At 46.5% G+C, this 132,692-nt stretch overlaps 5 protein-coding genes across 5 annotated transcripts in view; 1 reads left to right on the top strand and 4 right to left on the bottom strand.

The window, feature by feature from the left end:
• Nucleotides 1–21,498: 21,498 nt before the first annotated feature.
• Nucleotides 21,499–48,461, bottom strand: LOC115312649 (protein glass-like). The gene is made up of 2 exons (XM_029971514.3): nt 48,352–48,461; nt 21,499–22,291 (listed from the first exon to the last, which is right to left on the bottom strand). Exons 1-2 carry the CDS (start codon nt 48,459–48,461, stop codon nt 21,499–21,501), a joined length of 903 nt encoding a protein of 300 aa, XP_029827374.3.
• Nucleotides 48,462–56,306: 7,845 nt separating this feature from the next.
• Nucleotides 56,307–57,153, top strand: LOC120843609 (tigger transposable element-derived protein 6). Its single transcript, XM_040215025.3, has one exon. It carries the CDS (start codon nt 56,336–56,338, stop codon nt 57,008–57,010), a length of 675 nt encoding a protein of 224 aa, XP_040070959.3. The 5' UTR covers nt 56,307–56,335; the 3' UTR covers nt 57,011–57,153.
• A 10,085-nt stretch (nt 57,154–67,238) lies between these two features.
• Nucleotides 67,239–96,532, bottom strand: LOC8027183 (myosin regulatory light polypeptide 9). The gene is made up of 7 exons (XM_029971515.4): nt 96,318–96,532; nt 84,740–84,841; nt 80,640–80,715; nt 75,595–75,696; nt 71,349–71,427; nt 69,787–69,835; nt 67,239–67,369 (listed from the first exon to the last, which is right to left on the bottom strand). The coding sequence occupies exons 1-7, from the start codon at nt 96,318–96,320 to the stop codon at nt 67,268–67,270; spliced, it is 513 nt and encodes a 170-aa protein (XP_029827375.2). The 5' UTR covers nt 96,321–96,532; the 3' UTR covers nt 67,239–67,267.
• Nucleotides 96,533–98,475: 1,943 nt separating this feature from the next.
• LOC120843624 (myosin regulatory light polypeptide 9) lies at nt 98,476–109,160 on the bottom strand. The gene is made up of 4 exons (XM_040215045.2): nt 108,889–109,160; nt 99,729–100,201; nt 99,080–99,128; nt 98,476–98,878 (listed from the first exon to the last, which is right to left on the bottom strand). Exons 1-4 carry the CDS (start codon nt 108,991–108,993, stop codon nt 98,771–98,773), a joined length of 735 nt encoding a protein of 244 aa, XP_040070979.1. The 5' UTR covers nt 108,994–109,160; the 3' UTR covers nt 98,476–98,770.
• Nucleotides 109,161–124,343: 15,183 nt separating this feature from the next.
• LOC8027181 (cytosolic purine 5'-nucleotidase) overlaps nt 124,344–132,692 on the bottom strand; it is a 26,193-nt gene continuing 17,844 nt past the window's right edge. Inside the window, exons 12-19 of the mRNA XM_029971527.4 lie at nt 128,194–128,286; nt 128,065–128,131; nt 126,508–126,730; nt 126,373–126,433; nt 126,048–126,105; nt 125,864–125,982; nt 125,071–125,196; nt 124,344–124,901 (exon numbers count right to left, since the gene is read on the bottom strand). Of these exons, the coding sequence (XP_029827387.1) occupies nt 124,800–124,901; nt 125,071–125,196; nt 125,864–125,982; nt 126,048–126,105; nt 126,373–126,433; nt 126,508–126,730; nt 128,065–128,131; nt 128,194–128,286 (849 nt within the window). The 3' untranslated portion in view covers nt 124,344–124,799. The remainder of the gene's footprint in view (nt 124,902–125,070; nt 125,197–125,863; nt 125,983–126,047; nt 126,106–126,372; nt 126,434–126,507; nt 126,731–128,064; nt 128,132–128,193; nt 128,287–132,692) is intronic.

The following is a 132,692-nucleotide window of genomic DNA, read 5'->3' as shown; positions in this document are numbered from 1 at the left end:
TGATCTTATCGAGCCTTTTGTGAGCACACTATTTAAACAACGCTCTTTTTATTTTATTTTTTTATTTTTTTCACGAGAGGGTTTGGGTGTGTTGGCGTCACTCACTCAGCTCTAAGCAAAAACGGTCAAGGCTTTCTTTCTTATTTCTTTTTGTTTTCGGAACAACTAAGTGCGAGATTCAAGGATTATTCTACCGTAATAAAAAAAAAATTTGAATGAAAAGTAACGTGGGAAGTAATCGATTACTTTAGAGTAATTTTCGATTACTTTTTTGAGGCTGTAATTGTAATTGTAATCGGTTACTTTTTTCAGTAACATGTACATGTCTGCCCCTACACTATGTCAATGAGCGTGCCAAGCTTACACGCCATCCGTTTTATCTACTACCTACAAATGGGAATGGCATAGTTTGGCATAATTAACTGCCGCGGAAGTACAGAGGGGTCATTGTGTAGACTATGTGTGCATGTATTTGGAAAGGCTGCCGATCGATGTGATTTTGACAGAGGGCATTCAAATCGTTATATCCCGACGGCTCAAAACAAGCATCTCGGAAGGTGCAAATATCGCAGGGTGCTTGCGAGCTGCCGTCTTTAGTAACTAAAGTGGAAGAACGGCGGTGAAACTGTTTGTAAACGCCGAGGCGTTGCACGTCCTCGCCTCATCCCAGAATGAAGTCGTCGAAGGGTTTCTTCGCTTGTTGGAGCAAAATAAGTTGCCACAGGTGGCTCAACTGACAATACAAGGTAGGTCAAGATATGCAAGTGTCTCTCAGCACGCAGTAAATCTGACTTTGTTTGACGTGCATGGGACTTCGCAGGAGGTGACACTCGCAACTGTTTTGCACGCCAAAAGTGAAACAACACGGATTAGGTAAATGGTCATAATGCTTTGACTGATCAATGTATGTATACATTCCCTCGTGGTGGAAAAGCAAGGTTAGAAACGTGCCGCAACGTGTAAACGAATTCTCCTAAACAAAGCGCCATCTCGACGGCGTGCAAAAATGCACGTTAAAAAAAAAAAAGTCAGTTTAGCAGTGTTTAAGATTGGCCGATATAAACGTCACTGGCCACGTTGCCTCTTTACAGCGCGGACATCAAACGCCATCTGAGACATGGGCGGGTTAAGGGGAGCGCGATATTCCGTGCATGAATGTCCAATCAGCATGAATATCCAACGAGACGAAAGATCCAATAGTATATAATCAGGCACGTTGGATATTCAAGCACGTTGGACATTCCGTCTCGATTGGACCTTTCATCTCGCATACTCAGACTCGTTGGACGCTTCGTTTTGCGTGACTCGTCGAAGGAACACACAGGAAAGGGATCATGGGGTCAACGAGGAGGACAGGCCGGTGCGTCACTTTTCGGGAAGTAGGGTGGTAGCGGATGGAAAGCTACAACTGGTTTAGTTTTGAAGTAATTATCGGGATCTACGTGACACGTGGTGACAATTCAAAGCTGCGAGATCGAATATAACAAAGTAGGCATTATCAAGAACAGAAAAGTAGGCACTTACCGGGAGCTGCCAATAATTGTACGCTCTGCATAAAAAAAAAGACGCGCGGCTGATCATAATCACCAGGGATGGGCAGTATTTCAAATACAAGTATTTGAAATACGTATTTCAAATACTTTGTGTATTTTGCATTTGTATTTAATTACAAATTGGATAATGTATTTGACGTGTGTATTTAAATACGAAAACGTGGGTATTTCAAATACAATTGTAATTAAATACAATTTTGTGGGCGAAAATACATCTTGTTTTTATGCATGTGGTTGTAAGATATAGCCTCTATCCTTTATTCGGCCTTGGGGTTTTTTCTTCTCCTCCGGCTTTGTTTTAAAGGCACTCTCCAGAGCAGGAAGAAAACTACGTTCTGCACCGAATGCAGTGTGTCTCAATCAAGCACAAGCGTTTAGTGACTTTTTGATTACGGTGCTAGTCCAGGGCAAGAATAATGGCGAAATCGACGTTCACAGGCAGACTGGCTAAATGAGTGCCTGTGAGAACTTGTGATGCTTTCCAGCCTGATTTCCATCCATATTTTTGCCTGGAACATTCTAAATGCGCGGGTCGTCAGATTTTCGTAACTGATGCGAGTTGCAACAATACAAAATTCTCTAGCTAGGGCTGCGCATCTTGGTCGTCTCGGTTCTTTGTTGGTCTGTACCAAAATGTAATCGACAAAAAAAGCTGCTTGAAGCTCTGTATGACGAAAGTAATCCCTGGAGAAGGGGAACAAGAGGGACAAAGGACAAACATAAATCTCCAAACACAGCTACGTGACTGGTGAGCGACCGAAAAAATCCGCCTGGTCCGGGTATCGAACCCGGGACTTTTCCATTACAAGTGGAGCGCTCTACCAACTGAGCTAACCAGGGGTTAGACGTCAGAAGAGCGAACGGGTTTTATCAGCTGCCACCAGTCGAACACCAACAAGGGTGAAGCTTGCAATTTAAAGTTATTATTACAATGCAATTAAATGCAAAGGGGCAAGCGAGCTGGACAAGAATGACGAAAGTAATCCCTGGAGAAGGGGAACAAGAGGGACAAAGGACAAACATAAATCTCCAAACACAGCTAGGTGACTGGTGAGTGACCGAAAAAATCCGCCTGGTCCGGGTATCGAACCCGGGACCTCTCCATTACAAGTGGAGCGCTCTACCAACTGAGCTAACCAGGGGTTAGACGTCAGTAGAGCGAACGGGTTTTATCAGCTGCCACCAGTCGAACACCAACAAGGGTGAAGCTTGCAATTTAAAGTTATTATTACAATGCAATTAAATGCAAAGGGGCAAGCGAGCTGGACAAGAATGACGAAAGTAATCCCTGGAGAAGGGGAACAAGAGGGACAAAGGACAAACATAAATCTCCAAACACAGCTAGGTGACTGGTGAGTGACCGAAAAAATCCGCCTGGTCCGGGTATCGAACCCGGGACCTCTCCATTACAAGTGGAGCGCTCTACCAACTGAGCTAACCAGGGGTTAGACGTCCGTAGAGCGAACGGGTTTTATCAGCTGCCACCAGTCGAACTCCAACAAGGGTGAAGCTTGCAATTTAAAGTTATTATTACAATGCAATTAAATGCAAAGGGGCAAGCGAGCTGGACAAGAATGACGAAAGTAATCCCTGGAGAAGGGGAACAAGAGGGACAAAGGACAAACATAAATCTCCAAACACAGCTAGGTGACTGGTGAGTGACCGAAAAAATCCGCCTGGTCCGGGTATCAAACCCGGGACCTCTCCATTACAAGTGGAGCGCTCTACCAACTGAGCTAACCAGGGGTTAGACGTCCGTAGAGCAAACGGGTTTTATCAGCTGCCACCAGTCGAACTCCAACAAGGGTGAAGCTTGCAATTTAAAGTTATTATTACAATGCAATTAAATGCAAACGGGCAAGCGAGCTGGACAAGAATGACGAAAGTAATCCCTGGAGAAGGGGAACAAGAGGGACAAAGGACAAACATAAATCTCCAAACACAGCTAGGTGACTGGTGAGCTACCGAAAAAATCCGCCTGGCCCGGGTATCGAACCCGGGACCTCTCCATTACATGTGGAGCGCTCTACCAACTCAGCTAACCAGGGGTTAGACGTCCGTAGAGCGAACGGGTTTTATCAGCTGCCACCAGTCGAACTCCAACAAGGGTGAAGCTTGCAATTTAAAGTTATTATTACAATGCAATTAAATGCAAAGGGGCAAGCGAGCTGGACAAGAATGACGAAAGTAATCCCTGCAGAAGGGGAACAAGAGGGACAAAGGACAAACATAAATCTCCAAACACAGCTAGGTGACTGGTGAGTGACCGAAAAAATCCGCCTGGTCCGGGTATCAAACCCGGGACCTCTCCATTACAAGTGGAGCGCTCTACCAACTGAGCTAACCAGGGGTTAGACGTCCGTAGAGCAAACGGGTTTTATCAGCTGCCACCAGTCGAACTCCAACAAGGGTGAAGCTTGCAATTTAAAGTTATTATTACAATGCAATTAAATGCAAACGGGCAAGCGAGCTGGACAAGAATGACGAAAGTAATCCCTGGAGAAGGGGAACAAGAGGGACAAAGGACAAACATAAATCTCCAAACACAGCTAGGTGACTGGTGAGCTACCGAAAAAATCCGCCTGGCCCGGGTATCGAACCCGGGACCTCTCCATTACATGTGGAGCGCTCTACCAACTCAGCTAACCAGGGGTTAGACGTCAGTACAGCAAACGGGTTTTTTCAGCTGCCACCAGTCGAACACCAACAATGTTTTTTTTTGGAAAATAATTAGATTTGTGATTAAATACATTTTTGACGAAGTATTTTGTATTTGTATTTCGATACATATTTGCATGTATTTTTGCCCATCCCTGATAATCACAAAAAAAAAAAGTGGCATTATTAGGTTGCCCAGTGCATTGTGCGAGGCCTCCAGCGCGAACATGTACAAGCCATACCACTATTGGAGAACAACACAGCCGGAATAAAATTTAGTACACATAGGCTATGCTGGGCGTCAGCTTTTCTGTGCGACGTTGTTGAAGGGACGCTGACAGGGTATTTATGCTCGCCAAGGTTTTTATTTGTGCATGACATATGGGAGCCCAACTACCCAGAAACCAATTCACAGCTCAAAATTTCTTTTCTTCCTGCCCGAAAACAGCCGATCGAGAACTGGCCGCTTTGAATCGCGGTCACTAGCTGTGTTTGGAGATTTGTGTTTGTCCTTTGTCCCCCTTGTACCCCTTCTCCAGGGATTACTTTCGTCACTTTTCGCCGTGGCCACGTGCCGTTTTTTTATAGTTTAGGCACAATCACTAAATATAATCAAAGTCGTGGGCCATCGAAGGCACACAGACAATACTGAAAAAAAAAAAAGAAGAAATATAATACTAATTTTTTGTGGCTTATAAAAACTTTATATACTTTTACTGAAAAAAAAGTTGCGCAGCCACGTGATTTTCGGCAACACTCTCTTCTATCATTTTTTTTTCCTCCCCGGTCCAGTTTTGGTATCGAGCAGTTGAGTTTTTTTACTTTATTAAAAATACGCGTGACTCTGTAGCAAAATATTGATTGAGTAGTCTTCTGACACCATAATAAATTGCCTGGCAAAAAAAAAAAAAAAACCGGTTGTTTTCATTGTTATATGCGTTATTCATTATTAAATGCTTATATGAAGTTTAAGCAACCGCGTTCGCAAATACTTTGCGAGCGTGGTTTAAACGTCAGTGTGAATATGGTGAGTTTATGGCTACGCTTCTGCGTTTTCCACTAGCATTTCGTAGCTGGCCGCATTTGCGTGTGCGGGCTGACTGCACTGTGTTATAGCACGCGTGGACTGTGATTTTTGTAGAGTGGAATCCTCTTGGCGGGGACAGTATGTTGGGGCAGTCAAGTCAAATGCACAGGGGCGCGCGAGGTTGAGCGGCCATTAAAGCTGTGCGAATGCATTCCTGTCTCCAGAAATGCTTCAGAACGTAAAGGCTGGTTCACACATTTGCAACGGTTGCGTTCGCATGCAACCGAAACAACCGTAACGACCAAAACACCGCAACAACCGTGACTCATGTATTGCTTCGCGAAGCTACCTCTTGCATCGCTTGCCATGCTGTGTACGGTGAACACTTGTACCGGTGACTTTGTCGTTACAGTCGTTTCGGTTGCATGCGAACGCAACCGTTGCAAATGTGCGAACCAGCCTTAAGGCTAAAGGTTTGGTCCACACAGTTTCGTGAGTCCAACAGAGTGAGACTGCAACCGGTTGCTACAGCAGCAGCTCGCCTCCAACAAAACGGGCTAAAAACAGGTTTTCTTTGATTGACGCGGCTGTCGCCATAGCAACCTGTATGTCCCAAGCCATTGAAGTTGCACTGGGTCGGATTAAACGCAAGTGTGTGAATCGCCCTTACTTGCGTGGCTTCGTTTGGCTACTTCGCACGCGAGCGTGTTCTAATGAGACGCAAAACTTGGATAGTCTGTTTCACTTCAAGTGTGAGCGTAAAAGAAATTTATGTTCCAGCGAAGCTCCAGCACTAATACGAGTATGTTGCCCGAATGCTTCCACTGCACGAGTGCGCACGTTTGGCAGACACCCTGAAAAGGCCGGATCTGGCTCTTGTAGCCACTGTATGCGGAATGCAGTGCATACAGTGGTGGCGCGACCCTCCGAGGCCTTCTCGATGCCGATTTCGAAACCCCCCAGCAGAATGTGAGTGGAATAAGCCCTTTTTGCCGAGAGCCATGCGTTGCTGTGTCACGTTCATCCAGAGCGCGGTGTAAGATTCACTCTTTAGGTGAGGACACGGCGGGGCTGAGCGCGCGGCGCGAGGAATCAGATAGTGTTCGTTCGACGGGCATCCGAAAGGCTGCATCATTCCGCGGCCACCGTGCCCGCGGCTGACAGTGTCTCCGGCGGCCAAACGACGAAACTGTGTGAAAGCGAAAAACATTATCTCGTTGCCATGACACCCCGGTACACCGTGGTCTTTCTGCACGTGCGACAACCTCGCTGGAGCTCTGCGCGTGTGGAGCATGAGGCGGCAAAAGCCGTCTTGTGCACTGCTGCCTGCCTCCTGCGTCTTACACCGTGCCAATACGTGCCCACGGATCGACGAGTCATCTGCCGGCGCCGCTTGAAACCATAGTGAGAGAGAGAAAGAGAGAGAGTGAAAAGCGAACTTTATCGGCACGTCGCGAGGAGCGCGCTCTCCTCACCTCAAAAGTATTATCTCACGCCGTGATCCGGAGACAGGGGCCCGGGGAATCGGACGAGAACCCTACAAGTTGTAGCACTCTCGGTAACGTTGCACAGAAACGCCGCCCTCGTCTGTTCATGTTTGCAAGCACGTGCAACTACAAGCAGGGCCGTACCCAGAAAAAAAAATTTGGGGGGGGGGGGGGGGGGGGTTTCGGGGACAACGGCGGTCATTTTGAAAATGTCTATTGTCTTATTTTTGCCTATGAATCATGTGCATCGGTGGCATATAATGGAGAGTTATAGCAAACCGGAGAACCGGTCCCGGTTTGGTACCCGGTAGCCGACCGGCGCCACTGGGCGTGCGCAGAGGTGGAGATTAAAATCGGCTGGCTGCAAGTGCACCGACCAGAGCCGTACCCAGAAAAAAATTTCGGGGGGGGGGGGGTCAGAACCCCCCCCCCCCCCCCCCCCCCTGGTAACGGCCCTGACTACAAGCCTGCCAAAGTTGCCTTCACGCGCATACTGCACGTGCTTGCACGCGTGATGCTCCAGCAGCCTGTTTTAGAACAAAAGCAAACGAATAAGAAAAACAAACTGCAGCCTGTTTTAATGTTGCAAGGTAGCCGAGTCTCTCAGCGACATGTTTGATATTTCCTTGATAATCACTTCTCTAGGAAATATCGAATGTGCCGCTGAGAGACTCGACTACTTTGAAACATTAAAACAGGCTGCTTTTTTAGCGATGACATCTTTAACTTTGATTTCATTATCCGATTACTTTGGGCCTTTCCCTAATGTGATAACAGGATTTGAAACGAGCCGCTAACGTGCTCCCATTCTCCATAGAACAAAAGAGCAACAACACTATCGATGTCGTGTCGGTCAGTTCACTCGGAAAGTACTCAAATTCAACATATATCTCGAAAAAAAGAAAGAAACCTTCATACAAGGTCTTTTGCTTGCCTGGGAATTTTTATAGCAGCATTATAAAACCATTTTGTGGTGTTTTTGATGTGTTTTTTTTTTTTGACAGCTAGAAAGGAGTGTTCCAAGTTTTATTTTTATAAGTTGCTCCTGTCGTAGAGTTGAGTAAAACGGGAAAGAGCTGAGAAGAAAGTGTTAAGACTAAACAATACTCAGCCTACACTGCAAAGGGAATAGGCAAGAATAGGTGAGTACGTGTTAAAAGAGGAGAGCGTTTTGATCGCAAAGGAACCGACGACATTAAACGATTACTTATAAGACATATGGCGCTTGAAACATGAAAAAAAAAATAAAAAAAAAATAAGAACACCCGTTAATGCTTCACTTAAAAAAAAAAAATACGTTTTTAAAAGGTGCCTTGACGCCCCAAGAGCTCTTTCAGGTCGTGAAAAACGGTTTCGCCTTAATCACTCTCGCCCAATGGCACACTAGAAAGGTAATTAGGCGATGAATAACTATTTCAAATAAAAAAGGAAAGATCCTCTTATAGGTTTTTACAAAGAATCCTTTCGGGTCGTGCTTAAAAGTACTTTTTAGGGTGCAAAATAGGGACAAGTGGAAGAACCCTTAGTAGTTCTTTCACAACAAGGTATTTTTTGAAGTGTTGGGGGCCGCGTCTTAACGTTCGCGGGTCGCGTGTTTGAGATCTCTGATATATATCATCAAATATGCACCTACATAAATCTTAATTTTCTACATAAGGGGGAAAATTGGTAATGCTAAGCGAGCAGCAGAATTTTTCTTTTTGATGTGTGTGTGTGGGGCGGGGGGGGGGGGGGGGGGGGGGAGATTGGTATATATATTTTCTTTTTTCGGAAGAAATGTTTAGTATTTAGTGACATAGCAAATGTTAGGTCAACAAAATAGATCTAGGCAACGTCTCGTCCGTGACGTCATATTCCTGCAAACCCCGCCACCCCCTTCCCCCTCCCACTCCCCCCTCTCCCTCAAACAAAAAAAAGAAAAGAAGAGAGCCTGGGTTATAGATGTGTCCTGATCTGAAAGCTGACTTTGAAGGAAGAGTGTAGCGGACAGCAACGCGGAGTGGACGTCTAAAGGAAAGCGTGGACAGAAGATGGGAAGGAAAAGAAGCCCGCAAAGTGTGCGGCAAGAGCGAGGGACCGACGGGAAAAGAAGCCGGCCAAGTGCCCCGATGATTCATTCCGTTGCGTCAGGGAAACGTGCGTAGTAACCTAGTGATGGGCGCTTGTCCGATTAACCTTCCGATTAATCGATGAATGATTTGATCGCGATTCATTTTTAAAGCAACTCATTTGTTGAGATCTAAATTAAAAATTTCGGAGAGAAAGAAAAATTCTCGCTTTACTACGTTAAATTTTATTATTTTTAGGAGGCAGGACTGTTTTATTCTATGATGAAGCACTAAAGCCGGGGTCACACTGATCATACGTCATAATAAAAACAGCCTGCAAACACAATTCACCGCAATATCTGTGGTTCGAATGCCGCGTGACAAGTTTTCTTCTTGAACTCATTGCCAGCGGCATTTGAAGCACAGATCTCACGGTGACTCGCGTTAGAATCTGTGTGCAGACGGCCTTTTGTGTGATGTATAGGGAGTGTTCACTGGCGGCCATAGCTGTGTGCGCGAATTCTGAGCGCGTGCTGATGGCGAGCTTCCACAGTTCTTTTGTAACGTGCATTCCGCACCATCAAGAGTGCCGGTCGTAGCAGCCTATTGATGTGAGCTCGTTCTGAGCATGCGCTCTAAACAGCACCCACAAATATGGCGTCTAGTGAATACTCCCTATAAGCAGTGAGACCAGGGACCCTAGTGTGACCCCTGCTTTAGAATTCCATTAGATTATAATCAAGAGTAACTATCGGGCCTAAAAATATTTAAAAAAATACTAAATTTTTTAAAATGTCTTTTCTGTTTTAAAGGGTCAGTTTTTAAATTAGGCCGCACATTTCACCATGAATGGCATAGAAAATATATAGTAAAAATAAAGTTATGTAATTTTGATAATTTGTTTTAGCTATTTTGCTTTGGGGAGAATGCAATCGGTTAATAGTTGAATTAACCAATTAAAGTAAGGCGATTAATCGGGTTAAACTATTTAGTCGACGCCCAGCCCGAGTGCTTACCAACGAGCAAGGCGTCAACTCTTTTTGACGACAGAGTGGAGAAACGCCTCCAGGCGCGCGAGGAAAGACAGTCGAGTGACCCAAACAAAAGTTCGAACCCATCAATGGAATGGAGACATATACTGAACCCCTTTAATTCACTTTCTGGCTATCTAAAACACATCTAAAAAAAAAAAGAACAGGCTAGCCGGCGAGCTGTCTACACAATGAAAAACCCGAGACTGGGAACAGATGAAAAAGAAACAGACAAAGACACACAGAGCATTTCAAAACGCAGCTATTGATTTTATTTCCGCTTCGTCCGCTTTTTTTCTTTTTATTTTTTTATTATAGACATTTTCTAGGTTTGTGGGCTGTCTCCAGTACGGTTGCCGTGCTGGCGTAGCGCGAAGTGCGGACAATGCTGGGCGGTAACTCGCGGCGAAGGGGAGAGGGACGCTCGAGCGATTGGTTCTGTACAACGCCCACGAAGGGCGCGGGCGGAGCCGGGGTCTGGAGGGAAGGTGGAATCCTCGCGGCGGCTGCGCCGCATATCCCAGTTGCTATGCGAAAAAGCCGACCCGCGGAAACCTCGCCTCTTCGCGCCAAATACTACGAACAACTAAAAAAAAAAAAAAAAAAGTCGCGCGGAAAGAGCAGATTTGAAGGCAAAAAGGGCCGGCGATGGAGGCGATGGTGGCAGGATCGTGGCTCCAATCTAAGCTTGTTTTGGCGAGCCAACAAGTGAGTCGTACAATTCGGTACGCCAACTTTTAACAAGTGGTCGGCACGGGCTGAGACGTAGGTGGAAACTGTAAATACGAGTCTGCAAATACGGGTCACCACAATGTCCGTGGTTCGAATGCCGCGTGCCAAGTTTCCTCTCTCAACCTATTGCCCTGCGGCATTCGAAGCACGGATCTCGCGGTAACTCGCGTTCGAATATCTATGCAGTCGGCCTTTTGTGTGACGTATAAGCATGTGTGAGCGCGCCTAATCACACGAGGGAGAAATCCCGGGGATTTCTCCCCGGCACGCGTATCCCACGACGAAAACGCCAGGCTTTGCGATGTGCAAAAGCCTCGCGTTTTCATCTCGTGATGCGCGCGTGCCGGGAAGAAATCCCCGGGATTTCTCCCTCGTGTGAATACCCCTTTAAGGACATGAGCACACATTAAAGAAATACTCAGATCTGAGTGTTTTTTTGTTTTTTTTGCGTGTGCTTGTGCTTTTAAAAGCTTTGTCTGTCGGATGCGCTGTTAAGTCGAACATCATAAACAACGCTACTCACCCAAAGAGCAGTTTTAATGTCATCAGTACAATGCTGTACATATTGTTATACCTTTAGCAGTTTGTGTTTTCCTGGAACAATATTGATGTGAGGAGCACGCACCGAAATTTCGAAGCATGCCTTGAACCTTGCGCCCGGGACGAGATCGGGACTACCAAAAACGATTTGCTAAAATTCTACGAGACGGGTAACTTCTAGGGTAATTTTTTTAATGCTGTTGCCTGCGTTGTTTTTAAAGGACCAATTTAATTGGGCTAAGCCTTTGGTATGCGAGCGGTCAAAGTTGGGAATCCCTTAAACTACCACTCCATCACAAACGTCGCTGTGTAGGGATGGTTTGTGCGAGCGCCGTGTCTCGAGTCAGTTATAAAATGGCGCACCTCTTCTTCACCAGTGAACGGACCATCTTCGATTGAAGGCATCAGGTTGGTGTTGCTCCTGAACTGCGATCGTGGATGGAATCTGGGAGAAATTTAATCGCCCCAAGCCACACGCGAAAGACAAAGTGGGGCGCTTGTCTTACTTTCTTTCTAGATAAAAAAAAAAAATATGATCACATTTCAGGGTCCTCTCGGGGCAATGATGGCTAATGTAGGCGTACCAAGCTGGCATTTGTGAACGGGGTGAAACTCACTATAGATGTTGACATTTTGGTCCGCCCGAAACACCAAAATGACGCACGCGAATCGCGTCAGAAAAGCACGCCAAAGGAAAGTAATTAAATATTTCTTTCATTGCATAACCCTGTTCACACTTCGAGTTTATAAGTGGGGTTTGTTGAGCAAATCGAAAAGAAGATGTACCTTCATGAAACTACAATCCTCATTGCTTCGTGTTCCAGCCACCAGGTGCCCTCGGTTGGTCGTTAGTAGGTGTCTAGCCACCTGTATAAACACATGGTTGCCTTTCTACGTACTTTCGCCGTATATTTCGCGACGCAGTGAAACCAACGCGAAACAATCAGGTTTTCATATATTTACTTTAAAGTTACACACTGGTTTAATTAAGACCCGCATGATGATTAAATATGTTACGAAGAAAAAAAAAAAAACACGCCATTGAGCGAAACTTTTAAGCTTTGTTCGCTTTTTTTTTTTTTGCATTGTGACTTTTGCTTGAACTTCCATGAATTTAAAATACCCCTATTTCTTCACAGTCTGTTATCATACTGCGGGTAATCCGAAAATGTGTGCGTTTTCAGGCGCTCCATGCACATCACGCACTCGTGGCCACGTTCACCGCGTGAAATAAAACAGAGCCTTTCTTGTTTTCGTGATTCCATATATTTTATTATTTATACCTCTAATTAATCACATGCATAATTTTCAATAATCTCGACAACGTTAGGCGCTAAGTCCTCGATCCGCGTTATTAAAAAAAAAAAAAGTAAAATATAATGAACTCTGGTCGTCTCCCGTATAGAATCAATTCAGATCCTTCATGCGGCGCTATTAAAAAAATAAATAAAATATAATAAACGCTGGTCGTCTCTCGTATAGAATCAACCCAGATTCGCCAAGTGGAGCAATAAGTCTTCGTGCAAACAACAAAGCCTGCAATACACACACACAAAAAATTGCAAGTGTATGACTGCGCTGCGTCTACGAGTGCTTTGGAACCTCGCAGCATGAAGCAGCTGCTGTTTCAGGGGCGAATGAGCTTGCAAACAAAACTGCGCTTGCCGATCCCTTGGAATGCATCGTTGAGGACCCGTACCGACTGTCTGAAAGACATTTGAGATCAAAGGCATCTGAGCTGTTGCAGAACCAGCTCACGGGCACTCACCGCAAAGGCTGGTTCACACAGTTGCGTTTGCATGGGATCGACTGCCTTAAAGGGGTACGGAAACGAAATACTCGCAGTTCTTTTTTCATTTAGATGTGATCCATGTTGCGCCACTGTATCCCAGGAAAATTAGCCTAGACTCATGTTTCTGGGCTGCCGGCAGACAAGAAAAGAAAACTAATTTTAAAACAAATTAACAGACTTCAAAATTGCGTCTGATGGCGGTCTGTGAAGCTCCGTTGGATTGTCGCCACGTCATGGGTCTCCAAAAGCAGCGCCAGTTCGCGGCAGTACGGCTCGATCGTGGAGTTACTTAGCCCTGAATGTGACTTGGTGGAGAACGTAAAACGAGTATACTACGTTGTATGTGTTAACTTCCACAGTGCTTCCGCAACGTGCATTACATACCATTAAGATCACCGTTCTTTGCAGACGTTAGGTAGGATGTGCTGTGAATAGCGCGCTCAAATACGGCGCCCAGTGAATACCTTAGATACATCTTTTTTCACAAGGGCGCAGCCATCTTGAATGTTGTCAATTTTGGTATGCGTTAAAAGTTAAAACATCGTTTTGGTCTCTCCACGCCGAAGGAAGGTGTTCACGAAAAATGCCCGAATGTCACACATTCTTGTTTCGCCTCACCTATATTTTCTCGCGTATTCCAGGTTGAAATTTTTGATGATTTTTTCGTCCCGCATACCAGATCCACATGTCTTTCTATTTCTATACACATCTTGCAAGTGTCGCCATTGCTGGATACTGGTGGTTATTTATACTGACTGGTTCCCTTGCTGCTACTACCCCGGCGGCGTGAAACTAACACGCTGGATCGAACACTCGTGGCACATAAAATACTCGTATGACCGCGACTGACGTTGGGGGCAAGCTCAGTATAGGCCATAGGGGCGTGCAGTCCTCGGATATTACTACAATACCAATTTTCATTCAAGAGGCGTAGTAACAAGAAAAGAAAACCAGCTCCCCGCGGAGCATTACTAATTTCCCCCTTCATGTTGATACTTAAGATATATGTAGGTGCTATTTAGATTAGATGTATGTTATCTTATTTAGACGTGCACGTTCCAAACGCCAAAAGCATCGCTTTTTCCTCCGACAACCAAATCTCGCAAGAACTACTTCGTGCCGCGTATGAACAATGCGCAAAACTTGCTTTTTTCTTTTTTGACGTGAAAACGGGTATAAGCGATTGTCCCGCGTTGACGCCACCAAGCGGCAAGGCAACAGCACCCTTGGCCGTGCAAGAACTAGTGACGTCACGAGCGCGATACGCGTTGCGCTTCTCGCTAGCCGACTTTGAAGCGATGTGTAGAGAGCTCGCGGTCACGTCATTCCGTTTTCAGTTACCCTTTAAGGCCGGTTTTCCGGCCTTAAGGCCCCGTTTTCTTACGTTACGTTACGAAAGATTCCACGTCGACTTACGCTAGAAGTCTCCGGTAGACATGTGTTTCATAATAAACGTGGCTAGCATGCTGTGTGAACCAGCCTTTACAGTCGCTTGTTAGCGCTTACCACGATACAGACACGCACAGATTACTGAAATAGAGTAACTCTAAAAACCGCAACGCCTCACTCTCTCAAAAAGTAGCCGACTAACGTACGTACTCGGTTACTTTTAAAGCGATTAACTTTTTTCAGATCATGTGACGTCAATTTTCCCGCTAAATACAGCGGGGAAACGGAATTTATGCATAGGTCACGTGACATCTAATGACCTCACTTTCCTGGCTAAATTTAGCGGAGAAAGAAAATTTGTGTATGTCACCTGACGTAAAGTTTCATGCTAAATTTAGCAGATAAACTTAATATGCGTATAGGTCACGAGGCATGAAGTCGTGACGTCAATTTTCAGGCTTAACCTAGCGAGAAAACTGAAATAGGTTATGTGACATCAAATCACGTAACGTCATTTTCCCTGCTAAATATAGCGGGGAAGCTGAATTCGTCTTGAGATCAGGTGACGTAACTTTTTCCGCTGGATCTACAGGGGAACTGAGTTTGCGTACAGGTTACATGACCTCATGTGACTTCATTTTTGCGCGCTAAATTTAGCGTGGAAAATAAACAGACATAAACATACCTCAAAGGCGCCTGAAGATCCTAAGAGAGCTAATCGATTTTAAAAGTTAATCGCTGTAAAAGTAACCAAATACGTTTACGCGTTACTGTCATTCAAAAACAACGCGTTAATTTTAACATTATATATTTTAACCATGGAGAGTAGAGAAACAAAAAGACGCGTTATCATTCAGCTTGAACGGTAGCGCGCGTTATTTTCTTGTTACTCGGAATGTGTCGTTTTCATGAAGCATCTAGCCACTTTCGATATTTGTCGTTGTTAATGATTCCCGGTTTTCACTCATAAATGACTGTGACTATGTCGAGACCGGTTATAACGAAGGCGGTTATAACGAAGCAGCGGCTATAGCAAAGCGATCACGATTTCCCGTTCCCTTTGGCAGTTCGTTGTAGCCGAAGTCAGTTATAATAAAATAGCGGAAACAGCGAAGTGATTTCAGTTTCCCGTTGACTTCGTTATAACCGGTCTCGACATATTGCCATGCCCCTTGGCACTTCGTTGTAGCTTTTCTATGTTCTATCTAGCCTATTCTCGTCGTGAAAATTAAAGGCACGAGCAGGGGTGAGAACTAGGTTGAGGACCTACTTGTGTCACACACGTATACACTTTCAGAAGTAACAAAATAATGTTACTCTTTACTTCATCGAAAAGAAAATACTTTTCTAGTTCCTTCTCTTAAAAAAAAATAAGTAGGTTCTTTACTCCGCTTTTGAATAAATAGCTACAAATAACTTGTACGTAGTTACTAGTAACTTGTACGTAGGCGTTACTAGTAAAGCGTTACGTACATGTCTGCTGCGAGAAAACACAATGGCACATCGGCGCGGAAATGTTCGAGGGCGATAAAGTCCTGAAATGCTTTCAATCAAGCATAAATTATACTCGGTGTCATATCAAGAAAAAAGGGGCGTTTTGCGCATTTTTTTTGTGTGCAGCGGGAAGTCGCTTTTACAAGATTTGGTTGTCAAAGGAAGAATCGAAGCTTTTGGCGTTTGAAACATGTACACATCGCGACACTGTTAGCGCGAACACGACATCGGTGCATTTTCGCATTTTACTTCTAAATAGTATTAGCGAGCACGAAATGCTATCGTTCACACTACAGAACTACATTAGCTCTTTCCGTAGCAATAACAACTTGGATGACATCCCTTGGTCTCAAAGAGAAAAACTGAAAAAACCGGCGATCGCTTGTTCGCGCTAACAGTGTCGCGCTCTGTACGTCTTGATAGAATAGCATAAAGCTAATCTAAGGACCACCTACATATATGTTAAAGGACGCTTAAGTGGATTCTCAGATCTTTTGTTTATGGCGATAACTCACTCCACTGGCTCTAAGCATCGAACCCGAAATCACACTAATGGGCTGTCGAGTTTCATATTAAAAATTTAATCAAAGATCGCGACACGTCCCTATTCCTACCCCTTGGAGCGAACACCAGGGTGCGCCGTCGGACGGTGTTTTCAAGCGATAATTGCTGTCTTATACGTCTCCAACACCCAAATATTTAACGTTATTGTCAGAATATAATGCACGACGCGCCTAAAAAAAGCAATAATAGTAATGTTCGGAATCCCCACGCAATTAATAAATTTCTTTGGTCAAATTTTATGGAGGTTGTAGGGACCCAAAAATGCGCCCCCCCCCCCCCCCCCCCCGCCCCTTCCCAAGAGAAAATAGTGCGCATGCATTTCTATTGTTGTGAGATCACTAGGACGTCTTGCCATCTAGACCTGGGTATTCTCATTTACTAAAGCCCAACAAACAATATGCTGTCTAAAACAAGCTTCTATAGAAAGCACTGGAGTGATTTTTGAATTCAACGAATAAGAGGAGAAATTAGTAACGTTCCGCGGGGAGGCGGACTTTTTTTTTTTTTTTTTTACTGCGATCTTGAGGTGCATACGGGTATAGACTGAGGGTTTTTACATTATTCGCGAGATAAAATCTACGCATTACACAACGCTAGAAATGGTCGTTTATAACAACGTTGGAATCTATTTCAAGCACACGGTGAAGGTATGATGCGTTCGATATACACATATCGAAAGTGTTTCAAGATCACCCAAAAGATGGCGCAAGTGATTTATAGGCCACGTTTGCAATGCGATCTGCAAAAAGGGGACGAACGGGTCGATCGTTTTCAAGTGTCTCCGCCTTTCCACCTATTTTTCTTCTCGAGACGAGGTTGGTCGCAGCGAACGCAAACTTTCGACCGAACTACGGTTTGAGCTTGGGCCCTCTCTTCCGTCTAGGCTCTCTAGCATAAAGCACTTCGATCATATTTGCTACCCTTACGGTATAAAGAAAGGGTGACCCCCAGGCAAGAGCTGCAAAAACGAAATCAGATCCAGGTAAGATGACTTTTATGCCAGATACGATTATTCTAGTCCCGCTATCTTGGTTGTTCTTTACGGCCGTCTTTCTTATCTTCGTTGCACTCCTCGCTGGCTTCTCGCTGACCGACTTTGAACCAATGGGTAAAGATAGGGTGCCTTCATGTGCGCTTTGCTTGGGGTGATGACATCTGACCATTTTGTTTCGAACGCTTATTTTTATTTTTTGTTCTCAAGCGCGTGAAAGAGCGTATTTCGGCACGCGCTCGTGACGCTGACTATGCTAAGGCGACATTTTGTTTCCTGAGATTTCTGTTTTGTGTTTTCCCTGTGAGCGCGTGCTGTCGTCATCGGGTACCACAAACGATGGCATCACCCAAAACAGAAGGACATTGAGGCACTCTAGGTAAGGAGCTCGTGCTCAGCTCCTTTCGTTTCCGTAACCCCTAATACCCCGTGTTGAAAATTTCGCTTTGCAAGTAGCTACAACAGTTGTCTCGCGCACGCGCGAGACGCACGCCACGAGCGAGTGCTCCGCCTCAATAGACGCTTTACACACGCGCCAAATTACAGCCGCCATTGCTGACCTTCTCTTGTCTTACCGAGATGCCGAGCAACTGAAACGGTAGTTGACGATCCTCTACAAAGGCCGATGCTTTAGAAAAGGACACAGTTGAATCTAATGTGGCAATAACCTGGCCTGCTACGGTAATGGTGAAGTGAAATAAACGAAATAAGAGGAAACAAAATCTGAAGGTAAGTTATGGCGGCGTCCATGCGCAGCTGCTGCAAAGCGTCTATTAGCTTCCAAGGGCCGTTCCAGGCACGGGACTCGTCAAGGGTCGAATATGAGGCCACATTTAAACGGGTACTGAAACGGTTCTGTGTTTGAGAAAAGAACAATTCAATCGTCTTCACTAGCTTGGCGTCCAGGATCACGAATATTGAGATTCTGCTTTTAAATTTGGTGCATGGAGGCCGCAGAAAATTAATTTCAAAGTACCGCTGAAGCCCCTCCTTCCCAGAGCGTTACGTCATTTCCAGAGTTTTCGGAATCCCCGCTCTCGCACGTTGTCAGTACCTATCAACGTTGGTGCCTATCAAAGCTATGCATGCGCACCCTTCTATTATAAAAAAAAAGAGAAAAAAAAAGGTCAGAAAGAAAGTTTCTGAGTGGTGTCAGTGCGGGGAACTTTACCTGGCAAGCTTGCAATTCCCACACGAGCGATACGCGCTTTGGTGTCCGAAAGATCTTTTCATGACGTAACGACGGGTCGGAGGTTTTTCGTGCTTTCTCGCGTTTAGTTACATCTCCGGGAAAAACTAACGGGATATTCAGATTTACGGTATAAAAATACTCTAGAATTCACCTCTAACACGCTTTCTGCAAGAACCTCTTCAGATTCCCTTTAGGGCAAACAGCGGCCACACTCGATGGAAACGTAGTCGATTCCACTCATACGTAAATGTGCGAAGCAGCCTCACAAGTATTAAAAAGAAATGTGTTTTTTTCTCTTTGGTTTTTAGTTTTATTTTATAGAAAAAAAAGTTTCGTTCCAGTTCTGTTCCGGAACGAAAAAAAAAAAAAAGATCCGTAACGGTCCGTGACGGTTCGTGTTTGTATGCAAACAAATTCTAAACCAAAACTAAAAAAAAAAGAAAAAAATAAACGAAACATTTGTTTCGTTTTTGTAAAAAAGGAGGCCATTTAAAAAAGCTCAAGCACGTGCGCATTTATTGACACAATATAAAATTTAAGTATCTGGGTAAAATATACTACGAGGAAGAACGCTTTAACGCACTGAGCATGATTTCGGAAGAAGCACGTTGTCAAGTGAACTTGGTGAATACGAGATTTCCGTTCCGAGGAAATAAACTTCAGTGCCAAGAAAGCCTCTTCTACGCTGACCTGTATGGCTGGTACTCCGAGGACTACTTGTGGACTTTGCGTTCCCTTCGTTGTTCCCACCATTCTAATGCCTTCATGGTCCTTGGAAACCGTGGCTGCTTATCGAGCATTATGTTCAAGCATGTTATGTCCAGGGGGCATAGCTCACTCGTCAAATTACTACCCTTCAATAATGGCGGCACGCTGACTACCGTCTCCTCTCTCGCTGCATAGGACTAATACCGAAATACCCGAACTTTCCTCTTGACCCAAAAACCGATAAGAGATTTTTTTTTTCGGTTTCGCTTTGGTACAAAATAAATAGGGAGTTTCCGTAGATGGTCTTCGCCGTCCCGCAACGCTTCTCTGAACTCGCTACGATGCTCTACAGTCAAGGCCATCGACGCGCGGGCGCAGTAGCGGCTTCTTCGTCGCGGAGGTCTTAGCGGAGGCAGAAACGCGGTTTACGAAAACTCCCTAATGTTTCGATTACGTGTTTGTTCCGCCCAAAAACACCGTCTTTTTTTTCGGTTTTCTGTTTTGTTGTTGTTGCGTTCCTACACCCTGGCATCAAGAGAAGTGCCCGCCTGCCAATTCCGCCCACAGAGCGTGCCGAAGGCCAATCTCCGCCACCAACGGATCGGGTCAGCCCATCAAACGACGAGGTCCATGCAAAACACCCCCCGAGACTTGAACATTACCGGCACTGGGACGCTGGAAACGTGACATGTAGTGCTCGCCGTCCCAACGCCTTTTGTAAGTGTTTTTCTTTTATCTGGATCCCGTGACTCCCCGGACCGTCTCCGTAAATCGATGTGATTGATTCTCAGCTTGATCTGTGGAGAACAGAGACGAGCGGGCATTTCTTTCTACAGTACCGTGGCATCGTCTCGCACGTGACGTGCGCAGATATGATAGTTGTAAAAGGGACACTTGAACTAAGTCGCTTTTGAGTTGCTCACGGATGTCGTCGCACGGCGTCTTTGGGGCGACTAGCACCCAACCAAGTCCCCTCATCAGGCCTTCGCAGATCATTGACAAAGTGTGTTTCTTCAAAGTACAGCGTTAAAAACTAATCCCTTCGTAATGGTTCGCTTTCTTTCATGCATGAAATGATGGCGTCAAACCCGTTTCTCGTTTGTTTTGTTTGCTTCAAATTATGAGTGCCTAAAATTATTAAACCATTTGCATCAAAACGCTTCGGTCGTGAAACGTTTTGTCGCAAAAAATGAGTACGCTATAGGAACAGCTTACACGAAATGAAATGAGCCAATTTCTTACTACGAGACAGTGTTAATGAATTCACGAGTAGACGTAAGGTACGAAAGAACTGTAGTATTTGCTTCTTACTCATGCACCTTAGTACTTGCAGCCAGATTGCTGGAAGGAATCAAAACGCAAAGGGAGAACTGGCAAGTGAGAGACACGAACGGACCCAGCGATGAAATGTTGCACTGAGGCTGTTCCTTCGAGCAAACAGACCCAGCTTTTGGCGTCACTCAGAGCACGAAGAGAATTTAGACGATTTACTACAGAAATTGCTTAATATCTGTCATAGATTCTAACACTAAAGTGAGTGTGGTACTCCAACTTATCCAGTAGTCCTGCACTACTTGGCCATCTTCTAAGGTACGGAAAGTTCTTCCTCACACTGAGCCGTTAGGCAATGACATGACCGCTGGGGACAGAAATCGCGAGGGAGAGCTAGATAAAGAAGAATATATCTATCTATATTTGTTTTCTCGAATACGTAGACGACCTTAGATACCACATTGTGGTCAATACTTTTCGACGCTAGCAAGCGTACTTTCCCGCTAAGCGATGCGCTGACTAGTAATTAAAATCTATACTCGCACGCGACGTCGCGATGTATTCTTCAAAAATTACAGTCCATAGTTGCTTGGCTGGAATGGCAACCTACTTACTACTAAAGAAAAAGCGGTACCTGCGAAACAATCTCCATTCTCGTGGCCTCTTGGAAGTAACGGCAAATTAGGAATAGAGGTTCGAGCCTAGTCAACGATCAAACCAAGAAAAGGAGGTGAACACCGCAGCGGCTTTGAGGCCCGCCAAACGACGATCGAAAGCGGGCACACCCGTTGATAGCCACCGCTGGCGTTTTTCGTGTAAAGTCTCCGCACGACCGTTCTCAGGGGCGTCTGCGTTGAATCAGCACTCGATACCGGTCAGGCCTGGAATGCTACAGATCATCCGAAAGACACTGTCCCGGGACGTCTTCGAGTCCGCATCCCGGCCCGGGGTCCAGGAGACACGAGCAGCAGGACGTGCACTCCCGGGGACGGCGGCCCGAAAGCAGCTGCGGCGCCTCGGCTAGGAAGCGTTGGCATGGACGCGGAGGTGCCGGTTCAGGTTGCCCGACTGCGAGAAGCGGAGCAGGCAGAGCCGGCACTGGTAGGGCTTCTCCCCAGAATGGGTGCGCAGGTGTTTGGTGAGTGTGGAGCTGTCCGAGAAGGCCTTCTTGCAGAGGCAGCAGCGGTAGGGCCGTTCTCCCGAGTGCGTCCGCATGTGGGTGGTGACGGACGAGCTCTGCGAGAAGCGGCGCTCGCACACGGGACAGCGGAACGGCTTTTCGCCCGAGTGGGTGCGGAGGTGCGCCGTCAGGTTGGCCGCCTGCGAGAAGCACTTGCTGCACTGGAGGCAGCGGTACGGCCGCTCGCCCGAGTGCGTGCGCAGGTGCGTCTTGAGCGTGCTGGGCCTCGCGTACGCCTTGCCGCAGATGCCGCACAGGTTGACGCGTCCCGACGAGTCCGCCGCGCCCATGAGGCTGCCGCACTGCGCGGGGTTGGGCTGCTGCACCGGGGGCTCGCCGTAGCTCGGCCCCATGCCCCCGTAGACGACGTCCTCCTGCGGTGGGGGCAGAGGTGCAGGCGGGTGGTGGTACGGCGGTGCCGACGCGGTCCACTGCGTCGTGTAGCTGGGCTCCCAGCAGCTCACGCCCATGGTCATGTTCATGGACAGGTTCACACTCATGGACGTGGGGAAGACATGCGTCGGCGGAGCTTCGGCCGGGGCAGCCCCGTAGGGGCTGCCGCCGGCCGGTGGGGAGCTTGGATGCACCACTGCGTGCTTGAGGGACAGCAACACGTCCGCGATGGTGTCCCCCCTGCGCACGGAGCCACGTTGAAGCAGCGCTCGGAAACACCACGGTTCAACGCTTCCTTTTCGTACGATCGTTTCAATGTTTTAGCCAGATGACGAGTGAGTGATTTCCAATAATCACCTGATGGGTCTCTCTAGAGCGATCTTTGATGCGCCTTCTCTATGTTCGACAAATGTTTCGTTTCTCCTAAAAAGAAACGGGAGTGGCGGAAGTGACGATATCGCGTCTGATTGGCTGGAAGCTCAAATTACGAAAGTTACCACTTTCGCCATTTGAGCCTCTAGCCAATCAGACGCGATATCGTTACTTCCGTCACTTCAGTTTCTTTTAAGAGAAGCGAAACATTTGTCGAACATAGCCCTCCAGGTCTCAAGTCGCAACCTTTTGAAGTGGCTTCACCTTGTTATGATACACTGTGTGGTGAAAGCAACCGGGAATTTGAAGGAGCACTCGCGAACAACAGCGATGCGGCGGTTGCCTCCCGAAGTTCCGACAGAGCCAACGAGAGTTAAAAGAGCAAAGCGGTAAACCCGAACCCACGGCCTGCGGAGAAGATGCCCCCTCCCTCCCCTCCTCCCGGTCGCGGACATCTCGCCCGTGTTCCACATTAGTAATCATGTCACGTCAAGGTGGATGCGCCCGCAGACGGTTCGAGCTCGACGGTGCGAGTCACGTTGATGCGCGACGATCGAGCTGTGGGAGCCCATGAATGGTGAATGGTCTGCCATGCTTGCTTAAGCCGGATTAACACTGATTATACATCATACAAAGGACAGTCTGCATACAGAGCCAAACGCGAGTCACCGCGAGGTCTTTGCTTCGAATGCCGCATGGCAATGAGTTCAGGGAGAAAACTTGAGCACGCGGCGTTCGAAGGACGGATATTCCGGTAACTCGTGTTTGAAGATTGTCTTTCGTATGATGTACGATCAATGCGACACCGGCTTTAGGCAGACACTAAACAAATAGGACCAATTGTGGACTTATCGCACGAAAGTCTGACCAGATATTGGCATTAATTAGGGTGCCTACATGACTGTTTGTCTCAGAATAAAGACACCCTTTGTTGCACTGAGTGGGCCAGCCCTTGACGCGCTGGCACACTCGGTGCGTTACTTATGCGACAAATGGCGTCTAAGCATTAGCCAAGGCTACGCGCTCGAACAAAGTCCAACCGGATTGCGATAACTTAAAAACACACACACAAAAAAAAAAGAATAACGATTTGGTGGGAAAATGGCCGAGATGTCACCACTTGGAGGACCACTGACAACCCCAAGATTATTTTTTTTTACCGTCTCAGACGTTCCAAAAACGCGTGGCAAAATACAAAAAAAAAAAAAAAATCGAAAAAAAATTTCGCGCGCGAAAGAGTTTGGTAAAGTTTGTGTCCTCCTCCCCCAATTTGAGCTCGGCTTCGGATCTTGTTTTGGTGATGCCATTGGAGAAGGCATTTTTCCAAATGTAAAAAGGTGTTGCAAACTTCATGTCTGTAATAATTATAACTAACTGTCATTTGTAAAATACGTTTTTCTTTTCACAACTTCGAAAAACAAATATTAGAGACCGGAAGAGTTAAGACGAAACATCGGCAGTCTCCTAGCTTTTTCTTAATACTCTTAATATGGCGGCACCCGGCGGCTGTGCTGAAGGCGTTGAGAGGAATGCGCTCGACGGAGAAGTCGAGGGAGGCTCAGACATGTTGTTTTCGGTGCCGGATAACTTATCGGATAACATTTAACACGGCACCTTTGCGACATATTGCCCCTCACGTAGCTCGCCAATGTATAGTGGACGACAGCGCTTTCCGAAAGTGACTCAGCGATTCAACATGCAGAACTGTGATGGGTTATAGCGGGGCAGGAAGTCACCGATAAGTAAAGCCCCTTCATGTTTCAAAACTAGCGCAAGGAGCGTCGATGCACGAGGCACGTGCCACGTGCAGTCCTTGGGAAGATCATGGCGGCACAGTGCAGCACTGAGGTAGATTTCAGACAACACGTTCTTACCAGAAACGGCGTGCGGCAGGTGTCTCGAGCAATTCTACAGCAATGAATGGCGCCACTTTTTCCAGGATAGAGGGGCTTTATTGATAAGCAGAGCCGTTTATTGGGAGAGTTTGTCCATACATTGGTTCGAATAGGCGAGCGTCTCGGGGCAAACCACAGGCCTCGAAACAGCCCCTAGCGGTGGTCGTGAGCTCTAAATATGCGACACGACTAATTTAAGCCGTTTTAGCGTCGCTAGAGTGAAAAGGTATAACTCTCGGTGACTGAAAGCTTGGCGCATGTGAGGTTTTCGTCACGTTCATATTCAACGGTAGAATAAAAAAAACGTACCCTCCAAACCAGGGCCCACTTGCTAGAAACAGCGCCTCAGCTGAAACTGGGGAAAAGAAAGCACTTGAAAGCACTGCCAAAGCCAGCGCACGAGCTGAGCGGGACTCAATCTGCGTCTCGAGACGCTCGCGCGCTCCAGCCTTTACACTGTTTTCTATCAGCCAGTCTCAGCTGAGCCGCTGTTCTACCAAGCCGGCCCAGAAAAAACTGTAGCCGAGACGCCGAGATTGAACGCTTCGATTTCACGTTTTAAATGTCGTTTGCAATATTGTGATGTTGCGGTCTGATTGGTCGACGCTGTGTCACCCTTTTAGTTTACGCTCTAACAACGGCTCCTTTCATAAGTAGACAGCAGCGCCACCTAGCCCTGCAGTGAATGGAAGGTGAAAGAAATACATCAAGGGGCTTTACCAGCCCACCCTATAGCTTTACTGCAGCCTGTCTTCACTGCATCGAGCTAAAGGTGCCGTTCCCAATTTCGTTATGGCTAACAAGGAAATATATATTGTGCTTCACTTCACAACTGGGATAAAGGTAAACGACACTTCCAATTTGAAGTCATCCCAAGAGGCAGAAAGCGCACCATTTCACCAATTACGTCGTAGATTCGGGTGGGTGATTCTAATCTAGCTTTATGAAAATATATTTTCCCTACAAATACACAGTTCTCAAGCTTGTTATCTTTAGGGTAAGCCTAACGAATTATTTTCAGTTGTTTGCAATAAAAAAAAATATCGATGTTGCGGTTGTCAGTTGTGCGTATGAAGGTACTTTAGCACCGATACGATAGAATCGGTCGTATGTCGGGAGCAGTAACAGTGATTAAACATTGCATTCATAACTTCCGCATGGAAGTTTTGCACCCTCGCTGTACTTGAATATTGGAATGTTGAAGGCTTTTATGGAAAGATATACGAGTCATGTGGACCATTTGCGAGTGGAAGCCGAGAAGGCTCATATGAGGGGTTTCGGTGATTTCGCGCGACTTCGACACAAGACTCGAGGATACTTTGATGGCAAGGAGTCCGTAGATTTCTGTAGGGAGTTGCCAAGCGTGTCAATACAGCAGCTCTGCACGATAACCACCAAAAACTGTCTGCTGAAGAGACCTTAAATGGGCGATGCAACAATTTTTGTACTTTGCTCAAATACCACTTAGAACGGATCCCTGACGTTAATGACTTATGAAACACGCGTTCGTTTTTCACCCCGCGCAATAGAAGTCCTAGAAAAAAAAATTAAAGAAAAACGAGCAGCGTTCACTCCCTCAACTCGCAGCCAGAACAAGCGGCCACGTGATCTGGAGCCGATTATATGCCGCCAATGTTGATCATAGCCACGCGCTGGGGTTGGCAAAGCACAGGATACGCGCTGAGTTCCAGACATTGTTAGGGCTCGGCTATTGTCGTCGTTGCAGCGATTGGACACGGGCCACTTCCCGGATGCTTCTCGAGCTAGTAATTATCACGAGCCCGAATCGAGTGCCCACGCAATGCTCGGGTCCAATCTATGAACCACATTAAAATATCGTCATTGGGGTGTACTGCGATCCCCACGTCACGTCATCGAAATTTGCAAAGGAGAGATGGAATGAAAATGATCGCTTTTGTCCTTGAAATTACACCGCAACAAAGGAGTTTCTTGGCCAGTGGCGTTGCGTGCGAGTATCCTTGAGTCCCACTAGTGCCAGCAAGCTCGTGTAAAGGGAAAAACATTCCAATTGAATATCGTTGCACCGCTCATTTAAAGGGTGGTGTGACCGACAAAGTAGGCTGCTCGAGTGCTGTAACTGTGGAAAGGGCAGTAGCTCATTACCAGTGTTTCGGAGTATTCCATCACGAAGTTTACCACAGTTAAAGAAACTGAGCTTGTCACGGTGCATCTCTCCGTTTTATGACGTCAGTGTTGTCAAATGTACATCTGCGCTTGCAAGAGTCAACAAATGTGGTTAGAAGGCTAGGGTCACTATCGTAAGTTGTTTATTGACGGTACATCAAGGCACCTTCAGAGGGGTAGTTAAAATGAGCGAGGGACATGGAGAACATAGACTGTCTGTTTCATGTGTCCAGGTTTTGTTAGAAAAAATTAGAAGAGCCTTACGTCCCTTGGATTTACGCACCGTTTTTGAGCCGTTTTACACTTCGGTAAATGCTTTTAAAACCAAAAACCGTGCCCATGTGGAAATTAAAAAAGGGCTTGTATATAATTTGCATTGTGGTGATTGCGACGTTATGAACAATGTCAAAACAGGCAGAAAAGGGGCAACAAGACTGAAAGAACACTAATGGCACACAGAAAAAGCCATGCACTCTACTCGCACAAAAACCTAACTGATCAAACATTGCTGGACGATGGGACAGACATTCATCTTGAACAATAGAACGCCTTTAATACAAACACAAGGTTGGGGACCAAGAAAGTTCCTGGAGTCCTGACTCACTTTTCGCGCCTCATTGGTGTACAACAGCAACTGCGGCACCGCAGAATACATTTAAGAGCACATGTGTTGTAAATAGTGATTTACTGACCTCAAGTCTCATTTCTGTCAGTGTATGCTTTGATGTATGGCAGTTAAAGGGGCAGAGGCAACATCTTCCCGCTCTAATTCAGCGTTTTTTAGAGGTTTTACGTTTGTGGCATTCCAAGCGTTGTGTCGCCACTGGCCGCCACCGACAAATACAATTACGCAGCGTCACAGCCATTGCAATGGTCTAGCCGTCAAGGTTATTGCCCCCCCCCCCCCCTGACTCGCCAGTGGTCGCCACCACTACTTCGCGCTTTAAAAGCTATCGACAAGTCAACGGCATGATATAGTTAGCCGCGGCAACGGCAACATCTTCCCGCGCTAATTCAGCGGTTTTACGTTTGCAGGCTTGCGCACATTTTGTTTTCTTCTTTAAAATTTTCAAGTAACAGTTTACTGCCGCTGCTACCGTTGCTGCCTGGTATCATGTCAGCCAACGTATGTGTCGCGTACAATGAGCCGCTCCCAGAAAACAACTCCGTTATGTGTTGTGCCGTATGCGATTTTAGTTACCATTTGGGAACATGCTCGGGTGTCGCTGAAGTCTTTTTCAAGAAAGCTGAGGCTGATGAAACGTGGAAAGACCCAACGTGTAGAAAAGAAGAAGTTAAAAGCAAGTCGGAGGAGCATGAGCTGAGGCTGGGCGACGTACGATATGATGAATTCACGCTTGCAGAAATCAAGAAAACGCTATCTGCCAGAATGACGCCGCATGCAAAAGTGGACTCATTAATGGAAATAAAACCGACAGACGATGCTATCGAGCGTTTAGTTCAGCTGATGTCGGATAACTACGATAAGCTGCTCTCTCAAATTCAACAGCAAGGAAAAGAAATAACAGATTTGAAGAAACTTGTCACATAAATGGAATCAAGCAAAACCACTAAAGTGAAACTACTCAAACGTCAAATTAACGATCTGCAGCTATGCAGCAGGCGCCAAAACATCGAGGTGCATGAATTAGAGATAACCGAAAACGAAAACCTGATGAATCAGTTTAAAGCGTCATCCAGAACAACTGGGACTGCCAAATTTGACTGAGCAAGATATTGAATCAATGTACAGGCTTCCACTTAAACCGAAGAAAGCGTCGGTTATCTTAGTGCGATTTGCTTCTCGTGTCGTAAGGAACATGTGGCTACAGGAGAATGCTCAACTAAAAGAAGAGACGGCAACCGTACAAATCTATAAAAACAAAAGGAAAAAAAGAAAACTGTTCTGGCAGGTGGAAACAAAGCCGCGAAAAAGAGATACCAATTTGTATGGCACGGAGAAGGCAAAATGTTCGTACGAAAGGCACAGGGTGATCGGACGTTCAAGAATGAATGCGAAGACGATCTTGAAATAATTTGGTAAAGAAAGAAAAACTTGAAAAAAAAAAAGTAAAACGCAGCATCTCTATGCCCTAAGCCCGAAGAAGTAATAAATAGCATAAGTAATCAAGGACGATCTGCATTGTTTCTTCTTCACACGGAAGTCTCCTCTATGCTATCAGAAGTTTATGATGTTGAAGTTCCTCTTAATTGATACATTGCGTGTCATTTGAGTATTTTCGTGTTTTCGGAAACATGGTACACTTCTGATTAAAATGACTTTCTTTTGCATAATTACAAGCATTTGCTTTACGACGAAATATCAGGAAAAGGGGGGAGGCGTTTTAATGTTCGTTAATAAGACTCTCGATACTTGTGTTATTTTAAATTTTACAGAACTGAATGAGTATTTCGTATTACCGCCAATACTCTTCGGTAACTAGGTTTTTTGTGTACTATACTGTCCTCCATCTGGAAATGTCAGGGGCATGCTTTTTGTACTTGATAGGTTGCTTAGTTACGTTAGCGATAATAACTATACTTTTTTTTAGGGGATTTTAATATCGACCTATTAACATCAAACACAAAATGGGCTATTTTCTGTTGTTGAATCAAATGGCTTTGAATGTGTTACTACAGGACCCGAAGGAAAAATCCATCAATGTAACCCTGTTTGGCAGTCAATATTTTCTAGTGGACCGCTGACCGTGCCTGACTGTACGTCAAGCATGTCTGATTGGCCAACAAGTTATTCTGACCGACAGTCAAACTCCAGTCAGACTCCACTTGTCGGCTTTCTGATGGTTTCCTGGTGGCAGTCGGCCGCCGCGAAATGCCATCAAGATGTCTTGGTGGCGATTCTGATTGTACATCGATTGTCTCTGACTGTACGTCAAAAAGCTTTGACCTGCAGACAGACGTACGGTTAAAGGACGTAAAGTTCGTTCGGATATCACTATTTCGTCAAATCTATGAGTACGAAAAATAATCTATGCACAAGAAAACAATTTCGGGACGTGAGCCCATAAAACCGCTGATGTTGGGTCCATATTACATGAGCGAATGACGTTTTAGCGAACAGCGACATTTGAGCGAATCGACGTTTTAGCGAATAACGGGGGCGCGCGTTAACCCATCCGCCGCGCTGCGCTTTCACCGCTTCGCCGGCGACAGTCTGCGGCGGCTCATTACAAAAATGTGAACCCATTTGGCCCACCCAAAAACGCCGCTTCGCGGCGTCCGACTATTCACTAAAGTGTCATTCGGTGAAACGTGGGCGTTCGCTAAAACGTCATTGGATCAAGTGAGTGCTTCCCGCTTCACCCATAGAGGCTTCGCCGAGCTTTCATGAACGATCGCTCTCGACTCGTTTTGTTTGCCCGCTTGCTCCAACCTCTCGATTCTGCCCGGGCTCTACAATGTCTTATGTTTTAGTAGAATTTCTACTCGACAAGACCCAGCCTGTTGTGAGTACCGACGATGTAAGGGACTTTAGCGGTGTAGTTGAAGACGACAGGGTGTACCAGGTCTACTGGGCCGGAGACGCGCGAACAAAAGGATCGTTCTACGACGCGAAAGTACTCTACATGGCAGGTGAGTAGAACTGAAGTACGGCGAGTGATGTACGAGTGCTTTGCATAACATGCTAAAGGCTTAACTGCATTTGCAGCCGAAGCATTTCGTATAAAACGGATGGTCAAATCAATTTTCCAAAGCGGTGGCATAGCATAGGGGTTAAGGTGTCCGATTTGTACACAAGTGGTCGCGAATTCAATGCGCGGTGGTCCTGCTTTTTTTTTTTTTCTCTCGAACATTTTGTTTTTTCGAGGCATTTGACGATATTTATGAGCGCGTATAGCTTTACTCTTATATAAATGCTGCCCTTGTTGATGAAAATCCCTTGGCAGTGGCAGTCAGACGTCATCTGATGGACCATCAGATGACGTCTGATGGTCCATCACGTTCCACCAAGGCTGCTGAATGGCAGTCAGTGTCCCAAATTACGTATCTTGATGGAATTTTCAATAGGGGAGCTGCAAAAATAACAGACCAGGTCTTCACCTTACTAGATTACGTTGTCAGAAATTGTGCCCAAGAAGATATTTAAGCTTCAGGTGTAATTGACTAATATTAGCGACAATTTACCCATCTTCCTTTCAGTAACACACACTCCTAGACTCAACCTTGAAAAAACAAATGTGAAAGCTTTCACCTTCGCACTATTACGCCACAGAGACTGCAGTCATTCAGGAACTACATCGAAACCACTAATGGGAGCACAGTATACGCTAATGATTCAGCTGATGCAGCTTACGATACATTTCTAAAGACATATACTACGAAATTTATTCTTAAAGCATTCCCTACAAGGTTGTCAAGCCCGCAAGAGGTCAAAAAATCTTACGTTTCACATGATCTGTTGAAAACGTTTAACATAAAAAATTGTACCATAAATGTGTTCAATCTAATAATAGCGAAGATATGTTAAAAGTTTAAGACACACAGAAAAGAGAACTTAACGCACTGATGAAAAACACTAAGCTTGAATAACATACAAAATTGTTTATTAATATCCAACAAAAATAAGCCAGATAAATTATGGAAAAATATTAACCATGTCTTGAAGAATTACGATCAAAAAGCCATGTTAACTAAAATTAAACACTGTAAAAAAAAGTTGTCTAGTACGTCCCTTGCAAATAGTTTCAATGACTACTTGGCCAACCTAGCGAAAAGAACTCCCAGTGGAACGAAGAACCCCATGTGGCTATATTTATGAACATATGCAATCTTTTTTTCCCCAAGTCCAACGGATGGAAATGAAGTACAAAACTTGAAAGTATAAAACAGAGAGGACGAGGACGGGAACAGGACATCTTTCATTTATTATATATTTGAAGATGTCCTGCTCCCGTCCTCGTCCTCTCTGTTTTATACTTTCAAGTTTTGTATCTATTAACCAACACGCTCGTTTTCAACTGTAACGGAAATGAAGTAATATCAGCATTTAAAATAATAAATAATACCAAAGCAGACGATGAAAATAACCTGAATAAATAACCAATAAAATTTGTTATTGGCTTGTTAGCTGCACCCTTAACGATCATATTCAATCTTTCGATGGCTTTGGGTGAATTTCGTCAACTTATGTAAATTGCTGTGGTCGGTTTGATATTTAAGGGTGGCGATAATAACTTGGTAGGAAACTTGGCAGGCCAATATCAATATTAATACCATCTAAGTTTTTTAAAGGCTTTGAGAAAACTCTCCGTATTAAACTGTCGGGTTATTTGGTGCGTTTTTCTTTATTATCGAACTGCCAGCACGGCCTTAAGAAAGGAAGATCTACTGAATCCGCTCTGCTGTCCCAAAAAGAAGCAATCATTAATAATATAGAAGACAAACGGCTGACATTAGCGAGATACGTATATTTTTCGAAGTCATTTGACTTAGTAATTCACAATTTTCTTTTAAAATAAACAGCCTTGCTTGGTATACAGGGTCATACACTCAGTTTATTTAAATCATTCGTGTCTAAGCGAAGACAATTTGTTCAAATCAATGATTCAGTACCATCCATAAGAACAGTGACTATATGTGTACATCAAGGAAGCGTCTTAGGCCCCTTATGATCTCTTATATTTACAAGTGATATAAAATATTGTATTCCCGACTGTACAGTTAAGCCTATGCCAATGACTCTACATTATCTTTCAAAGGCAACTGAAAATACGGCGAATCATATGCTCTCTCAACTACACTTATTGAAATGAATAAATGGATTACAGGTTAGCTCAAACAAAACAAAGTGCACGCTATTCCAAGCTAAAGACATTGCCAGCGAATGTAACCTAAATATTATTTTAAGTAGGGATGCCATTGCGGTAGTAAAGTCCTTCAAGATACTGGGTGTTATTTTTACAGACAACATATGAAATGGGAACGTCGACTATATTAATAAAAAAAAAAAAAAAAACGAGAAGGGTTGTGGGTACATTGTGCTAATACAAGACAATTTTCACCGCGTCAGTTAATATAATACTTTTCAATTGTCTTGTGAAGTTATACTTTTCTATTGTCACCCAACTTATGGAGTACCATCTATCCGGAAAAATATAAACAAGATTCTACAAAAAGGAAAAATAAAACACTAAGACCGGTTGCAATTGTGTCATACTTTTACTACACAGATGCTCTTTTTACGCAATATAAGGTTGTTATAGCAACGAATCTACATTATTACCTGCTCCTATTGTCGGATAAAGCAGAATAAAAACAAATAAAGGTAGGTCTTCTTTTACAAATATCGAACTTAACTAAGATACTATCACCTATGAGACACGGCGATGTGAAAAGTGGCAATACCCCCGCACAAACCATGGTACCGCATCCATCAAATTCTTTATACCATCTTTATTAAACACGTTGAATCATAAAAACTTCTGCCATAATTGTTCATTTCATGACTTTATATTATTATTTACCCTATAATTTTTTTATAAAAACGTATTGTGTCGATTATTGCAAAACGAAAGACACCTGTGTACATCAAATGAAGCATGGAAGTTATTATATCACTGTGTTAGATAAGTGTTGTACGCGAACTGCCACCTTACGGCTGGGGCCTTGTCAAGCTGCGCTTGTTGCAGCTTCTTGCCCCAGCCACCATCTTTCTCTGCGAAAAAAAAAATTGTTTTATTGATATGCTGAGGTTGTCACCTGTGCAGAGAACCAAATTCTTTGTTTTTTTTTTGTTTTTTTGTTTGTTTTTTGTTGTGTGGTGGTTAAAAAAGGAAGAACGGCGAGCTTTGCGACTCAGAATGAACTAAACTTTTCGTTGTCACAAGCCCGTCACCTTTCGCCAAATGCAACTGTCGTCTCATGGCCCTTCCTTTGGACATGGAGTCGTCTCCGCGCATAACCTTGAAAATCTTGCTAGTAGTCGAGGTGCAAATTGCGCTGGCTTTCATGGAGAAACCGAGCCATGCGCTCGCTTACATGGCTTGGTTTGGACGTCCATGGCTACCAAACCGACCATGCAAATCTGTTGTTCACATAGAAGAGCTTGGTTCGGTGGCACGCTCGATTTTGAGGATGAAAGAAATGGCGCATTGTCTCCGGTACACACTCTTATATGCACCCGTGCTGCAGTCGCGGTTCCTGGCGTCACCCCGACTGCCATGTTTATCTGTGCAGCGCAATGCTGGCCTGGCACGGTCATGTGCTGCCACAATGCAACATGTGGGGCGTGCTGCGCCACGCCACACTGGGGTATGGCAAGCCCACATAGCACTGCCCACAACAAGGCTCGTCGCTGATCCACCAGGGTCTCGTCGCTGTTACGCCGGTTATCTCATCGTCGCTCTCCGCTCAGTGCATTGTCTCCTGGAATGACTATGTATCGGTTCCACGACTGGCTTTTATCTCTCCTGGAGCCCGAGATTAGGCGCTTCAAGCTGCAATCAAACCCCCTGCTCTTCGGAGTCATAACATGACCGGATCGATGTGTTCACCGTCTGCCCCCTCGTGGCTCGACGACATCCGACCTCAACCTCAGCTATGCTATGCACAATTTCAGGTACTGTCTTCATCGTTACCGCTCTCTGCGCGCGGCCCACAGTTAGAGTGAACTAGAAACGACTGAGTGGGGCGAGCTACAGGCTCCACTCATGCTTTCGGTTGCACCTCAAAATGTGGAAAGCGATCAGGTGGAACCAAGCCACTTCGATCGCAGCGCCACCTTCGCTGTGATCGAAGCGAGCGACGACACACGTCAAGGCCATATTGCATTTTTTTTATTTTGACGTTAGAGGCAACGTCAAGACACCACGTCGTGACGACGTGACGTTACGACGACGCCACGACGTCATCGTCGACTCCGACATTACGCAATGCCAAAATGCTGTGGTAAGGCCGTCGTGACATCGCGTCGCGTCGAGGACGACGCTGCTTCGCGACATCAAGTCGCCGTTATAACGCGGTCGTGACGTCACTTTGAAGACGACGCCGTTACGCAACATCAAGTTGCCTTTGTAACGCGGTCGTGACTTCGCGTCGCGTTGAGGACGACGCCGTTACGCCACATCACGTCACCGTTGTAACGCGGTCATGACGTCGCGGACGTGGTCGTCGGTGCCGACGATGACGTCGACGCCACAGGCAACGTCAAACATTATTATGACCTCACGTTAACGTCAACGTTACAACGACGTCACGACGAAGCCTTGACGGCGTGTAACGTCGTCACCTTCGCCAACATCAACGTCGACGCGCCGTCACGACGAAGTCTTGACGTCGTGTAACGTAGTCGTCGTCGACGATGACGTCAACGTCGACGTCGTGAAGTTGTGGGGACGTCGTCGTGACGTCGAGTTGCGTCATGTCGACAACAGCGTCGACGACCTGACACCAAGCGTCTTTGACATCACACTGACAAGGATACAGTCATTTTGACGTCGCATGACATCGTGGACGTCGCCGTCAGGGTCAACCTTGATATCGACGTCGTTGTCAACGTAATATGACGTCAGAATGCAGTCTCGATGTCATGTAACGAGGTTTTCAATGTCGATGACGACCTTGACGTTAAGGCGTCGTCGTGATGTCGCCTAGTGTTGTGACTACAAGTCAGGTCGAGGTGACTATATATATTGACGTGACGCCTGACGTCTAGGTTGTATAAAAAATATAGCCCGCCGTTCTATTGTTTCTATGACCTTGACCAGTGTGCCGGTCGAGCTTAAAGGAGCTGTGCAACAATTTTTGTACTGTGCACAAATATTGCTTAAAACGGATCCCTAACGTTAATGACCTATGAAACACGCGTTCGTTTTTCACCCCACGCAATAGAAGTCCCACAAAAAAATTTAAGAAAAACGAGCAGCGTTCACCCCCTCAACTCGCAGCCAGAACAAGCGGCCACGTGATCTGGAGCCGATTATATGCCGCCAGTGTTGATCATAGCCACGCGCTGGGGTTGGCAAAGCGCAGGACACGCGCTGAGTTCCAGACATTGTTATGGCTCGGCTGTTGTCGTCACTGCAGCGATTGGACACGGGTCACAACCCGAATGCTTCTCGAGCTAGCAATTGTCACGAGCCCAAGTCGAGTGCCCACGCAATGCTCGGGTCCAATCTATGAACCGCATTCAAATATCGTCACTTGGGTGTACTGCGATCCCCGAGTTACGTCATCAAATTTTGCAAAGGAGAGATTTAATGAAAATGATCGCTTTTGTCCTTGAAATTACACCGCAACAAAGGAGTTTCTTTGCCAATGGCGTTGTGTGTGAGTATCCTTGAGTCCCAGGTGTGCCAGTAAGCTCGTGTAGAGAGAAAAACATTCCAATTGAATATCGTTGCACAGCTCCTTTAACGTTGGAACGCAGAGCGTTTTTTCATAAAAAACGGCTAATCCAAACAATTTCGCTCGTAGCGCCTGAATGGGCGCTACGAGCGAAGGTGCTTAGATTAGCCTTAAGAATGGCTAGTTGGGCTAGTTGGTTTTGCATCATGGTGCAATACGCCAAAACAACAGGGACGACAACAAGGACAACAATAACAATGTCATAAGCCATTACAAAACAAAAACGGCCAGAGAAATTCACGAAGCCTTCCCGGATTTAGTCCTACCACGACAATTCTTGTGTAAGCGCACCCTCTTTGTCCTTGTCTGATAAGGAATTCTACTATCTGAAGAACCAATGACGATGGCATCTGACGGGCGGGGTTTTCTACACCATATCTTTGTGTTCTGCCAAGTGTGCCTGCTTTATCTTTTTTTAAAAATGTGTCATCAAAACAAATCATTCAGTTGAAAGTTACGCCGCGTCCTGTCCAGTTAGATTAGCCTTTTCTTCATATGCGGAGGTGCAGAATTAGGACTCCGGTGGCCCCACTCGTCCTTTCCTACATGTGACGGCACGGGGGGTGGGGGGTTGGGGATAGTGGCCTTTTGGCCCAACGTCGCCTCCGACAAAGAGAAAGGCAGTAATAGGTAGCGGCACAAACCCCGACGGCACGTGAAAATTAACAAAGGTTTTCACCTAAGTTCGGAGTCGGTTCATCGAACACGCACAGTTGGTTTCTGTTTTTTGTTAACCCTAAATCCAGGGTCACGCTACTCGTACATGATACAAAAGACAGTCTGCAAACACGAGTCACCGCAATATCTTTGGTTCGAATGCCTCGTGACAAGTTTCCCCTTTAACTCACTGCCATGCGGCATTTAAAGCAGGAAACTCGTGGTGACTGGCGTTCGAATTCGTTTGCAGACTCTCTTTTGTATGATGTATAAGCAGTGTGACCCCCGCTTTAATAAACATTTTATTTAGTAGAAGACTGCGCATGCATAGCTTTAATTGGCGTTCAGTCACGTGCTTCCGTACCTTTGACTGCATTGTAACAGAAAATTGTCCCCAAGTATAGGCAATTTTAAATCTGTTTACCAACGACATGTCGAGCTCAAATCTTCACAGAGATGCTAGCGAATTGGTCTTTAATATATAATTTATGAATCTCATCTATATGTAGCTGCACTTCCCAAACAAAGACGGAAACACTGCGTCCCACATACCTCTGGTCATCGAGTAATGCTTGGCTTGACGGAGCGTGTGTTTGTTTAATGTTTCAATGGAACCGACGAATGTAAGGTCCTACCAATTATTCAGTGATGATTCATTAGTGGCATTCACCTTAAGCAAATCTAAAGTGGAGGACGATTAGTATAGCCTGGAGTTGTGAAAAATTAAAGTTACGCAAACCAAAATTTGACAGGGGAAGAACAATATGCACCTAAAGGCGAACACTGTGAAATAGAGTACCGCAATCGAATGGGAACAAACAAAGAGTAGCCAATTGACCTGCCAGACGCACGGCGCACCAACTGGCTATGCTTTGCTCCAGTGGCACCTGACCCGAATGGGTACATTGCCACCATCTCAAGAGTTTGCTGCATGGCTACCAAAGATGAGCAACTCACGAGAAAGTTTATGGTAAGCCTGTGTCGTTTCGGTGAACAGCCATCCGTGTGTTGTCACGACTCCCCCCCCCCCCCCCTCTTTGCCAACCGTGGTAGACAGCCGCATAAACAGCGGTCCCTGCTTTGGGGAAGGACATTGTAATATCAGAGTTACATCCCATCATCGAACTATCTTGGCAGCGTAGAGACAACTCCGCTTTGTACCGCACAATAAAAAAAAGTGTGAGCTTCTGCACCCTGCACCAACAGAGGTTGGCCTTTGCTTGGGTGCCTGCGCAGGTCCAGTCCTTCAACGGCAAAACGGTGCAATAGCGGGGACGGCTGCTGGTATCCCGAAAAAAAAAGCTACAACTCAGAAAGAGTCATGGAATAGTTTCAGGTGACACCGCTTCATTACTCTCTCTGTGAATGGCTGACTATGACTGGCTGCGGCTGTGGGTATGACTGACTGCGGTCAACTTTCTCCAGCTGTGGCCTGAGAGTTGACAGCGCAGCTCTTTACTTAGTTGAGCTCGAAACTTCTTACTGACGTCTACGGACCCCTTGCCATCAAAATATCCCTGAGCCTTGTGTCTAAGTCACACGAGAGCACCGAAACGTCTCACGTATTCCTTTTTTGCTTCCTTTCGTAAATATTCTAGATAAACGCTAGAGAACATTTCGGTAAAAGCCCTCAACATTTCAATGTTCAGGCGCAACACAAGTGAAAAAAATTCATGTTTTCTTTTTTTTAATACGATGTTAAAGCACTGTTACGGCACGCAACATAAGACAGATTCTATAGTATCAGTGCCAATAGACAGTTTTAGTGGATCGTACGCTAAAGCCTTGCGTACGCAATAAAATTGCGGGTCGGGAGTGCGCGTGCGCAGAACGCAATAGAAGAGCTAGCGTATTGCGTACGCACGCAACGCTGGGGATTTTGCGTGGCGGGCTAGCGGGCTCTGCGGGACGTTCTCGAGAGATCTCGGACTCAACGAGAGCGCCAGTTTCAAGATGGCGGTTACCTCGACTGGCGCAGCAAAGGCGACGTGGTGTTTTCGAAGCTCTGTGTTACGTGAAATTGCGTGGTGTTCAGCTCGGCAATTCTTTCCGGGACCTACGGCGGTCGAATCAGATCGCCGTGCAGCTGAAGGAGTGCACTGTGAAAATGTTCGCCGCTTGGAATGTGCGTCAACGCTGCGATCTGCTCAACGCTAAGCCTATTCGCACAGTTCATCGCCGACGGACGAGCGACTCTAAAAGAAATCGCCGAAGTTCTCGCTATGTACTGGACATCAGTAGGTCACGAATTTCATTCCGCGATAGCATTGATAAAAGGTGCCGTTTCAAAGGGAAGATTGACGGAGGCTCTGTGATCGAATTTGGTTACGCACTCGTAAGCCTGGGGTGCTATGTTGCGCTTTTTGGACTCCCAGGAGACTAGGAAGAGGGAAGTGACGTCAACGACACAGCAAACGCAGATTGGATGTTGACAGAAGAAAACGAAATCAACACCCAATCTGCGCTTGCTGTGTCGTTGACGTCACTTCCCTCTCCCTAGTCTCCTGGGAGTCCAAAAAGCGCAACATAGCACCCCTGGTTCAGACAGAGGTGTTTGACTGCGTTTGACTGCGTTGCGGCAGCGAGAAACCAGGACATCCCTGCTACTTATATCGCGTGCTAAGATGATTCTTTGAATTGGATTGCACGCTTCACACGAAGCACAGATGTGCCGGTGACTCGCTTTCGGTTCTCGACGCAACGCAGTCAAACGCACTCAAACGCAAGTGTCTGAACCGGCCTTTACTCATAGCCTCTGTACCCCGCAGAAAAGCGCGCTTGACGAGGCAGCTGCGGCTTGGTTGAATTTGAAATAAAATGATTGGACACGTTTTCATTTTCAATATTTCTTTCCAGGAGCATGGTTGCGCTATAAGCACGCAGAATTCTGCAGCTCTAGCAAATCTAACCAAGATCATGCGCGGTGTTCACTCGAAAACGTAACGCACGACTAAATTCGGTCCGAGCAGGTCATTTTTAGCGTACGCTATACTATTGCGTACGTAAGAGCCAGCAACGCTATACTAAAACTGTCTAATATCTGGTCATATTTCTTCTTTTTGTTGTATAACCTACAAAAAGAACAAAAAAAGATGACAGTTGAAGAAACAAGAAGCAAGAGTTAACAAGAACACAAAAAAATGTATGTGTGTATGTATATATGTATGTTACAAAGTAAAACAATAAGTGCACCGCGGATACTGCAGGCTCGTTCCGGGTGGTGGTCGCGCTTCTCCCCTTTCTTCAATTACCATTTATTTAAAAAATATTAATTGGTTTAAACCTTGAATACTTCGTTCGGTACAAGTTGTAGAGAACCTTATTTTTCAATTTTGTTCTGACTCTCTCCACTTAGAATTGTGCCTACTATAGGTAGTCGCTATGACAACCGAAGTCCACACACCGCGTCGTAAGGAGCCGCAATGCAGTCGGTAACACTCAAACGTAGATGTCTGAACCAGCCTCATATCAATGATAATCATCATCATCATCTTTATTATGATGTGCCCACATACAGCACTAATCCTAAAGAAAGTGGTACACTGTCAAAGACATAAAAAGCACGTACAAAGCAGGAAATAAAAGGAGAGACAAGCAAAGTTACAATCACGCACGCATTAGTGGCTCGATTGCTCGTCAAAAGGTGCTCATGTCATAACAAATGTCTATTAACACACCCGGCACTGTGCCGGGTGTGTTAGTGCACCGCAAATTGGAGCACGTGGAGCGAAAGCTCGGGCTGCAGAACCCAGGAATCCTGGGTTCAATCCCCACTTCCCCCCGTTTCGATCTGGATGAGCATCGTACCTGCGTGCAGGGGTATCACACTGGGTGATGCCTGTGAAAAACCCCAAGTTAGCAGTCGTACTTCAATGGTGAAATGTCTTACCTACAGCGGGCAACAATGTCGCGTCTCGGCCACCAGGCACATCTGCGGTGTGCTAACACACATGTGACAATAGGTGTATCAATATATGCATATATACTTCTCATTGTTTTGTTTTTTCAAACACAGTTGTCAGTAGCGCCCGTGTTTGTATTCTCTCCTGTGTCCGTCTTTTTATCGCTTTTAACCTTGGTTCAAAACGCTCATCATCAACTAGTACTTTTGCAATTGTGTTGCAACGTGAGACGTCCTTGGTTTAGAGCTAGTAAACGCCAGGCATTTCCTCTCGAGCTATGCCTCCAGGTGCCTCCACTCCCCTCCACCCAATTGACTTTCCTCGTCAGTTTCCGCGCTAAATTTAGCGGGGAAACTGAATTTTTGTAGAGGTCACGTGGCATGAAGTATGTGCCATCATTTTGCCCGCAAAATTTAATGGGGAAGCTGAATTGGCGTTGCGATTACGTGACCTCAATTTTCCCTCTAAATCCAGAAGGGAAACGATTTGTGTACAGGTCACGTGACACGAGGTCATGTAACGTAATTTTTCCCGCTAAATTTAGCAGGGAAACTAAAGTAATATGACGTCACAGGTCATGGCTTCACAAAATCCGGAGCAACTAGCCCAACGAGCAATTAGTCAAATAACGTTTCATGTTAAAAAAAAAAGTCAATTTTAATAAGTATACAACGCTATTTGTTTTAAGAGGACGCTTCTAGTGACTGTATATAGTACCAGCATACGGGGTGTTTTTTGTTTAAGTGCACCAAATTTTTAAATAAAGGGAGGGAAAGTTATATGAGTGCGGTTTTCACTGCGTGTTTATATGGCTCGACCGACATTAGACGGGTAAATATCATCATCGCTATTATCATATCAAGTAACTAAAATGTGTTTATGAACTTTTTAATAATTGTAATTAAGATATATGCTTATATTACACACTTTGAGGCGGTCGTATGCCAAAACTGTTCCATTTTAAGGAATTCGCATAACCAGCCCGTGTTCCCAGATATCTGCCTTCACAGTTTCTGCTTAATCCGACTATAGTGCCCGCAAAAGCGGGCACTTTAGCCGAACTTTGCTGCATTAGCCGGATAAAAGAGCAAAATTCGGGGACGAATATCGGAGAACAAGGGCCGGTTCTGTGAATTCTACAAAATGGAAGAGTCCTCGAAGTTTGTAATAAACGTGTATCCTAATTAAAGTAACAAAAAAGTTAATTAACGAATTTGTGTTAATTAGTCTGATAATAGTAATGGTTATATTCGCATCTAATGTCCGCTTAGCCATATAAACACGCAGTGAAACCAGCATTCATTTAATTTCTCCCCTTTACTTAAAAATTTGGTGCAGTTAAAAAGAAAACAAAAAAAAAACACTCTGTATAGTTCTGCGGATTAAATCTGACAGGCTGTATATTATGTACGCTTGTCGCGAATCTTGAGGTCTGGACAACCGAATTAATACTGAGGGCCTACACTCGCCCACGGGAAGGAGAACCTGCAAAACCTAAATAAAGTATTACCGCCTTGCGAATCACCTATGGTACGTGACCATTTTTTAATAAATTCAATGTTTCCAAAATGTAATTTCTACCAATTCTGGCGCGGGAAATAGCCACACAAAGAAACAGTTTTGCCACTATTTTATACTGTCTTTCCGACAAACATATTTTCGACGAACGCGCAGCCTCGACAGAGTAACCCGATGTAGAAATTCGCGCTAAACAACTGTCTCTCGACAAATGGGCTTTCGGGAAATTCTTCCAGACCCGGCGAATAGGTCGGGATACGTGCATAGCAATCTCGCAAGTTGTGCACACCTTGATAACAGCGGTGCAGCTGTGAAAGCGCACGAGTTTAACTGTACATCAGAAGCTTTCTTTGCTCGAGGATTCGCGTAAGCGCTTCGTGTACGCTCTCGTGCTAGTTTCCACCACAACACTGCACACATCTTTCTGTATAGAGGGTATTCACTGGACTCCATATTTGTGGGCGATGTTCATAGTGGACGCTCTGAACGAGCTCTCATTATTAGGCTGCTAAGACCAGCAATCTTGATGGTGCAAAAGGCACGTTGCAGAAGAACTGTTGAAGCTCGCCGTCATCAGCACGCGCTCAGCAGTCGCGCACACAGAAATGGCCACCAGTGAATACTCCCTATAGGCTTATTGCTAAATTACCTAAGCATCAAGGAGAATGCACGGAATGGTGTTCCGCCCGCCGCACGCTCACGCCTTCCCCGCATAAAAGATTCGAAGTAAATAACCAAAATAAAGCGTTGATGAACGCGCGTGCAAGATTTCATTTGCTTTGGGCTTTTGCTTTAGAACAGTTACTGTTGCACATGCCGGCACGTGCGGCGCGTGGAACACCATTCCCTGCATCCTCCTTGATGCTTGGGTAATTTAGCAATCGATCTATTGACGCTTGAACGTTACCAGGCGGCACTACAGAGAGAGAAAAGTATTGGGATAAAGTGACTCCCGCTGTAGATTTCTCGAGTTGCCAGAAAGTTGCTTTCGTCATATCGGCCAATAGCGTTGGCAGTTTGTTTGCCCATTTGGCCAAGGCCGTTTCAGCTACAGTGCACGCTTCCAGAAATTGCGGAAATTGACTAGCTGCAAAGTCAGGTCATGCAGTGAAACAGGACCGGTACGCAAAAAGTGGCATCATCGACACAAGCAATCAGCAACAAAACTCGAGACTACGTAAGTGCGGCCATTCCCAGAAACACCGCAAACCTACCTTTGCAGTGGGTGACACAACTCTACTCGTACGTAACTTGAAAACGTTACTCGGAAAATGTGAAACAATAGGGACCTTTAGCAAACCGTTGCCGTGCTCCGCGTACCGCACTACCGGAGCCTTTGAAGCATGCGTTTAAGCACGCGTCCGGGTGGTACCGTGACCGCGGGGCGCGCGCTTAAAAGCCTGCTTCAAAGGCTCACGTAGTGCGGTACGCGGAGCACGGCAACGGTTTGCTAAAGGTCCCTATTAATTCGTATGCTACGGTTCGCTGTGGAGTACACACGTAGTTTTTATTTTCGCCTTTTTTTTGCGAGCCCCCTTTTGCAGGACCTGCAACTGCAAACGACACATCGAGCATCTATTTTTGAGCGTACAGAGACGGTGGCTGAGCGAGACACTTTGGCAAACATTGGAACGTCGAACGCCGAGACGCGTCACTCTCACAACGCTCATTGGCCCGCCAACGTAGACGCGTTTTCATGATCAACTGTGACACGTGTGTGTGTGTGCAATTTATGAGCGTGGACATTCACTGACCATATATCTGCCGCGTTATAAATTCATTTTTTTTTCTTCAACTCTTTCCCTCTTTCTTCCCGCTGGAATAACAGGTTGGAGCTCCAACCCTGGATAGCCCCTCCTTTTTACCTAAATGAATTAAAAAGAGCAAGGTGACAAGTGCAAATGAATACAGCGAATGCAATACGAAAATTGTGGGTTTCATTTCAAGTAATCATTCAACGTTTTTTCGAGTTTAGTAGTGAGATAATCTGATAACAAACTTTTTGACTGAGTAATTAAATTGATTACTTTAAATGTTACGTAAAGATTAACGGCGGGCCTACGTGGTCGTATAGTTCAGCTTTGCGGACTGCATTCGTGTAGCTTTCGCGAGTTATATTTAAAAACAGTGTAAAGAATTAAAAAAAAAAAGCACAAAATAACTACACCTTCTATTTTTGTTTGTTTTTATTGTGATTTTCGATGAATTTAGACTCAAATGTGTACAGTGCTTTATTGCGGAATATGATGTCTTCAATCCTATGACACTGTTAAGCATATAATTTACGCCTCGCCACATTGCTTTGGCAAACTTTGGTGACGCGCTTTCCCAGAAACATTGTCTAAATAAGTCAGTAGTATGCGTTTTTGCTCGCTTAGTCTGAAAAAAAAAAAAAAAAAAAACAAGTTTTGCACAAACGTGTTCAAAATACGTCATTGGGCCAGTTTAAAATTTGTTTATATAATGATTATTACGATAACAGTAGCAACGTAGCAGCAGCAGCAGCAAACTGGAGTGTTGTTTTCGTTCAGAAATAAGGTTGAGATTTAGTGAACGCAGCAGCGATTTAACAGGAGGCACCAGTCTGCCCGCGCTCACTGGAATAACAAATCGTCGCCAATCGAGTTGTACTTCACATACTGTGGCATACATCTCGAAGATCTTCCCCCGAACAACGCACTTGCCAAAAAAGTACTGCGTGTAAAAGATAAAAAGGCAGGAACACATCACCACCAGCAGCTAGTCAAACAATTACACTGTTGCGACAAGCGCGATAGGCAGCCGCTAAAGTTGCTTCGTCATCTGCTTCCATCTCCATGCTGAACACTTTCTAGGAAATTCTTAGAGTTTTGTTTCGTAAGTCTACTTTACGGATTCACCCCCTCTGTAACCAACGGAGGAATTACCTAGGCGGCCTAGCGGCAGCCATGAAGGAAGAAACGGATGACGTAAAACCCTAATTGTGACAACCACCCCCCTGGCCACGCACCAACACAGACATACACACAAATAAAAAATGACCTGTAAACACGAAGAATTAATTTGTCGTGGTAAAAAAGAACAGTAAATACAAAAAAAGAAGTAGCGAAAACAAAAACCGGCTGGCAAACTGGATTTAGTTTAAAACGAGCCTTGACGTCCCCTCAATGTGTTCGCAAGAAGTGCAAGCTTCATAGGACGTATCCATGAGCGTAACAACCGGGAGGGCAAGCGCTTGCGCCCCCCCCCCCCCCCGGTTCTTAAAGTGTGTGTGTGGGGGGGGGGGGAGGGGCCAAGCATGTGTTTTGCCCCCCCCTCCCCCCCCCCTGAAACAGCCGCCACTGGGCAGGGCAAACACTGGCCGGCGGCGCCCAAGGGATACCAAGGGCACCGCTCCTTGGCCCTCAGGGAGGGGGGGAGGTCTGGTTTGCCCCCCCCCCCCCCCCACCCCCTCAGAAACAAGTTGGTACGCCACTGGACGTATGGATACGCGAAGCATTCAGTTGGCACAGACACCAAACCGGAGCAGTGATATATCGGCATCGGGAGCACATGGTGCCAGTCAAAGCATGGTTAGAAGCGCGCCCGGCAAGAGGGGCCTGCGAACAAAACTACCAGGCTGTACCCTCAAAAACAAAATACGGAGTTGTTTTTCACCGCAAACATAAAATACGCATAGACGAACACTCATTTGCCAGCGATCCAAACCGGATACCAAAGTTTCATAAAAAAAAGCGTTATCTTATCCCAAAGTTATAAATGATTTTATGAAATGTTTAATAAAAAATGGCTGCCGACGGAGCTCTCGAGTACATGGAGCCGAATGGCACCAGTTTCCGAAAACGGATGTAAAAGGGTCCCATTTTCCCACTGAAAATCTGAGAAGATCTCTTATAACTTTCGAATGAGATAACAATTACGTCTGAAACTTTGGCATCTGCAGTGCTTCGGACTGGAGAACCCGGCGTTCCTCGTTCTAACGCGTTCGACGAGTGCAGTGGAAGCAAAGGCCGCTAGCGAGCTTTAGCTCTACCCCCTAATCCTTCCAATCAGAGCTCGGCGTTCTGACGTCTCCTCCCGCGCTCTAGTCTCCCCCTCTCCCTCACTTTCTCGGGTAGATGAACGAGAAATTATGATGCTTGCATTGCACGGAAACTCGCGCCTGGTGACTTGATAAAGCGTAAACGCCAACACAGGAGTAGAAACACGATCTGCGCTGTCGATAAGCAAGCAATAAAACCGGGGACAACACGTAAAGAACCAGTAGGTACTCAGATGTTGTAAAAACAACATATTCAAATGCCCATTCACACAGCACCATATGCTTACGTTGCGTTATGTTAGGGGAGATTACGTATGCTTATGTCACGAGTCACAGGGACATCCGTGCTTCGTATGAAACGTGTGAAGGCACGTTCACACTGCCCCGTTTTCTTACGTTACGTTACGAAAAGCCACCGGGAAGTCTGTGCTTCGTATTTAGCGTGGCTACCAATCCAAGGAGATAGCCTGGCAGGCGACATTCGAGACACGAATGTTTCGGTGTCTTAGACGTAACGTAAGAAAACGGTGCTGTGTTAAGGCTGGTTCACACAGACCCGTTTTCTTACGTTACGTTACGTTGCGTTACGAAAAGTCACCGGAAAATCCGCGCTTCGTATTAAGCGTGGCTGTCAATTCAGGGAGATAGCCTGGCACGCGACATTCGAGACACGAATGTTTCGGTGACGCCGAGCAGGACGGTGAGTTACCGTGGCAACCAAGGACACAAGGCTCGTCGTAACGCAACGTAAGGAGTTGAGCTCGGTTCAGCTTTTGACACAGCACAGTTTTCTTGCGTTACGTCTAAGTCACCGAAACATTCGCGCGTCAAATGTCGCGTGCCAGGCTATCTCCTTGAATCGGTAGCTACGCTTAACACGAAGCACAGATTTTCCGGTGACTTTTCGTAACGTAACGTAAGAAAACGGGGCAGTGTGAACGAGCTCTTAAAGGTTGAACCGAGCTCAATTCCTTACGTTACGTTACGACGAACCTTGTGTCCTTGGTTGCCATGGCAACTCACCGTCCTAGCTCGTCGTCAACGACACATTTCTGTCTCGAATGCCGGGTGCCAGGCTACCTCCTTGAATTGGTAGCCACGCTTAATACGAAGCACAGATTCCCCGGTGACTTTTCGTAACGTAACGTAAGAAAACGGGTCTGTGTGAACGAGCCTTCAGTCACTTCCAAAAGTGGCTCGGCACGCGACATACGAAGCACGGATGTCGTGACTCATAACGTAATGTAAGAAAACGTAAGCAAACGCTCCTGTGTGAATGGGCCTTGATACCTTAGCATTTTCCAATTTCGCATTAATAAACCGATCTCCCTAAGCGTTCGCCGCACGCGTGACGCCGCCATAAAGACAGTGCACGAGAGGGATCGTGCCATCTCGTGCTCTACACGCGCAGAGCTCCAACGCACTGTTGTTGCACATGCGAAAGGCGGGGTCACATTGATTATACATCATACAAAAGACAGTCTGCAAGCATGAGTCACAGCAATATCCGTAGGTCGAATGCCGCGTGCCAAGTTTTCTCCTTAAACTTATCGCCATGCGGCATTCGAAGCACGTATCTCGCGGTGACTCGCGTTCGAATCTGTATGCAGACTATCTTCTGTATAATGTATGAGCAGTGAGACCCCGGCTTAAAGTGCCCTCGATACACTGCGGCAGCGATCGTGTAGTCAAAGTGGTTGGTGAGATCGGTCTATTCAGTACTGAAATTACTCTCGTCTGCTTCTCCAACGCTCTTTCTCACAGAAGCTAGATTGGAATCGGGTGTTACACAACACACAATTCAATAGACCGATCTCACAGCCAGTTTTATTACGCCACCGCTGCTGCCATGCATCGTGAGAGATGTAGTCTTTCTGCACGCGCGACAACCCCGCTGAGGGCCTGCGCGAGCAGAGCACGAGGCGGTGCGAGCTGCCTCGTGAACTGGTGCTTGCCTCCTATGAACTACAGTGATGGCGGTGTCACGCATGCGTGGAACGCTTTGAGGGATCGGTCTATTGTAGCTTTCACAACACAAATCCACGCATCCCTATTGTGTTTTGCAGATCGAAGCACGAGACTTTGTTCGCGATTCGCTGATGAAAAATACTTCCAAAAGCGTTGCGAACACATGTCGCGGTAAAGATCATCAGTGTGATTTAAAAAAAAATGCTATCGATTCGTATGTATCTTGTAACATTTCCTTCACAAGCGAGCAAGCCAACCAGGATATTTCCCCAACATCTGTCTTAGAAAAGCGGGGGGCCGAGCAACCAGACCGCTATTCCAACACGCAGATGAAAGAAAATGCTATGGTGCCCAAGTGAACATCCCCCTGGAACAAGGCCGGCCGCACCAACGGAGGGTATCCGGTGCACTCCTGGCGCATCCAAGTCGCGGTCCGCACCCGCAGCGCACGCTCACCTGGGCGAGTGGCAAAGCAGGCCGGCCAGGGGGTCCGGCTCGGCGTTGACCAGGTCGGCCAAGTCCGACTGGGAGCACTTCCACGCCTCGTCGTCGTCCCAGAACTCCATGAGCAGGGCTTCCAGAACCCTCTAAGGATTCTGAAACCTCGGGCTCCCGAATCCTTAGGCGGATACACGCGCTGCACTCGTGGCACCAGCGCGCGATTGCTCCCCGGGCGTAGGAGGCAGTCGAGGGGCTTCCTCCGGGGCGGGGCTTCGCGACTTGCCGGGTCTTCCTTTTGGACGACGTCGCTGCGTCGGACACAAAGCTCGGGGCTCCGAGCCCCGACTCGAAACCAGAGCCCGGCCCCAGTGCCGCGGAAAGGGGGGAGAGACGGTCGACGGAGGCCTGCCCACGTCGTCTTTTGTCCCCGTCTTGGATCTCGAGCGGCGCCGTGAATCGGGCTGGAGGTCGCTCTTGGCCCCAGCAGATCACGCCGCATTCCCGGCGTGACTCGACATAAGCGCGCCGTCACGCGGTCTCCTGTCAACGCGGCCGTGAAAAAAGCGTCGGGGAAGCGACCGCCAAGGAGCCCCCTTGACGCGATTGAAACACAGCCGCCGTAACCGAGGAGGGTCTCCAGGACGCTACGCGGCGCCACGGTCCACAGCGCCGTCCGTCGGGTCCCCGCCCTACCTGGGCGGCACTGAAACCCGATCTGCCGACGGACGCACGTGCGTCGGACCCGCCGTACTCCACCAGTTGGTGTCCGCAGCCCCGTCAGCGGGATTAGCCGCCCTGGCTCGGGGCTTCGCGGGAGTGGGGGGGCCCTCGACGACGTCGCTCGCTGCACAGCTGCCCGAGTTGAGCCGTCGCCTCGTGGTCCGAGGGACGCCCGACGCCGGGTTCCGACCAACGTCTCGCGGTGTCGCCGCGGAGCCATTACCCGGACGAGGAAACACGCTCAAATCGGGATTCCGTGAGTGCATAAAGGCAGCGTAACGCGGCGTGATGTCGCCGGCGCTGCCTCTGGAATGCCCGGTAGGCACCGGCGTATAACAGAGACCACGTGCGCTGCTCGGATCCGTGCACGACTGCCGTCCGCGGCCAATTTGCTCTTGGTTCGCTGCCGTTCTAAGAACCTGCCCCTCCGGCCATTTGAGCGGACGGCGTTGTCTTGCTCGACAGCCTTTATCTTTCTCCCCACGAAACCGTGGTCATCCTTTCGTCCACGCTTGCTTTGGCAGAGAAAAAGGCTGGGCAGACATTAGAAACGTACTTCGTTTCAACTTAAGCCCAGACGCAGTCGACGCCGAGCTAATGCGATCAGTCAAGTAGGCAAACGCGCAAATCATTGGTCCTGTTGTGTTTTTACGTTTGGTTCCGCGATGATAGAACACGTGCAGAAACATTACGAACGCCATGATTGTGCGCTTTTGATCCCATCAGCTCGTAGCATCGGCTACGTCTGGACATAAAGAGAAATTAAAGCGGTTTCATATTTGAGAAAGAAAAACCAGTTAAATCGTCCTCATTTGGTCTCCAGGACCGCGAATATCAAAATTACATTTCAGATTCCATGCGCCAAGTGGACAGAACAGCACTTTCAAAATGGCGCTGAAACAGGCTAAAGCCACTCCTTCCCGGCGCGTTCTGTGGTAGGAGAGAATCGGGACGTATTATAGAAATTACCCGAGCAGTCAGAAACGCTGCACGCGGTCCCTCACAAGTGGAAAGCGCAAGGCAATCAAAACCTTCTTGGGTATGACGTCACACCCATTGTTTGTTTGTGTTTTCGTGTATTTTTTTTTTTTGCGTCTATTGATACATTTGGGTCAAACGCTTGTGATTATCAAATTCACGGGACAAAACCAAAGTAGAATTCACCTCTAACTATTTTTTTTCTCAACGATCTCTTGAGCTCCCTTTTAAATGTCATTAATACCTAAGTTATTGTCACTCACGCTTAAATTATTGTGACTCATACTTAAGTTACTGTCACCTTACGCGGGGAACGACCACGTTCACAAATTTACGTAATATATTTTTACTCCAAAAGAAGATAACCACAATTATCTGTAACGTTCCGCATGACTCTCACACTACTAATTTGCTTACACGCTTCACAATTATTACTGCACAAAATCTATGCAGTTACAGATTGAGCTTTGGTCTTAAGAACGAAAAAAAAAAGTAAAAAGGAATTCTCGCTTTTTAGCTGACCTTTCAACACTGGCCAAAAGCGATCAGGCATATGTCACTCGACACACTGAACGTTGAAGGATGATCCGTCACCGAACAAATTATGGTAACAAAAGGCTCAATTGCACCCTAACGAATTTACTCAACAGTTTATTAAATAGTGATTTGAGAAGTATAGCTAAACAACCGCAAAGTGTGTACAGTTAATGCTTAAAATGTGTTCATTAGTAACCTTCTTTAATTTAATTTTGTTTTTTTTTGTTTTTTTGCTGTTGTTCGTTTCGTTATTGTGGGGGCCCGGAGGCTCGTCAAACTTTTCCTTTCAGCTTTCTTCTCCGTCCTCCCCTTCATCACTTTGATGAGAAATAAACTATTGTTTTTATGACAATATTATAACCCACAGAAATCCTCTTCTGCCAGGAAGAAAGTCGGTTCCCATCCTGTCAAAGATAAGCCACGCCAATATTTGGCGCAAATTGCTTTTTTTTTTTTTTTTTCAAAAGCATAGTAATTGCAGTGCCCGGGCCAATGGTGACCTCTGTCGAAATGGGGTACAGCAGGTTCCTTCTTTCCGTCCCCTCTCGCACTCCTCTGTCCTCCTCTTCCTACAGGAGCGGGTCTCAAGGCTGCTTCCCGCAGAAAACAGGAGGGTCTTTGATTTTTCTAGAATAGAAAGGAGGAATTGAGAAACAGTTTCCTCCTTTCTGGCCGCTCGACGGCCTTTAATCAGCTGACACGAAGTATAGATGAAATTGAACAATAAACGGGGTTGCGCTCAAAGTGTGACACGTTTACAAGGTTAAGGGCTGGGGTAGTTGGTAGCGGATAAACACAATAAAATAAAACAGCGCAAAAGGATACAAAAAGAAGCGACAAACCGAAAAGGACAGTGTGTCCTGTCCGGTTTGTCGTTTCTTTATGTACCTTTTTGCGCTGTTCTATTTCGTTATGTTTAGAGAGGTATGTTTATTTAAAATAGTGTCGACCCTGCCGGGACGAAGATGCATGTTGTAGTTATATAACAGATGGAAACACGTGCAAAAATACGCGCAACAATAGAATCCGTCCAATACAATTCAAATAAAAAAAATATGATATTTTTGGACATGGTGTGAAAGGGGGACTGGTATTATTAGTAGAAAACTTTGAGAAACTGGAATTAAATTCTTCCCGACTTCTAGCGATCAAGAACTCTAATCTGGACACTAGGAGAAAAAAGTCGGCTAGGAATCCTGCGGTCGTGATTGTTCGGCGCCGCGCTTGATCTTGGCGACGGCCAATCAGTGCAGTCGGATTCCTGCCCGACATTTTTGCTAAGTGTCCAGGTTAGAGGCCCAGAACATGCATGTGCTGCTGGAAGCGTGTCCCATTCTCGCGCTGTTCCTCGAAAGAATGAATATCTCAAGCAATATTCAGAAAATGTTCGTTCCTGTACATGTCCGGTGTCAGACCTAGCCAGGATTTTTCATGGGGGAAGGGGGGTCCTCCCTTCTTCTCCCTCCCCTCCCCCTTCCCAGTTTTAGAGCGCAGCACTCAGGCGCCCGTTTCCGGCTTGAGCGGTATTGGCGTTGCCGTCAGCGTAACCGCGCGGTGCATTATGGGAAACGTCCTATAATGCACCGCGGTGACGCGCGCGTTGTATTATGGAACGTTTCCCATAATGCACCACGCGGGAGGGAGGAGGAAGAGGAGGCGAGGAGCACGGGAGGAGTAGATGAGGAGAGGGTACGGATGAGGAGGAGGGCCATACCGTCCCCTCCGTACTCTTCCCTCCTCCTCCTCCAGAGCTGCGCTCTAATTCGGCATTACAGGGAATTGTAAACGTCTTTCTTTTTTCATGTCGCGGACACTGAGGTGCCTATACTGTTTTACTGCAAGTAAACTTCGTGTGTTGAGAGTTAACACTTGAAAGATGTCTTTGCAGGGGTTGGTTGGTGGATTGGAGTTTAATGGCGCATCGGCTTCTGAGGTTATAGTTCGCCACGAGCTATTGCGATACACGGGGTAAAAAAAGAAAAATTCACAGCAGCCAGTGATGTGGAAAGACTGTGAACATGGGTGGGTATAAGTGTAAAACATACGGTCAGAAGTTCGAAATTGAAAATGAATCACATTTGGAGTATAAAGTAAATAGATATCCGTGATATAATAAAAAAAACGTTTCGATTTTAATCGGTGGCTTATCACAAAGTAAAGAGACTGAGGGATATGTTATCGTATAAGCTTCGGTATCGGTCATACGCAGGGCATCCGACCAGGGTGTGTGAAGTGTCTAGAGTTTTTTGCACGCCGTTCAGTGTTCACATCCCTCCCGTTTCATAGGTCCTCAGGTGTAAGATGCGTATGATCAGTTATTTGTAACCGTCACAGCACCATCACCTCGAAGCGTTTTGGATGTCGGGAACTCTCTCTTTTGCTCATAAAAGTAGTGATTGCATGTAATTTGCAACACGTTTTATTTATTTTTCACCGAGAATGACACTTTGCTTTAATGCAATGCTTCAAGAAGATCTGGTAGCCTTCATAAAGTATTTTAAGTATATCTACTTCTCTATCATCATCACAACTTGAGGCACAAGCGGTCGCTTTATTATTTCTTGGGAGGCCGACATGACACGGACCCCAACTTAAAATTAGTTTAATGTTTTTGGTTGTGGCAAAAAATCAAACATTTGTCTGTCGTTCAATAACAAGCAGGTTTGTAACATGCTTCAGATGGCATGTCACGTGAGCACGTATTTACTCGAATCTAACGCGCACCTTTTTTGGGGGAAATAGGTCCAAAAATCGCGTGCGACCCAAAACTGCGCTACTGTATCGCCATCGACATTTCAAAATGGCCGCTCCATTACGCGCTGAGAAGCTGAGAGGCTTAGAGCGTAGCCAGCTTGTGTGTTTCTTGCGTTCGTATCACCGTGGAAGTTTCCTCTGCAAAGACACGCCGCGCTCACCGTGATGATGAATTCAAAAGAAAAGTGATATTGTGCGCGGAGAGCAATGGAAATCGGGCCGCATCACGTGCGATGGGCGAAAGATACGTGGTGCACGATCCCGTCTGCCATGGTTATCAAGGCCTTCAAGAAGTGCGGAATTTCTAAAGCTATGGACGGCACCGAAGATGAAATGCTTTGGGCCGCTGACAGCGATAAGGAGTCGTCCGACAACGATGACGAGTGATGCATACCGCCCCACGGGCGCTGCACCGGACCGTCGTCGTGATGACGACCTTGCCGGCGAGAGACAGCGTCGTTCATTTCATCGCAAGATTGAAGCATTTGGAATAAACCTTCGTTGTTCCAAGTGAAAAAAAAAAGTTTAATTTCTGTATCCAACCTACAAAATCTGGTGCGCGTAACAATCAAAGTCATTGCGTTTTTTTTTTTTTTTTTTTTTTTTTCGGACCTGTAAAAATGGGTGCGTGTTACAATCGAGGGCGCGTTAGATTCGAGTAAATACTCGGAGAATCACTGAAAACTACAGAGCGGGAAAGCCATATTTTGCTTACGCAATCAAGAACCTACACCGGATCATTGGGTTAGACTGATAGTATTGAATTTAACTATATCTGAATTGGGTGGGGGATAACAAACCCCAAGCAGCGGCAGTCGAAGGCCACGTTGTGTACCGTATACACTCCGTGCGGGAACTATAGGGGGCGCTTTGAAAAACGCGCGTAGCGCCGCTGGCGGAGGAGCTGGCGTTCGACAGTGAGGCGCGCTCAGCAGATTGCGGCGCCTTTTCGCGTGCGAAAAGGTGGCGGCGGAAGCGCGCACGGACGGAACTTTTGCCTTTTGAGCCGATAAGTTGAGGGTGACGTTGCATGAGTGCTGGGGCAGATTTAAGACGGGCATTTAGCTGTTCTCCGCTTCTTATATATTGAGTTTGAGTCGTTATTAGGGGTAATTTCTTTAGTTGCGGTCGAAAAAGGGGTTTGAGCAATTTTCCGAAGAGCAAGACGGCCGCCACCATAATTGCTCTCAGTGGGAAATTTGTTTCGCTCGTCGCTGTAAAGATGGGACTGCTGGGACGATGATATCTGGAGGCGAGTGTGACGTTCACTAAGTTTGTGCGCTAAGTGGGCCAAGTTTTTTTTAAGACAGCAAGTGCGAAAGTTATGGTTCGAACGAATAAAGCAGTCAGGAATATCCAATATTGGACCCAAAATTTTGTGTTATAACCGGGCTGTGCGAAGTGCAGATTTGGACACACAGGTTCTTGGACATGACCGCAACTTGACACAACAGTGATAAGACCAAAAATAGGTGGCCTAGGAAAACCAGGTGGACACTTGGTTTGGGCGGCGTAACTGAAAGGTAAACGGTTTTGATTGTAAAAGGGCTGTCAAGAGTATACAGTCGAGCCCACTTATAACGGCCCCACTTCAAACGAACGTTCGGTTAATACGAACAATTTCTCATCCCCAAACATATTTCGCAAGAATCCTGCACAAAACGGCCCACTTTTAACGGCCATTTCTGAGCGCAATTCTCGGATAGAACGAACGAAACGGCGCTGACGGCGCCGCGACCTTGGCTGCCGGCGGAGATAAGGCAGGGGAGAGGAGGCGCAAAACGCAGAGGAGCACCGTCGGCGTCGGTGCTCCTCCGCGTTTTGACAGCGTCGGGTTCTTGGGGAGGGGGATGGGGAGGGAAGAGGGAACGAAAGGGGAAAGCAAGACAATCAGGCCTCCCAGCCCAACGCTTTGCACGCGTTCTGCTCGAAGCGTTGGGGCCGTGTGCAAAGCCCCCTTTTTTTTTGTGTGTGTGTTTTTTTTTTTTTTTGAGTGTTGGGGTTTCGAGGTCTTTTGTCTTTCGTTCCGTCTGAAGCGTGTTGCCTCTTGTCGTTTGGTTTCGGCATTTCGGCTCGACCTCCGCGCAATCGTTCAGTCTACGGTTACTCGCCGAGTCATCGATCGTTATGTCGGACATTGCTTCAACTGCGAAGAAACGCAAGGCGATCGACATGGGCACGAAATCTGCAATCCTTCAGGAGCTGAGCGCAGGGGCGAAAAACGGCGACCTGTGCAAGAAATATGGCTTATCGAAGTCCACCATTTCGACGATCGCCAAGGAAAAGGAGAAGATCATGGCAGCAATGAGCATGAATGGTGACTGCAGTGCTCGAAAACGGCTGCGGCCCGCCGCGTACAAAGACGTCGAAGACGCTCTCTTCAAGTGGTTTCTCGACGCAAGAACTATGAACGTCCCCATCAGCGGACCCCTGCTGCTTGGGAAAGCCAGGGACTTCGCGTTTCTCCTGAATTTCACAGAGTTCAGCCCTGGAAACGGATGGCTCCATCGCTTCAAGGAGCGCCACGGGATTGTTTACAAGTCCATCGTCGGGGAAGGGGCATCCGTGGACATAGAGAGAGCGGAGCAGTGGCTTGCTGACAACCTGGACGAGATCTACAGCTACAGTGAGCAAGATGTCTACAACGCGGATGAAACTGCATTGTTTTACCAGATGAGGCCTGTGCGTACGCACGCGTTAAAGGGCGACAAATGCGTCGGTGGGAAGCACAGCAAGGTGCGGATAACTGTGCTCCTGTGCTGTAATGTAGACGGCAGCGACAGGCGCTTGCCGTTTGTGATTGGAACGGCGAAGAAACCGCGCTGTTTCACCAACCCCCTGCCGCGTACGGTACCGAGACAGTGCCAAGGCTTGGATGACTCGGCAACTCTTTGCCGAATGGCTCACGGAGCTTGACAATGCCATGGTCAAGCAAAAACGAAAGATCCTGTTGATCCTGGATAATTGCTCAGCTCATCACGTGAACCCACAGCTGAATGCTGTGACTTTGATGTTCCTCCCTCCGAACGCCACTGCCAAGCTCCAACCCCTCGACATGGGGATCATCAGAAATTTCAAAGTGTGCTACCGCCGCCGCGTCATCGAAAGGCTGCTCATCGCAATCGGCCGACCAAGTGCGCGAGGGCCTCAGCTGACAATTTCTCTCATGAACGCGGTGGAAATGCTGAAGGCCTCCTGGATGGAAGTCAGGTCTGGCAGCATCAAGAACTGCTTTCGAAAAGCTGGGATTTCGTTTTCTCCTGCGGAGCAATCTCCTGCGGAAGCAAGCCAAGACGATGCGCAAAGCATCGACTCGACCCTGTGGACCCAAGCCGTTGCTGCTAGTCTGACAGAGGAAGGGCAGACGTGGGACGACTTCGTTGACGCCGACGAAGATGTCATCGTCTCGGAGAGCGCCTCCGATGAAGCTATCGTGCGGGAGGTGCGGCAGGACATCGCGGCGTCCGACGACGAAGAGGACGACGAAGACGACGTCGGCGATGGGGTTGCTCCCTCACCTCCGGTTTCGACAGCGACGGCTTTGGGGCACATAGCTTCGTTGAAGCAGCTGGTGTACGCACGGGGACTGAGCGATGTTCACATCGATCAGCTGAGCAACCTGGAGAGCGCTATAATTGGATCTGCACTGCGGAAGCAAACAGCGATTACGGACTTCCTTGAATAAACGCCATGCACATCGATCGCAGGTGTTGCGCTTTCCAATCCGTGCCGTGCTTACTTATTTATCTTGAATTTTAAGGGTAAGTCCATTTATAACGAACTTCTCTTTGAGCGAACGCGTTTCGTGTTGTAGAAGGGTTCGTTGTAAGCGGGCTCGACTGTACCACGCGTCGTGGGAGGTAAAGACTTTACAAGTAGGAAGGGACTAGTGGACTGTACTTCCAATTGGGACAGCTTTAGGAAGGGTGGCTTCAAAGCCGAGAAAGCCAAGTTGCCGGCCAACACACGGTTTGACCGTCAAAGGCTTTTGCGGTCAGCTCTTGTGTGGTAAACTGGCTGTGCGAGGTGCTGATTTTCGGCACACAGGTACTTTGACAACCGTAACTTGACAAAACACTTATTATACCTAAAAGAGGTTGCATAGTTTAACCAGTTGGAAATATTTTTGGGCGGCGTAACTAAATGGGAACCGGTTTTGACCGTCAAAGGCTGTCAAGACTATACCACTCATCATGGCCGGGAGGTGCACACTTTACAGGTAGGAACAGTGCTTAAAGTCCACGTAAATTGAGGGGGGTCTCTACAAGAAGGTGGGGGAAAGGGGGGGGGGGGGGGTTGATGAGATGTAATAGATGCACATAAAATAAACCCCACTGCTGACTCTGTCCACGCTGTACCTGCAACCCTCAACCCCAAATGTCACATCCCTGATAACAAGCTATCTTATTGCAAGATATGATTTTGATTTCACTAATGCTGGGGCTGTGGAGGAGGGTCTCAGACCATCCGTTAAAATCATTGGGGGGTCGAGACCCCCTGAGACCCTCCAAACTGTAAGCCCTGGGTAGGCAGGGACCAGTGGACGGTTCTTCCAGTTCGAATAACTTTGCAATAGATGGCTCTAAAGCCGAGAAAAAAAAAATTGTCGTCTACAAAACTCGGGGTGTCAGCGTTTCCACATCCAAAAGGAGGTTGATAAAAAAAAAAAAAGCACACCACATAAACTTCCATACTCAAACATCAATTGTCCAGTGAATCCAAGTTTCGTTGTAGTTTTCCTTAGATTCATATTTGTCAATTTTTGTACAGTCCGAATCTTTCTTCATAAAGTACCGACCGCGTGCCATACGGGTCCGGAAAGATCATCGACACGTACAATAGGGACGAAACTTCTTTCGAGGGCATTCCTTCAACGAAATTCGCACTGCATACCCGCGAGTGTAGGATGGCATTTCAGTTTGAGCTGATATATGTATGGTTACTGGTACGGAAAACAAACGCAGAGCGCAAAGCGGCAGTGTATAGAATATGTCAACCGTGCCGACACAGTGGCAGACATGATCGGGAGACCAAATTTCTCGCGTCGTACGGCACGGGTCCATCGTTGTCGCTGTCCCACAAAACATCGGCGAGGTGAAAACCTGTGAAACTTCGTCCCCACGAGATACGACGCATAAGTATTGGAGCACTTAATGATGCAGCAGTTCATGCTGTTAACCCAGCGCAACCGCACCGCTCCGACTTCAATGCGTACCAATGCACGCGGCGTGGTTTCGTTTCGCAGGAGCTCTCATTGGATACCTTCAGTAACGGCCGCGCGGCGGCGCGCCGGTCGCGTCGCACGGAGTGTATACAACGTGACCTTTTCTTACCGTGATAGGAACGCCGTATCCGTTCGATCATTTTTGTGAAGCTTACGGGTATTAGATAGGACAAGTTCTGCAGTACTGATATCGCGACACAACCCAGTCTCCGTGACAAATATGATATATGGTTGACAACTGACTAATATATTAAAGTTCTAGCTGCTTTGAACGAATTATTCGAATGTTGGCTACGGAGAACGATAAGCGGGGCAAGTGTGCAATGATAGAACTAGACGTTCGAGCAAGTCATTCGTTCCGAGCGTTAACTTCAAACTACTTCCGAGCAGAATTACGGTTTCGCTATAATGAGAGTACGCGTCGACTGGATTATTTACGTACAGCTTAATAAACTTAATTTCGTACATTGTGTACTTTTCTACCGGGAGACGGAAGCGTGTTCCCACTGTCTACCATGTGACATCATCGAGTCTTTCGAGATGGACACTTTTGTGTCCATCTCGAATCGGTGGCCGAGTGCGCTAGCCCACGCGGCCACCAATCCCCCCAGTGCACGTTGTAAAATACACGTGGAAGCTCGCCGTTAGCCCGCGCTCAGCAATCGCGCACACAGCTATGGCCGCCATTGAATAGGGAGTATTCGCTGGTTGGTTGGTTGTGTTGTTTGGCAGACGTGAAATTTGCCTCACTCACGGTGGGCACGTTTCACGGGCCTGGGTTATTGAAGGTTGATGAGGGTGAATGCGGGGAAAGGGAAGGGAAAATATGGTGATGAAGGGGTCCGGGGATGACGAGGGCAGCGTGAGCAAAATAATGACCAAACACGTTTCGGTTTAATATCGCTCTACCTATCCGGCGGGACTAGATGACTCCATTACTTCGAGCCAACCTCACTCATTGAAATGAACATCGGCTTTACTTCTCTTTCAAGAACAGTAAACATCGCGACGGCGTCACGTCCTCAAATCGACTGTGTCTGAGAATGTTAGATAGAGCAAGTATTCCGAAGACTCCCTACCCATCGTCAGCTTGAGTGCCCGCCTTGGGGCCGACGAGCTGGGTTGGCTCGAACTTCAAAAATTAATTTTTTTTGCGTTTAAGTTTCGCGTCTAACATTGCCTATTTGATGTCTGGGTTCTAAAGGATGTATTGCCGTTGACAATATATTTTTAGACCAACCACCTCATACCGTTATTCTCAAGTGAATGATGCTCTTTTTGCGCTACTTTCAAGATTGGTTATTTTTCCCTCAAAACATTGCAACAAATATTATACGAAAAATATTTTTATAATGAACCTCAATCTTAGTGCTATCAATACAAGTACAATTTATGCCTGATAATTTTGCCCTTTTACGAGGAAAAAAATGTGAATATGGGCATTTTAGGCGATTTTTAGTGCTACAGAATTGCAAGAAAAGGTCGAAATTACATGCAAGTATCTATTTGGGCATTTGAAGGGACCTATTTGGTTACTAAAAACAGTGTTATTTTACAGCCTAGTTTTAAAGCTGCCAGGAAAAAAAATGCCGTCGATAGCCTTTGAAACTACTTGTTCGCGGTAATCAAGGGGTCGCCAAATGAGCAAAAAGCAATGGCATTTTTACGTCGCTCTAAGTGGCTACAATTTTTTTTAAAACCAAATCCGTGATGGTCGATTTAGGGGCTGAATCGTTTGGCGTGGAATGACCCACTTGGATAAAAATCGGTGCAGAACATTCCGAGTTCAATGCTATCCTGCTGAAACCCGAGAGAGAGAGAGAGAGAGAGAGAGAGAGAAGTGTTGATAAAGAAAGGCAGCCTGGAAATGCTGAAACCCGAGCGTGTCGCATTGAGTTCACACGTGGCACCACTGATCTCCACTAGGGGTCAGTGCGTGGCATTGCCCGGCCTGTTTTACGCCATCATTTTGGCCCTGGTATCGCGACACAAGCCACCCGGAGAAAATGAAGACAACATCAGAGTGTTTAGTTGCATGGACTCGCGTAGAGTGGTGACACCTGCCGCCCGTGTTACCTGCCGTTCGAAGCGGCGGCATTCGTTTGAGGCTGCACGTGCGCGCGCGCGTGCACGCTTCAGCGACGCACCACAATGGCCGCCCGCTCTGAGCTCCTCCGTCCCCGCCAGAGGGACGGCAGATTACAAAGCGAGCCACGTGCTCTGCGCCTCACTCGGTTTTGGGTTTCGCTTTCGCGTTGCCGCTGTTATGATAGCCCTCTCTCTGGGGCTACGCGTACAGGACACGTTAATGGCCACATCAACGCAGCGCCTGCCGCTCAGCCCTCTCTTACCGCCCACTCACACTGGAAGCGGATCCGCGTTCGCAAAGCGGTTGCGAACGAGGTTGTATAAAGGTCCAGTACAATGGCACGCGCACTTGATGTCATCGAGTGCGCGTGCAATTGCACTGGATCTTTATACAACCGCGTTCGCAACCGCTTTGCGAACGCGGATCCGCTTCCAGTGTGAATGAGCGGTTCGAGTGCCGCGGTCTCGCACTCTGTACTTGGAGCGTCATCTTTCAAGGGCATTTCATCTATCGCCGTTTAACTGAAAGTAATTTCATATAAGCCCCTTCATCGGACGCTGTTTTATATTGAAAGCTGTTTGATGAACGTCGTTGAAACATATCAGCCGCTGTTGCCGCTTGCAAAGCGCACCTGCAGTCGACTGTTCCAAGAAAACTCTAAAAACCTCGAGATTTTTAAAGGTGTTGACTTTATCACGATCGACAGTCGATTCCTCGTGCCTGGGGATTTGGCGGAAGAAAACTAGAGCTGTAATTAATGATTTTGATTTTTCCCACCGGTGTGCGACGGATTTCTAAGAAACGCCGTCATACATATGTACGATTCCGTGTCTTTGGAGTTTATTTCTCATAAAATTCGGAGGGGGCTTTTCGAAGCTTATTTCTGGCTGAGGATTCGTGGTTTATCGGACTTTATTTTCGTTAGATTCCCAATGCTTAGAAATTCAGAGTTTATTTTACTGTGTAAATTGAAAAAAAAAAAAATATAGATAAGGTCCGGGTACGGTTGTCACGAAGGAACTTCGACGTGCTAAAAGTCAAATCGCTTTCGTCAGTCTTTCTGGATTTCAAAGCTCCTCAGGACCACTGACCTTGTGCTCTTATAAAGTTAGTTGTAAAAATCCGTCTTATTATTTTTTTTTTTTTTTGCTGTTTATTTTGTCGCTGTGACCTCGCAGTTAGGAGCTTTTCGGATAAGTCCGAATCAACGTAAAATTTATCGGAGAGTGTTTTTTTTTTTTTTTGATTTATTGGAAAACACGGAACTCTATACACATGATACCAGAGGTGTTGCGGCCGTCTTCTCCGAATTCTGATCTCAGCGAAATCGTCCGACCGGCGTAGTGGAGCCGTGGTGTAGCCTTCACCCGCCGAGAGCGCAGGAGGCATAGAAGAGTGTTGGCAGGGCTACCCGGTCAAGGAGCATAGCTTGTGAATGGTGCCAGCTGAACATGAAAATCACACGGAGAAAAAAAATATAACATTCGCACCGCTGGACTAGCAAGATTTAATGAGGCGAGGACTGTGTTAGTGCCCCTTCCGCTGCACTAAACAACTCAAAGAAGATTTTCCTGCGGAGAGACATGACTTTCAGGTAAAGGTAGAAGAAGAGGAAGACCGCTTAAAGAAGACAGAAGAAAAGGGATGAGAACATTCCGACAGCAAAAAGGTCAATGCGTTTAAGGAAAAGAAATTCCGAATTAAGTGTAAAGAAAAAGAAAACCTAAATCAAGTATAAAGAATTAAAAAATCTAAGTTAGTGTAAAGAAAAAAAAAGAGAGGCATCATTAAATGTTGCTAGTCCAGCGGTGCGAATATTGTATTTTTTCTCTGTGTGTTTTTTTATGTTCAGCTGGCCCCATTCACAAGCAATAAACCAACTTGCTCAGCTTAAGCCCATAACAAGGAGCATAGCCTCCAGACAACGAGATCAGCCGGATGTTTGCGTGAGATCGCCTTACGTCTGTGCTTGAGAACGTGATGGGGCAGAGACGGACAGGCAGGGACAACCACTCCACGGAGATTGGCTGCCTTCTAACGGCATTGGGGCTCCTACCTTGCAGGGCTGCATTTCAAATACAGGTATTTGTACCCATTTCAGACACAAGCATTTGAAATAGATATTTAAAATACCTTGAGTATTTTGTATTTTGTAGTCAATTACATCTGAGGAAATGTATCTGTCAAGTGTATTTAAATACAAAAGATTATTGGAACTACTTATATTTTAAATACTGCCCAAATACCATTTTGGGCTCCGCACTTCGAAACCAAATCCGATTTTAGGCACTCTTCGCGAAGCACAGCAAATTTCATGCAAAAAGCATGAAACTTGCTGTGCTTCACGCACAAAAGGTCGAAGAACAAAAGAAAGAGAAGAACTGAGCATGAACAGGATGGGTGATGTATACATTTATTGATTTTTGGTTTTCTGATTATTTTTTAACGAGTAGCATTATCAACATGTCTAAAAAGGCTTTTTGTTTCAATTTACCCTTTGGAATATAAACTCGAAATGAATGCGTTGTTTTTCCTGATGTTAGACCCGCCTATCTAATGACAGCGCATTTTACTTTCAGAGCTGCAACTTTCTTTTAAGCACTTGATTCCTTGTAGGTCTAGACTTCATTCTTTATTTGTGCAAGGTCTTTTTTTGCCCGGTGTTACATTTAAGTTTAAGATATTTTGTATATTGTATATCAATACTTTTTCTGAAAGTGTAATTGGTATCGTAATGAAATACATTTTTGTCTAATGATTTTGCGCTTTTATTTCGATACATTTTCCCAAGTACTTCGCCCATACCTGGTACCTAGCTATACCTAATGAAATTCTAAGTAATTAAAAAGAGTTGACTAACGCTACGAGCTCGGCTCTCGACCTGTCCCATACATATGTATAAGGCGGGCTTGTCCTGCCCAACAGCTGTCATTTCACACCTCAATGAGAACAAGTTCCTTTTTCCAAATCAGCACGGCTTCAAACAAAACTATTCACGTAATACACAGCTTTAATAATTCCTAACTGACTTTTAACATTCATACCGGTTGCCAGACTGACTTCATCTTTATCGATTTTGTCAAGTCATTTGATAAAGTTCCGCATAGTCGCCTACTGCTGAAATGATCACATCTTCAAATAGATCCACTTGTTGGAGACTGGACTGCAGAATGTTTACGAGACAGAACCCAACCAGTAAGTCTAAATCATACACTATAATCCAAACCTCCCATTACGTCAGGTGCCCCACAGGGTATAGCGTGCGACGTCACTCCTCTCCCGTATTTTTTCGAAAGACGTTTTTGAGGTTATTTTAGACTGGCCTTTAGAGACCAGATAGCCTTGTTTTCGCCTTGTGTGTTCACTAAATTTCTATTGGTTCTTTTTTTTCAAGAAATGTTTCAGCTTCCCTTTAAGTTCGTAGTGCCTTTACTCGCGGGTTTAAGTTGCAAGCTACTGAAGTCAGTATTTTATTGTATGCGGGTGACGTGGCGATATTTTGTTTAAATAAAGCAACTGTTACAAAAACCGTTAAGCTTACAAAAAATATTGTTGTTGTTTTTCTTGGTGTAAGGGTACGTACTTTGGTTAATTCGGAAAAACATTTGGGGTTTCGGCACGACATTTGGCCTTGAACGCCGTCTGTTTTTGAACGTGTCCTTTGAACAAATCGCTGTCCCGTTATCTCGGAGTTCCCTTGGTACACCGTAGCGCTAATGATGAATAATGGCGCAATCAGACTGAAGCAAAGGTGTGCTACGTGTTGCAAGTTGTGCGTTGCTCGCGCATCACCATTGAGCGCATGCTCCGCGTTTTCGTGGCGTTTATTTAGAGTTCGGTGGGAAGCGAACGAGCCTTTCATATCTCTTTCGTCGGGTCAGAGTCGCTGCTACAGTGAACTAAAGGAGGGGTAGTCAGATCAGGCGCCGACGCACGCCATGCATTGTTGTGATGCGGCGAGCGTGGAAACGTCCCGGATGTACAGGGCGGCGCTGCGGTAGCAAGGCCTGGAGGATCCGAGCGTTCCGAGGACCTTCGGCGACCATGTTTGACTTGGCGGTTTGGCAGCGCGAACTGGCTCCGGTTCAGAACCTTTCCTTGTGTTTTCTGTTCCTTTTGTCGAATGAAGTGCAGTACCGAATCGACTACGGCAAAAACGACGACGACGACGACAACGCCAGTAGCATGGCAAGTGAAATGCGAAGCATGCGCTATTACAGTCTATATTTTAGTGGCGCCCTCATGGTGCCGTCGACAGGATGTGCGGCAGCCGTGAGCGCTCGCTGAGCTCCACTGCCCCTCCTGTAGCTCACTTTATCACAGGTGTAGGTCTTTCACGTTTGTTTGTGAAACAGCTTGTCCACCCATTTCTTTTTCTATAAAACTAAAGAAACGCACTACTACTGCGTATAAGGTGCCTCGTCCCTGAACGAAGTACGGGCTGCACAGGCTTCATTACAACACAGCCCACTCTCTCGAATTCTTATAAACGAACAAGGCGTTCACATTGACCTTGCGAAGAAAAATGTGTTTGTAGTGATGTAGATGAAAAGCGTTGCAAAGAAGAAGAAAACAAAAACTGGAAGATTCACGGAAGGGTAGCGAAGGAGAAGAGGAGGAAGAAGGGGGGAGCGGCTCGAGGAGAAGGAACCCGAAGGCAAGTTTTCGGTATTGTTCCCAGAAAGGCTAATTTTTTTAGGAACAATACTTTCAGGTTTCTCTGGGAAACATCTATGCTTGGAAAGACTTTCGGAGGTATCAGTTACCGAGTGAGCTAGCGCACACCCGCTTGGAGCGCGTGAAGCGAAAGCTTGCGCTGCATAACCAAGAGATCTTGGGTTCAATCTCCACCTTGCCCGTTTCAATCTGGTGGAGCATCGTACCGGTCACGGTGGAAGTAACACGCGGCGGCCACATTATGTTCGGGCACCGAGCGCGCTTCAGTCTCACGGGTATAGATGGCGCCCAAGTATGGGATCCCTCCAAAATCGTGTTTCTTCTACCACGACCCCAGGCGAGCGTCATTTGATGGAGCTTTAAACAAGGGCACTCGCTCTGCGCAGTTCCGGTACCCCGAATTTCAGTTGGGAACGAAGCTCTTATTTCCCATCCTTATAGCATGGCTTCTTCTTCTTCGGGTTAAGGCTCATCTTAGTGCACGATGGTGGCACCTGTGATCGACACAGCACTAAAGCAAGACACGAGGCCAGCCACTGGCCACACACCACCACCACACCACCACACTGCGAAAAAGTCGAGCACACTACGCCGCCGACACCGGGGCCGCAAAGGAGGGACCCCATATTGCAGCGCCCTCCGCGGCGGCGCGGAACTAACTACTCCTAGTTCGAGGCTAGCTCCGAACACGATCTGTTCGCTCGCTCCCCGGGGGAGGAGCGGCGAGTGGCATCACCTAAATGTGTTGATTCCACCGTGGTACCGGAATGCGGTCGTCTGTCACTACTACGTCTTAGAGGCCCCAGGCTAGCCGTTGTACTACACTGGACAAATTTCTCATCTACAGTTGAGACACTATATGCCCATTAAGGCTGACTAAGTTCCGGATGTATAAACATACACACAACAATAATTAAACACTTTCGAATAAATAATTTCGGAAACAACAACAACAACACCGGAGAACAGCGGTCCAGCTTGTGTTCGAGAGAACGGCCAGCCCTGTCCGCCACGCCACCCTCAGTAGCCTGGAGAAGTCGGGATCCCCAAAGAACCGGCTCCAGCCGTCAAGAAAGCTACACTCTTCAATCTCGGCCAGATATACCAGCCCCGGCAAGTCGGCCATGGTGCTAAATTACTTTTCTTTCACTTCTCATCCCTAAAGTTTTTCTTCCTATGTTTTTTTTCTTTTTGTCTAAACGTAAAAAAAACACAGGTATAACAACGTAAATACGTTGTTTGAAGACAAAAAGGTCAGACGGATATCTGAAACCTTTGTTTAGTAAGCTCGAAACAAAAACCCCAGGCAGTGCTGTACCGCACTGTCTCTCTTCAGCGAAGTGCATTTTTCTCGTTTAAAACTTAATTTTGCAAGATTTGTATTACTTTTATGTCCAACACGTTCGCAAAAGCAGGGGGCGGGGACACTGTCCAGCTGTTGCAGATTTCTCTTCCTCGAAACCCAGGTAAATTGAAACAAGACGGCTCCATTTCGGGACGCAGCAAGTGCGCAATCATGTTTTGAGCAAAGCGGCACGACGCAATACCGCTGAAAAGGCAAGGCCTGTGGATCACGTCATCGTTCGTGGATTCCCGACCCGCCCCAAGCGGCAAACAAGCTAAAGCTCGACTCGCCACAAGGCGGCAGTCGTGTCCGTCGCGGCGTCGCACGCTCTAGCGTCGCGTTCGTTATGAGACGATGCGAGACTCGCTGGCGATTATGCTGACGCGAGCTACGGGCGACGCTGCATGGACCACCAGCGACGACGACGAAAGTTGGGGAGACGCAGGCCTAGCCTTCTAGAAGGTATTGCATGACGCAATGGGCAGCGCGGGACGAAACGCAGCCATGGCCGCGGCCACGTGCCGAGCTCCCCCTCGCGGTCGCAATGCAGGGCTGTCGAGAGAGGCTCAAGCGCGTTCTTCCAGGCCGCCAAAAAAATAATGGCGCTTTATTCTTCGTCGTCGGTGTTGCCGCAGATGAGCTTCACGTAGCCCTCGATGTCGATGTTCCCGTCCCGGTCGACGGGGGCTTCTTTCAGGACCTCGTCCACCTGTCAAAAGGCCAATGTCCCCCCACGTGAGCTCGCGAATACAATCGCTGCAGCGCGATGGCAGCGCCCACGGGCTTTCCGTTTTGTATACCTAGAAATATGTTGCGTCTACTTCCCTGCGAAGCACTTGGGAGAGCAGATCGCCGCCATTTTTATAGGATGCCAAAACTAAACATGTGTGTATACTTCGAAACAAATATGCTGTGGGTTACACTGAGTGTGTCGTAAGCACGTAAAACCTGATAATCAGTGCCACAGCGCAGACTGTTTTTTATATATCTATACATATTTACAGCTTAGTCATTCTCGAAGTATAAACTAGTTGAAGTGATTGGCCCCTTCCAAGTGCCTTGCGGGAAAGTATATACTTCGAATTTCCCAAGGTGTGTTCACACGGCGGAAAAATTTCAGGAACCAGGTCGCGGATAAGAAAATTTTGCGTATTACTCAACCTTGCTAGATTAACTCAGTTACGGCTTGTAATTATTTTGTCATCGGACGTCGAAATAGCCCCTGCTTATAACCAGACAACGAAACTAGAAAAACGACATTGGCTGCAGCCTCAGGGGCACAGTCTGCACTTTGTGCCTATTGAAGGACAAAAGAACACATGCTTTGCAGCCTATAACGCCCAACTTCTACTTGCAAACTCTCCACTCTTCACGTAAAAAAAAGATCAGTGTTTACTTTTTTGTAGAACACTAAACAATACAAATACGATAGAACATAATAAATATTATTACAAATAATATAGCGGCGAATATCCTCATGACAAGTCTAATAATTAAGTAACATTTGTCGATTAACTTTTTTAATTAGTGAAAATAAACATATATGGCTCCAATTATAAACTTGCTGGGCGTCAATTAACCGAGTATATTAATTTATTTTTGAAACATTTTAAAGGGTTATCCGCACTTTCGGACCGCCAGGGTTGATCCTGTTGCACGACGCTTAATTAGCACAACCCTATGGGCTTACGACGTGCTTCAAATCTTTCTAAAATTAATTTATTTAATGTTTTTAGTTAACGCTTAGCAAGTTTCTAATTATAACTGTTCATTTTTACTAAATAAAGTCAATTAACTAGTTATATGTTCGACTTATCGTAACAATTCCGCCCCCCCCCCCCCCCCCCAATGATATGTCCTCCTAGCCGTAAAGCTCACCTGCACAGACGGCACATGCCTTTTACGACTTCTTAAAATGAATCTGTTCAAATAAAAATCGATTCAATTGTGTACTCTTTTACGAAGAGCGTATAAAGCCGCGCACCAAGAGCGGAACGTGGACCTCACAATCTAATGCACCGAGAAAAACATAACACACGACAAGTCCAAACCCTGGCGGGGCAGCAAACAATCGCCTTCTCAGCAGTTACACACTCATAAAGCCGAAGATCGCTGACAGTGAGGCAAGTTCTTGACAGAGGTAGCTTGCCAACCCTATCCCACTTATCTCGAAATACGTGCTGCCACCTGGACGCGCTACTGGTTTCGAGATTGACTAGAAAACAACTCGCTCACAGGGCGTCCTCCACCCGTTCGACTCCCAAAACGTCGGTAATTACATCCAGTTGGCCCACATTGCGACGCCGTGACCTAGATACACGGCTCCGCCAAACTTCCCTTTTGTCCCCATTGTGGATTATCTTCGGTCCCGAAGTTGATACAAAGAAGTCGTCTTCTCTCTCTGCTCGGCCAGAACAAACAGAAAGAGAAGGCACCAAAACCGTTTACGCTCGAACCAATATTTATATAAAAAAAAAAAAAATGGAAAAAGCAGAGAGAAAGATTTTCCTCTGCAAGGTTCTGGGCAGATTTGAAGAACACCCTATCACAAGTAATCAAATTACTTGTACTCGATTACTTAATGAATTAGATTTATAATTATTAGGAAGTAATCACGAGGGAAACTTCATTACTTTTGGAAGTACTCAAATGACTTATACCGTTACAATTTTTCCCCCTTTCTATGGCGCTTTGTTGGTATAATTTTCCTATTAAGGAATCCTCAAACAACCTCTCCAACAGGAGGTTGGTTTACCAAAAATGGTAGATTATAAAGATAATTAGTTTGTATTTTGGTGATTTTAATTTCACAACGAGCAGTACAAAAGACTCGTTTTTGAACATGAAGAAAACTCTGTAATAATCGGGAAAGTAGTGGTTTCTTTTTCAAGTGGCGGCTAACTACTTTTCTTCTCGGGTAATCTAATTTAATACTTTTTATCCGAAAGTAAATATGAATTTTGATTACTTTACTTCTTTTTGTGTCTTTTTTTCTTTTTAGAGTAACGTGTGCAAGATTGATTCTACGTCCGGACACTAGACGTTCATGTTCGAAAGTAAAGTATATGCGTATTTACGGTATGATGTAATACATGTACCAGTACCAGTCTTACGGCGTATACCCACCTCAGCTTCTTGGAATTTGTCTCCCCAGGTCATCAGGGACTTCTTCAGGCTGAAATAAAGAAATAAATGAAAATAAAATGGTAAATATATATGCTCTCTTTTGAATACTTTGAGACTGAGAGTGATTCAAAAACGCCACACACGATAATCGTCAAAACTACGTTGTTCCTTCCCGCTTTGAGATTTTTTTTCTCAGAAATTAAACCATACCAGGACATTGAAATAAAAAGGATTGTTCTTCTTAGAACATGCGCCACGAAATATAAAAATTTGAAGAAAAATTAAAAATACGACTGCCCCTCGTTGCCTGAATCCAAATGAAACCGCCCAGCTATAAAAACGGAGACGACCAATCTATCTATCGTATATGATACGAATAAACTTCCGCTGAACTTTTTCGATTACATTGGCATATGTTAAGAGAAACAGAATTTAATATTACAGATGCAAACTCTAAATTTGGCGGGACAAGCGAATGATAAAGAGAGCAAGTGCAGTCAGGGCTTCGAAAATTTCTTGTTAGACGTGATGCCGCGCCAAGACATCGAAATTCTCGATTGGCCATGTGTAACACATGTTGGTGGAAATCTAGCTCAGAGTCCACTTGAACGCCAAGCTCCCGTCCAAGAAATACGCGCTGTATTTGTTCCTTGGAGAGGTTATAGTCGAACACTATGCTCAAGGTTTCTGGTGATTGACATGACTGCAGTTTTTTAATCGGATCGGATAATCGGATTAGAACGTGGCAAGAGATCTATCTTGGTCGTTTCAATTTTCAGCACATTTTTGTTGACATACATATTCATCTGCATGCGCAGGTTTCTGTCCCGGTAGTAGACTTCTCCAGTTTTAAGACATATCTTAACTGAGAGCATGCTTTCTCAACAACATCAGAGCTTCCGCTTTCAAAACTCAGCAACGTCAGCGAGGCATGCGGTAGTCTGAGGTAGCGGTCTCATATCTAAACTGCCTTCACCAATATAACTTTTTTTTCCTCCATAGAGAATTTTTTTTTTTTTTTGGGGGGGGGGGGGGGGGGGGGGGCATTACTTTTTGTTATGCGCGTTTTCAAGAAGTCTTGTTAAGAGCTCCACATTTTTGGGTGTAAATATTGAAAAGATATGGGGTTTTACCCGAAAATGAATGGCCCCACGTATGCCCTTCTTTCTAATATATATATATATGTGTAAAGGCTGCCCTTGAGGGCTTGGAGGAAGAGGGAAGTCACCGCCCCCCCCCCCCCCCCCCCCCTTTGTTTTGTTTTTTTTTGTTCCCTAGGTTTTTGGGAATTACGCGATAGAAGTCACAAAGCTCTATAGTCGGTGCCAAGTTAAAAGTTCAGAGGAAGCCCCCCACCCTTTTCCACTTTGGCAGAACGAACGCCAGGAAGGAGGCGGCCTCCTCTCCTGTGTTCGCTCTGCCCAAGTGGAAAGATGTGGGAGGAGCTTCCGCTTAACACTCTGAACCTGTCACCGACCATAGTTCTAGTCACGGCATGCGCCTTGGTTCCGTATAGTTTATGTCAAGCGACCCCAATGCGTTCGAAAATTCACTAAGCTTACTCTTTTTGGCTAATTTTGCCAGTTCCAGATTTGTCGAACGTCTTGAAGGCATTCCTGATGACGTCTTCCGGATCCGTTCCTGAAATCAAAGAGCAAGTCGTTAACAGCGAAAAAACACACGCGAAAATTGGCGGTCTTTCCTCCTTTTGTCGGTTAAAAAATAAAAAAGGAACCATTCAATTTCAGTGGAGGTTTCCGAGTTTGTATATACACCGGTTATAACGAAGTCGATTATAACGAAATAGCGGTTACAGCGAAGCGATTACGATTTCCCATTCCCTTTTGCACTTCGTTATAACCGAAGTCGGTTATAACGAAATAGCGGATATAGCGAAATGATTTCCGATTCCCGTTGACTTCGTTATAACTGGTCTCGACAGTAGTCTGTTCCACAAATAGATAGTTTCAGTATAGACGGGCACAATGTTCACAAACAGGTCAGCGTTTGCCCACAACAGGTGTGGGCACTGCGTGCGCGCAGAAACCAGATTAGCCTGAAAGGAACCTTCTGCGCATGCGCAGTAGCGACAACAGCGCCACCACAGCGGCGTGACATCACAGCCGCGTATTGGTGCATAGATCGTTTCGATGACCCCGATAACGATACCCGATATACAACGCCGCCGCCGCCCTTGAGCATGCGTCGTACCCTTATCGGGTGTAGGTATCGGAACAATCTACTAAAACTGCCACATAATGTGCGGGCGCACACGAAAAAAAAAACTGCAGTGTTTTTCTCGCCGTAAAAGTGAACTACACATCGCCGAACGCTCAGTTTCAGCCCAAATGTAGCGCTAGCGGTCTAGACCCGCTGCCAAAGTTGCACAGGTTTCCGTTATCCGAATCACATGTTATAAATGATTTTCGGAATTTTTTTCAATGGGAAAATGGAGGCCGACAAAGCCCTAAAATACATTTTTATTTATAGCTTGGTTACCGGGAATGCCCCCTCCCCCCTCCATTTTATCATTGAAAATTTTGAAAAATAACTAATACCTTTTGAAGAAAATAACGGTAGGTGTTCTGAAACTTTGGCGTCTGGTTTGGACCGCTAGCGCGTGACTTTATCTAATGTCGCATTTACATGAGAGCGTGTGCTCTCATGTAACACGCATGTGTTAGACGCATGTAAATGAGAGCTCTCATGTCAATCCGAGCACAGCGAATCGTTAGAAAAAAAGAAGAAAAAAAAAAACACGCGCTTGCGTCAGTATGCTTTCAAGGCAAGATAAAGGGCTCACCAAACATACAAGGAACGAGGGGATGGCGTGTTTTCTCTTGGCAGCGCTATCCTGGGTGAAGCTGAAGGACAGGACTTGAGACGCGTCGTCCTGTTCTTTTCGGTTCCATCGACTTAGGTGATCATTTCTGTCCCAGTCTCAGCTAGGTTTATTTAACATGGCTAAAATTCACCAGCTCGCCTGTATTCTTACTATATTATCTCTGAACAAAGGCTCCTTGACGTAACACTTCGCGGGATGGTTTGTTGGGTGCGACACCACAAAACCGTTGCTCGGCTGCCGCTAAGATAGAATTCCCACGAAAAAAAAGACAGAGTTCGCATGTTCCGTTTCTGTTTGGTGAGCACGCGTACACCATGTGTGAAACGGAGCCCCCACCGTTCAGTGTTTACAGAATCACAGTCCAGCGTGCGATCTTCACAGCCCAGCACGCGCCTGTTCGTCGCTTTGGAGAGCGAGCAAAGTTACAGGGGGCGCCTCTCTACTTATCATCATCATCGCTTGTGACGTAGCGGGTAGGAGAGACCGAGCGGATGGCGCTGATTCCTCGGCCATTCGCTGGATTTATGCGTTGTCCGGGGTACAGGGAAAAACCTGTTTCACGCGTTGTGATTATTGGTGGAGTGATATTGCCGCGCGCTGGGCAGAGCAAACAACGCTCGGTCACGGAATTCTAGAAGGAGTCGTCTTCATTATTACTCTGGACGTAACTTTTCTAATTTCTTCCTAGTTTCATTTTCTTGAAAGTGCCTGTTCATTCTCGCCCCGAACGCTGGATGCTGGAACCTTCTAGGCCGAATTTTCGCGATGTCGACCCACACTATAATAAGGAGCTGCCAGTGACCTTGTCCAGTCAGTCTCGCTCTTGCTTGTTGTTACGACGCCAAATCGCCGCCCGCTTTTCTGCTGCCTCGACAGTCACTCTTTATTTTGTTTGGCATAAGTTCGCCGATTAAATCTTTATTTTCAGTTGGCTGTTCATCCTTTTGTCGCCTCCATTAGTCGCAATATTCGTGGTATAACATTTTATCATATACTTCGAAGACGTTGCAGGTGTGTTGTCGTGCTAAGCAAACACTTTTGGTGCTGATGTGTCAAAGCTCCAGGTCGGTTTTGTGTGCTCTTTTATATCCCAGCACTAAAGCTCCGGATAATGATAATGTAATATTCAGCGCTTTACCCCACTACAATAGCTGGCACGGTGGATAGTGAGTAATACTTTATTATTATCCGAACAACAGGAAACATAGGAAGGTATGGCCCATTCGACTGAAGCTGGCAATCCAAGCTCGAAAGCCACTCGCGTGGGTAGTAAATACGTAAACGAAAGCGACTTTGTGTACACTGCTCGTTCCATCGTGTTCTGTGAGTACTGGTCTTTTATTTGTTGAAATGAAGTTAAATACCGTGTGCATTTTGCAAACCAGTAAGCAAAGCTCACCGAAACCAGTGACTAAAAAGGCAGTGGCTGACTCCTGGAGTTGTTTCAACTAAAGGCCCTGCTTCATATTCGTCCCTTCGACGCGTAAGGAGCGAAACCTCTTCTACGAACATACCAGAAAGTCGTCGAGACTTCAGCGTCTCATAAATGAGTTTGACACCTGCTATGAATTACGACGGTTTTGTGTGTTTGCTTTTGGGAACCCCCCCCCCCCCCCCCCAAAAAAAAAAAAAAAGCGTACGAAACGTGTGCTGATTTTTTTTTTTCCAGATTTTAAATTTATAACATAATTTATTCTTAGCGAAAATTGGAAAACTGAAATTTACCAATTGCCTTATTTCGTAGGGCGAAGCCCGTCAATTTATGGAGTTGTGGGAATTTAAAGGGGCACACAAGTGGATTCTGAGATCGTCTGTTTATGGTGACTTGATAAAGTACCCTAAAATCAAACCAGAAATTACACGCGGCCGACATCTCTATTATAATTTTGATCAAAGATCCTGACTTGCTCCTCTTTGTGCGCCTTGTATCAGACACCGGAGAGCGCTGTCGGACGGTGTTTGCAAATATTAGAGACTTTTATCAAAGCGTTACCGTATTCCTCGTACCGCACTACGGGAGCCTTTGGGAAGTATACTTTTAAGCGCGCGCCCGGGAGATACCGTGACCGCGAGCCGCGCGCTTAAAAAAGCATGCTCCAAAGTCTCCGGTAGTGCGGTACGCGGAACACGGTAACGGTTTGCTGAAAGTCCCTAATAATTACTGTATTACGTTTCCTACACCTAAAAATTTGACTCTCTTTTTTTATATATATATATAATGCACAACCCGCCTAAAAATAACAATAACAGTAACGTTCAGAATATCCACGCAACTAAGTATTTTCATTGGTCAAATTTTATGAAAGAAGATGCGCCTCGTCGGATGAAGGAAGGCCTTTTCGCGTTAATGGAAAGGGTAGGAAATGCTCCGAAAAACCTTGTTCTTATTGTGACTCTATGCGGAGTGCAAGCTCGCTTGCCTCTTTTGCAGGGGTTGTGGTAACTATGCTCTGATTGGCTCTGATTAAAAGACAGTGAATGGATCTCAAGGCTGCTAGCACTGAGATCTACCCACTATTCCTCCATCAGAGCCAACCAGACTTCGGCGTTCTGTACTCACCACAACCCCTGCAAAAGAGGCAGACGAACTTGCGCCTGACCACCAGCATAATGCGCTGATGTCACGTTCAAGCCATGTACGCTTTTCTACTTTGATACCCCCGTGAGATTGGATAAAAATGCACTCCGACGATGCTTCGTCACGTGCTTCGCTTCGACTCTCTGATTGGTTCAGTGCGGCCGAAGGGGCCGACAAGCTAAGAGCGCATGGACGCTCACTGACTCTACGTTGGAGTACAAGCAGGCTTTGACAGAAGCGCCACGAATTCCTGCTTTTCTGGCTGACGGCGCACGCGATATTGTAAGGGACCCTCGGAAGGGGTTCATGAACCTTCAAAGAACTCTTTTAAAACGGACTTTTTGAGCGGCTATTTGACGTTTGGCCTCAACGAGCAGTGTCTTACCGGACACTCGTTCTCCGAAGATGGTGAGAAACATGGTGAAGTTGATGGGGCCGGTGGCCTCGGCGATCATGCCGTCCAGGTCGTTCTCGGGGATGATCCTCCCTGGAAGGAAATCGTTCCATGAAAATGTGCCATGTAAAATAAAACAAGCGCATCCCCAGCATTCCTGGACACGGTCTCCTTGCGCCCTCTTTTGGCTACTCTTAGCAAAACGCAGTGAAATGATAATTTTAGCCAAACTACTGCAGAAATCCTTAAGTTCCCCGGTATATCTATAGAGGTCTCTAATACACTCTTATTTAATGCTTACTTGAACCTCAGGATTGTATACTTTTTATTCCTGGGCCCCCCGATATAATATTGTTGCATTGGGTCCCATGGGCCACTTTGACAACATTTTAAAGTTTTTCTCACTGAAATTAAGAATCGTAAAGTGCCCGACGAATATAATAGCTGCCGACTCATAGCAGACACCTCAGTTAAAATTTCGGTATTTTAATTAATACTTTTTATTCCTCGAATCTTTCAAATTCGGCCCGCTTTTTGTCCCTGTAAAGTTAGCACTCTGCCGTGCACCAAGAAGTTTGCGGCCAAGCTACCTTTGCATAGGCTTATCGAAAGAAAAAAAAAGATTTGCTCGATGCGTTTGTGACAGCATATTGACTAAGAATGTGGCGGTTATAATATGACTATATAATGATTAGATGTTTACAATCAAAATTTGTGCCCTGGATTTCAAATATAAGCAATTGTTATGTAGGGTCAGAAACACTTGCATTGTACATATTTTGCTTTGAATTTGCCCGTGTACGTAAAGTTTTAGCTCGGTTACAAACGCAAACTGAACAAAATTCTTTCAGGCGTGTATAACTAGAAATAACTAGAAATATAACTAGATTGGCGCGCCGCTGGCTGTTAGATTGTGTGTTTTTTATCTTTCTTATTTTATTTATACATATATAAGCGAATAAATAAAGAACACGACGACGACGACGACGTTGAGAGGATGACACACCGGGCGACGGCGGTGCCTCAATCTGAGCCCTGGTTCCTCGAAAGCGGCAGCTTATACTTTGACGGGGCTACCTCCTTAGAGCCTGTTGCTTCGACCCCAGTGGACCCCAGTGAGCAACAGCGCCATCATGTTCCTGGGGCTCCTTCATGCACCGATCAAACGGCGTGCCAGATCCCCATGGCTCGCTGCTGACCCGCTCAACCCACCTCCACGAAATCTGGACTTCTGCGAATCGGACTGCCATCCTCTCCAATACCAACAATCTATGTCGTCGTCATCATGCATGTATATACTATATACTCATCACATTATCATGTTCACTAGACACGGCACCGCGGGCCTTCATGGTACGGGCTGCTGCCCTTCCGCGGTGCTGCGGCTCTCCAGAGCCAAATAAATAAAGACTAAAAACTAAGGACTAAAGACAAAATGCTTTGCTGACCAAAACCCGGTAGCGCCTTAAAAGAAAGAACAATAGCGTTTTCTCGTTTAGAGAATACGAATTCCAAAACTACACCATACTAGAGGCGCACATCACTGAAATAACATACGCAATACAGAAAATAGCAGATTGTCTCTTGAACGCAAAACGGCAAAATACACATAATTGGGGAGATTTTTATTTTTAAAAGCCAAATTCAGAAACCTAAACTAAACTAATCTTTGCTGAAACTCGCGATGTCTCATGTGCATCGTTTCGAAAAAAGTATCAAACGAAAACACCACGCAACACATTTGACGTTGTTTCACACCTCGAGACACTGGCTTGCACTGGCGCACCGACCGCCGGCGTAGCATAGCGCGTAGTCGTGAAATGTTTTCGGCTGATAATGATGATAGCTTATTTGAAAAAAAAATATTAAAAAAAAAAGAAGACGGCGCGGACCTCCTCCCCGTCAGGGCTAGATTTGGCACTGTAGGCGTTCTGTCTAATGCAAATGAGCGGAGTGGAATGTATTCCCCCTAGTAAAGATTCAGATAGCGGTTGCGCGATTTTAATTCTCCGTGTATCTTGCTCTAGGGTGCCTACATGTATGAAGGCACTTTATCTTGCGCGAGGTTCATGCGCCACGTGTCGTGATAACTAGGAAATAAAACAGCGTGTCTCAGAAAGCTGGCCATGATATTTCCATTTCATACGATGGGTTACGCAACAAACGCTTCGTCTGCACGAAGCGTTTGTTTCTTTAGTTAAACGTATACGCAGTCTCCCTTTACAACGCGTTCACAATGACCACACTCCTGACAAATCTGGAGCGTCCACTTTCCAGCAAAGCACCTGGAAGAGCCAATCGCTGCAATTTATGGAAGGAGCTCGGCCAATGAAGGCGGTAAAAACATATTTAGTCCCGAGAAAGAGGAAACAAACAATCTTCGTTGTGGGAAAGTATGGTGAAAGCTCAGTGCCACAGTGCCATTCTTGTACACGCTGAACTTTAAAAAAAAAGTTATTACAATTACAGTTACTTGTGTTTGAAAAGTACTCAATTTGATTGCTTAATTACTTGAAGAAAAAAAAGTAATTGACCATTACATGAAAAAGTAACCGTTATCTTTCCGATAAATTTGGGAGCTCTAATGTCGTTATCTCTCACAACATCGAGGAACACATCTTGCATAATTGAGAACACTAAGTTTATTGAGTCTGTCTTCTCTATTCGGACGAAAATTAGCCTCTCGTACTCCTCGTTTGTGAATTAAAATCACCGAATTTCAAACTACTCATCCTTAACCGTGTTGAATTAACCTGAGACTGGGAAAGAAAGGAAACATCAAAACGTTTAGATGTTTTCACGATAATAATCCTTGAAGAAGAGTAACAAGGGGACAAAGGACAAACACAAACTGAGAAAGTGTAAACAATTGAGAAAGTGTAAATTTCGCAACCTTGTTTTAGCTGGAAAGGGGGTGATTATAGAAAGTGGTAAACCCTGAAAGCGAGGAGGAGGGGATCGAAAAATATCGTAACGGCTACAAATTGTATCACATGTGCATCAAAACTTCTTTGGGAGCACCGAACATATCAAAAGCAATAGCCGTGACAGCGGGCAGACGAAACAGACCTCAGGCACGGTGCTGACGTAGCCTAAGCGTAACGTAGCCGACCGAGCCAACCGAGCTACATGCGAGCAGAAGCCGAGAGCAGCGTCGGTGCGCAAGGTAGTCTGGGACCGAGTTCTTTTTCCGGCGTCACTGAGCATGATGTCATGCCGTTGGACATGTTCCAAAAGTTACTCGATCTTACTCCAGGGTTAGGGCTTAGCCTCCTATATACTGACAAAACCTGGCCGATCGCCACGAGAAGCGGCCTGCGAAATGGAAAAGGTGGAGCGGCAGACAACGAATGAGAGGAGAGCCACGTGACTGGCGCCCCGCTGCGGCGAGACGCCAAAACACACTTCTCTCGAGCGAACAAGTGTGTTTCTAACCTCGCCGCTGTAAAAGCTGCGAGCTGACGTCAAGGTTCCACGAGAAATTGCTCTTTGATGCTCTATGCTACCACAGATCGTCGCGCTCCAAATCTGCGACCAAGCACTCTATGGCTTCGTCGTTGAACTGCCAGGCTTTGTGAGTATAGAGGAGGCTATGGTTAGGGTTTTCTACCTTGGCGTTCGAAAACCTACCGGCGTCCAGCGTCTTTCAATTTGTGTTACCACGTGACACGAACCCGCCCGTGTAACTCAGATCCATGTGAGTAAGATTCGTAAGCCCATAACGTCACGCCGGGTCCTGGGGTATTTAAATGCTTCCACGAGACTAGTCGAACTGTACGTCTCGACAGGGCCGATCAGCCAAGTCAGTCCAATAACAATGGGCGGGGACACGGATCTGTGCGAGGGGCTTAGAGCGGACCATGGCTTCCACCTGAATTGCGTCTTACTCCATGAATGCAGTTTTTTTTTTTTTTTTTTTTTATCATGTGGAATTGTTTTTCGGTGACACGTGTTCTTTCTGAGCACCTTCAAATGTATGTTTTATTCTTTTGATTTCAGTATCCCTTTCAGCTGTCAGGGACTATAATTCACTATACTGTGAGTGCACAACTTCGTCCATTTGTAGTTGGTGACCCTCCAATTTCGACGTTCCTAGTTGGCACAGACGTGAACAGCTAATTAAAAGGCTCCCGGGTTGATTAATGTCAAACCCGCTTATAAAGCTTAAATGCCATAAAAAGGGCCAGGGGAGGGGGTGCAAAAGCAGAAACGAAAAAAAGGATATATTGGACACATCGCAAGTACGAACGCACGTATGTAATTCGGCTGTGTTAAACCGCAGTCAAACTGTTCGTATATCGCACAAAAGACGAAGTAATGGTACAGACACGATGACTGAATATCTCCGGACATGCCTCAAGTATCTTCTAGGCATATTTGTTTTATATAGACACTTTCAGGCATCTGTGCATGAGCATCGCCATAACCGACCTTCAGTTTTGGTTTCCTCCCATTCCGTTCGCTTCACTTCATCATTGCCACACTATGATTATTGCCACTCTAGGTGATACTGCATCCTTTATCCCCAACATAGGCCTTTGTGGAAGCTCGTCAATGCCCGCTTCAGTGGCACGGCATCTCGGTAAGACAAGAGAAGGTCAGCAATGGCGGCTCAATCCGACGCTTGTTTAAAGCGTCGGATTGAACATGTCTGCGAACCGTTTTTGGAAGACATATGTTAGAGGACCGCCATTCGAGTTATGAATATATGGATGAATGTTAAAGGCTATATATACCCTTTGTAACGGGCGGTAGCTTGCGCCACCTAGCATAAGTCTGAAAAGACAAACATATGTAAGAGACAGGCCTCAGACAGTGTTCGCAGATGTATTAAGCAGTGTATTAAGCAGTGGGTAACGCAGCGTAAATACAAAAGGAGCGGAAAATCTCCGATAAGTTATACGAGGCTATAAACCCCGCATTCCTTATATAATGCCAGCACGAAGTGTCCGAAAAGTCGTCACACGTAGTCTTCGTTTGAAAGCGACGTGCAACCGATTACCGGCCCAGCTAAGTGGCTGTAGCTTTTGACTTACCCAGTGAGTCCCAAGTAGCTCGCAGGTCATTCTTGTCCACAAAGCCGTCCTTGTTCGAGTCAATCATTTGGAATGCCTGCGCGCACAAAAAGTAAAAAAGAAAGAAATGTTAGCGTCGAAGAGAAACGAGGAAATCGGTCGATATCTTCGCTTTATTTCCAGCAAATAGAAACGACGTGATCCCAGTTTTAAATCGACTGCGGCTCAAAACTGCAAATTAATTTGCGATACTCTGCTCGGCAATTCACCTCCCTCAGGGCCAAGAACCCAAGTGGAAGGTTCTATGTGTCTCGTCACTAGCTTCTTCGGAAATAACCGAGGGCCAACACATGCGATGACGCAGCAAAGCAACAGTGGATGCAGCAAAATGATCCAACGTGCGCTAAATAACACTGAGAGCGCAGGCGAGTTGGTGTAGTTTTATCATTTCTTTAAATTACCCGAGACTGGGGCGAGAAAACTATGAAGCATGAACACGTGAAAGAGAAAGGCAAACTTTGCCCTTCTCTTCAACATTTTGATTCTTCTTAGTTTTCTCGCCCCAGTCTAGGATAATTTAAAGAAATAATAAAACCAACCTGCTCGTTCTTTTTTTTTTTTTTTTTTTGTAGAGAGTTTTTGTGGCTAACAGCGGTTTTACGACTAACCTAGAATCTTCAATGTGCGTCATACAGTAGGGACTAGATGAGTGCATGCCGGGACGACGCCCGTTTATACACGGAACCGGAAAGACTGGGGAAGTATTATCTAATGTTTCCCTTCGTACTGACCAAAATACCCACCAATGGCAAAGGCGCCAGACGTTTATTTTAAATGAACTAACTTCTCCAGCCTCCATACGGAACATTTGACCTTAGCTGCATCGTATTTACCTCTGTCCCGTCATTTTACATTACACTGATGATAAATTATGATTACACCACCGAGAGGTTGTTGCGCAGATCACAAAAAACATTTTCTCAACAGGGAAAACGGATATTGCTCTTGGATGCAGCGAAACATGCCCAAAACTACGCAGATACATAACAGTTTCGATAACAATAGAAAAATAGCATGTACTCCAAGAGAAAGGTGCCCAGCTGCTCTAAAATATTTGTGAATGGGCGGAGGAATGGAGCTGAACCCTCCAAATCGGGTGGCTGCTAGCGCTACCTAGCCGGAGCACCTAGTCTCGACAATTAACTAATCTCCGATTAAATGAATCGAAGATTAGGCTACAGTCGAAGCAGCGACACCTACCCGCTAGATTAGATGAAAACTCCCGGAATCGAGCTCATTTGAGTGCGCAAAACGCTCCAGCTCTTTGGTGGGCTTCTCTGCAGCGCACCTTCTGGCGCAAGGAGAAGCGCTCCTTCCAAAGCCTGTTTCTGCGAAGTAAAGTCCGATTTTCTCCACCGCGAAAGCGAGATCTTTCACGTTCATAGACGCGGTTCGTCTGCTACTGAGCGTCATAAGCCTGTTTCCCTCGGTCAGGGGGCGCTGTATACCGTCCACGAGACCAGAGCTGCACGAGACGCGACCACAAAAGAGGCATCTCCCCTATCGTCCACGAGACGCCACCATTCACCGCTGACGTAAAACGGGGTCCTGGCGTCCGATGATACACGAACCACGGGTGAAAACTAGCGTCTGTCATTATCACTTAGCGTCTGTGTACGGGCGCTAACTGAGCGTTTTAAAGGACGTAACGTGGCTCACAACAAAAACGCGACTTAAAAATTTAAGATTTTTCTCGGCAGAGGCGCTGCTCAAAACTTGTGAGTTGCAGGTCCCTTATCAGGCGGAAATAAAACGAGAAAACACAACTACGCCGATCGCTAACAGACCGGGAAAAAAAAAAGTTTATAATCTGTTAACGAACCGAGAGCTGTAGCGAAGCGAGATCAGGCGCAGGCTGAAATTGGGATCGTCCATTATTTCGCGTTCAAGGCCCCCCCCCCCCCCCTATTAACAGCTCGCGCTTCTTTTGCGAATCTCAAGTTGTTCTGCTGTCGTACACAAACTGACATCGACCTATTGGTGAAGGCGTGCTAAGGACAAGCACATCAAAGATCGCAAGCGGTCTCTCACTATTTGTATGTTGGTGAGGCGCTCTCGCCAAAATATTGTCTGATTGTGAGCTCGCGGATGTCTCTAAAATGTGTCATTGGTTGATTGCGCGCAGGCTTTGGCGCCATGTCCAGTAAGCAGCCGAGAACGCTCTCGCTGTCACCTTGATCAAAAGCGGAGCCCTGGGGAGTTAGCGTTTAAGTGAGGAAAGAAAAGTGAGTTTTAGTCATGCGTTTCAACATACCTGATACTCCGTCGACGCCTTTGCGCATGTATCGTATTGTTTCCGGTTGGTTATCGGAGGTATCAGAACAATCTACTAAAACTTTTTAGAGACAAAAGCGATGGTTGTTTCGCCCGCCTAGTGAAACGCGACGAGATCGTTTTCTTACATGTTTGTCGCGTAATAAAGCGATGCCACCACGGTGACCGATGATTATGATCTTCCTGAGCGCTGAGCTCGTCAAACACAAAGTCGGAACAGAAAGTTCGCGGAGCGCTTTAATTGAGCGTCGGCTTTGTTTTCTGTGTTTGGCGAGTTTAGAGGCCCAGGTGTCGATACCTTTAACATAGGACCTTCCTTCATGACAGGCACGTAGCCAGGATTTTGGTTTGGAGGGGGGGGGGGGGGGGGGGGCGCCCATGACAAAATTTTATGAGGGGGAGGGGGAGAGGAGGCCGCAGCAAAATGAAAGAATACGGGAAAGGGCCCGGAGCCCCATGCCCCCCCCCCCCCCCCCCCCCCCCGGCTGCGTGCCTGCTTCATGATATTCGTGCCCTGTCTATCGTGGGTACAACCTGATGGAGTAAGGCCTGCCACAACTTATATCATTCGGAATTTAAAAGCAATACACCTACGTTCAAAAAAAAAATTTTTTTAATTTTTTTTTTTTTTTTAATGTGTGGAAACCCCAAATTATATAAATATAACCAATATAACCTCCGCCCCCTGGTGACGAAGTGTAAGACAGTCTGTAAAACCATGGAAAAGCAGACCGGGGCCCTGACTGGCCTATTTGAACGTCCCGCTCTTTCGGGAGCAGGGGACGACCTTGACCAGTTCGCGGTCGTTGTTTCAGATAAGACGGATCGGCGAGCGTATTGTGATTATGAATGCTGTAAAAGGATTCATTTTTCGCGGGCTCAATATTTCGTGATTTAGGTAAAAGCTGAAGTTCTGGAATAATTCGCGGGTTCTAATTTTCGCGACGCGGTGGGATCTCCATAGAGATTCCAATGTGCTTACATTTTACCGGAATTGTTCGCGGGACCTATTTTTCGCGAATTGTGGCCGATTCCCGAAATTCGCGGAAATTAGGTCCTCGCAAAAATTAAGCCGTTTACAGTAGTTAGAATAGAAATAATAAAAACGCGGAGGACTCTTTACAGACAACCATATTCTTTCATTTAGCAACGACGAATGTCGTTGCTAAATGAAAGAGTGTCTTTCGTAGTATTTAACGCGTCACGGATGCCGCTTCAGAGATGATGCCTCGGAAGTTTGCTTAATACTAGCATTTGTTTACCCAAGCCTTAACCCTCCCCCCCCCCTCCCCTCCCCCCTTCCTTCTCCCCTCCTCTCTCTCTACCGACGTGTGGAGTCACAAAAGACAGCCGTCGCCGCAGCGTGTGTCTCTTGTTGCTGGCGAGCGCGCATTTCTGGAACGAGGCCAATAAGGGGCCCCGGGTTCGCCCCACGGCTTAACTCCTCGAGGAAACAACTAAACGCGCTCGCAAAAAAGCGGGACGTTCAAATAGGCCAATCAGGGCCCTAGATTCGCTCCATGGTTTTACTTGGTGAGGAAGTCTCAATGGGCGGGCGCCGAGATCCCCCCCAAAAAGCATGCCGCCCGTTTGCGAGAGCGCGCGACTCCGGGAGAGAGAGAGGAGAGTGCAGCTCACGGGGTCGGAATCCCGACCGAACGAAGCCGGGTCTGGTGGAGCAGCCGAGGTTCGCGCTCCGTACCCCGCCCCATATTTGGAGCCCCGGGAAAGCCGAGCGCCGCGTGGCGCTCCCTGCCCGCGCGCTGCCTTCCCCGGCAAGCACCCACCTCTTTGAACTCGGCGATCTGGTTCTGCTCGAACATGGCGAAGACGTTGGAGGTGGCCCGCTGGGCGCGCCTCTTGGTCGAGTCGCTCTTGCCTCGCTTGGACTGCGAGAGAAGGGAGAGAGATGAGCACGAGGTGGGACAATATGACCCCTGCCTCGTCGGGCAAGCTTGGCTAACCAAAACCGAAGAACGAAGGCCGTAGCTTATCGAACAGATGACACGAGCATGGGCATTGAACCGCGCTGGGAACCCGGCAGTGAGCCAGCGGACCCGATTAAACTAACCTAAACGCACACCGAAACACACACAAAAAAAAAACGGCCTCAAGAAGAAAGTGATCCATTTTGTAATCATCTATCATATTCACGTTTCTAGCTTCGTGTTTCGCTTCCCTGTGATTTTTTATTTTTTTTTTTTTTTGAAGGGGGGAGGGGGGAATTTTTTTAGAGTTTACATGGCAATAAGTCTGTGCTATAGAAAGAGTGTTACAGCGCAGTTGCCACTTTCAGAGGTTAATGCGAATTTCAGTCACGTCCCTCTGCCATACTCTCACAAGCACATCTTCGTCATTCGCCATGACGACATGTATGAGGTGTCGCCACTAGCTTCGACAGAACGCTACAGACTATGACGGTCCGACTACAGGTTCGGACATGTGGATGTATTACCTTCACAAACATTAGCACAACTTTCCCCATCTATCTCCTTCAAAAAAAAAAAAAAAAACAGGATAATTTTTTAGCCAGTTGTCTTGCATTACCCCATCTAGACACATAACGACATTACCCTGTCCGAGTACTCATGCAAGTTAGATCCGCTTAAATTTTTCTTTTTTCCCAAGGACGATACACGGTTAAAATTCTCCTCTAAACAAGTTGGAAAAAAATCATGATTTTCGTTTTTAATCAATAAAATCCGATTTTATCGATTTCAATCATATTATTTTGATTTAAATCACTCTTTATTACTAGATAAATTTTAAATATGATTGACCAGTCTATCTGGTCACTGATGGCAATGCAGAAAATATATTGCAAATTTAAAATGCATTTTAATTAATTACCTACTTTTTTGTTGATGTAGCCCCAGTCATACTAAAACAAACACAGCTTGATTTTTTTAGTTTGGGTATTTTCGCCCTCTGATTATTTTGCAATAAAACATTACTTTTTCTAGTTTTTGTTTTTTTCTATCACGTTCTAGTTCGCTTGCAGTAGGGCGTTACGAAACTAACGAACAAATCGGAAGGTAGAAAAAAGCTCAATGATGCGATTTGCTCAGAAGAGCAATGCTCAGCTTGATATACGGTAAATATTTCTTGCTTAATGATTTTTTTTTTCAGTATAAAACAAATGCATATGAAAGCATCAAATGATATAGACATACGGCAAATAAAAACTTTTTTTTCTGAATTATTTTTTGCGGGAAAGATTTGATTTAAATAATAACAGAAAACTGGTCTGATTTAAATCACAATTTAAATCACCTTGCCACCCTGCCGCCAAATGGAATTCTTACAATAACTGACGGTACGATTTTATCAAGTTAACTTCCTTGTTTTTATTCGCCACTGTTCTTTTTATGTGTTCGTCTTTTATGAAGTGCACATCTGTGCGTCCACATCTTAATACGACCAGTGTTTTCTAAAACCGTATAAGAGTACAATTTTACCCAAGCTTTTGTTTTTACAAATAGTATGTTTTAGACCCGCTGGCACCGTTAAGGCCGGTTCTCACATGCAGCGAAGCGCTGATGTAGCGCTACTCACGTGTCTACGGCTACATATCGTCTGTTATGAGCAACAGTTTTTACGGTGCGATACAAAGCAGGTGAACGCTACCGTGAGCACGCGCTTAGCGCGAGGTCAGCGCTATGCTTGTAGCGCTCCGCTGCATGTGTGAACAGGCCTTTATTTTTAAGCTATTTTCCTTTATTTGTTATTTTACCACCCCTACAAAAATTTCCACCAGGAGTTGGTGTGTCAATAAATAATATAAATAAATAAAAACACATATTAGGAATTGGTTTCGTGGTCACTTCAAAGGACCACGCCGACATCCGGATGAGGCTGCACCGTATTTTTGTTTCGAAAATAGGTCGGCCTCTTTCTGAACAATGCCTGTGCGCGTATTCCTCCGCAACGCTCAAGATGAGCCAAACATTGCGATCTACGGAAGACGCCCAACGAATGACAAGGCACGGATAACGTCAGAACACAGAAATACGTTCTGTGTGGATAGCTTTTTTTTTACTTTTATTTTTATTTTTAACGCTGTTTTTGTTTTTCGTAAGTCTTGATGATTCGTTCCCGTAGGTTATTGCCGAAAGTAGACAGACAGGTCTGTTCATAAAAAGGTCGACAAATTTTCGAATAAAATGCGATAGTCTATCATCATAAAAGAAAACATGAAAACGCAGGCAAGCCGGTATGCGACCATAGCAGTTTTGTACACGTTCTTCCAAAACAGCAACGAAAGTTCTTTCCTTGTTCCTTGTCAATCTTGGAAAAAGTTACCTTTACAGGTTCCAATCGTTCGAAGAGAACACGTTCCACTTACATTTCGAAGATTGGAGCTTGTGTACATTAACGCTGCATTTGCGTATTTTAATTAAATAGTGTGCTGGATATTACGTAGATGAAAATTAAAAAGGTGAAAATATCTACATCGATCTTCATGTCGAGTCGCCGCGGTCACATTTGTTACAGTTCTTTGCTTTCGACTACATCTCTCGAACACTTCCCTAACGCCGGAAGTCGGAGGTTGAAATAGCCGATAATGAAGGGCCCACTAAATTTGGGCAAAATTGTAGATAAATGGACACAAAACGAACTTCTGAGGACACCTGAGCACTTCTTATGAGTTGTGAATGCGAAAGCATGAATGTCGAATTGAACGCCGCTGAGTGCTCCTTCGAGCTTTGCGGTGTTCGTCGCACCTTAACACCATATGTTCTATTGTCTCGTCTTCCTTTCGGCTCGTTGTTGCCAGTGAAGCGGCAGGAAGTGATTCGAGGTGTACCCGTTAACTTCAAAATTCGTTATTTTAATACAATTGCTCTTGGTTAAAAAAGTATTCAATTAGAGTACCCGAGAAGAAAAGTAATTGGCAGTTACTTCAAAAAGTACCCGTTACTTAGCCCAGTTGTGTTCGATAGAAGAGCAGTAATAAAAAACTGACCGTACAGACATACGATCGACATTCTCCATATTATTATTTGTTTTCCCTTTGTGAACATTACTATGTTCTAATTCTGCGACATGTATTTTCTCCACCTAGGCCGTGTCCCCACAGAGATCTCAAGAAGCCTGAAGGTTTTCCCGACCCCATTAGAAAAGTTCTTGACAGGGTTTCAGACATTTCAAGGCATTGTAAAGGGGACTTCAGACATTTCAGGAGAGCCTCTGACGGGGCCAACGAACCCACCAGGAAATATCGGTTCACCTTTCAAACATCACAAGAATTCCTGAAGTCCCCTTCACACCCTTCAAAGAATTCCTGAAGTCCCCTCAGAGCGATTTTCAATAGGGTTACTTCAGATTTTCAAAACGGCAGATTTATCTACCGGTTTGAAAACGGGTCTTTTGTACTGTTCATTAGGGACTTTTAGGGAACCATTTTTGCACATCCGATACTGTACGATACGCACTGCGCATGCGCTGCCGCAGAAGACTCGCATATGCGCAGTTCGTACCGGAGGGCCCCATCGTATACCGTAACGGATGTACAAAAACGGTTCCCTAAAACTCTCTATTATTGGATTTGAATCACCGAACTACGGCATAAATGACTTATCTTTTTAAGCCACCAATTTTAGTGAACCATCCACCTGTTCGAGATTTGGTTCGACGATTCCTTGGTAGGAGCGCCATTAGAAAAAAGAGGGGAAAATACCAGCGGTTTTAAGTAATCTTAATACCTCAAAAAAGTAATCAGATTACTCTTTCGACTACTTCCTAATAAATGTATTCAAATTATTAAACATTACTCCAAAAATAAATCGATTACAAGTAATTTGATTCCTTCTAATGAGTATTGTTCAAGTCTGCTTTTCAGTGGCTTTCAAGTTGCCAACCAGCAGTTTATCGCGGCCTCGACATCACCGAACCGACCTTGAGGAAGAAGGCGGGCTATATTTATCTCCGCCTGTCGTTTCCACAAGTATTACAAGTGACTAAAATTGGTGGCAGCAAAAACGCCAGTCGCCAGTCGCTTTATTTTCGGGGGAAGACTTGGCAAGGCTTAAACGCTAATATGAAAGGGAAGCGGTTTCGTAACCGAGTCTCGAGCGGATTGGCCCAAGCGGCTGCTATTTTCTGAAAACGTTTTCTCGACGAGGCTCTTTCCGATGTTGGTCCGAAAAAAGGGGCAGGTTACCATGGTACCACCACTCTTTGAGACGCTATAACGGAAAACAAAAAGCACCCCGCGTACTCATGAAGCGCGCTGTCCTCTCAGTGCGCTGGATGGAAGCCCATAGTATAAAAGGTGTATATTCGCGTCTCCAGCTCGACGCTCGCCCTCCCGCGGCGGAAACGGGAAGCGCTCTAGTGAGGGTCCCCCGATTCTCCTGCTCAGCGGGCATGGCGGAACTGCTCGCGATCATGGCTCGCGAAATGTCGTTTCCGGATGCAAACAACACACTTCACTGTCCCAACGCAGTGCTGCAGCCGGTATGGGATTGTGCCTTGCTGGAGAGTTTTAGTATTGCGCATAGAAGCAAACGCAAGCGGTGTGCGTTTGCGTTAGAGTTGCGGGCCCCACGTTGTGCGTGCGCCTCATCGCCATGCGCCATCCAAGACCGCAATTTTGGGCTCCGCACACGGGCAGTGTGGAACGCGTAAAGCTAACGCAAACACACAGGGCTTGAGTTCGCTCGTATACGCAATATTAAAACTCACTACTGTTTCACCGGCTTCCAACGCCAAAGAAACGTGCTGCAGTGAGCAGACGTGCAAGCAGGTAGGCGTTCCTTCGAACTGGAAAGGCTGAGATTGGCAAAACGACGGCGAGCAAATACAAAAGTAAATAAATGCTATAAAAAAACTAGTAATTACAATTTTTTTTTTTTTTTTACTTTTGTGCATTTGGTCTGGAAGTATATTGGCGGCGACTTTGGACGTTTCGCCGATTGTCAAAAGTCGCGACTTTAGCAGCACAATATCCTTTACCCACAATTAATGTAATTTTACATGGATTTCTCACATTAGCTAGAATGTTTTCATTGATTTTAGGCTATTTTTATTTTATTTGTAATTAAAATGCAGCAATTGGAACCAGTGATGATAACTAGCACAATTTTCATTGTCATATTTTTTCGCGCGTTTAAAATTAGATATTAAGCAACAAATTATATTAGAGCTTGAATAATTACTTATTAAAATATGCTAATTTTAATATTATTATTATAATACAAATCGCGGCAATGTATGCCTCTAAGTAACGCCAAGATCACGAGAGTACTCTATTTAATTATAATAGTCTTTCCAGAAAGGTATAATTCTGTTTTCTTTTTAGCATATGAAAAACTCATACATAGTTATCAAGATAGACAAACAGTTAAACGCTGGACGTAATATGAAGTCCTACGCGTCACGCCGGTGCTATAAACACACACACACGCACTTCAGCTGTCTGACTCGGATTTCGTCTTGGGTTGTTGCAGTGAGAGCAGCGTTTATTAGTTTATGCGTTTCGTGGACATATTGTAAAAATTGGAATTATTCTCTTATTCTTGTGCTGGGATAATTGTCATTATTTCCCATGACAATTATCTGAGCGAGAAAAAGGCAGCGAGAACGCACAGATATCAGCACTGATTTTTTCAACAACGACGAATATCAGCCTGGATCGAACAGTATGTCACAAAATAAAGTTCCCGCGAACAACTTTTCTAAGTAAATAATTACGATGTGAGACACATCTTGAGTCATGAAAGAATCCGAAATTAAGACATCTGTCGAGAAATTAAATCCAAAATAAAGGTAAGTTTCGGTTTCGCTCCAAAATTAAAACGCGCATCCTTCCGTAATTAATACGCTAAACACCGTTCTTGTTTTCGGGTTGAAGAGGAGACCTACGCTCATAAAACATTTGCTTCCTCGTATTACCAGAAATAATTTATGTCGCTCAGTGAAGCCAGCACACTAGACAGGCTCAACAGCGGCACGCATCTCTGACCCTCACTAAACCCGCCATCTTGCAAAATGAGTGGCGCCACCTATAGTTAGTTGGAGTCGCGAATAAGAACGAATCCTCGGAATCCCCGCGTCCGCTTTGGGCGCACATATTAATACGAAAGCATTAACTGTCCCATGGAGCGAAGCCGGCGTTGTGTGTAGCATTTGTCTGTAGCCGTTGTCTGTAGCAGCGAAAACGGCACCTGAATTCTCATTGGCCAAAAGCAGAGCAACGCAGACACATCGTCACGGAAGCCGTGGAGCCGGCGGAGCGCCGCGCCTGCGCAGTGGGGGAGCGTGACGTCGCCGCCGGCGCGCCGTGTGCAAAAGGAAGACGTGGTGCGCTGCTTGTAGGAATGCGCTGCCTGTAGGAATGCTTTCGCATTCCTACATGGAAGCAGTTTTCAGTGTCTTTTTTTCTCCGGTGGCCAATGTGGCGAGCACACTGAACGAACCGCCACTTCGCGGACATACAATGCGATCGTTGTGTAAAGTGGGACCGTCTGTAGAAACCAACGTGCGGCTCTGACATCACACTGCTGCGGCGGCGCTGCTGTCGGTCCGGCGCATGCGCACAAGCCTCACTTCAGGCGAATCTGGTTTCTGCGCACGTGCAGTGCCCACACTACGCGGAGTTGTTTGTCAACAGCGTGTTGGTCTATAGGTCGTTTCGTTGACCGGCCCAGCAAGTGATCAAACAGAGCGACAGTATCAACTTTTCGTGTCTGAACGCTCGGCTCTGTGCTCTTGTAGAGGCAGTACCAGTTAAAGTTATACACTAACGCATCGATCGCAATTTGGACGGTCCGCATCAATAGGGTTCTTAACTTATCACGCTTAGCATTCACTACAGAGGTCCCCGAAGGTAATGGAAGCTTTCACTAAAATTGTTGAAAGATTGGCTCACCCGAGTAAATCACGGGAAAAAAAAAAACTTTCCTTTACTATGCCTGTACACTTAAAGAATAGTTTGTCTCCGTGGCGCTTATTTGGACCGAATGAAGTGAAGAAAAGGCAAGAAAAATATATCTTCTTTTCATTTCACCTGTTTTTCAGTCAAAATAAACGCCAGAATATCCCAGAACAGTTTTGTTGTTGTTGTTGTGGTTTTGAGGGAAAAAAAATTGGCGATAATTTTTTTTATAAATAAAACCATTTTTCGTTTCTTCGAACTCCGGAGGTTTCATGTATTCATACTCCCAATAAATTAATACACCACCTTCGGGCTTCTCTGTAGTAAATCCCAGCGCGATATGTCGAGCAACCGATTTTTTTGCGGTTCGTCCAAAGTAGGATCGAAGCGTTAGTGAACACGTTGTAGATTCACCGGATCAAAGGAAAGTGGGACAGTTGTCTTCCCTGCGTGCTAGCCAGACACAAACAGATACTAACATCTAGACGGCCAAAACCTCGCAAGGCGATTGGCCGTTCGGTTTCTGTTACCGTAACAATCGCCATTTCGGTCCTTTCCAAATCATCGTAGCCTCGAAAGGGTCGCTCTGAACCAGTCGCGCCTCAATGGCAATGGAGCGTTAGCGCACTGAAAGCGTTTCTCGCCCATGTAACCGTGTTTGGAAGGGTGTTCGTACAATCTAGTCATCAATCGCGCTCATCTTCACAGATCCCTTACTATGACATCGTTCTTCTTGAATATCTCAAGACGGAGAAATTTGTTTTCAGTGCCGCCAAGCACCGGCGCCGCGTGTAGTAGAAAATGAGCTCTTGTTTCGCCGGTGTGAGGATAACAAACTATGGGTATACAACCAATGTCTTTCAGAAGAGAAGTGATGTGTTTTGTATGTTTATAAGAAATATTCACTCGATAGTCAGCGCTCCGTCCTGTCAGTTCTTGTTCTTCGTTGGCTCTCTTTTCGTGCTGTTCTACATTATGCAATCGTACCAACCAGCCCAACTTTTGCATCCCTTTAAACGTCATATACCTCCTTCTTGACTAGGGAGACGCCGGCCCCTTCAATGCTAGAACTAATATATGATTAACGACAACGGCATCTTCTTTTTTTAGACATTAGTTTAACATTAGTTTAGCTTCTTTTATCTTACAAGATACCATTAGTGCGGTGTCCTATAATAATTTGCCAACGCACCCAAGTACAGTGTCCCGAAAGAAAAACAAAAGGCTCACACACATTCCATAGAACAGCATACTATGCTCGATTCCCCAACCGCTCCTCCGCACACGTGATATAAAAGACATAAAGAACTTCCCTATCACCTTGACAAAAGAGTGCCGCGAGAAGTTGATTTTGGCAGCAGTAAGCTAATCTCTTGCTCAAGAAGCAAAGAAAGAAAAAGAAAGGAACAATCGTCTGGGGCGGTTCCAATTCCAAGCTGTCCGCACCTCGGCTGCGCTCCAAGTCGGAGTCGGATCGAGCCTCGAGTCGAAGACTCCGAGAGACACAAGCTCGCTGGCAACACCAGCTTATTTTAAAGCAAGAAATACTTCTTTAACAACGAAGTCCCCAATTGCAAAATTTCAACCGCTCGTGCGTCCGTCCGTCCGTGCAGTTTCCGCTAAACTTTGTGGGGAAACTGAATTGGTGTATAGATGACGTGACGTCTATTTGTGCCACGTGACCTGACGACACGTAATCTATGCAACCCATTCAGTTTTCCCGCTAAATTTCGCGGAAAAACTGGCGTCACGTGGCCTGATGTCACCTGACCTGTAGACCAATTCAGTTTCCCTGCTAAATTTGGCGGGGCAATATACGGCACTTGGCCTGTCGACACGCCACGCATACATCAATACAATTTCCCCGCTAAATCTAAAAGGAAAATTGATGTCAAGTGACGTATCCACCAATTTTGTTTCCCCGCTAAATTTAGCGCGAAAATTGATGCCACGAGTCCTATGCACCCAGTTTCTCCGCATAAAGTACCGGGGAAATTGAAAAAAAAAATACAAGTTCTTCTTTCCTCCATGAAACGACTGTTTAATCTGTTCCACGCGGTTTTAAACGATCGCAACTGGATATTTTGCTTTACAGGACTTGGAAGATAAAGTTCGCTGCCCAATTTTGCAGTCCCGTATGGACAAGAGGCGCCTCCGTAATTGGAGCATAAGCCAGAACAGCACGTTTCGTTCCGAGCTGGCCCCTCTCCACACCTGACGCAGGGGGAAACAAAACCGAGGCAAAAAGACGCAAAGAGCGTCCCACCCGCAAAGACCGGAACTTTTCCCGCCGTCAGAATGCCGTGAACATCCTCATTCGTTGAGTTCGACGAGGGTCAGTGATAGTAAATACCCGTTAATAAAAACTGTAACGGCTTTTTTTTTTTTTTGTGGGTCCGGACATTTTATCGATCGCCGTTTTATCGAACACCGTTTCATCGAACGCCATTTCATCGAGCATCCCCTATACTCTATCTCGGGAGCTGTGTGCAGCAAAGGCAAAGGCATAGGCGCGGCCTCAGGACTTTCAGATTTGCTTTCCTTTTTGCGAGTGCTTTGAAATGAAGGCAAATCTGAAAGCCACACCCTCGCGCCTCGCTTTTGCCTCTGCTGCACACAACTGATGAAATGCAAATAGTTTTCATCTAATAGCGGGAGGATATTAGCGTTTGAAATCCTTATAATTTACTAACTTTATTTTCCAGCGGAGTAGGCAGCTAGTAAAAAAAAAAAAAAAAAAAAAAAAAAGTTATAACCTCCTATGTAAAAAAAAGAAATATATATATATATATATATATATTTATTATAGCAGATGATGACTTCTGCTGTTAATATGAATGGGGGATTGATAACCGAATAGTTTCTTTCTCTTTTTTTTTTTTTATAGCACACATTACCTCCGGGCACGTGGAGCGAAAGTACGTTAAGCGATCGGAAGCGAGAGCCACTAGACATAAACATAGCGACACACTCGTTGAGTATTCCTTCAATAATAACAGTTTTAAACATTCATTTTTTCCTTCAGCCATAAGAGACTGGAATAGTTTAGATAGGCACTTTTTTAGTTGTACAAGTGTTGAATTTATTTAGTGATGCAGTTGAAAAACAACTACTTTGTCAGTTTATGAATTGATGTTTTTTCTGTTACAAGAACGATTCGATATTTTGCTGTTTTGTTTTTATTGATATTTGCCTCTTGATCTATATTTATTTTTCCCCAAAACCTGCGAAAATCCCAATGGGATTGGCAGTATTTTGAAATAAATAAATAAATAAAATCCTGGGTTCAGTCCCCACCCCTGCCCGTTTCGATCTGAATGAGCATCGTACCGGCGTACGGTCGTGTATCACTCCTGCGTGATGGACGTTAGAGACCCCAGGCTAGCTGTTTTACTGCACTGGCTAGATTGCTCGTCTACTGCTGAGAGATAATTCGCCCATCGCGGCAGACTAAGTTCAGTCTGTTTGAACGTACACACAACGTTGTTATTATATATTAATGCGGCCAATAAAAAGCGGGACTTATGACTTGAGATTATTTTAAACCTGTGATCGTCGGGTGCAGTGACGAAGGTATGTGTCCCTTCGAAGACGTATCCTCGTCCTTGAAGAGACATATTTTGCTACAAGAATTAAGCCGCCCCTGAAGAATTGACCCGTCTCCAAGTCCCATAAAACACGAAAAGGCCTTCCCTCTTTGTTTCTTTTCCGTAGACCCGGTTTTTCAAGCTATGATTTTAAAAAGGAATCTTTTCTCCTATAATAAAATGAACACAAGTAAACAGACAAATACAAAAATAAAAAAAAAAACGCAGCGGAGAATAGTTGTATTTTCTTTTTTCAGGAAGTACCTTTCATGCGTGAACGAATAGGGGGACGAAGGAGAGATCAGTGTGTGATGTAGAACAGTGAATAATTTACCAGAAAACAGCAAGTCGCATACCCGCTTAAGTTTTTTTTTTTTTTTATGTAGTTAATTAATAATTCAGTAATCAACATTTTTTTTTTAAATTACTCTGGTGATTCTGCACTCGAAAGTAAAAACAATTTCAAAAGCGAAAGTAAAACATCTAAAAAGCAGTGCAATACTCCAAAATTCGGTAAAGGGAAATTCCGATGAAACGGAGTCAAGCGATTCGATAAAGTGACGTTCGATGAAACGGTGTTCGACCAAACGTCCACTTAATTGATAAGACGGCGTTCGATAAAATGTCCGGTACCTGATCTTTTGTACGCGACAAACGGCATGGAAACTAGAAGGACCAGTAGACAGGCGATAGTAGCTTACAGAGCGACCTTGGGAGTTTGTCTATCTCTTATGTTTTTCCTTTTTCTTTAATAAAGCTCCGTCTTCCATCAAATTTTTCGAAGTCAAAACATGTGCTTAGCTGTGCTAAATGGCCCAAGATTCTCAGCGATCGCATTTAAGAAGAGCCCAGGTAGAAACCGCGCGGCGGAACACCAGTGGGGGGTCCCGGTCCACTCACCATCTTAACGGCGGCTGCGGACCGGAGAAACGCGACGACGGCTGCGGCGGACGGCTCGGCGAGAAGGACTGAGGGGTCCGGGCCCGGGTTTGCCCCTCCGCCCCCGCGTGGCGCTCCTTGTATGGACAAGCGGCCCTCTCCCGAAGCCAGCCGACACTCCCCACCCACGCAGCCGGCTTCCGGCCGAGGAGCCCAAACTCCACCCTCGAAGCTCGCGGACGTTCGCGGGGCCTCGACATACGCAAGACCTCAACTATACGGTTTCTCGACGGCTCGGGTCGTGGGCTCCTTAAAAAAGCACTCGCCGCATCGGAATGGGTCGCGTCGCTGCGCCGCAGAGCCGACACGTGGAACCGAAACTCTGAACCAGGTCCTGCCCAAGGGCCGGCAAGCAAGCGGCCTGGTTGACCGGCGCTGGGGCTCCAGGTCAAGGGTGAGCTGTCGATAGATCCATCGAGTTGGCTGGTCGATTGATGAGCTGACGGAAGCTACTTAGGTTGTGTGTGTCGGGAGGCAGCGTTGTAGGGAGCTCGCACGATCCTTAGCTGGGACAAGCTTGAGGCCGGTTCAGACACTTGCGTTTGAGTGTGTTTGACTGCGTTGCGTCGAGAACCGAAAGCGAGTCACCGGCACATCTGTGCTTTGTATGAAGCGTGGAATCCAATTCAAAGAATCATCTTGGAACGCGATATAAGCAGCAGGAATGTCCTGGTTGTTCGCTGCCGCAACGCAGTCAAACGCAGTCAAAAGCGACTGTCTGAACCAGGCTTCATTCCAGAGCTTCAGCTAGTCCGCCGCCGGGGACAATTTTCTCGGAAGGGCGCAGCTACGCACCTAATTTCTCCCTTTTTTTTTATTGCTGTATACGCGTAAGGCATTCGGCGGCCGCCGTCATGGCTCTGTTCGTGCGAGGTAAGCGCGTGCAAAGGCACGCCTGTCGAAGTGCACGCGCATGCTGCACGTGCTTGCACGTGTCTGTATTCCCACGCAAATGTAATAAGGTAGCGGCAGCGTAGTATAGCTAAGTGCCGTGGCAGCCTAAAATGCAAATCTTAGTTGTTGTTGTTTTTTTTTTTTTTTTTTTTTTTTGTTTACGGGATTGCAGCCGTTAGTGGCTCTTCAGTCTAGTGCGTTGCGAGGGCTGTTGCATGGAGTACAATGTGTTCGCTTGGAATGCTTTGCGGTGCGCAGCTATCTGGCCCGCTGGGCCTTATCTCTGTCACCCGGTGACAGTCGCGGAATTTGTTCCCGGCGAAGGGCAACCAAGACGAATGGTTGGTAGCACTTGGGAAACGGCCCAAATTTCTGCTTTCTGCACCTCTTTACTTCTTTCGTTTTAAAAAGATGTGTCCTGTTTTATTTTATTTTATTTTTGGACACGAAGGATAAACTTACGGCTTTAACTCTTCTGTCTGCAATTTTCAACGTAATTGAAAAATAAAAAAAAAAAAGTGTCAGTTCTCGGTCCTGAGATTCCCTATTGTTTTATGTAATGATCATGGCATCCATAAAGCATAAACCACAGGTAAAGCAAATTGTACGTGTGTGTGTAAGAGCTTCCACTTTGCTGTTAACCTATCACCCACTATATAAATGTCATAGAGGAGCATTGTTTACCGACATTGCACCAGTGATTTTACATGCTATTCATCGGTAAACGGAAAAGTAAATATATGTAAAGGTCCCCAACCCCATTCTCTCAGATCTTTCGCTTTCCATTAAAGGGACCCCCTCATGCAATAACACGTACAGCTAGATGCAGGCACTTTTTATACTCAATGTAGAAATTTTCATTTAATACCAAGCATTTGTAGTGCATGCGACCGGTGCCACTGGCAACAACAAAGTTGCTATTAGCGTTTTGAATACGGCTGCAGTGAAAATAAACTGTATACACCTGACGACTGTAATCCTACCTTTTCCTGGCCGTGTTGCATGACGGCATATTTGGCTTTAAATGTTTTGGCGATGCCTGATTATACAGTATATGCTACATTCTCTTGGTGCCGTTAATTGATTGTATTAACGTATTTCTATATGACACTTGGATCCCCTCTATCTCTCGCCCTTGTAATGCCATCAATAAAGGAAACACAACGAATTATTTACCTTTTTTAGTTAGTGATGCACACGAACGCAGCAAAAGTTAGCCACTCGCTTCAAAATGCAGTTTCTTTATTCTAAGCCTCAGGAAAAGGAATATACGGGACGCTTTCCTAGGCTGGTTGACCTACTACAGGATGCATTGTCTGCATGGCATTCAGCACATCGAGCGTCGCAGATGAGGGCGCCCTCCAGCATCCAGCAGCCACCGCCCACACGAAGGATGGGCAAAGCATTGCTCAATGCGCGCAAGTTCGTCTCCAAAAGTCTCTCTTTTATTGTTCCAGCTGGACGATGTGTACGGCTGCAGCCCTGGAGTGGAGTTCAGGGTCCGATGACGCCATTCCACCTCACGCTCCCTGTTCCTCCTCCACGCCCTTGGTTAAGATCGAGGCAAACTTCTTGAGGTCCACCTTGCCCTCGGAGTTTATAGGCGCCTCGGCGAACGCGTCGTTGGCCTGCGAGCAACGGGACTAGTCAAGCGGTTGTCCCTCGTACACATCTGCGAATGGACCATATACTAAAGACAGTTGCGTGGCAGCTAATAGCCTTCTGGGCGTAAGTCAACGTCCAACAGGGTATCCGTTGAAGTTTAGCTCACTGAAACCCATGAGGGATGCCAGAAAGTTTGGAGTGTAAAAACAGCCGTTGCCACTCACCTCCTGGTCGGTCAGCTTCTCGCCAAAAGTACACAGCATCTGCCGGAGCCTGCAAGGCAATGACCGTGACTGTCGATATTAGCATGTTCGTGCCGTCACCGGGTTCTGTCCTGTTTATCGAACCATCTTCCTGTCTTTGAGTTCTACGTTTCAAAACCCCGCCGTTTTGAGAGCGCTAATGTAGCGACGCAGGTCGGCATCACCTAGACACAAAGCCGCAGTGCTCAAGTTTCTACGTTCTTCCTAAGGGCTAGATTGCTCACAGATTGGACAAGAGTGCTCTGTCAGCTTTCGGCAGGACTCGTGTTCTGATTGGTCTAACCTGAATTCCAACCGAACGCTGACAGAGCACTCGTGTTGTATGTGTACTTGGGGGCTATGTTGCACGTTTTGGAGTCCCAGGAGACTTGGGAGAAGGAAGTGACGTAGGTGTGAATGAACGTATCTTAGCAGCACCACGCAACGCGTCATCAGCGATTCCACCAATCAACATCCAAAGAGCGTTGTTGACATCACTTCCTTCTCCCTGGCCTCCTGGGAGTCCAAAACGTGCAACATAGCCCCCCTGCTCACTAGCCCCCGGTGGGTGACGTATAAAATGAAGCGCCGCGGCTTTCTATCTCGGTGGTGTTGCCCCGGCTAGCCTCACCTCTCCTCGGTGCAGAAGCCGTTGCCCTGATCGAACATGCTGAAGGCATTTACGATGACCTCCTCGTCGTCGACGCCCGTGATGCGGTCACCGAAGATGGTGAGGAACATGGTGAAGTTGATGGGGCCTGGAGCCTCGGAGATCATCGACTCGAGCTCGCTGTCGTTGGTGAGCCTGCCCAGGGAGTCAAAGGTGGCGCGGATGTCGGCTTTGCTGATAAAGCCGTCCTTGTCCTGGTCGATCATCTGGAAGGCTTCCTTGAACTCCTGAACCTGGTGCTGCGTGAACATGGCGAACACGTTGGAGCTACTACGCTGCGCTCGCTTCTTGGTCGAGCTCTTGGCCGCCGGTGCCGCCGCAGGGGCGGCGGCCGGAGCCGCAGCGGGGGCTTCCGCGGGAGCTGCCGCGGGAGCTGCTTCATCGGCCTCAGCCGCCTTCTTGCTCTTCTTCTTCTTTTCCTTCACCGAGTCACCCTGCGGGAAGAAAACCACCCTCATTAATCCGCCTCATCACCATACATCTCTTCCAAAATAGAAGCGATCCTAGGGGCTTCATGCCGCACAAAACATCTTGGGAAACCATTGGCTTAAGTTTCGGTTTCGACTAGCCAACCTAACTTCCCAACAACCTGTCACGACCAAGTACAGTGCTTGCATTTTCAAACAGGACGACGACGGCACCTGGAAGGAGACGTATACTAGGCCGGTCATCCTTTTCCATCGGCTCCTCAATGTCCTAGGCATCTTAAATTACCCGTGAGCAGGGAGGGTCATACCGCACTCTTTAGTGGTACCAGGCCGCCAGAAAGGTATGGGACGCGGCAGGCCGTACTCTTATACTCGTTAAGCCTAGGCAAGCTTTTACGTTCGCTGGAGGTGGGGCTCTCATGCAAATTAATGGGTGCAATGCAAGTGAGCGCCGACTTTATTTTCATGCAGTGCTAAGGTGCACTGCTTCGTCCGACGGGGCAATCGAAACCGAAACCATGCCACTCCTCTCCGTGATCAACCAGGTCCTAAAATGAAACGCGTGCAGTGTTAAATGCAGGAAATTTCAGAAGCAGCTTATTTGCAAGCGACAGGCGAGATCCACTCCTTTGAACTCCTGTCGCGAGGAGTTATGTATGGACCTAAATTCTTGGTTTAAGCGAACCAAGCCAACGACAGAGTCAGCGCAGTGCCAACGTTATTGAACTCGTATCAAGTCACGGCTTGTGAGCCAACTATTCAGAAGGAAGACCTATTTTCTCAAGCATGAAAAGTGGCTTGTCCGTGCTTTTTGCGAGGGTCATTCGATAAGGTTCAAATTGAGCTTTATTGACAGCTTCGATTCGGGGCTCCCGAGATTATCCTGTTGCAGTTCCCTGCTATACTAAGTGAAAGGAGTTCAACCAGCGTGCGACATCCGAGCGAGCGTTTCGCTTGAAACGAACGACACTTTTAGTTGACGTTTCCTGAATTTTCGATGGATGCTTTATTTCTACGCGTCCGTCAGGCAGCTTTCGTCAGGTAATCCGATCTCAAACGCCCCACCGAGAAGGGACACTGCTGAGTTCACCCTCTCCCACCCGGTCTCATTGCAGGGCTGCTGCCTGGTCGCGACAACCGAAATCAACCGAGAACTCCGGTCGCCAGCTGCCCATCCGGTCGTCCACATGGCGGCCCGCTCGCATGGCCAGGGCTCCATCGGGGCCTCAAAATAGCACGCCCCCGGCACTCTCCTCCAGATGCGGAAGTAATCCGTTGCAAGAAACGGAATTTTGTGTATTTCGCTACTTTAAAAACAAAACAATATATATATATTGCAATTAATTCATTATTTTTCCGGGAAATGTAATTCGTAATGTAATCCCATTAATTTTTCAGTAACTAATTACTTAAATTACTCGTTTGATTTCTTCAGTTTGGTCAAAGGGGGAGATAAAGCGGAAGAATGGCGATGTAATCAATCGCCTTCGCGCTTTTAGCAGGGCGACACAATACCTTGCTAGCGAAGAGAGCGCTGCCGAGGGAGAGGAAATGAATTCACAGAAAGCACTATAGCCTGGAGCGTATTTCTGGACTCGTTGGCACGGTCTTCAAGGGTGCCGCCATCTTGAATTGTCGTCCCTTCCAGTATGGGCGAAAAGATTGTTTTGCCGTCGCCACGCCAGTAGAAGACACTCAGGATATAAGCGTAACCGTCACACATTATCGTTTTGCCTCCCCCTTATTTTTTTACTATAGTTACAGGTTGAAACGTTTTAGTATTTTTTCGTCGCCCATACCGGATACGCCTATTAGGTGGCTGGGAACGAGAGTACACAAACACGGCCGCTCGATCCCCCGAGGGGCCGTGCAAGAGGCATAGACTTCCTCGCAATGCTGTTAGATCGCCGACTCAAAAATTTCCCACGACCCCATCAAAAAGTTTTCTACTCCTCCCTACCAGGAGTGAAAATGTCCCTACTTCTATTCCCAAAGGTTAAAAAACGGCTATATAATTTATTTCGCTCATAGCTTGCAATTCTGGGCCTACTTAGAACAGACCTACGCTTTGTGGCCCCTCTGTGAGCAGCTAAAATCCCGTATATAGCTTTTTTATTTTATTATCTAGGTTTGTAAATAACCAAACTAGGCGTTCAGTGGCAGTTCAAAGCTGCACCCGTATATTTAGAAACGAGAATGCTGGGGCCCTCGTCAGCGGATTGTGCCTGCAGGGACTAGACCAAAACGCTAGGAAAAGGAAAAAGACCCCAAGTTTTTTTTTTAGATTAAGCAGTGGCTTACATGGACACTGATGTTGAGACAGGGTAAAGCACCGTTCACACATATGCAACCGAGTACGACCGAGAGAGACCAGACCGCTTTTTAAGCCTCTTGCGACGTCTTAGGACCAGCTCCGCTGCAGCGGATCCGGCCCTAAGACGTCGCAAAAGGCTTAAAAACCGGTCTGGTCTCTCCCGGTCTTAATCGGTCGCAAGAGTGTAAACGGGTCTAAGGCGGCTGTAAACGCGGTGAGGGACATGGAAGCCTGCTCATCACAGACAATGGTGTTTTGTTTATACATAATTTACAAACGGCAATATCAGTTCAGCTGAAAGTTTGTGCGTTAATATTTCGTGTGTCGTTTTAGTTCTGTTGAGTTTGGAGAAAGAGGATCAAGCGGGTTCTTCGATCGGATAACAACTTCCATCAAGATAGAGTCTTCGAAATGTACCCAAACGCAAGTACCGCAGTTAGGTCTCACAGCCAGTCAGTTTTAGTGCGTAGAGCAGCCCTTAATTATTTAGTCAAAATACAGCGACCATAAAACCACATCTTCAGGTAAGTCGTGCTTTCCAGTTTCGATGGCGAACGCGAAATATTCGGAATGGTTTGCGCGCCTACACCGCTCAAGTGCATTCTTCGTATGTTCATGTGATCCAATTCTTTCCCGGTTGGACAGAGAAAGACTCGTTTATCTCGAACACCTGTTTAAGTAGTTCATAACTTAATGGATCTGTCCTCCTAAAATTATTACCCTAAAGTAAAGGGTAGATTGAAGTGAGCCTATTTTCTATGCGTTTTATTTTTAATGGGGCAATACGATTCGCCCCTCATACACGCAGCATACATTGCATGTATTTTGCGTGTTTCTTTGGAATAACACGGAAGTGATCAAGTAAAGTAACAAATCAGTCATTTATTCATTTTTAGGTGAGTAATGTGTAATGGTGATCTAATACTTTTGCGCCAAGGAATTGTAATTGTAATTAATTACTTTTTTGGAGTAACGGGCACAAGCCTGCTCCTGTCCTACCAAGAGCGGGCCTGCCTGCCCGCAGTCCCAAGTGAGACCGCCTCCGCCTCCAAGCTATTCTTGCACGCCTCGCGACCTGGCAGTCGCGCGGTCGCCATGTCAGTCTTTCGGAATCGAGAAAGTACGCCGAGGTACAGGACGCCCGGGGACGCTAGCCTAAAGGCCCGTTCACACTCTTGCGAGTTGCGACCGAGTACGACCGAGAGAGACCAGACCGGTTTTTAAGCTTCTTGGACGTCTTAGGACCAGCTCCGCTGCAGCGCATCCTGTCCTAAGAGGTCGCAAGAGGCTTAAAAACCGGTCTGGTCTCTCTCGGTCGTACTCGGTTGCAAGAGTGTGAACGGCGCTTTACACGAAGGTTTGAGCCAGCATATTTGTTGCTATCTATTTCAAACTCCAAGCGCTGAAATGTAACTAAGTGTCGATTAAATATTAGAAAGAATATGTTTTCCTGCAGACTTCCTAAAACGCTTCTTTTTTTTCTTTTTTTTTTGTAATATACATTTGAATTAAATAACAATGAAGAACTTGCGAATGCTTATGTATTGTTTTCCCATGTACTGTTGATGTCTAGAACTTTTCCTTCGTAATATTTTTTTGTTTAACCTCACAACCCAATGCCATGTGGTTTTTCAGGATATTGTATCTTTGCTAATTTCTGTCACTGTTGTAGAACATAAATGGGGGCCAAGAGCTCGTCACGCCGTCTAGGGCGGCTTTCTTTTCTCGGCCTCCATCATTGTATGAATGGTTAATAAAGATATACTGTATATATATAAGAAGCAGAAGTCACAGTTCGTACTGTTAGCATTGGGGGATTAATGGCCGAGTGGGCTAGCGCACACCAGCTCGGAACACGTGGAGCGAAAGCTCGTGCAGCAGAACCCAGAAATCCTGGGTTGAATTAGCACCCCTGATTGTTTCGATCTGGATGAACATCGTACCGGCATGCGGTCGTGTATCACTACTGCGTGGTGCACGTTAAAGAACCCAGGCTAGCGGTTGTACTGCAATGGCCAAATTTCTCATCTACAGCTGGGAGAGAAGTTGCTCGTTGAGGCAGAATAATAATTGGGGTTTGGTGGATATTCATACAACGTGTAGTTGGTCAGCCATTTCAAAGCTGCGACGAGTCACTCGATGTAGTTGTGCAATTTAGCCAGCGCAGTACAACCGCTAGCCCGGAGTCTTTAACGTGCACCACGCAGTAGTGATACACGATCGTACGACGGCACGATGCTCATCCAGATCGAAAAGAGGCAGGAGTGGAGATTGAACCCAGAATCCTGGGTACTGCAGCCCGAGCTTTCGCTCCACGTGCTCCGAGCTGGTGTGCGCTAGCCGCCAGCCCACTCGGCCACCGATCCCCCCCCCCCCCCCCCCCCCCCCCCGGGGTTGAGGCAGACTAAGTTCTAGGCTCTATAAACATATAAACATAGACACACACCAATTCTTCTTACTGTTAGCATGGCATGATGGGGGTACGAAGCTCTGTAAAGCTTCAGCCACATAGTGGAACACAGTTATGCCAGTCTGTAAAGTTTCTGTGCACAGCTCTATTTCCGAGGCGGGCCAGAGCTTGCCAGTCGAAAAGGTTTTGGCATTTTAGATGGCTTTTCGCGCAAGCAGACCACAAGCAGTCAAGCTTAGAAAAATGTGCGCTATATTTCGGAAGCATATGTGGAGAAGCCGAACTTTTTTTCTTTTTTATCAGCGCGGGATAAGCAAATTTTTGCTAGTCAGTATGTAAAAGACTCCATGCTCTTACATAAAGCTATCACTTTTTCAGCAGCAGAGATGCAATTATTTAGGCGTGGGAGGGAATCGTCGCTTCCGTAGCATCGTTAATTTCCTCGTGACTTTTAACCGTTAAAAGAGACGTCACGGCTAGTATCCTTTTTTTTCTCTCGTCGCCATCTCGGTTTTGTAAACTTTCGTAAAAATTGTAGAACACCAAGTGAACAAATAATGCCTACTATACTCAAAACATGAAGAGAAATATGGCGAGCCCTTGCAGCTGCAACAGCGAGATATTCCTAGGGTGTTACTAATGAATGCATGCTTGTTAAACGATTATTTGGCTTCAATTCCCCGCCAACTCTTGCAACTCTTCGAAACAATTGCACTCCACACATAAAACAATAAAACAGCGCGTAGAGAAAGTGATAAAGAAAGGGGGGAAAAAAAGAATGCTGAACTGAATAGCACAGTGAGTGCCGCAATCCAACTCGGATGATAACCTTCAAGGAGTAACAACAGCCAACTCTTCTCTAGACATTAAACGCATATTCCACTAACGAGGCAATGTAAGGCTATTAATGTGGTATTCTTGCTCGTAAACAATGCTTTGGTAAGTATCGCACCAAAGGGCGTGCATTAAAATCAACGAAGAACACTGAACGCCAAACTAGGCGTGCCATTCCTCGTTCCTTAAATATCAGAGATAGCTGCGACGTCACTTGCAAATGGCGACTGCAATGGGATCGCCAGCAATTCGGCATGCATCGATATCTGTTTTAGCGCTAGTTCTCACGTCGCCGATCCCTTTTCTGGGGGTTTATACCCCAGAGTAAAAGAAAGCCCTTTATACTTTTTTACGTGACTAAGCACACTCTCTCGTCGAGCCATCGTTAGTAAGACTGTGTGGAAGTCATGTAAAACAAATTGCACGTGAAACAGTACGTGACGAAGATAGAAAAGATGAGTACTTTTATTCCTGTTTTTTTATCACAGGCAGGGATATACAAAAATACTTAAAAAAAATGTATTTAGATACAAATACAAAACACTTTGACAAAAATGTTTTTAATTACAAATTCAATTACACTTTTAAGAAAGGTATTTAAATATAAGATACAAGTACAACGGAAGTACCTGATCATCTTAAAATATTTTTTTTTTCAAACAGATTTTGTTATCGATTGACGCCTTAGACTTAAATTCAACCCAGGTAAAAAAAGACCATGCCCATATCTATAGTGGAGTTTATATAGTATATACTAAGAATGTTACAGCTCTAAAGATAAATTTTGTCATAACTTCATGTATCAAAGCCCTTTCAAACAACAGGATAATTCGACCTGTTTCAGAAATTAAATCAAATTAAATTAAAAATTGAAAGAAAAAGGCAATATAACTCTACTCACCCCATTAATTCCTTGTTCTACTCTTCCTTTTTCCTTCAATGTTTATTCTGCGCAAAGCGCACCAAGTAGAATATCACATTTGATAGCAAAGAGCAGTGCCCAAAATTCTGTTTGGTGCCGCACTGAAACGGGGGCATATCAGGCACATAGCCAGGGGAGAGGCCCATGGGGCCCGCCCCCCCCCCCCCCCAAATCTGCCATTTTGCTGGGACCCCCCCTCTCCCCCCTCCCCCTCATACAGCATTTTGTCATAAGCGACCCCCCCCCCCCCCCCCCCCCCCGAAAAAAAATCCTGGCTACGTGCCTGGGGCATATACTACTTGAAATACTGAAGTTTAAGTATTTAAATGCAGTTTACAAGTACATTCCCCAATATGTAATTAAATACAAAAGGCACAGTACTCAAAGTATTCTAAATGCGTATTTCAAATACTTGCATTTGAAATACTGCCAATTCCCGATCACAGGCAACTGGAAAATTTTGAACACTATAGCGAAAGCAATGGAAAGTGCTGGAAGCTGCTCCGCTCAACGCCTCTAACCAAGTGGCCTCGTCAAGCAGCGGAACTGGATTCCTTTGAATGTTATATGTCGTCAACCGAGACCATGCCAAAACCGTGCAAAAAAGCCAAAAACAAAAAACGCTTCAGCTAAAACTGTTTTTGACACTCGGAACAAACAAAGCGGTCTGCCAGGGTGGAATGAGCAAACGTCGACGACCTCAAAACCGCCGCCGGTGAACTCCAATGGAACTCAGTTCAGGAAATAGTATCTTTCAGATTAAGCTCGGCCTTACGACTCCGATAACGATACCCGATATTACGCCGCCTTATAAAATTCTAAAACTAACAAAAAACTTTCTATTAAAGCTCCCGCACGCTCCGGTTGCGGGAAACCAATGTCAAGGTGACCTTGAACATAGGTGTCACAAGTTCGTGTTTTACTAAAGGGACGGCTGACCAGGCTCTCTTGTCAATGAGGGAGACACAATGCAGACTTCTCAAAACAAACCAAGGTTTAATTGAGAAAAAAAATATTTGAATAGGCTAAAAATTTTAGAACAGGCTCACAAGTGCCGAAACACGTATACAAACAGTTTGCGCAACACTACACCCGGCCAGGGCGCGCGCGGAAAAAGAAAACAGGATAGCTGAGGACGTGCCTATGACATTTCGGTGTACGAATTTCTCGTTGTATATCCTTTGAAATCCTGGTTAACGTTCTATTGTCTCTGAACGTACGTCGCATATTTTGTCATTTGTACTGTTCATACTTACATCTTTATGCAATATTTGTGTGGCCTCTCGGTGTGGACGACTTTCATGATTGCCGCTACAAATAACAATTCATTACTATGTTTATTAATCGAATGACCAGGAGATTATCTTCGGCTTACTTGTCCCCGCTCGCCATTCTGTTGACAGTATAGGTGGTGACTTATTTATGCCATCGCTTTGACTTATCTAACTTAAAGCTAAAGGTATGAGAGGATCTTATCATATCCTTAAATTGCATCAATGCCTGTCGATGAAAAAACACGTTGCATATTTTTTTGGTAAATTGTAGCTATTGTTTAGCCCTTCATAGTGAATGCCTTCACAACCGTGTTCAGGTGTCTTTACGCGCATTAAAATGGCTCAATATATTATAGTTGGATCAGAAACGCAATGAATTCTATTGGTTGAAGTCTTTATCTCCTATATCTTTCATAGTAAACAAAAGTAAACAAATAAATTAAGACAGCTCTTCCACCCCTTTCACTACATCTTGTACCTTACGGGCATCAAATTATTAACGTTTACTAAGGTGTGCGATGTCTGCCGGAGGTTCAACTATTCATTTTGAAATACATATCATATTTACACCGAAATGCTCGTGCACTGAAACGGCCATCCGTACACCGAAACGTCCTTACCGAAGAATCCTACACCAAAACGTCCGAATCCCATCGAGTTGCCCGAGTCACCGGCTCGGTTTTTCAACTCCCTAGCCACCACGCCGAGCATGGAGCCAAACTTCCGACCTCGAGCAGGCGCTCTTTTCCCAGAAGCGGGGAGCATCGCAAGAGACCGAACCACAACTCGCCTTCTCGGCGCGCGCGGGCGCGCGATTTTATGTATCTTTTAAACAAAAAACCCAGACGACAAGAAAGAGTCCGATCTGTAGACATTACAGTGGACAAAGAGACGGCGATCCGAAAGGTACGTGGTCGCGGGATGCCGGCGCTTACTCACCATGTCTGCGACGAAGCTGTGCGACCCGAACGCGAGAGCAGAAAGCAGCGGTAGAGGCCCAGGGTTGCCGAGCGCGCGGGGCTCAAGTAGCGAGCCAAGCCCCATGACGTGGCCCGCACGCCATTGGCCAGATGGGTGGGGGGAATGCCGAGCGAGCGGAGACACTAAATTTGGCTCCCTCCAAAGTTAGCTCTGCACCGAGCATTATTCGCGTCTTGCCTTCCACAATGGTCCTTCGACGGGGTCCTTCGAGTCGCCAGGACGAACCTTTCGACGCGTTTCCGACGAGAGACTCGTTCCGTTACTCAGAACGAGGTGATGGGAACGTGAAAGTGACCCCTCCATTTCCGCTTCGTGACCTCGTGACCTGTCAAGCTGGTGAGCAGGTCGCTCATCAGCTTGACAGTCCGCGGCAGCTTCGGCAGCAAGGAGTTGGAATGCATAAAGTCCCTCAATAAAAATCACGCTTACAAGTACCGCCAACTAGGGTGCCTCAATGTCGTCCTGTTTGGGGTGATGCCACCCTTTGTAGTACCCGATGCCGACAGCAGGCGCTCACGGGTAAAATACAAAGAAATCGACGAAAATAATATGACGACATAGCACAGTCGCCACAAACGTATGCAGGGACACGCGCTTTCACGCGCTTCTGAACAAAAAAGGAAAATAAAAGTGTGGGACAAAACGGTCAGATGTCTCCACCCTAAGCAAAGCGCTCATGTAGGCACCCTACCGCCAACTACTGTTGTGGAAGCGCGCAAGGCGCGTGCCACGATCGGGTGCACCGACGCCATTTGCTTCCAAGGCCAACTCATTTCAGTGCTGCGCCTCCATTTGCTTCCAAGGGCCACTCGAGACACGGGCCTCGGGCACTGGCACATTTGACTCTATTAACAAGACAAACGCAAACACATCAGGGGCTTTGTGGGTGCCGCGACGACAGCGACTCTCACGTTTTCTTGTGCTTTTTTCCAGAACTTCCACGCCCAACCGCCAGATTCGCGACGTCCGACAGCGCGACTCCGGTTTTTGTGACATCATTATAGTGGCGATTTCTAAACCACTTTGGATGCATGGGTGGAATAGAAGCTAACACACCAGTCGGACACTCGTTGCAGCCCCCGCAGTAGTGGCGATCAAAGAGCAGAAAATGCTCCCAGACCTGTTCCCAGATCAGAAACAAAAGAATGTGCAACATTGGCTGCACGCTCAAAGCTGCTTAGATACACCCCCCCCCCCCCCCCCCACACACACACACACACATTTTTTTTTTTTATGTTGCTACATATTGCGACATTATGAGCCGGGCCAGGGCGTCACGAAAGCCAACCGACGAGTCCCTGGTAATGGTTTAAACAATTGAAGACGTTTACAAATCTCTGTTACACGAAAAGAGCGCAGCTCTCGAGGAGGAGGAGCAGGGGAAGGTACGGAGGGGAGGGCACGCCCCTCCTCCTCCTCCACCTCCCCTCCTCCTCCTCTCCTCCTGCCGCTGAATCTGTTCACGGGTGACGTGACACGAGGTCGTGACGTAATATTCCCTGATAAATTTAGCGGGAAAACTGAATTGGTGTTGAGTTCACGTGACGTCAATTTCCCCGCTAAATTTAGCGGGGAAACATCACATAATGCAACGCGCGCGGTTACACAGACGTCGACGCCGCTCAACCCGGAAACGGGCGCCTAAGAGCTGTGCTCTGAAAAAAAAAGGTTGCAGTTGGGGTGACCACCCGTCCCGCGACTCGAGGGATCGACTGCCCCGCATTGAGGGCTCGTATCCCGCGAGAAATTTTCGAAACTTTAAAATGTCCCGCAGTTCACACTGTCGTAAAGTTCACTCCGCAACTCATGGTGTTGCCGAAAAACGAGGCCCGGGGAAGCGTGGAGGTTGCTGGTGAACGTGTGAATCGCAACGGGACGCCATTTTCTATCCAAGCATTGCGGAAAGCGACCGTCGTTCTCGCAGGAGAATGGACGCGCATGCGCCATTGTGCATCTCCCCTTGGTAGCAAAATATTGTAAGAGGAAATTGCTCGCCAAAAGTTGAAATATAAATTATTGTAGTTATTTTCGTATTGCTGTGTTAATGCGAAACGGCAATTGCTGCGGAAATTTATTTTAGTGGCACGATGCAAAAAGCTTGAACTCATATCGGTCGAAAAATAACACAGTGTTAAAAATTTGTGTCGGACCTTGTTGATAAAAGTAAGCGTTGACTGGAAACAATCAACGGAAAAAGATTTACTGCTTCTTATTTCCATTTGATGCATTGTACTAGGAGGGGGCACGTTGCAATATTGGTGAAGCCTAGTCATAAAAAGTTTAAACGATTTTGTGCCTAACGTGACCGCATAACTCTCTGGCGATTGGTGCGCGTGACATGTCACGTGTGAGATGGATGGTTGATTGTAGAAGGATTCCTTGCAGGCTTACGCGCGCTCCGTCCGGTAGGTTTTATCAGATCGAAGCCTAGACGAAGGCTAGCTACGGCCACGTGATGTGGTCATGTTGGGCTGATAAGTGGGCAGAGTAAAGGCCGGTTCAACACTCTTGCAACCGAGCCTCTTGCGATCTCTTAGGACCAGCTCCGCTGCAGCGCATCCGGTCCTAAGAAGTCGCAAAAGGCTTAAAAACAGGTCTGGTCTCTCTCGGTCTTTCTCGGTCGCAAGAGTGTTTAAGGGGGAAAATGAGAAAGAGGCGAGGCGTCAAGGGAGCATGGTTTGTGGAAGCTACGCGGCTGACGTCATGCCATCTCCTACCCTTCTATCCTCCTTGGCTCTGCTGCAGTCGATTTCCGTGTTTTCAACTTCGATACATTTCATAACATATACTTGGCATAAAAAAAAAAAAAAAAGATATCGCTGGGAGTGAAAATTATTTGAGCTAAATTTCTGCAATATTATTTGCAGGTGTATAAACAGCACAGGATATTAAATACGTTAACAGAGCCTCCCCCCCCCCCCCCCCCCCCCCCACCTGTGCCCCGCCTGCCCCGCATTTCGCTAGAAGGAAAGCGGTCGCCCTTGTTGAAATAGACTGAATCCAGCAGTCACTGCCAGATTCCCTATTGTTGCTGTGACAGTCAGTTTTATAGGTACGAAACTGCTCCTTTTGGCTAGCACTAAATCCCTTATGATGTACCGCAGGGAAGGCTACAAGCGCGAGCTCCTTGCTCTATAAGTACGTCTCGGCGGCACAAGCTCTCGCGCACTAAAGGCCCTGTCACATTGAGGAAACACGGCGGAAACATGAACAAAACATGTTTCTCAACAGTCGGGAAACATGTCGGCTGTCGGCTCTGTTGCCCGACAACCCTGTCACATTGAGGAAACAGCAACACAACATGGACGACAGCGACAATGTTGTCTCGGTGTGACAGCTTTTGGCAACGGAAACCTCGACAACTTGTGTCGGACGACACATGTTGCCCATTTCGGTGGCTGAGCGAATTTTTTTTCCAGCAACACGGCAACATCTATATTTTACTGTACAGATAGTCGCACGAGAATACTTCAATAATAACGTCAAGCGTGAAGGGCGATTTCGAACGCGGCTTCTTGCGCGGCGGCAGCTGATCGTCAAAATCATCTGAATCGATGGCACAAAGAAGCACCCTGTCACACTGCGGAAACAGTCGGAGAACTTTGTCCTTCAACACGAGGAAAACATGTTTTCGGGGGACCCTGTCACATTGCGGAAACAGCAACAGTCCGGAAACATGTTGCTGTAGTCCGAAAACCATGTTTCCCAACTTGTTCTCCGTCACTCGGGGAACATCCTGTCACACCGAGAAAGCGTGTTGGAAGAACACAAATTGCCTCCTCTCCTGCGCGCTGCCTCCCTCTCTCTCTCGCCCTCGTCTGCCCGGCCGGCTCGGCTAAGCTACAAGCGCGAGCTCCGGGCTTTCGGCATCCCTGCCAAGCACGCGCGCTCGTGCAGTGCAAGCACTGTTCTGGGCCAGATGCTCGCGCGGCTGCGTCTGGACCGAAGCTGAAACGAAGTATAGGCGGCCAGGCTCAGATCCGCTGGCTCCGCTCGCCCCTTGAATCGTTGCCATTTTGGATCGCCGTCTCATCGCCGTCGCTCTACCGTAGTCGATTCATCAGCCGCGCGAACCATCTCGTGTTCTCTGGATTTGGCGGTTGCGTTCTGCTACAGGGCTAGACCCTTGCAGGATGGCATACGCGCCGGCCACAGCAGCAGCTTCTGCTTTGGTGCTTCTTTGTGCCATCGATTCAGATGATTCTGACGATCAGCTGCCGCCGCGCAAGAAGCCGCGTTCAAAATGGCCCTTCACGCTTGACGTCAATTATTGAAGTATTCTCGTGCTACTATCTATACAGAAAAATATAGATGTTGCCGTGTTGCTGGAAAAAAATTCGCTCAGCCACCGAAATGGGCAACACGTGTCGTCCGACACAAGTTGTCGAGGATTCCGTTGCCAAAAGCTGTCACACCGAGACAACATTGTCGCTGTCGTCCATGTTGTGTTGCTGTTTCCTCAATGTGACAGGGTTGTCGGGCAACAGAGCCGACAGCCGACATGTTCCCCGACTGTTGAGAACCATGTTTTGTTCATGTTTCCGCCGTGTTTCCTCAATATGAAAGGGCCTCAAAGCAGAAGCTGCTGCTGTGGCCGGCGCGTATGCCATCGTGCAAGGGTCTAGCCCTGTAGCAGAACGCAACCGCCAAATCCAGAGAACACGAGATGGTTCGCGCGGCTGATGAACCGACTACAGTAGAGCGACGTCGATGAGACGGCGATCCAAAATGGCAAAGATTCAAGGGGCGAGCGGAGCCAGCGGATCTGAGCCTAGCCGCCTATACTTCGTTTCAGCTTCGGTCCAGACGCAGCCGATGCTACAAGCGCGAGCATCTGGCCCAGAACAGTGCTTGCACTGCACGGGCGTGCGTGCTTGGCAGGGATGCTGAAAGCCCGGAGCTCGCGCTTGTAGCTTAGCCGAGCCGGCCGGGCAGACGAGGGCGAGAGAGAGAGGGATGCAGCGCGCAGGAGAGGAGGCAATTTGTGTTCTTCCAACACGCTTTCTCGGTGTGACAGGATGTTCCCCGAGTGTCGGAGAACAAGTTGGGAAACATGGTTTTCGGACGACAGCAACATGTTTCCGGACTGTTGCTGTTTCCGCAATGTGACAGGGTCCCCGAAAACATGTTTTCCTCGTGTTGAAGGACAAAGTTCTCCGACTGTTTCCGCAGTGTGACAGGGCCTTAAAGGGATACTACAACGAAATTTCGGCGCTCATTTTTTGGTCTATATGTGTTCAAAAAAGCAGTATCACATGGAACATACTAATATCTTGTTAAAAAAGTCTCGAAAAGGAATTTTAAAACGAATTAAACGATTAGCAAAGAGCACCTGGTGGATGTGGCTAACGCCTCGTTTGTAATGCTCGTCTAGGAACCTTGACAGCTAGTGACGGAGGTTGTCTCGTATCTGGCCACGACGAGAGAAGGGGGGAAGGAGGAACTCCCCTCTTCCCGAGAATCCCTTTTGTGTGTCGCAGAAGTCGCTATTGTCCCCCTAGAAGATTATAGAAGATTAACCCGTCACTCGAAATTCGTACAAAAGCAGCCGCTTCGGTGGCTGGAACGACTAGGCCATCCTCTCACCGTCAGCCTCGCCGTAGCTTTGCTCGTCTTGAGACGATTTACGTCACGATTGCGTTGGATGTCACGTGCTCTAAGCTGGGCCTTCTCCGAGCGCTTGCCAGAGTGGGCCGTTTATAACGAAAAATACAGCCACCAGGATCAAAATACAAACGTGCGATTGTCATTTACGTATATTGTGGATCATATTCAACCTATTTTTGAACACGACGGGAATATTTCAAATTTCGTTCGTTGAAGCATCCCTTTAAGGGCTGCTGTCAACGATATGAGCTCGCGCTTCTAGCCTTCGCTGCGGTACAACATAAAGTGAAACGGAGTATAGTGTCCGACTGCACCCTTCACACCCCCAGAACAGGACAATTCCAAATGTTTCTCTTGCAGCGATATGGTTCACCGAAGAGAAATACGTTTAGAACTAACATTGAAGTCCATGGTGCCGGGTCTTCGGCCACCTTGCACAGCAGTCGCGTAGCTTGGAATTTTCGATGCGTGGTGGTGTTCCTGGTTTTAATTAAATTGTTTAGTTTTTACGGAGTTTTTCATAAAATTACACCTAACATTTTTCTCAAGAGTTCAATGTGATTTTTTTTTAAATAATTTGTAGTAATGCCAAAATCTAAAACCATACATTATCTTCGAAAAAAAGCATCGCGGTAAACTCGTCACATATTCGACATCCTAGAAAAGCCTGGCTCATCAAATGCTGCTCCTGAAACCCAGAACAGAATTTGTATTTCGAAATCCGCTTTTTACCACCCGAAAACCGCCGATCAAGAACTGGCCCGTTCGAGTCGCGCTCACTCTCTTTTCCATGGTCACAGGCCGTTTTCTAAGGTTTAGATACAACCACAAAATTTAATCAAAGGCATTGGTCACTGAAGGCACACCCTCGATGTTAAAAATAGGAAAAAAATAAGAAACCCATCTTTTTGTGGCTTCTAAAAGGCTGCAAATACGTTTATTGAAAAAAAAAAAGAAGTTGCACAGAGAACCGGAAGCATTTTGTGTGTTCACTGCATAATTCTAAACATGGCGTCGTTTCGCGTATCGTGGGACTTGCGGTGACGGCGATGGCAGCGGACGACGGGCGAGGAACCTTTATTTCAAAACTGTCGTTAGCGGTACCGGCGAATTCTGTCTTCCTTTGAAAGAGAAATGTTGGACCGATCAAAAGAATTGGAATCCATTCCATACGACACGCCCGACCACCAAGCCGATTTGCATGAAAACGTCGCCGACCCGTCGCCCCCTTCTCGTTGCTGAAGACATCGCTCGCGCAAACGTCAAGCACAAAGTGCGTACTTCGAATTCAATATGCACGCGTACGATTTCTTTACTAGGTGCGAATGTGGCCAATGCGTGGTGCTGCCCGACTTCGACCCGGGAGTGCTTTTACTGGAGGAAAATCGGCAGCAAACTTTCCAACCTACAGTTGACCGGCTGCATTATTACCGCCGAGAATTCATTCCCTTCAAATCACGGCGTACAACCGCGCCAAGAATTCATCCCCACCACATCACCGCCACCTCCGAATTCACGGAGTCATTCACCATCACATCACCGATTCACGAAGTCATTCACCATCATCACGAATTCATCGAAATTCACCATCGTGAAATCATTCTAGGCTGTATACTTTCCGATTTTAACCGAAAAACACCGATAAGCATCCGCCGGTGTCGAAAATACAAAATCGGTTAAAACCGAAAAACACCGGCCGGTTCTTTCATATTTTCAAGCAAGCGCTGGTTGTTTTCACCGAAAAAGTCCTGTATACTTTCCAATTTTATCCGAAAATATCAGTAAACATTGGCCAGTGACGGAAATAAAAATCGTTAAAATACAACAAAAAACACCGGTTTCTAAATATATTTTTTCTACCAATGTTGTAATTTTTACTGAAAAAGTCATACGCAAACTTCCGTCAAACATATTATGTTACCCGGAATATTGCACTTTGCCTGTCTTTCTTTTGTTACCTACATGGTCTTGGACTCTTGGAGGACTTTGTTTGGAGCACTTTACGCACCATCTTAAGGGTATTCTTTTCGGAGCCGATCACAGAAATTCACCACGGGCACTCGCTACTCATCTCCCAACTCTTCAACGTATGAAACAACTCATCTTCATCTCGAAGCGCAGAACAGACATAACTGCAGAGGAATCGCACAGCAAACGGTTCCCCTCCACACGTCTGCTGCGCGCAAAAAAAAAAAAAAAAAAAAAAAAAAAAAGCGCGCGGCTGGTTGTAGTCACGTGACTTCCGCCATTCACACTCTCCTCTCCACTTCTCCAATCTCTGTGCAGAGCTTTTGGTTTCGGTTTCAAGCAGTTGCGTTTGTCGGCTTTATTTTAAAAATTACGTGACTCTGTTGCAAAATATTACTTGGGTAGTCTTCAGACACCACAATAAATCGCCTGGCAAAAAAAAAAAAAAAAGATATTGGGGTTTGTGGTAAACCGAAATTTAGATTTAAGAAAAAAACAATGCAGGAGACGTAGGCGTGACGCTCCAATCCCTACAACACTACTCGTAAGGCGATATCTCGAATGGACGGCCGTATTCTTGGAAAAAAGAGGTCGAGATTGAACCAGGCCGACGAGGCGCGTGACGTGAAGATATCTTGTTTCTTCCTCTCTTCGCTTCGCCCGATCAAGGCGGCGAGGTGGAGAAGACGCGAGGCCGTTCCCTCTCCTTCTCGGAAAAACAGGACGTGAACATTTTTGTCAAATGCGCCTCCTTTTCTTAAAAAATACGGTCATCCGTTCGAGATATCGCTGTATGAGTGATGTTTTGGTGTTCGTAGCATCCCGTTGCACGCTTTTGCCGCGTGTTTTGTGGAATCCAGATTTCGGTTCAGCATCCCTCTAAAAGAGCCCTGCAACACATTCAGTGCTTTGCTTAAATAATTTGGGAGTTTGTGTCTCGACCTTTCTGAAGCAAAGAACAAAAAAAACCGCTTTTGCCTGCATGTCTTGGTTTTTATTTTAAAAATGGACAAAGATTGAGGTTTTCGGCACCTCTCAACTCCTGCACAGAGGTCGGCATTTTAGGTCGCCCTCACTCACCCTCACCCTCACAGCCAGACCCACCTAAGCCCCTCCCTCACCCTCACCCTCACAGCTACACTCACCTTCAGCCCCTCAATCACCCTCACCCTCACAGTCACACTCACCTTCAGCCCTTCACTCACCCTCACTGAACCTCACGGCCCTCACGCACTCACCGCCCTCACGGCCCTTACGCCCCTCACTCACTCATGGCCCTCACGAAACTCACCGCCCTCACGCCACTCACCGCCCTCACGGCCCTCACGCACTCATAGCCCTCACGGCCCTCACCGCCCTCACGGCCCTCACGGCCCTCACGGCCCTCACGCCACTCACCGCCCTCACGCCCCTCACCGCCCTCACGCCCCTCACCGCCCTTGCGGCCCTCACAACCCTCACGCCCCTCACGCACTGATGGCCCTCACGCTACTCAGGCCAGCGTCAGACGGGGCAATTTCGCCCAGAAACTTTACGTCGCAACACCAGCAACACGGGCCGCCCGCGATCACACGCGGCAACCAATTGCTGCAATTTGCCATCGTCATCATAAACTTTAATTTTTCTTGCACTATTTAGACACAATTACGCGTTATAAACGTGTTTTTGTGCATTTAAATCTCGTTAAGAATACTAATGCACCTTTCTGAGACAGTTTATTTAAAAAAAACGATCGATTTCAAACCAGAACGAAGTCTTTCGGTGTCATCATCACCGGCACGCGAGGTATCACGTGAAACTTTTGCGTCCCTGATTGGATGCAGCCGCTTCAAACGTATTCGAATTGGACCGAGTTGCTTGCTTATTTCGAGCCGGACCCGATCTCAGCAATTCGCGTCGATCTAGGGAAAGCTAGAGAACAACCCGTCATCAGAGGTCGGCATTTTAGGTCGCCCTCGCTCACCCTCACCCTCACAGTCACACTCACCTAAGCCCCTCACTCACCCTCACCCTCACAGCTACACTCACCTTGAGCCCCTCACTCACCCTCACCCTCACAGTCACACTCACCTTCAGCCCTTCACTCACCCTCACTGAACCTCACGCACTCACCGCCCTCACGCCCCTCACTCACTCATGGCCCTCACGAAACTCACCGCCCTCACGCCACTCACCGCCCTCACGGGCCTCACCGCCCTCACGGCCCTCACCGCCCTCACGGCCCTCACCGCCCTCACGGCCCTCACCGCCCTCATGGCCCTCACGGCCCTCACGCACTCATAGCCCTCACGCCACTCACCGCCCTCACGGCCCTCACCGCCCTCACGGCCCTCACGCCACTCACCGCCCTCACGCCACTCACCGGCGTCACCGCCCTCACGCCACTCACCGCCCATTCAGACTACTATTGCACCTTTCTGAAACAGTTTATTTCCAAAAAAACGATCGATTTCAAACCAGAACCAAGTCTTTCGGTGTCATCACCACCGTCACGAGGTATCACGTGAAAATTTTGCGTCCCTGATTAGATGCAGCCCCTTCAAACGTATTCGAATTGCTCCGAGTTGCTTGCTTATTTCGAGCCGGACCCGATCTCAGCAATTCGTGTCGATCTAGGGAAAGCTAGAGAACAACCCGTCATTAACACCAAAATTGCTGAGAAAGATGCTTGATCTGAAGGGGGCCTCACGCACTCACCGCCCTCACGCCCCTCACGCACTCATGGCCCTCATACCCCTTACCGCCCTCACCACCCTCACCGCCCTCATGGCCCTCAAGGCCCTCACCGCCCTCACAGCCCTCACGGCCCTCACTCACCCTCACACTCATGAATTTTCCTGGTTCAGAAACTCACTCACCTTCACCTCACCTGTGAGGATGAGGGTGAGTGAGGGCCCTCATGAGTGAGGTTTGCCGAGGTATGCCCGTCATTAACACCAAAATTGCTGAGAAAGATGCCCGATCTGAAGGGGGCCTCACGCACTCACCGCTCTCACGCACTCATGGCCCTCACACACCTCATGCACTCACCGCCCACGCCTCTCATGCCACTCACTGCCCTCACGCACTCATGGCCCTCACACCCCTCACGCACTCACCGCCCTCACACCACTCACGCGCTCATGGCCCTCACGCCACTCACCGCCCTCACGCCTCTCACGTACTCATGGCCCTCATACCCCTTACCGCACTCACCGCCCTCACGGCCCTCACTCACCCTCACACTCATGAATTTTCCTGGTTCAGAAACTCACTCACCCTCACCCTCACCTGTGAGGATGAGGGTGAGTGAGGGTGAGTGAGGGCCCTCATGAGTGAGGTTTGCCGAGGTATGCTCCTGCACCATGTTCCGAGTCACGTGCGCTGTGACGTGAATGGGGGAAGCGCGGGGTACCGGTGAAGCTCTCTCCAGAGCCATTAGTGAGCAGTGAGAACTCACCCGCTCGCCACCATGTGGCCACGTGCCTGCGCGATCAACATGGCGAAAGGAGAAAAGTCTCATCCGGGTTCGGCCATCCCCGTCCGGCTCTGTCCTCCTCCCCCTCCGGCTTCTGGAGGCTGTTCCCGGTAGCAGTTAGAGCTGACGGTTTTGTTAAGCTAATAGATGGCGCCACTAAAATTCCGTATAATAAAAGTTATTGTCGATGATACCAGGTTTCTGACGCATTTATATTCATGTTGGAAGAAGCTTACTTGAGGTCACCATGCAGTAAAGTTTTTTAAAGCTCAGCGAGGCGCCATGAAACGTGAGTTACGCCGAGAGCCTGGAATCACTTGCAGAAGTCACCTCCAAGGATTCGCAACCTTGGAAAGATCTCCCTGACAACTGGCACCCGGGATGGTTCACTTCACACATCTCGTTTTTGCTTGCTCCGAGCAATTCTTGTTCGAGCCTGTACTTCGAGCTCATTCTTCACATAGAAGTGAGGCATAATGAGACCATTTTATTAATGTTGATGCGTTAGCATTTAGTGACCACGCGACGGAGAAAAGCTGACGCCGTCCATCTGCGGATAAAAGGAAGCGCGCAGTGAAGAGAGAATAACGTCCGGGCGGAAGCCAATGCGCCTGCGGCGTGGTGAGAGGGAGGCGACGTCACTATCTGGGCGGAAGGCAATGCGCGCAAGAAACTGGTGAACCGGGTGAACAGCGACAGCAGCGCAAGCACCAGATGCCGCTGCTAAGCGTACAAGCTAGAGCACTGCACGGGCCCGGCCCGGCCCGCGGGCCGGGCTCGGGCCGGGTAGCACGTATTTTCTCGGGCCCGGGCCGGGCTCGGGCTTGAACAAAAAAGTTCTCGGGCCGCGCCGGCCCGGGCCGGCCCGGGCCGTGCCTGGGCAATCTTGTGCCGTAAATCATAAATTGCTGCTGATAGCAAGAAGTTTGTTCATTAATCTTTTAGGTTCATTGAATACAAAAAAAAGCGAAGTGCAAATTCACTACAGCGGCGTTAAAAATAATAACTAAAAGACATCTTGAAGCTAGAAAGCCTTCAAGCTTTTTCTGTGTGAGCGAGGGTTCAGTGTTATAAATTGTAAACAAAATAAAGACCCAGTCATATGCTTGTCAACCTGTCTGATTCATCGCTCTCAAAAATATCTAGGAAGATTTAGAAAAACGTACGCAAGCGCTTTGGGTACCGTAAAAATAGCGTTGCGATGTAAAACCTATGGCGATGCTAATTTTAGCTTGCCCAAAGTGCTTGAGTACGTTATTCTAAGACTCCCTTATTGCACAGAGCGCGACACTATATTAGCGCGAACAAGCGATCGTCGTGTTTTTATGTTTATCTCGTAGAATCAAAACGCTGTTTTCAAAACTATTAGTGGTTTTAGAAGTTCTCATCTGGGCCAAAGACCTAAGCGGTATACTTTGGTGCCTACTAACACCATTTCGATGTAAAATTCGAAAAAAAAGCCAGCGTCTTGTTCGCGGTATCAGTGTCGCGCAGTGTACATAGTCCGTTCCGCGCTTGCACGTTTTGGGAACCATCTTGAAAAATAAAAACCTTTTAAGGGGTTAAGTAGGAATATATTAAACTTAATCTTGCCTGAAAGGATTGTATATTTTAAGAACGCGTTGAAATGTAAAGCTACTTGAGAACATATTCTTAAACAGAAAAGGTGCGCAGACCAGGCTTAGAACGATGGAGACTTTTTGCGAAGAGGTTGCGATGTGCAGGGCCCTATAAAAGTAGGTTGAAACGGGACGCGTTCAAACGCAAAAGGTGTTTCGGAAACTGGTTCAAATAAGAAGGGCGTTTAGGGAATTGGTCGAAAATGGACAAATTCAAACGGGAAGGGCGTTTAGGGAACTGGTCGAAACGGGACGAGTTCATGTGGGAAGGGCGTTTAAAGAATGGGTCGAAACAGGACGGGGTTCAAATGGGGAGCTCGTTTCGGGAACGGGTGGAAACGGGACGGGTTCAAACGGGAATGGGTTGTTTCGGTCTACAGCCATCGGGTCGGGTCGGGCGGGGCCTAGAAATTGAAATTCTGTCGGGCTCGGGCCGGACCCGGGCCGTGTCTCTTCCGGGCCGGGTCGGGCCTAGAAATTAAAAATTCTGTCGGGCTCGGGCCGGGCCCGGGCCGTGTCTCTACCGGGCCGGGTCGGGCCGGGCCTAGAAATTCCGGCCCTTGCAGTGCTCTAGTACAAGCAGCACCTGCGTCCGAGGCGGTGTTGCCAACCGTAGGGTAATTACCCTACTTGAAAGGTATTTAAGGCATTTTCGGTACATTGTAGGGCCGTCCGGCCATTTTCCCGCCAAAAGTAGGGTATTTTCAGACGTGGCTGGCACATGATGTCATTTCCGATGACCTCCAGGGAAAAGGGGAAGGAGCTCCCCTCTTATCAGGATCCTCCTTTGTGCCTCCCGGATTTGACAGGCGTCGCTATTCTCCTCCCAGAAGATTATAGACGATTAACCTGTCACTCAAAATTCTCACAAAAGCAGCTTTCCTCTGTTCAAAAGGATGTTACAACCCGTGTGCTGCCACACCACGACATCATGCAAAACGAAAGTATCCAAGTTGCAAGACGTGCTAACAGAGAGCACCACACACCAAGTAGGAGAGTATTGGAAAGCTGGAGCAAGTGGGAGAGGTGGGAGGAGGAGCGCATAGGGATCGAGTTTGGAGCCAGAAGTATCTTCTAAGTGGAAATGTTCCCGGCAATTTTTTTCCGACGACTCTGGTCCATCCGGCGATCCTTGTTACACCTGCGAAACACGTGGCACCGCAGGCAGAACCACCCAGAGCTCACCAAAACCGGCAGCCACTTGTTCAACCGTGCTTTTCTACGCACTGGCGTAAGGTGCGCATGAAATAACCATAGCTGGAACTACCACTCGTCCTGGGCACTCTTTTGTTATGGCGCGTTGCAATTAACTCTCCTTACCACGCCCATAGGGCGTCGATCACGGATGATCGGCGAGTACGAAGACAAATTTCAAAGCTCACGCGGAGCTTCCCGGCACGTTGTGCAGTTGGTAGGCAGTTTGAAGACTGCCTACCGACTGCAGAAGTAGTTGAGACTGGAAGCGTTCACTTGAGCGAACAAAGCCGAAACCATGACGTTTCATCAAATGACGCTTTAGCGAACACAGATGGTGTAATAGCCTAGTTTGTCGAAATAGTGCCTTAGTTTGACGAATCCCTAGGCTGTGCACCCAAAGAAGCTAATATATACCGTTCGGATTAGCTTCCTTTTGTAATGAGCCGCCTTGTCTGTCACCGTAAGTGCTGGTCCCACGTAGCCGAGTTTTTAATTTGAAGACAAATCTGCTAAACATGTTCGTTGGGGATGTCTGTGCACTCGCTACATCACTGTTGTGCTGATGCCACACAGCGTGCATGCGAGCAGGGTGTTCTAGAATAACTCATGCATGCACATGCTTGCGTGCAGTCGTTTTGTACTGTATTGATATTACCCTGTATCATCATAATCCATGCAACAGTATTATTTGAACAAAGATTTGCCTCGTAAGGTAAAATTTAGGGTAATAAGAAATATTCGTAGAGTAATGTAGGGTTTTCTGGACGCAGGCGTAGGGCATTTCCGAAAAATAGGTTGGCAACACTAGTGCAAGGCAGGCGAATGAGAGGAGGAGCAAAAGCAGCGCCTAGCTCGCCTGGCCGAAATGCGAAGCTAGCGGCAAGCCGACGCGGGTGTGCGTGCTACGGAGGCTGGGGCGAAGCAGGTTCGACGAGCCTGCTTCGCTGGAAAAAAATAAAGGAAGATCCAATAATGGATCCTCAGGGAATAAGCTACCATGACCTTTCGGAAGCACCATGTCCCCCTTTGAGAAACGCAAACACTCACACCGTAACGAAGCCAAAAACAGGCAGCAAAAATAGAGGAAGCAAAAGAGAAAGCCAAAACAGAAGTGAACGGGTCAGCGTCAGCGTTTCCCAGGGGTCATGCTAACGCGCTCCCTGAGGATCCACCAATAGATATTCCTCTAATTTTTCTAGAATCATTGGAGCATGGATATCCTAAAGAAATACTTCTGGACGTCAAAAAGGCTCCATATGGAGCACTTTTACGACCTATTCTGGAGGTCCACGTGCAAATATCCAAAGAACCTTCTTGAGCTCTAGCCGTGACAACTTACATAGGATATTCATGGTTGTCGGGAATGGTACAATTGTTTGGGTCTTAAAATGAATCTATTAGCAAGTGCATCACTTTTGCCAGCTCCAAAAGTCAACAATTAATTAAATATCCATCATCCATCGTTTGAACACAAGGCTGCTGACAAAGCAGGCACACATCAAAAAACAAAAAAAATGCTTTTTTGCAGCCAAATGATCGTGGCCAATATCAGCAGGTGAACCACCTTCAGAATTCTTGAAAATAGCATTTATTACCTAAAAGAGGGCCAGTACAAGCAGAACAACAGCACAGAGTTACATTCTCGGAGGAGGAATAAAAGAGAGTTAAGAAAGAGTGCGTGCTTTGGCATGTAAAAGAAGCCAAAACAAGCGCAAGAAAAAAAGGCTCGCGTACTGTGCCCCACAAGCTGCTCTTCTGGCCGTGCTTGTGGGGCCAGGGGCACCTGCCCAAAAACTTCACACCACAGACACGCCAACCAACGGCACACGTGCCGGGCCGGAGGTCTCCCTCACGCATGCAAGGGGCAGCCTTCAACGCAGCAACCGCAGAGGGCTGCAACCGCAGGGGGCCGCCCCCTCCCAGCAGGGGAAGACCATGGTAGCCCAGCTAAGGCCACTCGTTTACCGCCAGAGACACGGCGTGCATATACCCGCGGGGGTCTTGGGGGACGCAGCCGTTGCCTACGGACGTGGCTCGGCCGACTTTTCCGCCTCCTCGTCATCGTCATCAGTGTCATGGTGGTGTGTGATGGAACTGGGAGCCTCGGGCATGCGCAGTGGAACCTGAAAGCACGTGGGACCACGTCAAGGGCGGCCCTCGAAAGGCAGTCAAAGCGGTGCTTTACTGCAACAGGTGCAAAGCTGCTGGCCAAAGCTGGGTGGACTCAGCGACACGGGAGGACGCCGGGGTTACATCCACGGGGGTGGGACGGGGACACGGGCCCCGACCTACCTGCTCGCTCTTGGAGAATCTGCGCACATGCTCCGCGTTGCACTTGCCTTCCCCGTCGGCCGGGCTCTCGCCGTTCATCTGGTGCGTCGGGTCCTGCTCGTGATCCACAGTCGACTCGTGTGGCATCTGCGTGCAGTCTGAAGCTGCAAACCTCGCAAAATCTGAACTCCCACGCTCGCGGCATACCCTGCCGGTTCTATCATGCAACCTGGATCCGAGCCGAAACTGCAAACCTCTTAAGCTTGGAAAGCCAGCTGAAACTACACACCTCCTAACGCGAAGATAGGAAGCTTCTGGAGGTGACATGACACCCGCAGAGGTGAAGCCAGAAGTGTTGAGGGACACGCCCCCAACAATGACCAAAACCAAGAGACGCTATTGGACAAAAAGGAGATCTGTTAGTGCCAAATCAACTTTCCTCCTTGTAGAGTAGCATCTCTTGGTATGGGTCACTAGTGGGGTCATCTACTTTCACACTTCTGGCTTTACCTCTGATGGAGTCATGTCACCACCAGAAGCTTCCTGCCTCCATACCTCCTAAGCTTGGACAGCCAGCACCACTTAAATGCCAGAACACCTTATGTGCTACCTATTCCTATCATGCACGTACGGCATCAGGTGCTCTTCAGTCTCCATCGCAAGAAATTATCAGCTGGTGCCGGATCCACTCTCCAGAATAACAAACTGAGCGAAGAGAGCCGTCTCCTTACGTAAGGACGCTTTTGCGAGCGTCAATGTGCTTGCGCACTATCCAAATTGCTTCAAAAAGCCTCTCTCAAAGAGAGGTCCTCACCAGCATCGGTGGCGCCCGGAACATGTAGCTGAACGGGTAGTACATGAGGTTCACAAATGTGTAACCGTAGATGTCGGCGTAGCGACAGATCTGGTCAGCAAAGAAGGTCTGCCGAGAACCTGTGAGTGGTGGCGACACAATAGGTTGGCTCGAGCAAGGCAAGAGTCTGCGGAAGGAAACTTACCACTGCGGAACATGCTGCCCAGGATCCCATAGCACATGTCGAGCTCGTGTGAAGATTCCTGTAGCAGGAAAGCCGAAAAAAAAAAAACGTTAAAAGCATAATAAATTTGAGGTCTTAGGCTCCATTACAAATGCAGCATGCTTTGGTGGCATACCTTCGAGATACAAAACATGAGAACAAGAGATTAAACCACCACATAGAACAAAAACAGCCAGGCCTTAAAATGCTATGAATGTGTTAATTATGACCTACTGAAAGCACTACAGAGTTGATTAAACCTCCTCTCCAGCTAAAAATCGGACCCCTAAAGCAGAGGTTAACCCACCCGGATGGACTGCCGAAGCTTGCTGATGTCCGGAACGTCAGTTGAGCTGCTGTCAAGGTTCCTGAGAAAAAGCAAGACCACCGGCTCTAGAAAACATTTGCACAGCAGAGCAGCTCATGAAGCAAGGTAACCAACTTGTAGATGTCGCCCAGGCAGATGTCCAGCTCCTGAAGCTTTTCGAAGAGAGTCCATTGGGAGATGCTGACGTGCAGTTCCCGTGCCAGCTCGGGAATCATGAGGAATGTGCGCCAGCCACGAGTCTTTTTGGACTTGAGAATGTCCCCGTAGATGTGGTCTCCGATATAGAGTACATCCTTGCCCTTGGCCCCAACAAATTCTGTGAATACGTCGCAGCTACCTGTGCGAAAAAGACGTCAAAACCTCAGTCACTTGTTGCTAACGGCAGGCAACTGGTCTGAATACCCTCAGCAGATTGTAATAGCGTCGTAGCTCGGCCCAGCTCAAGTGACACTAACAGTCTGGCTCCATAAGGTCAAAAAAGAATTGTTGCCAAGTGTTTCAAAACTGCATTGCAGTGCACATATCAGCAGTAATACCAAGAACTAGATGTTGCCTTATGTGCAGAGCTAGGCTGGCAGGGCCAGAAGCACAACATTTTGGAATTTGGGCATAAATATTCTGCAATGCAAGCATTTTGTTAGGCCCAAGCTAAATACTGAATTATCGGCTAGAGGAATTCTTAAAACACCTCATCTAGCAGTAACGAGAATGAGCCAAGTGCTGCAGATGCAGTGCAGTTTTTGCAGACAAACATGCATGCAGACATCAAAGCATCTTGCTTGGGCCGGTTGTTTACCTTGCATTTTCATACTTTTGGGCAGTTTTAGAATAGGCAGACTCAAAGTGAATATGGGATGCATGGCATCAGCCTGGAGGTCCGCTCTAAATGTAGGTCCGAAATTCTTAAGTTTCAAAGCAATAATTTCTGGACTTCTCTAATACAAATCCTATTCAATCCTACCCAGCAACTCAAGAACTGGAAATAGTCTTTGTGACCCTGGTAGCAACTGCAAACACGCCAAAACCAGCGCAACATTGCGATTTCACGCGGCAGTAACTTCCGACTATACATTTTAAGTGTGCGGTATATTATTAACCATAATTTGCTACTACTGATGAAAACCATTTTTTTAGCATGAGCCTATTCATGTACCAACACATGCGTCTTGGAACAATGGCCAGTAACAAATGGGTCAACAAATACTTCTAAAACCTCAAGCAAAATAAATTCCAATTAAAATAAAGCTTCACTACATCAGTACACTGAATGCCAGTACACGTAGAGCAAGTTTGTTTCCTGCAGAGGGGTTACAATGATGTCAGAATGCCGAACTCTTATTGGCCAATTGAAAAAAATAGTGGGTAGACCTCAAGCCATCTGGCATTGGTCAACCCCCTATCTTTCCAATCAAAGCCAATCAGAACTCGACGTCATTCTGACGTCACCGCAACCCCTGTGCAAGAAGCAGACGAAATTGCTCTCTGAATAGTACTATTACATATAAATTGCAACTATACTGTAACGAAAAGTTGCAGTAAGCTTGTAATGGTGCTACAGAAATTCGAGGTATACTGATAATAATCTTAAGCTAACTACACTTTGTAAATAGAGTTTCAATGGTGAATACTCCGGCAGAGAAGCGGCAGATAAGTGTAAGATCGTCTGGCTACCTCCCGAGTAGACTTGGCCCAACTGCAAGGGTCCAATGTGGCTTCCGATGCGCAGTGCCCCAGTGGTCTGCAGCGAGAGAAAAGCCCGTGAAAACCTCTCCAACAGAGCATCCCGGCAGCCCAACAAACCGTGTCCACTTGTCGTAGGATGGTGCCCTCGCCGAAAAACAGAGGCTTCAGGGCATCCACCACGATGTAGTCGAAGTACGACTCCCAGCTCCGCTGGAAAAAAAAAACATCTTCCTTCCTTTCCTAGATCCAAGTGCTATCAAACAGTTTGCACTGAAAAGTGAATACCATACTACAGCTACAAAAAATATGCATAGAAGAGATAAAGAAAGAAAACAAAAAAAAAACGCCAGTTGTCAGTTAGCATTTGTCCTGTTTACTTCTACTTTGGTCCTTGTGTTTTGCATTCTATATTTTATTTTATTCAGTCACAAACCAACTATAGCCCCCATTGCCACTTTAATACAAGAGGTATGCAGAAACCACTTAATCCTGCCACTGCATTTTGCAGAATTTCCAAAAAATAAAGTCTGGTATCCAGTTCAACGGTGGAAAAGGTGCACTTTTATTACAAGGTTACTGCAAACTTTCCGGATTCACCGAAAAACCCACACAAAAATGATACAAAGAAATATCTAGTACGTGTTTGACAATGGAAAGGAACAGTTTGTTTAAACCCACAATGCGACACCTTTTAAGTCTGGTTGCTTTTACAGCACTTGAAGAATAACGCAACTTCGGCATGGTTAGTTATCTCCCCTGCCATGTCTTTCCCCTTGACCCGTGCCACATTTCTATCGGACGTCTGCAGCCACATGTGCCGTCAAAGGACTATAACCTGTCCCAAGTAGGGTTCCGTGTTTTCGGAGTTTATTTTTTTGTGAAATTCAGAGGGTGTTTTTCGGAGTTTATTTTTTGCCGAAGATTCACAGCTTATATTTGTTTGATTCCCAATTCTCTGAAATTCTAAGTTTAATTTCGCAGTGTTTCCTATTAAAATAAATAAATAAATAATAACTGTATGTAAACATATGCCAAGTAAAAACCAAAATGTGCTTGTATCAATTAAAATTTCATCAGTTGAATTTGGCATCGCCGATGGCTCTTAGCCATTGGCAATACTAATTTGTCTCATGACAAAAGTTTCGCAGAGTGTTGCTTCGGTAAACGTCGATGCCTTAAAATCAACAAACTCCCGGAGGTAGACGCTAGGAAGCTCGCAGTCGTCCCATCCTAGTCCATCAACCTAGCCTGCAGCCGCGCGAGGTGGAGTGGCAAGTTTCAACTGCCCCTCTTCCCAGGGGCTCCGGAAGTCAATTCTGATCGGGGGGGGCGGGGGTCAAGGCTCACATCCTTGCAGTGGAGATCCCCCCCAACTTTGAAGATCGTACGCGCGGAAAAACGAAAATGGAGGAAGCAACCTTTGTTTAGCAGAAAACTTTTCTGAGTAACAAAAAGAGGTCTTCAAAATCTCTAGCACGCAAGAGCGTTTCCATAGCCTCTTCTGTCACACCGAACAAAAGTATGAAAATGATTGACGGATGGCAGAAATGCTTTTCGCGTCTAGGCGTCGTGCAGAAACTTCGAGGGGCGCCTCCCATGCTAGGCCAGCTCTGAACCCTCTCCGGCCATTATGGGATCAGTGCGCTTAATTGGCACGGTATTGGCATGGCCGAGCTTGAAAGAGCCAATCTCAAGCAAAACTCATCAAAGAGAGTGTGCAGTCCCTCCAAGGACATATGCTCCGGACTGCTGTTTGTCGAAGCGCACTGCCAGAGACCAATTTCCCGCAGCAAGAGGTTTTACGTTTGGGGAGCCTCTTCCCCGCCGTCCTTTCCGATGACAAGGAATGGTAGAAAGGTGCCTTTCCTAAGCTGTCCCCGTCCTGCTGCCAGTGATTAAGATGCGACCAATACGCGCGCCTCAAGGCTGGCTCAGAAGAAACGTTTACTCCAGCACTTAACAGGGGTATCAGCTTTACTACCAATTCTCGTCCCGACGAAACGTCGCAGTCCTTTCTTATTCCGCTTCAAGCTTGGAAGGCACTGTAGCATGTTGCTCTGACTACATTAAGGGAGGGTTGTGGGTCAGCCTTCAGCGTTGGGGGAGCATGACCCCTACGAAAAAAACATGAGGGGGGCAAACGCTTCCCCTGCCCCCCTGGTTCCAAAGCCCCTGCCTCTTCCCTATTTTATACAATCTCTATGGTCTCTTTCACTGTTACAAAGACATAACTTCTCCTTTCTCTAAAGCACAAATCCCATGGCCCAAACTGGAAACCAAAAGAGTGGCTTTTGTCGTGACTTGAATGTGCAATAACCTGCTGCCCTTGACGAGGTAAGCGGTAAGACCCCTTTTTGTCAATGGTCCGAGATTTGGAAGATAATTATGGTGGCATTTTCTCAAGACCACTGACCCTACACTGAACAAAGTGTAAAAAAATATATGTATTTTCCTTTTTTTGCACCATATGTGTATGGGGGCGGGGGGGAGGGAGTGGTATTGGCACAAAAAAATTCGGAGTTTATCGGAAAAGTCCGAATTGACCAGAATTTTACCAGCGGGTGTTTTGCGGGTTTGTCCGAAAACACGAAACCCTAATCATACGTTAGTGGAGTTCACTTTTTGTCCTGAACTGATCCTGAGTAGTAGGCAAATGCAAAACACTCAGAGCTTCACTGATATCAAACTACTTAAAAAAAGAAATACTACACCTAAAACCTAATTAGGACAGGCAAATTTCAAAATAAATGTTCACCGAAAAAAAAAGAAAATATTTTGGCCCAATATTTATGCTACAATAAAAACATTTTCGATTTGCAAGCAAAACCGAAACTGTACCCCCCTGGGAAGATGATGACAGTCACAATGCCACACGCACAAGAGCTTGAGGTCGCTGCTTTGAAGCTTTCTTCCGCAGATCGAGCGCTTCTGCTAGAAATGCAAGTACAAAAGCCAGGAGCATGGGCTAGCTCCTGCTTGAAGCTTTGGCTGAACTCTTAGCCTAAAGGCCCGACGTACACTTAGCGCTTTCCACTTTTGCCTGGCTTCTCCTTTCCCATATCCTCTCCAATTTCTACATTACACCACCTTGGCTCCCCTCGCAGCTTAGAAGAGCGGGAGCGCTAAGAGGATTATCATCCCTGCAGAAAACCGAGGTTGTACGTCGGCCTTTAAGGGTGAGCAGAGTATAGTTGGGTACTAATGCTACTATCATCATCTCTTGGAAGTAGAGTTCCGGTTTCGCCCGCAAATTGAAAAATTTGTAGTGCAACATAAATATCGAGCAAAAAAAAAAAATTTTTTTTTTGACAAACATTATTTTTAGGACATGCCTGTAAAAAAAATGTTTTTTTTTCTCCTAGGTTCGGAATTTTTTTGATTCATGGAGACACGTCAAAACCAATTGGATTTCTCACACTTCAACAGCGCTCGCTTCTTGCGCCTCGGGCTTTGCCGATGTGGCACTGCCTCGACTAACTTTGTTTCACATCGTTGTCGAGACATTTTGCGAGAAAAACGAGACCATTCACGAGCCTCCCGATGCATCGGCGGTGTGCCCACAATCGTATTTATGTCTCGTATGTGTTTGGGATAGATGGTTCGCTCGACAGTCTAGCGAGGTTGAATTGCTAGCATTTTAACTGGAGGTCGAATTACTTGCATTGTAACTGGCTAGCATTCCTGCCGGTTGGCTTCCACACAGGGTATATCCACCTCATAGACAGCTTTGTTCACATTTTTTTGTATCATTTGGCACAGACAAAAAAATTAACTGCTTCGGAGCAATTAAATTTGGTGGCGCAGGTGGCGCCGAGGAATCCTCCTCCAACTTGGACGGCTTGCCCTCCTCGTAATGTCACTACCACTGCTATTGCTGTTCGTGATAAATTTTTAGCTTTCAGAGTCGTAATCTTCGTTGCTATCAAACACGCAATCAAAGATTCCACCACCTGGAGAGCCTTCTATTCTTCCAAAATGCCGTTCTTGTCAAAAAAAGAGATTTTTTTTTGTCTCAATTTGCAAGTGAGTATTTTATCCATTAATTTATCCGGCATTATATGGTCTGTTGTATGTGACCTTGGTGTTGTGGCTTATTCATGTCAAAATTTCAGTTTCAGGTCTCAAGCCATTAATCCTTTCTTGACGAAATTACAAAAAAATTGGTAAAAATTTCTTTTTTTTAGATATTCACCGACATTTGCTAGACGTCATTTAATGCACAACTTGTAACATCCACAGTTACTCATCCACACTGCACCTATTTCGCTCGCTAGCGTTAACAATAGAATTTTCTGTTTGGAATTTCCTCGGCCTTAGTCAAGCCTTTAAGCTAAAGTCTGTGCAACGATGCTTTACAAGGAGTTGTGTATAATCACCATATTAGACGGAGAGTTTTGTTATGATTATGCGAGTCTCTTAGACACCCCTAATCTTTGGGCTTTTTCAAATAGACTGCTTGCTTGCAATATGGTGTTTTTCTACAAGGTGCTCAATGCAGTTGTTGACTCTCCCCTGCTGCTTAGTAGAATCTCTTCCCACGTCCCCAGACAACAAAATAGATCCACAACATGTTTTAACCCTTTTGACTTACAATCTAGATTTCCACTGACAAGCAT

Source organism: Ixodes scapularis, unplaced genomic scaffold (genome assembly GCF_016920785.2).
Source record: "Ixodes scapularis isolate PalLabHiFi unplaced genomic scaffold, ASM1692078v2 PGA_scaffold10__122_contigs__length_95168666, whole genome shotgun sequence".
Classification (NCBI taxonomy): domain Eukaryota; kingdom Metazoa; phylum Arthropoda; class Arachnida; order Ixodida; family Ixodidae; genus Ixodes; species Ixodes scapularis.
This window is presented reverse-complemented; position numbering and strand designations above follow the sequence as displayed.

Excerpts from the sequence above, each read along its gene's own strand:
- LOC115312649 (XM_029971514.3), bottom strand. The coding sequence starts at position 48,461 with ATGGAGTTCTGGGACGACGACGAGGCGTGGAAGTGCTCCCAGTCGGAC. Across the intron at positions 22,292-48,351 it reads CTGCTTTGCCACTCGCCCAG|GGGGGACACCATCGCGGACG; the intron begins GTGAGCGTGCGC and ends CTCCGTGCGCAG.
- LOC120843609 (XM_040215025.3), top strand. The coding sequence starts at position 56,336 with ATGTTCCTCCCTCCGAACGCCACTGCCAAGCTCCAACCCCTCGACATG.
- LOC8027183 (XM_029971515.4), bottom strand. Across the intron at positions 80,716-84,739 it reads AGATCGCCGAGTTCAAAGAG|GCATTCCAAATGATTGACTC; the intron begins GTGGGTGCTTGC and ends TTGTGCGCGCAG. Across the intron at positions 67,370-69,786 it reads ACAAATTCCAAGAAGCTGAG|GTGGACGAGGTCCTGAAAGA; the intron begins GTGGGTATACGC and ends GCCTTTTGACAG.
- LOC120843624 (XM_040215045.2), bottom strand. The coding sequence starts at position 108,993 with ATGGGGCTTGGCTCGCTACTTGAGCCCCGCGCGCTCGGCAACCCTGGG. Across the intron at positions 100,202-108,888 it reads ACAGCTTCGTCGCAGACATG|GGTGACTCGGTGAAGGAAAA; the intron begins GTGAGTAAGCGC and ends TTCTTCCCGCAG. Across the intron at positions 98,879-99,079 it reads AGAAGCTGACCGACCAGGAG|GCCAACGACGCGTTCGCCGA; the intron begins GTGAGTGGCAAC and ends CGTTGCTCGCAG.